The 144,179-nt window shown below is 44.5% G+C and overlaps 3 protein-coding genes across 3 annotated transcripts in view; 2 read left to right on the forward strand and 1 right to left on the reverse strand.

Moving 5' to 3' along the window:
* Nucleotides 1–9,381: 9,381 nt before the first annotated feature.
* Nucleotides 9,382–9,954, reverse strand: LOC137625496 (uncharacterized). Its single transcript, XM_068356406.1, has one exon. The coding sequence runs from the start codon at nucleotides 9,952–9,954 to the stop codon at nucleotides 9,382–9,384; it is 573 nt and encodes a 190-aa protein (XP_068212507.1).
* Nucleotides 9,955–25,422: 15,468 nt separating this feature from the next.
* On the forward strand, nucleotides 25,423–108,158 carry LOC137625278 (uncharacterized). The gene is made up of 5 exons (XM_068356078.1): nucleotides 25,423–25,614; nucleotides 44,004–44,221; nucleotides 51,764–51,856; nucleotides 71,314–71,511; nucleotides 105,474–108,158. Exons 1-5 carry the CDS (start codon nucleotides 25,506–25,508, stop codon nucleotides 107,340–107,342), a joined length of 2,487 nt encoding a protein of 828 aa, XP_068212179.1. The 5' UTR covers nucleotides 25,423–25,505; the 3' UTR covers nucleotides 107,343–108,158.
* A 30,747-nt stretch (nucleotides 108,159–138,905) lies between these two features.
* Nucleotides 138,906–144,179, forward strand: part of LOC137625281 (zinc finger protein OZF-like) — a 93,936-nt gene continuing 88,662 nt past the window's right edge. Inside the window, exon 1 of the mRNA XM_068356083.1 lies at nucleotides 138,906–139,159. The gene's annotated coding sequence lies outside the window, so the exon portion shown is untranslated. The remainder of the gene's footprint in view (nucleotides 139,160–144,179) is intronic.

The raw sequence follows: 144,179 nt of genomic DNA on the forward strand, positions 1-144,179 counted from the left end.
CACCTTCGCATATTCAACCTTCGGTCTACGCAACGCCGGGGCGACCTTCCAACGACTAATGGATAGTATTCTGGGTGACCTACCTTTCTGCGTCTACTACGTCGACGACATCCTGATATTCTCGAAAACCAAGGAAGTACACCGGAGGCATGTCCGCACCGTCCTCAAACGCCTACAGGAGAACGGCCTGGTCGTACGTTTCGACAAATGCACGTTCGGTGCGGAAGGAGTGGATTTCCTTGGTCACCGCGTATCCTCGTGCGGGGTAAAACCCATGACAACCTAGGTCGACGCCATCAGAAAGTTCCCGATACCTACGACCATCTGCCAACTTCAGGAGTTCCTGGGGATGGTCAATTACTACAGGCGCTTCATCCCCAACATCACACAAACCCTGTCACTCCTCGACAACGTCCTGAAAGGAAAAGCGAAAAAACTCGAGTGGGGTTTGCCCCAGCAACAAGCATTCGCCCGGACGAAGGATGCCTTCGTGAATGCCACCACTCTGGCTCATTTCGACGACAACGCGCCCGTGCGACTAACGACCGACGCCAGCAACATCACCTGTGGGGCTGTGCTGGAACAACTCGTCGATGGTTCTCCTCGACCGCTGGCATTCTTCAGCAAGAAATTGAAACCTGCCAAAACAAGATACAGCACCTTCAATAGGGAACTCCTCGCCGTCTACCTCGCCGTCCGCCACTACAGGCACATCTTGGAGGGCACTCCCTTCACAATCGCGACGGACCATCAACCCCTCGTACACGCTTTCACGAAATCGACAGACGCATGGTCCTCCTGACAACAACGTCATCTCACAACAATCGCCGAATTCGGGTGCACCATACGTTACGTCCCAGGAAAGAAAAACCCAGTCGCGGACGCCCTTTCAAGGATTGAAATTGACGCAATCCACCTGGAAATCGACTACACCAATCTCGCAACCGAACAACGCACCGACCGAGAAGCACAGGATCACCTGACGGGGCCATCCGTGCTCAAGATAAGTGCGATTCCCCTCGGACCAGCAGGAGTAACTATTCTTTGCGTCACCAGCACCGGCCGCCCACGTCCCTGGATACCAGCCTCCTGCAGAAGGAAAATATTCGATATCATCCATGGACTTTCACACCCCTCAGGACGCACCACCGCTCGCCTTCTGTCTGAAAAGTTTGTCTGGCCAGGGATAAAAAAGGACGCCCGAGAATGGGCGAAGTCATGCATCAACTGCCAGTCAAGCAAAGTCAGCCGTCACACCGAATCGGGAGTAGGCAATTTCCCCCAGCCAAAAAGACGTTTCGGTCACATACACATCGACGTCGTAGGACCCTTGCCCCCTTCTGGATCTGCTCGCTACCTGCTTACGATCATCGATCGCTCCACGAGGTGGTTGGAGGCATCACCGATGACCGAAGCTACGACTCAAGCATGCGCCAAAGCCCTCCTGTCAAGCTGGGTGAGCAGGTTTGGCATTCCTGACGACATCGCGACAGACAGAGGCCCCGCTTTCCTCTCAGAAATATGGCTCGCTTTGGCGAACCTGATGGGGACGACGCTCCACAGCACCACGGCATACAACCCCGCGGCAAACGGCATGGTCGAAAGAACTCACCGCGCCCTCAAGGTGTCCCTGATGGCGAGCTGCACCGACGGGAACTGGAAATCACGACTTCCTTGGGTACTCCTCGGCCTTCGCACCGCCCCTCGCGCAGACGGCGAACCTTCGCCCGCCGAAAAGGTTTACGGGGAGGCGCTCGCAGTTCCTGGCAAATTCTTTCCCTCATCAACCGACGACATGCAGCTGGATCACCTAAGGGACATCGCCAGGAAGTTCAGGCCATGTCTCAAAACTTACCAGGACAGAACCAAGCACTTCAAGCTAAAAAACCTGGATGACTGCGGGTACGTTTTCGTCCGTGTCGACGCTCATCGACAACCACTAACTAGACCTTATCGAGGCCCCTACCGGGTAATTAAGAAGACGATGAAAGCCTTCCTTCTCGACGTTCATGGCCAAGAGGACTGGGTCTCAATAGACCGCGTGAAACCAGCGTTTCTCGAAGGAAGCGACACCGCCTCCGCCGGACCTGGCAGATCCAGAGTGCCACCTCAAAACAAGGCGCCCAACGAAAGAAAAATCATCAAACGACGACAAGAGGAAGAGATCCTTACGCCGACCACCGGCGCGCCCCTCCGTTCAAAAACAAGAGGAACCCTCCGACGCCTGAAAAGATACGAAGATTGATCATCAGCCCTCTACGCCGCCCGATGTCTTGGGGGGGGGGGGAGTACTTCGTCGTCCAGAAAATCAATAAACTTTTTATTTATTTGAATTTTCCTTTCGCCACACCGTGGTTTCCCATGTGTATGTATTCCGCTCTATCAGAGCTACATTTTGACATATGTATTATTTCATTACATGTTTCTGTTAACTCATAATTCGTATATTTGTGAGTGTAAGAAAACGCATATATTTTGGCGGGCAATTCAATCTGCTTTGGCGCCAGCGCCATCCTACCTTTCCGTCCGCACCTTGTAATATACTCCCACGCACATTTGAATAAAGTATCAGTTGATCTTGGTGACGCTTGTCTCACTGTCCTTACAAAACTAATTGATTCGTATTTAAGTATCTCGTCAAATCATGTACCTCATTAAATTTAGCTTGTAATTACCTATTTATTGGTGGGAACCGTACGATTACCTAGAATTGTTGCCTGTAACAACCAATGAATGCCACATAATTCTTTAGTATGCATTTAATTTTTCATGCCAGACCGTAGGATTTTCTTTGGAATTGGTTTTGCAGGGAGCTGCAAGAATACTGATGGTACTTATACAAGCATTATTCAGAATCAATGGGAAAACAAAACTGGCAAGCAGAATTATTTGCCGTCCATAATTTTCCTATATATTCTCTCTCTCTCTCTCTCTCTCTCTCTCTCTCTCTCTCTCTCTCTCTCTCTCTCTCTCTCTCTCTCTCTCTCTCTCTCTCAATCTAACTAAATTGCCACTGTAAATAAGGAAGAACAGAATCTACAATTGCCGTAGTTTTCCACAATTCCCTATCTTTTCTCTCTCCCTCTAAATCTAACATTAAAAATTTGTGAGATAGTTCTCGTAAAGATAACTGTTTTTTTATGTAATCTTACAACAGAATTTAAGAGCAGAATCTTCCTGTTCCCCCTTAAACCTAATCAATAAAGAGACAAAATGTCATTATAGAATAAGAAGGATTAAAAATGCAACATTTATTAACATTGTAATATAGAATTTGAACAAGGTATGATGAAGTATATTTCGTTTAGTCCCCCTTGAAAGTCAAGACAGGAAATGAAAGAAAACTGTTGCAAGTTTTATTTTCCGCAAAATCTATAGAAAGTTGCATTAATTAATCGTAATCATAGTTAACGAGAGTAAAGATTTCACGTTTGTATTCTATCATTTAGTTTCTTTGCTTATTGATTACTGATGGAGCAGGAAAGGCTTCATCCAATCTCGGTGAACGTTCACTCGATATTACACAAATGCCCGTCAGTACGGATTAGATGGAAAGACATTTTATCCTCATAATGATGTATTTTAAAAGAATTTGGGCTTTTTTTAACCTTTTAAAATTTTGTGTTTGTTTTTATAATTATTTATATTAATTTTAAATGGAAGTTTTTTATATTATATATGACAAATTAATAATAATTTACATAAATAGTACTAGAAAAAAAAATCAAATTTTTAGAAAGAGCCTGGTGAAGTTTAACCTTACGGTAATTCATACATATACACATAAATCCTTATATCTTTGGGAACCCACTTTATAGGTGGGTAGTAATTTACATAATTAGCACTAGAATAAGAAATCAAATCTGTAGGGAGAGACTGATGAAGTTTAACCTACAGTGTTTCATACATAGACACATAAATCCTGTTATTATTGAAAACCCATTTTATAGGTGGGTTCGCTCCATCATAGCCTACCTATAGATTTAATTTCACCCCTGAACGATCCTTTAATGCTATGATAGCCTAATACCCCTATTAACAAACTTCGCCTCTGAAATTTCAGTGGATCTGGCCTAAGGGTAAAAGAATAAATGATTATTGTATAGTATTCATTGCATTCTTCACCTTTCTGTTAGTCATGAGGCCCTTGTATAGAAACTCAAAACAGGTGTTAGTTGGTAACAGTGTGCCACATTTCTTATTAAAAAATCTGCAAATTTACTGAAAACAATCTGAATAAATCAGTATATTGTAAAATTAATCTGTATAGAAAATCTGAGGAATTAGTAGGGTATATTTTAGGGCATGTTACTAGAAATAACACGTAATTTAGAGTAAATCAATTGGTTGAAGGAAAATAATAAAAAGAAAAAAAAAGGAGATTTCCTGTTTATTGATGTCAAGAAAATTGAAATTTGGATTTTTTTTTTAGGGGAAATGTATTGTCTCCTAAAAATCTATATATTTTGCTTATTTCATAAGAAAAACCTGTATATTTCAGATTAATCTGTATATGTGGCAGCACTGGTTGGTAGGTCGCTACTTGGCATCATTATTGAAACTTAAGTTACATATTGCAAAGAGTGGTTGATTGGCATCGTAGTGAGTATCGGAATGCGATATCTGGTGTTCCACAGGGTAGTGTTCTTGGCTCATTACTCTTCATCTTATATCCACATGACATGTGGATTGGCCTAGAAAACAAGTGCGCCGCATATGCAGATGATGCTACTCTCTTTGCATCAGTTCCATCTCCTGAATGTGGATTTGAGGTTTCTGAATCTATGAATAGATCAATTTAACCAATACTGTGTAGGCAAAAAAAAATATGAAAAAACACAGGAAAATCTACAAAAGTACGAAAATCAAGAAATTAGAATCACTCAAACTAATTATGGTAATATAAAATTGTTTAGATCTCAACCAGTTACAGTAGAAACAATGATATTAACAGTTGAGAGTTTGAATAATAGTAATGCTTACAGGACAGATGGTATTCCTACTCGTTTCCTAAAAGATTCCCTTACAGTTATTGCATATTATATCACGGTAACCATAAGTACATCGATTGTAACTGGGAAGTATCCTTCTATTTGGAAACAACCCTTAGTAGACTCTCTTTACAGGAAAGGCGACATAGACGACCCTGGTAATTATAGACAGGTTTTCTATCCTTCCGGTAATATCGAAAGTAATAGAAAAGATTGTATGTAATCAGTTAATGGAACATCTAGAAAAAATAATTTGATTTCTAACACTCAGCATGGATTCCGTAAAGGTTTATCAACAGAAACAGCTTTGATGAAATTAACAAATAAAATTCATAAAAATATTGATGGAAAAGGAGTTACCATATCAATTTTATGCAACCTATCAAAGGCATTTGATAGCATCAACCATGATGAATTGTGTAAATCTCTTAAGGAACATTACATTGATACTTTCTTTTTTTCAGGATTACTTGAAGGATAGAAGTCAGGTCGTTGGATTAGGAGACGTAAATTCTTGTATTGAAAAGGTTGAATTTGGGGTCCCACAGGGATCTATCCTGGGCCCAATTTTGTTTTTAGTCTACGGGAATCGGGCGAAGGTGACCTGTCGAAATCTCTACTGAGCTGTTTCTTTTGCCTGTGAGATCGTCTTGAAGCTGGGGGAACCTGCAGCCTTTTCAATGATATCTTTCTCTCTAAACTCAAACAATAAATGAGAAAAATGTACCTGTGGAATACCAAACACAGTTGCTGGAACGTTGGCTTTATTCGGCTTAAAGTTGTGGCAAGGTGTTGGCCAAGCTGGTACAGTGTTAGGGACTCAATGTTGCCGAGCAAGCATACAAACACCAGCAGTCACAGTTACCAATTCACACCACATTCACCCCCACTGAGAAGAAGAATATACAGTACAGTACACATTCGCATCATAACAAAACATGAATTCGCTCAGTTTTCACACCAACTGCAATTATTCTCACATTGCATTTGCATTACAAAGCTCACCTTATTGGCACTACACATTTCATATTCACATTACAAAACTCACGAGTACTCAATTTATTCACTAACTGGGCTCATCTCACTTACATAAAAAATACATTGGTAACAATGGGCCTTATAACTACTAATTCATAATGAACACATTGACATAAGGACACTTACCACCCATACTACTCCCACTCATCTAGGACAAAATCTGAGAGATAGCCAGGAGGGCGCCTAGTGCGACCTGTGCGTTGAGGCGCTTCTGAGGTTGGCGTTTCTGCAGGTGTTCCTTTTGACGGTGCCTTTCCTGGGATGGGCGGTTCTGTGGTTTGTTGCGGTTTGGTTGCAGGCTCCCTCCTCTGGACTTTTTCTGTATGCACTCGACTTCTTTCCGTTCTCTGGCTGGGGTCTCCAGGTGGGAGGGGGGTTCCTTGATTGATGGGAGTCTTACCATTCTCTTGCATGTTGAAGATGCGACGGCTTCCTTTATCGTGATAGGTGATCAGACTGAATACTTTAGCTGCAGGAACCAGGTGACGAGTCGACACTGTGGATTCCTTGCCATCTTGGTGCGCAACACGAACCTATTGTGTTAACATGCAGGAGTCTAACTTCCTCGACCTCAGGTTCGTACTTAGATTTCCTAACCGTTTTCTTTAGAAGAGCTTGCTCATTTTCTGTCATCCACGATGGAGCCGCCTGCCCATATGTTGCTCTCCTGGGATGCAGGAACATACGCTCATGTGGTTTCTGGTTCGTAGCGACGCACAGAAGGGACCTCATGCTGTGTAATGCTTGATCCAGGACAGCCTCCAACATTTCTATAGGGAGGGAGAGAGAAGCGAGAGCTAACCTTACGGTGCGCCACAAAGTTCCATTGGCTCTCTTGATCTGGCCATTGCCACAGAGGTTATACGCTGACGAGTAGCTTGTAGCCACTCCACAGTCATGAAGGAACTTTTGGTACTCTAACGACATGAAAGCAGGTCCCCTTTCTGAATAAATGTACTCGGGCAGGCCCCAAACTGAAAAGAGAGTTGACAAACATTTAATGGTGGTACTCGCTAAGGTGTCTTCTGTTGCAAAGGCAAACGGAAATCTGCTGTACTCGTCGATTATGTTGAGAATTTATCTGTTCTTTGTGGTGGACGGCATCGGACCTTTGAAGTCGATAGCCAGACGCTTGAATGGCCTGGTAGCTTTTATCAATATTCCTGTTTCTTTGGAGAACTTAGGTTTGATCTTAGCACAGGTTTGACATTTACGTATGACAGTCCGAGCTTCTTCAATGGTAAAGGGTAAGTTTCTCTGTCTTATGATGTGGGTCATCCTTCTGATTCCTGGATGACACAGGTGCTCGTGAAGCTGAGTCAGCTTGTCTCCTTGAGTACAGGTAAGTGAAGCCACACATCCCGAGGTACGATAGAGAGCGTCTGCTACTTGGTTCTTTAATCCAGGTCTGTATGTGATGTCTAAGTTGAAACAACTCGGTTCCACCCTCCACCGCATTGTTTTCATTCTTGATTTTGCCAAGGTTCTTGGCGTCAAACATGAAACACACCGATTGCTGATCAGTTATGAGTCTAAATTTACGTTCTAGCAGAAAGTATCGCCATTTCTTGATGACTTCTACGATAGCACATGCTTCGCATTCCACTGCCGATTGTCGTTTCTCTGATTCTGAGAGCGAGCGAGAAAAGAAGGCCACTGGTTTTCCTTCTTGTGTCAATGAGGCTGCAACGGCGTCAGCAGAAGCATCTGTTTCGACTACAAAGACTGCTTCGTCATCTATAGCAGCAAGTGAAGCTCGAGATATTTCATTCTTTAGTTCTTCGAGTGCTTGTTCTGCGGATTTGGTCATCGGGAAAGTTTTCACTTCGACTGAAGGTCGAATTTTCTGGGAGAAGTTCGGTACCCACTTCACATAGTGGGATAAGATTCCTAAAGTTCTTTTGAGACTAGGGGTACTGTCCGGAGGGTTCATCTCCAGCAACGGACGCATTCTCTTCAGGTCAGGTAGGACTTGGTGATCATTCACTACATGGCCCAAAATTGAGATTGATGTTTGAGCATAAACACTTTTCTTGTCATTTATGGTAAGTCCATACTTTAATGCAGTTTCTTGGAAGCGTTTCAGATTTCTGTCGTGTTCTTCACGTGTGTGACCGCAGACTGGGATGTCATCTATGTAGGCAAACGTACCTTCTAGCTGTTCCTTACCAATAATTTCGTCGAGAACTTGCTGAAAGCAGGTAGCCCCGTTAGTTACTCCAAAAGGCAAACGCATGAATTCGAACAGCCTTCCATCCGCTTCAAATGCCGTAAATTTCCGATCAGCCATGTTCAATGGTATTTGATGATATGCTGCCTTCAAGTCTATGGAGCTGAAGTAGCGGTAAGTAGAAATTTTCTCAATCATCTCGGTGATCCCTGGAACAGGATAAGCAATTAGGTTGGTGAATCTGTTTATGGTTTGAGAGTAATCTATGACCAATCTTTTCTTGTCACACTGATCGACGACTACCACTTGAGCTCTCCACAAACTGCGACTCGGTGTGATAATGCCCTCCTCTAGCAGTCTTTTTACCTCTTTTTTGATAAACTCGGAGTCCTCTTTGGAATACCTTCTGGATTTCACCTGTATCGGGTGACAGTCGACTGTCAGATTGTCGAAGATGGCTGGCGATTCAATTTGAGCCGCTATCAGAGCACAAGGTGACTGGATGCTTAGCTCGAAAGGCGGTAGCGTCCCACCAAAGTCTACGCTGACTTGCTTGTGTAACTGTAGGAAGTCATGTCCCAAAACGACTGGAGCCACGCAATCATCCATCAAGTGAAGACAGAACTCAGGGTATACTCTTCCACTTACGATTAAATCGTAATTGCAACACTTGTTAAGTTTCAGTGTCTGTTTGGCATTAGCCCTGATTATGCTGCAGGCTGAAGAACGAGTCAATGAGTTCATAGCCTTAGCTACATTGGCATCTATAAAGCTTTTAAATGCTCTAGTGTCGACCAGCCCCCCTCCATTCAGTTCTACAGGTAGGACAGTTCTGTAAACACTTCGTAGTGTAGGAGAAGCTGCAACCACAGCAGCCCCTGTTATGGAAGCAGGGATGGACTGTGGGAGGGTGTCTGGGACTATTCCAGCTACAAGATTAGAGTTAATTGATTTACCATTATTGTTCCATTGTTTTCTTTGCAACTTGCAGACACGAGCATAATGACATACCTTCTGACAGTTGGAACACGAGGCTTTCTTGGCCGGGCAGTGGGCTCTGGGATGTAGGGATCCTCCACAAAAGAAGCACCTCTGACTGCTGACGGCGGCAGCACACTCACTTAGATTCGGGGAGTCACTCATTTCAATCAGAAAACTGTTGGGATCCGTTTCGGGTTTTTCCTAATCATCTATCAATGCTGTCACTGTGGTATTGGTTTCACTTGCATAAGACGCTGAGTGCAGTTGAGCCATTTCCAGTGCACGGGCTTGTTTCACAGCTGGGGATAAATCCAAGGATAAGTTCTCTAACAGTCTCCGTCGGATTGCATTAGATGCCATACCCGTGATGTATGAATCTCTGATGGCCAGTTCTTCAGCCTGAGCGGCTGTACAATCAGTGAAGCTACATTCCGAGGCCAGACCTTTGAGATTATCCAAAAAAGCATCTAGAGTCACGCCACTCTGTTGCTTGCAGGTGGCTAATTTGTATCTGGCAAACACCTCACTTTTCTGTTTCACAAATCTAGCCTTCAGCAGGCTTATGGCAGTGGTATATGTGGTGGCACTTTTAGTTATCTTAAACAGTTTACAAGATACGTGAGCACAAAGCAAGGCCAACTTATCTGGATTTAAGTCCGGGTTGATGGCCGCACAGAACGCCTCAGAGTTATCATGCCACATAATCCATTTGTCCTCCGCATCGGCTGATTCTGGGTCCACGTCAGTTGTGCTGGGCCTCAGGAACTTGTCCATGGTGAACTTTAAACCGAATAAATTGTGGAATACCAAACACAGTTGCTGAAATGTTAGCTTTATTCAGCTTAAAGTTGTGGCAAGGTGTTGGCCAAGCCGGTACAGTGTTATAGACTCAATGTTGCCAAGCAAGCATACAAACACCAGCAGTCAAAGTTACCAATTCACACCACATGTATGTTGAGGAGCCACTGTCCTCGACTTACATAGCCTACAATCATATTTTGAGTTAATATATATATACATATATATATATATATATATATATATATATATATATATATATATATATATATATATATATATATATATATATATACTGTATATATATGCATATATAATCTATCATCCTCATCATCTCCTACCCCTATTGACAAAAAGGACCTCGGTTAGATTTTGCCAGTCATTTCTATCTTGAACTTTTAATTCAATACTTCTCCATTCATCATCATCTACTTCGCACTTCATAGTTGTCAGCCATATAGGCCTGGATCTTCCAATTCTTCTAGTGCCTTGTGGAGCCCAGCTGAAAGTGTGGCGAATTAATCTCTCTTGGGGAGTGCAAAGAGCATGCCCAAACCATCTCCATCTACCTCCCAACATGATCTCGTATACATATGGCACTCGAGAAATCCCTCTTATAGTTTCACTTCTAATCCTGTCCTGCCTTTTAACTCCCAATATCCTTCTGAGAGCTTTGTTCTCAAATCTACTAAATCTATTGGAGATTGTTTCATTGTCATACCATAACTCATGTCCATAGAGTAATACCGATCTCAATAAACTGATATATAATCTGATTTTATATGTAATTTCAGGTGATTTGATTTCCCAATTTTACTTAACCTAGCCATTGTCTGGTTTGCTTTTTTCAATATTTCACTAAACTCTAATTTTCAATATTAAACTTACCCGATAATCATGTAGCTGTCAACTCCGTTGCCCGACAGAATTCTATGGAGGGATACGCCAGCTATCACAATACTAGAAGGGGGTGTACTTACCAGCGCCACCTGTGGCCAGGTACTCAAGTACTTCTTGTTGACACCTCCTCAATTATTCCTCTGTCGTGCTTCCGGCAAGACGTTCTGGGATACGCTTATGATCTTCGAGTTTGTTCACGGCTAATTGGTGAAGTATTCTCTCAGATTTCGGCTGTCGCATTACTGGAAACCTTCTTATATTAGCTAGATAGCTTTTATATAGTCCTGATTAACGGTTAACGATCTTTTGCTTGATTTTGGAAACCCCTTTGGCTAACTCTTTGGATTCAAGATGTCTGACATTTCGCAAGCCCCCTCCCATAGACGATGTAGGTCTTGCAATAGGCGTATTCCGAAGGCCTCGGTAGATCCTCACACCGCTTGTTCTGACTGTAGGGACAGGCCCTGTCAGTTAGAAAATCGATGTGAGGAATGCGCCGGACTTTCGGAACTGGAATTTGTCCGTCTTTTAAAATATTCATCTAAGTTAGAGAGAGGTAGAGTTAGGAGGAGTTCTTCTCACTCTTCAATGTTTTCCTCACCTCATGATCCCCTACCTTTTCCTACCCCTGTAGTGGCTACCCCCGAACCTACTGTTTGCCCTCCGCCTGATATGTCTGTTGTTTTGCGTGCTATTCAGGCCTTAGGCGATAAAGTAGAGTCAGTGGTAAGTGACCATAAGTCTCTGATGGCCGAAGTTAAGGAACTTAAGGTCAAGAGTGCAGTGGGTGGAGTTAGTGCCAGTGCTGTGACGAGTGCTAGTGTCAGTGCAGTGCCAAGTGCTAGTGTCAGTGCCAGTGTGGTGCGTGAGGTTTCTTCTGTGCGAGCCAGTCGTCCTCCCAGTCCGGGACCTCTTGCAAGCTCCCATGCCCAGGGGAGAAGCAATGTCGAAGGGCATAAGGGTTCGGCAGGCCTTGTTAGGCGCACAGAAGTTTCCTCGGTGGTTGCGGGCGTGTCTTCCAAAGACCGTCACTCCCACCCGCAGACGATTGAGCCCGTCTTTTTCTCGTCCGCTGATCATCTGTCAGGGAAGAAACGTTGGTCTCAGGTCTCGAGACCACTTAAACGCAGAGTCCAGTCCGCGAGTGCTCAGCCAGGTTGCAGTCATTGGCTCAGCTCTGACTCGCCGCAGTCATCTGTCGACTGCACTCCGCCCAAGAGGAGTAAGGTTCTGCCACAACAGAGCTCGACGGTCGACCCTAAGTGGACTCTACTTCAGTCCATGCAAGCACAGCTTTCGGACTTGATGCGTGAGTGTCGGGCTGAGAGTGTTGCTCCTCCGCCTCCGCCTACACTCCCTCCGCCTGTGCTCGCTCCGCCTGCGCTCGCTCCGCCTGCGCTTGCTCCGCCTGATCGCAGTACCACCTGCCAGGCGTACGATGTTGAGCCACGGTCTGAGTTTGCTGTTCCCACTGGTGTTCAGCCTCCGCCTTCTTTAAGGCAACCTTTGTTATGGGATCAGGAGGATTATACCACTCTTCCTCCGCCTCCCTTTGCTGCTCCACCAGTGGTGCAACTCTTGGCTGAGGTACAACAACCTCTCCCGTCCATGAGTCAGTCTCCTCAGCTCTCGCTGCAGCGAGCTCAACCATCCACAAGGCAAGCTCCACTACACCTTGGCCTTGCGCCTCAGGAGCCTCAGCTTGCGAGACATTTACCTTGTTCTGCGCAGCCTGAACCTCATCACGCTCCGCTCTCACCACAGGAACAGGAACTTGCTACTCCGCTTCCACCAACCGCTCAGCAAGCGCAATCCTTGGGTTCAACCGCTCTTGCTAGGAGTCAGCCTCCTCCACCCATGCGCCTTCCTTCTGCTTCGTCTGCTATTCAGCCTTTGCAGTCTGAGCCTCAGGTTCTCCCTCATCAGTTACTTGTAGAGGAAACCACTACTATTGTTCCTACTCGTTCTGACTCTGCTGTTCAGCATTCTTGTCCGATACCTTCGCTTCACTCTGGTGATGAGGCGTCTGATGATGAGGAGGCACACCTGGATCCCTCTTCAGACGTGGATGAATCCAAGCTTTCTCCACAGTCTATTGATTTTCGTAAGGTCTTGGCTCTACTTAGGGAGGTTTACCCAGACCACTTTGTCTCTGCTATTCCCCGCTCTCCGCCATCTGAGTTTTCGCTGGGCGTACAACAAGCTAAGTCCACCTATACTAAGCTAGTCCTAGCTAGGTCCTCTAAGAGGGCATTAAGGATCTTAGGGGAGTGGCTGCAGTCTAAGCAACACCTTGGCAAGACTTCTTTTATGTTCCCTCCAACGAAGCTCACTTCGAAAGCGAGCGTTTGGTATGCCACAGGAGAAGCACCAGGCTTGGGAGTACCTGCCTCTGCCCAGGCTGACTTCTCAAGTCTGGTAGACTCGCCTCGGAGAACTGCAATGAGGCGCTCTAAGGTTTGTTGGACCTTCTCAGACCTGGATCACTTGCTGAAAGGAATGTTTAGAGCATTTGAAATGTTCAACTTTCTAGACTGGTGCCTGGGGGCCCTCAGCAAGAAGACCTCTCCTGCGGACAAAGATTCTGCCATGCTATTAATGTCCTGCATGGATAAGGCCATTAGGGATGGATCGGGTGAGCTTGCGTCGATGTTTGTATCAGGGGTTTTGAAGAAAAGGGAACAACTGTGTACCTTCCTTTCCGCCAGCATTACACCTTGCCAACGGTCACAACTCCTTTTTGCTCCGCTCTCGAAGTTCCTCTTCCCCGAAGAGCTGGTTAAGGACTTGTCTGCTGCCCTGATACAAAAAGATACACACGATCTTGTAGCCTCATCGGCTCGTAAGTCTAAGGTTGCTACCTCAGTCCCCAAGACTTATCGCTCCCCAGTGGCTGACACCCCTGCTACGAGGTTCATACCGCCCTTTCGTGGTAGAGCACCCAGCCGAGGAAGCTCCCGTCCAGACTCTCACAGGAGCAAGTCTAGGAAAGGATCCAGGACATCTAAGGGAAAAAACTGACTCTCCGCATCTCCAGACAGCAGTAGGAGCCAGACTCAAGATCTTCTGGCGAGCCTGGGAGAAGAGAGGTGCAGACGCCCAGTCTGTCAGTTGGCTGAGGAACGGTTACAGGATTCCATTCTGCCTCAAACCACCTCTGACCACATCGCCCATCAACCTCTCTCCCAACTACAAAGAAGAGGACAAGAGGCTAGCATTGCACCAGGAGGTGTCGCTACTTGTGCAGAAGAAGGCAGTGGTTATAGTCCGGGACCATCAATCCCCGGGCTTCTACAACCGTCTCTTTCTTGTGGCCAAGAAGACAGGAGGTTGGAGACCGGTGCTGGACGTCAGCGCTCTCAACGAGTATGTCACCAAGCAGACGTTCACGATGGAGACGACGAAGTCGGTCTTAGCAGCGGTCAGACAGGAGGACTGGATGGTCTCGTTGGACTTGAAAGATGCATACTTTCACGTTCCTATTCATCCAGACTCCCAACCTTTCCTGAGATTCGTTTTTGGAAAGGTTGTCTACCAATTCCAAGCCCTGTGTTTTGGCCTAAGCACAGCTCCTTTGGTCTTTACTCATCTGATGAGGAATGTAGCAAAATTCCTACACTTGTCGAACATCAGAGCCTCCCTCTACTTAGACGACTGGCTGTTGAGAGCCTCCACGAGTCGTCGTTGTCTGGAGAATCTCAATTGGACTTTAGACTTAATCAGAGACCTAGGTCTATTAGTCAACATAGAGAAGTCTCAACTCATTCCCTCCCAATCCATTGTGTACCTGGGAATGGAGATTCGGAGTCAGGATTTTCGGGCTTTTCCATCGGCCCCCAGGATAAGCCAGGCCCTAGAGTGCATCATGAGCATGCTGAAGAGGAGCAGTTGCTCAGTGAGACAGTGGATGAGTCTCACAGGGACCCTCTCATCACTGGCCCTGTTTGTCGAGCTAGGGAGACTCCACCTCCGCCCTCTTCAATTCCATCTTGCAGCTCATTGGGACAAGGGTTCGACTCTCGAAGCAGTCTCTATCCCTTTCAACCAAGAGATGAAGACCACTCTCCTGTGGTGGAAGCACAACCTCCTTCTCAAGGAGGGTCTATCGTTGGCCATTCAGACCCCCAATCTTCATCTCTTCTCAGATGCATCGGACTCGGGCTGGGGTGCAACCTTGGACGGACGGGAATGCTCGGGAACGTGGAACGAGGAACAAGGATTACTCCACATCAACTGCAAGGAGCTGCTAGCAGTTCATCTAGCCCTGTTGAACTTCAAGTCCCTCCTGCTAGGCAAAGTGGTGGAGGTGAACTCAGACAATACCACAGCCTTGGCTTACATCTCCAAGCAAGGAGGGACCCATTCGAGGAGCCTATACGAGATCGCAAGGGACCTCCTCATTTGGTCAAGAGGTCTAAACCTCACTCTGGTCACGAGGTTCATTCAGGGCGATATGAACGTCTCAGCAGATCGCCTAAGCAGAAGGAATCAGGTCATTCCCACGGAATGGACCCTCCACAAGAGTGTGTGCAACAGACTTTGGACCTTGTGGGGTCAACCTACCATAGATCTGTTTGCCACCTCCATAACCAAGAGACTTCCGCTGTATTGTTCCCCTGTTCCAGACCCTGCAGCAGTTCATGTGGATGCTTTTCTACTGAACTGGTCCCATCTCGACCTGTACGCATTCCCACCGTTCAAGATAATAAACAAAGTTCTGCAGAAATTCGTCTCGCACGAAGGGACACGGCTGACGCTGGTTGCTCCCCTTTGGCCTGCAAGAGAATGGTTCACAGAGGTACTTCAATGGCTAGTCGACTTCCCCAGGACTCTACCTCTAAGAGTGGACCTTCTACGTCAACCTCACGTAGACAGGTTGCACCCAAACCTCCACGCTCTTCGGCTGACTGCCTTCAGACTGTCGAAAGATTCGCTAGAGCTAGAGGCTTTTCGAAGGAGGCAGCCAGTGCGATTGCCAGAGCAAGAAGGGTTTCCACTCGTAGAGTCTACCAGTCTAAGTGGGAGGTCTTCCGAAGCTGGTGTAGAGCCAATTCAATATCCTCTACCAATACCTCTGTGACCCAAATAGCTGACTTCCTTCTACATCTTAGGAATGAGAGATCCCTTTCAGCACCTACGATTAAAGGATATAGGAGTATGTTGGCTTCAGTTCTCCGACACAGAGGTTTGGACCTGTCTTCCAACAAGGACCTTCAAGACATTCTTAAGTCTTTTGAGACGTCTAAAGAACGTCGTCTTTCCACTCCAGGCTAGAATCTAGACGTAGTCTTAAGGTTCCTTATGTCATCTAGGTTCGAACCTCTCCAGTCAGCTTCCTTCAAGGACCTTACCCTCAAGACTCTTTTTCTCGTTTGCCTTGCAACAGCTAAGAGAGTCAGTGAGGTTCATGCCTTCAGCAAGAACATTGGTTTCACAACCGAATCTGCAACATGTTCTTTTCAGCTTGGATTCCTAGCAAAGAACGAGCTTCCTTCACGTCCTTGGCCTAGATCGTTCGAAATACCTAGCCTCTCCAACATGGTAGGTAACGAACTAGAGAGAGTTCTTTGCCCTGTCAGAGCTCTCAAATATTATCTTAAGAGGTCTAAACCTATTCGAGGACAGTCAGAAGCCTTATGGTGTGCCATCAAAAAACCTTCGAGACCCATGTCCAAGAATGGGCTTTCGTATTATATAAGGCTTCTGATCAGAGAAGCACATTCTCACTTAAAGGAGGAAGACCTTGCATTGCTGAAGGTAAGGACCCACGAAGTAAGAGCTGTAGCTACTTCGATGGCCTTTAATAAAAACCGTTCTCTGCAGAGCATAATGGATGCAACCTATTGGAGGAGCAAGTCAGTGTTTGCATCATTTTATCTGAAAGATGTCCAGTCTCTTTACGAGAACTGCTACACCCTGGGACCATTCGTAGCAGCGAGTGCAGTAGTAGGTGAGGGCTCAGCCACTACATTCCCTTAATCCCATAACCCTTTTTTTAACCTTTCTCTTGAATACTTTTATTGTTGTTTTTATGGTTGTTACGGTAGGCTAAGAAGCCTTCCGCATCCTTTGATTTGGCGGGTGGTCTATTCATTCTTGAGAAGCGCCTGGGTTAAAGGTTTGGTAGAGGTCCTTTAGTAGGGGTTGCAACCCCGTGTACTTTGGCACCTTTGGGTTGATTCAGCCTCCAAGAGGAACGCTGCGCTCAGTAAGGAAGACGAACTTTAAATAAAGAGGCAGAGTAACGGTTCTATTCGACTTCCTTACCAGGTACTTATTATTTCATTGTTATTTGAGATAACTGTTATATGAAATATGGGATACTTAGCTATCCTTTAATCTTGTACACTGGTTTTCACCCACCTCCCTGGGTGTGAATCAGCTACATGATTATCGGGTAAGTTTAATATTGAAAAATGTTATTTTTATTAGTAAAATAAATTTTTGAATATACTTACCCGATAATCATGATTTAATCGACCCTCCCTTCCTCCCCAGAGAGAACCAGTGGACCGAGGAATAATTGAGGAGGTGTCAACAAGAAGTACTTGAGTACCTGGCCACAGGTGGCGCTGGTAAGTACACCCCCTTCTAGTATTGTGATAGCTGGCGTATCCCTCCATAGAATTCTGTCGGGCAACGGAGTTGACAGCTACATGATTATCGGGTAAGTATATTCAAAAATTTATTTTACTAATAAAAATAACATTTTTAAATACCTTGTATTGGAGATCATAATTCCTGAATACTTAAATGATTCTACCCCATTAATCCTTTCTCCTTCCAATGATATTTCATTTTTCATTACATACTCCGCTCTCTTCATCTCTGACTTTCTTCTATTTATCTTGAGCCCAAACTCATGTGATATTCCATGTATTCTGGTAAGCAAGCATTGCAAATCATGTAGTATTCTGCTAACAAGGACAGCATCATCAGCATAATCGATGAGGAGGATAAACAACATAGGTGACAACTCATTCCCTTAGAGTACTCCGCTGTTCACTGGAAATTCATTTGATAAGACTCCATTAACATTAATTTTGCACTTGCTATGCTCATGAACAGACTTAATCAAATTTACATATTCAAGAGGAAATCCATAATAACGCAGGACTCTCCACAAAATTGGCCGGTTAACACTATCAAAGTCTATTTCATAGCCCACAAATACTATCAAAATAGGGATTTCTATATTCTACGCATTGCTGTACAACATGTCTCAAAATGAAAATTTGGTCAGCGCAACTCCTACCTTTTCTAAATCCTGCTTGTTCATCTCTCAACTTTTCATCAATCTTTCTCTCCAGTCTCTTTAGAATAAGCATACTAAATATTTTCGTCAATGACGTAGGTGTTTTGCCTCTGTAATTATTGCAATCAGTCAGGTCACTCATTCCTTTTTTTTTGCCAACACTCCTAACTCCCATTCATCAGGTTTTGCTTCGTCATGCCACATTCTAAAAAAAAATAATGACTTCATTTTCGGTCAGTATCATCTCGGCAATTATTCCATCGTATCCAGGGGTTTTCCATATCTCCAGTTTTTTTTTAATATAGCTTCACGTTCAAACATACTGCATTCATTCGTGAGCACATCAACGTCTTCATCTGCTTCAGCTATATCATTAAAATTATTCCATTCATATCTCCTATTACCAAAAGTAAAACTTTGTCTTTCTTCATCTTCTCTTACTATAATAGAGCTATCTCTTATTATTATTATTTGCTAAGCTACAACCCTAGTTGGAAAAGCAAGATATTATAAGCCCAAGGGTTCCAAAAGGAAGAATAGCCCAGTGAGGAAAGGAAATAAGGAAAAAAATATTAGATATGAGAAATAATTAACAATTAATAAAATATTTTAAAAGCAGTAACAACATCAAAACAGATGTTTCATATATAAACTATAAACAGACTTATGTCAGCCTGCTGCAAGTTTGAACTTTTGAAGTACTACAGATTCAATCATTCAACTACCCGATTAGGGCTCGGCCAGACCAAGCGCGTTGAGCGGCGAGGTTAGCGGCACTGGAACCTCTTGCCGCTAACCTCCCCGCTAGCCGCGCTTGGTCTGGCCAGGCCCTTTAGGAAGATCATCCCACAACTTACACATTCTATCGAAGTATCATTCCTAGTTACGTATTTAGTATAATTTCCTAACTCAGGATATTTAACACGACATTCTTTTTGACAATATATCCCCCGATGTATTTAAGAGCTAGACCATCTCTTTTACAAAAAGAAATCTGAATTTCTAAACATGTGCGTTATTTAAAGTTCATAGTATGTGGAGGATCATTGTGGCCATTCATTTTCCTTATACACTCAAAGATATGTTCAAGGTAATCTTGATTTCATCTTTGTGTTAGTAGTTAGTCAATACTATGAGAGGCTTTTAACATACTAAGCAAAAACAATGACAGAGATATATGATAGAATTAGTCCTAGTAACCAAGACTTCATGCTCCATTGCTTGTGGAAAACGATGGTATTCTATATTTGAGCTTTTACTATTTCACGTGTACCAAAACAGCTACGCAGTTAGTTGGCATTGTAAGGACACCGATCCCTTCGTCGTCCAGAAAATCGACAAACTACTTATTTATTTAAATTCTCTTCGCCACACTGTGGTGTCCTATGTATATATGTTCCGCTCTACCAGAGCTACATTTTGATATATGTATCATTTCATGACATGTTTTTGTTAACCCATAATTCATATATTTGTAAGTGTAAGAAAACACACATATTTTGGCGGGCACTTCAATCTGACTTGGCGCCAATGTAATCCTACGTTTCCGTCCGCACCTTGTTATGTATTTCCGTGCGCATTCAAATAGAGTATCAGTTGATCTTGGTGACGCTTGTCTCACTGTCCTTACAACTGGTGACCCCGGAGTTGAAAGTAGCATCAGCGGTTTTGGCTTTGCCATTAACGGACTTATTACGGCCGTGCTACCTTCTACATACTCCGTTACCTTAGGCAAGAACCTGCCTTTGGTTCTCCCACACTTCGGTGAACGTAAGGCAGTAGGATGAGCTTAACCAACATATCAACCTCTCACCTCTTCGCCGACTCGTCGTCTGGCCACGATGTAGGGAGCAACACGCCCATCGCACCCAACGGCCTCGCCTCCACGCCCAAAGTCAAACTGCCGCCCTTTTCTCAACACAACACCGCTTCCTGGTTCCTGAGAGCGGACGTACTCTTCCGCGTCACTAGACTCAGCGACTCCTGCGCCAAGGCTGACATCGTTCTCACCTCCATACCTGAAGAAGTATTCGACAAGATTTCCCCATGGCTCGACGCCCAGGCCGGCCAAGTTTCATACGACGACCTGAGAACGAAACTCATCGGTATCTACTCCCTCTCCGTCTCAGCAAGGGCACAGAAAGTACTGGACCTCGCCGGCAAGCCCATGGGTGACACCTCTCCTGTCGAGGCGTGGGACGAGCTAACCGGCCTGCTCATGCTCCCCGAAACAGACAGCAACGGCCGACGACGTGAGATTAGCTTATCTCGCGAGATCTTTCTTCGACGCCTACCACAGGACGTACGGGCCCAATTGACAGACGCCGACACACTCCCGATGAACGAACTCCTGTCGAAGGCTCAGAAGCTCCACGAGGCCTCCAAAGCATCTCGCCTCGGAGCATCATCGTCAACACCGCCTCCGTTCTCCTCCTTCAGCAGCTGCTCTTCCATAGACTCCTCGGCAATGGCCCTCGAGGACGACGAAATCAACATTCTATCAAGAAAGAAACCACCGCAACCGACGCGACCAAACCCTAGGCCTAACCCAGCATGGTGCTTCTACCACCAACAGTTCGGCAGTGACGCCAAGAAATGTAGAGCACCATGCAGTTTCCCTAGAAGATGACGCCAGAAGCATCCACCTGCCACCATCGCGGCCGCAGTTAACCATAACAAGGTTGGTTTCTGTATCCTCGATACCATTTCCAACCGTAGACTCATGGTGGACACCGGCGCAATGCAGTCAACGTTCCCTCCTTCGAAGTCCGACCTAGACCGTGGTCCCGACAAAAACGCTCCCTCACTCATCGCCACCAACGGATCTCCCATACGGTGCTATGGAATCAAGACCCTCAAGATATCTATCATGGGCCGTTCGTATTCTTGGCCCTTCGCTATCGCCGACGTCAATCGCCCCCTCCTCGGTGCGGATTTCCTCGCCCACCATGGACTCCTCGTCGATGTCGCTAACAGACGTCTCATCGACACGGGGACCTGCCAGTCCCGCGCCCTAGAACATGGCCCTGCACCAATGTCCGTATCCGCCGTAACAACGCACCCCTACGCCGACCTCCTACGAGAGTTTCCCGAGGTTTTCAAGCCCGAGCTCCGACACTCGCCAGGTTCCCCGTCCAAGCATGGCATCTACCACCACATCACAACGACAGGACCTCCCACTCACGCCAAATTCCGCCGCCTCCCACCTCAGAAACTGAAGGATGCCAAACGCGCCTTCGAGGACATGGAACGCATGGGTATCTGTAAGAAAGCATCGAGCCCCTGGGCATCACCCCTGCACATGGTTAAAAAGCCGGACGGGTCCTGGAGACCTTGCAGCGACTACAGGCGCCTCAACCTCATCACAACGCCCGATCACTACCCACTGCCCAACATGCAGGACCTAACGAACGCGTTGCACGGCGCGAGGTTTTTTACCAAGATGGACCTTCTCAAGTCTTACTTCCAGGTCCCCGTATTCCCGGAAGATATCCCGAAAACTGCTATTGTAACGCCGTTCGGATCCTACACCTTCGCATATTCAACCTTCGGTTTACGCAACGCCGGGGCAACCTTCCAACGACTAATGGATAGCATTCTGGGTGACCTACCTTTCTGCGTCTGCTACGTCGACGACATCCTGATATTCTCGAAAACCAAGGAGGAACACCGGGGACATGTCCGCACCGTCCTAAAGCGCCTACAGGAGAACGGCCTAGTCGTACGCTTTGACAAATGTACGTCCGGTGCGGAGGGAGTGGATTTCCTTGGTCACCGTGTATCCTCGCGCGGGGTAAAACCCATGACAACCAAAGTCGACGCCATCAGGAAGTTCCCAATACCTACGACCATTCGCCAACTTCAGGAGTTCTTGGGAATGGTCAATTACTACAGGCGCTTCATCCCCAACATCGCACGAACCCTGTCACCCCTCGACGACGTCCTGAAAGGAAAAGCAAAAAAACTCGAGTGGGGCTTGCCCCAGCAACAGGCATTCGCTCGGACGAAGGATGCCCTTGCGAATGCCACCACCCTGGCTCATTTCGACGACAACGCGCCCCTGCGACTAACGACCGACGCCAGCAACGTCGCCTGCGGGGCTGTGCTTGAGCAACTCGTCGATGGTTCTCCTCGACCGCTGGCATTCTTCAGCAAGAAATTGAAACCCGCCGAAACAAGATACAGCACCTTCGATAGGGAACTCCTCGCCGTCCGCCACTTCAGGCACATCTTGGAGGGTACCCCCTTCACGATTGCAACGGATCATCAACCCCTCGTCAACGCCTTCACGAAATCAACGGACGCATGGTCATCCCGACAACAACGTCATCTCGCATCAATCGCCGAATTTGGGTGCACCATACGTTACGTCCCAGGAAAGAAAAACCCAGTCTCGGACGCCCTTTCAAGGATTGAAATTGACGCGATCCACCTGGGAATCGACTACGCCAATCTCGCAACCGAACAACGCACCGACCGAGAAGCACAGGTTCACCTGACGGAGCCATCCGCACTCAAGATAAGTGCGGTTCCCCTCGGACCAGCAGGAGTAACTATTCTTTGCGACACCAGCACGGGCCGCCCTCGTCCCTGGGTACCAGCCTCCTGCAGAAGGAAAATATTCGATATCATCCACGGACTTTCGCACCCCTCAGGACGCACCACTGCTCGCCTTCTGTCTGAAAAGTTTGTCTGGCCAGGGATAAAAAAGGACGCCCGGGAATGGGCGAGGTCATGCATCAACTGCCAGTCAAGCAAGGTCAGCCGTCACACCGAATCGGGGGTGGGCGATTTTCCCCAGCCAAAAAGACGTTTCGGACATATACACATCGACGTCGTGGGACCATTGCCCCCTTCTGGATCCGCTCGCTACCTACTTACGATCATCGATCGCTCCACGAGGTGGTTGGAGGCATCGCCGATGACCGAAGCTACGACTCAAGCATGTGCCGAAGCCCTCCTGTCAAGCTGGGTGAGCAGGTTTGGCGTTCCTGATGACATCACGACCGACAGAGGCCCCGCTTTCCTCTCAGAAATATGGCTGGCTTTGGCGAACCTGATGGGGACGACGCTCCACAGCACCACGGCATACGGCATGGTCGAACGAACGCACCGCGCCCTCAAGGCGTCCCTGATGGCGAGCTGCACCGACGGGGACTGGAAATCACGACTTCCTTGGGTACTCCTCGGCCTTCGCACCGCCCCTCGCGCAGACGGCGAACCTTCGACCGCCGAAAAAGTTTATGGGGAAGCGCTCGCAGTTCCTGGCGAATTCTTTCCCTCATCAACCGACGACACGCAGCTGGATCACCTAAGGGATATCTCCAGGAAGTTCAGGCCGTGTCTCAAAACTTACCAGGACAGAACCAAGCACTTCAAGCCAAAAAGCCTGGATGACTGCAAGTACGTTTTCGTCCGTGTCGACGCTCATCGACAACCACTGACTAGACCTTATCGAGGTCCCTACCGGGTCATTAAAAAGACAACGAAAGCCTTCCTTCTCGACGTCCATGGCCAAGAGGACTGGGTCTCTATAGACCGCGTGAAACCAGCGTTTCTCGAAGGAAGCGACACCGCCTCCGCTGGACCTGGCAGATCCAGAGTTCCGCCACAAAACAAGCCGCCCAACGAAGGAAAAATCATCAACCGACGTCAAGAGGAAGAGATCCTTACACCGACCGCCAGCGCGCCCCTCCGTTCAAAAACAAGAGGAACCCTCCGACGCCCGAAAAGATACGAAGATTGATCATCAGCCCTCTACGCCGCCCGATGTCTGGGGGGGGGGGAGTACTTGTAAGGACACCGATCCCTTCGTCGTCCAGAAAATCGACAAACTACTTATTTATTTAAATTCTCTACGCCACACTGTGGTGTCCTATGTATATATGTTCCGCTCTACCAGAGCTACATTTTGATATATGTATCATTTCATGACATGTTTTTGTTAACCCATAATTCATATATTTGTAAGTGTAAGAAAACACATATATTTTGGCGGGCACTTCAATCTGACTTGGCGCCAATGTAATCCTACGTTTCCGTCCGCACCTTGTTATGTATTTCCGTGCGCATTCAAATAAAGTATCAGTTGATCTTGGTGACGCTTGTCTCACTGTCCTTACAACATTATCACTGATGGAATGACTGAATGAATAAAAAGATATATAAACACAGTGACTTATTGTTTACGTTGTCTTAATGGGTGGCTAACTAAAGCTAAGAATCCTTTGTTTTGGTTAATCACGACCACATGTTTCGTTTCACAAATTCACACCTTAACCAGCGCGCTAGCTGACCTGGCAGGTTAGGCCTATAAAGGTTATAATTATCCTACTTTTAACTCCCTAATGAAAAGGAAATTAGTCACTATTGTTATTATTAAATACACAAAATTATGAACAATTCACACTTGAAGGATATTACATTTTTTTTCGATCATTCAAAATGAAAAGCCTGCTTAATTGGAACTATATTGACAGTTTTTTTTTCTTTTTAAATATTATCTTGTTTGTGACGAAGCTTTTTACTGGTGAGTGGAACTAGTTTCAACAGATTATTAGACCAAAACATAAAAAAACGATCTAGGAAATACATATTAGTTGAGAAAATATCGTTAATACTTTTTATTTTCAATGATGTTTTTGTTAAAATTATTATTAGGAGTCATAGTTTGATAAAAGAATGACTATAGTAATAATATTTCTCAATTACAAAACAAAACGCAGCCAAAACCAACTTGTTGCTCAACAGACGACCGACGACGTCCATAAGACAAATAAGAAGAATGAACAAGGCAGAAATAAAAACGGAAACCAGAAAGTGGGATACTGAAAAGTGGAAAGAAGAAATAGAAAGTAAAGTGAGCTTAGAAATATATAGAATGTGGAAGAAAGAAATTAAAGAAGAGTTAATTTATGACAATACATTTGCTTCAGTGATATTTTTTAGAGCAAGAATTAATACGTTAAAACTAAATATTGTAAATAGACACAATGGAGGGAATGTAAACTAATTTTTGTGAAAATGAGGAGGAAGATTTGATACATTTTTTGTTATTTTGCCAGGAATATAGAAAAGAAAGGAAAGAGGTAATTGAGCTACAACAACCATACGACGAAGACCTAAAGAAAATAGTAGGATTATTCTTATTTAGTGAAACAAATATATAAAAGAAAAAAGAAGTTTTAAATCTAATGTGGAAGAAAAGACAAAACAGTACAAGAAGATAAACGTTAAGAGGCGCCGTTGTAAAGGCTATGCCTCACCCCAGAACCTGAACCTGTAAACAAAGAGAGGACGGCGCCGCCAAGCTGCTAAATTCAACTTTTCCTTAGTGATTATTCTCATTATACACCCACAATATATATATGCCATGTCGGGAGAGAACGAAAATCATAACGAGTCAATGAATTTGACCGTTCAAGTGTTGTCTTGGGCTTATGAGCATTCCATTAAATATGGAATAGACGACATGACCAGTGGTAAGTAGTATTTTATGCCCTTGCTGTAATTTTTAAGGACACGCTTGAAAAATTAATTGAAATAAGTAAATGCATATATTTGACATTATGCGTGAAATTTAAGAGCTGTAATTCCACCTGTTCTGTTAATTATTGTCCCAAATATCCACCTTCTATAAAACTAAGCGTATGAGAAATCACTCGTTAGAATATTTACTTTGCCACAATATTCATTATGAAGAAAATGAAGTGTTAATAGTCTATGTGGTGTTATTATAAAAACTTATGGGACAAACTTTACGGAGTGTGTGTATGATAGCGGCCACCTGTATGTATTAGTACGGCTAACATAGAATACGGCAGTGTATGGGCGGGTCGCAGAGGGACGTTAGCCCCCCTGTTATGTAAATAGGTAAGGACACGGCTTGTAGGTTAGGTTAGGGGCGAAGAAGTTTATGTTAGTTGATGTCCATTTTTAATCCACGCTGTAGGCACTGGCCGCTGATGTACAAAAGCTGCGGGAAATTAATGGCAAATCGATAAATAACGGTAAAACTAACCTTTTTCCCCTTTTCTTCTTTATACATTATTCACTGGGACGCATAATAATTTCACAAAAAATCGTGCAAAATATGGGTGATCCTCTTCCCCTGAAATGTTTATTTCATTCTTTTGCTTATGTTTTGTGAGTTGGAGGTTTCTGCTCCCGTTTGTGCGTGGTTTCTTGCGCGAATATTAGCTCATACTTCTTGCGCACAAGCTATCCTCCTTATTGCTCCATGACAACTTCATACCGTGTGTTTTTTTGTATTTTGGACTGTTCTGGGTAAATATTTGATACTTTAATTTCTAGCCAAATACATGAAATATATTTTCCTACTTGCTATCTTTGTTTTATGCATATCTGACCACGATTATTGGGGCAAACCATCTGTTTGAGTTTTCGGACACCATTTATAAAGAGACTTAAAGGGAGACGCCAGCGGGAAACCGAGGTCTGTTGGGCGGGGAAATACCAAAAACCAACGATTTGCAGCAATAGTAATGGACAAAAATGCAAAGTAATTAAAGTATATATTAACCAAAAAAGTACATACAGTATTAATAATGGAAGCAAACCAAGAACTACGTAAACTAACCTATCCTGGGATCCTTATTGTTACCTACTCACCTACTGGCGGGTTGCGACCCCCTTTAGACCTCTATATCTTTAGCTTACCGAAAATCAAACGGATCTTGTTAAGATGAATAACCCCGGGGTCCGCTTGGGTTATCTATCTTTACAAGTTTGATTATGGGGTTATTCAAGTTTACAAGGTAGTTACAGGGTCATTTAGATCTCAAGTTAGTTATTTGTTGTTTTTGCCTTACAATGTGTTTATGGAGATTGTTTATACATAAGAGGTAGTTATTAGTTGTCTTTGCCTGTTTTAGTCGGGTAGTCATTAGCATTGCCTTTCTTTCTTCAAATTCTATCTCCGTTTTTGTAACAGAGCAAGAAAGATCTCATTAGAAAATAAAGAACAAGATGTATTATAACCCGAAATGTATCATGCTATTTATCAGAATATTGTTAAACCTTATAGGTAGAAGATCCTTTTTAGGTATAAATTGGATGAAGCGGCATGGACGTTTAAGAAGAGAGATGAAGTGCAAGCTCTGTGATAAGATTATTAAATGGACAAACCGTGGAAGTGTAAATTCAAAGACTTGAGAAATATAAGCATACGAAAGTATTCGTAAAGATTAATTTTTCTTCTGTTCCAAACTTTCGTTGCAGAAGTGGGTGGAAGCTATTTTCTTTTGGTGCGAACAAACGATTGTAACTCATTCTGTTAGTTTTTTGAATCTTTCACAAGTGACTGTGATTTGTATCCACAGTTTCTGTCATGAGGTGTGTTCTAAATGCTAAACAGAAATCCAATCAAGCTAGGTGGATCAAATGTAACAATACAGATTGAAGAATCTTGCTTCTCGCACAAATCAAAATTTCACAGAGGACGGGCACCGAGAAAACCCCTATGGGTTTTGGTTTTGTGGATACCTCAACGACACTGTCGTTAGGATTCATGGAAATACTGTAGTCGAGTCTCGGAACGCTCTTACACTGTTGCCAATAATTAGGAAATTGCCCCTTAGTGATCATTGGAAGGCCTACTGTAGTATTGAAAAAGACCTAGGTCTCCCACATCAAACAAGGGGGTCTGCTTAGGGTATCCATCTTTACTAGTTTGATTATGTGGTTATTCAACTTTACAAGAGGACCCTGGGGTTATTCATCTTTACAAGATCCAATCAAACCATTCTTCTCTAGTCTTGGATAGTGCCATAGCCTCTGTACCATGGTTTTCCACTGTATTGGGTTAGAGTTTTCTTGCTTGAGAGTACACTCGGGTACACTATTCTATCTAATTTCTCTAACTCTTGTTTTGTTAAAGTTTTTATAGTTATATAGGAAATATTTATTTCAATGTTACTGTTATTTTACACTCGGGTACAATATTCTATAACTCTTGTTTTGTTAAAGTTTCTATAGTTTATATAGGAAATATTTATTTCAATGTTACTGATCTTAAAATATTTTTATTTTTCCTTGTTTCTTTTCCTCACTGGCCTATTTTCCCTGTTGGAGCCCTTGAGCTTATAGCATCCTGCTTTTAAAACTGGGGTTGTAGCTTAGCAAGTAATAATAATAATAATAATAATACCATAAGGCTATGTCTCAACTCTGCGTGTGCTTACCAACGATCTCCTGCGCACCTACGATCTTCTGATCTAGGCGCAGTAGTGAAGTTGAATACTTCCCCTGCTCGTCAGCACTCGCCAACGCGCCGTCGATCTCCACCTGCGCGCCATTCCTCGCCAGCACGCATTCGCCCTCAGTCTCCTACTCGCGTCCACGAGGATGCGCCCCAGCACGCAAGAGATGTCTCTCCTGCGTGTGCGCGCCCAACGGTATCATCGCCTGCACGGGGTGTTCATCCTGAGCCTGCGCGCCCGCGAACATTCACCCTCGCGCGCAATCTTCCTGTTGCATACCCTCTGCTGTTTCCAGCACGCGCTCCTACGCGCCATCGCTCACCCGCGGGCACCCGCGGGCACCCTTGCGCGCGCGTCAACACTTGCCCGCGCGTCAACACTTGCCCGCCTGCGTGCCAACAGTCTCATGCGCGCGACATCGGGTATTACCTATCGCGCGAGCGCCAGCACGCTCCCCAGCGCGATCGCCAATACCCTCCCACGCGCGAGGCTGCAGGACAACGCGTGGCTAGGTCGTCATCGCCACATCCCCCCCCCAAAGCGCAGAACAGCGTGCTCGCCGGCAGGGGGGAAGGTTCCAGAAAGGTTCAGGGACATTTCTTCTCCTTCATCTTCTTCGTTTCAGGCGAACCCCCCTTTGGTAACTCCTCCCAGGGATCGGTCGATCCCTTTCCCTCCAGAGGGAGTATCTGACAGCGCAGCCGTCAGCCAGCAGCCTTGGTTTGGGACACTGGTCAGAGCAGTCATGCAGGTATTTAAGCCTGTTCTCTCTGACCTGGGCCACAAATCCTTGGCAGCTTCTACTCCCTTGAAGAGGAAAAGAGGAGTTTCAAACGTGGTAGCTTCTCCAAGGGCAAAGCTGACTCCTCGTAAGTCTTTGAGGCAGGCCTCCTCACCCACCCGGACTTTTTCTCCCTCCCCTTCGGACGAAGACTTCCCGTCCTCTGGGGAGTCACGTGAGGTGAAGCGTTCCCCCATCGCACCAATGAGGGAAACCCCACCTTGTGCTGGAAAGTCTTCTCGGGTAGGGGTGGAGAAGAGCCTACCCCCGTCATTGTTGGAGTCTTGCATTCCTCGCAGGAGGGAGTCAAAGGACTCCAAAACTGTACCAAAGTCTTCTTCAAGACTTAGACCGGAGCCAGCGAGTCCCCCCAAGAAGAGCCTTTGAGGACAGGAGACTTCGCTGCTAGTCCTTCAGGAGGAGAGCTGCAGGAGTCAGAACACGCATTCTGGCAGGTTCTGACCCTTATGAGGAATCTCAATGGGTTTGCTGACCCAGAGATTCCTCCTCATGAGAGCAAAGACACGGTCTTGGACCGAGTCTTTGGGACTCAGAAATTCTCGAAGGCCAGTGCGACTTTGCCCTGGTCCCAAGGGGTCAAGAATGCCAGAGACAAGATTGAAGTCCAGCTCTCCGAGCTTGCCTCCTCCAGCCTATCCAGCGTCGGCAACAAGCTCCTCCCACCTCCTCGGGTCCAACTGAGGAGGTACTTCGACATCGTAGAGGAGACTTATTTGGCTCTTCTCCTTCACCATTCTTTGGAAGAGCTTACCAGGGGAGTCCCTCCTGAGAGACTCTCCAACCGGCAGGTCTCGTTCTCAGCAACGGAGATCCTTAGCCAGGAGAAGGTGGCAAAGTGTGCCATGCAGGCCACTTCGTGGCTGGATATCTGGCTAGGGACCCTAGGTATTCTGATATGTTCGGAGGATTTATCCAAAGAAAGTACCAGGAAGGCTATGGAGACCTTTTTACTCTCGGGCACTCGCACGATCAAGTTCTAGCCCACCAAGTCTCGAACTTGTGGGCTAACGCCATCTTGAAACGTCGAGATGCGGTGTCTGAGAGGTTCCATCAAAAGGTCCCTAACACCGAGATCAGCAGGCTCAGACATTCTTCCGTGATGGGAAAGAACTTGTTTGAGCCTAGGGATGTGGAGCAGGCCGCTGAGAGGTGGAGGAAGTCCAACCAGGATTCCCTCCTACATAGGGCTTTGACATCGAAGCCCTATAAACCTCCAGCACCCCAACAGCCACGCCCTACCAAGACCACGAAACCGGCAGCGAAGATGACGGTGTCTAAGCCCTTTCCTGTCAAGGACGAGAAAGGCAAAAAGTCCTCTAGGGGAGGAAAGAATCCTGGAGGGAGCGGCCGAGGCCGCAAACGCTAGGATTGGCAGTCCCCCTTCATGTCCACCAGCGGGGGGATGCCTACAAAGTTGCGCGAACAGGTGGCGGCAACTCGGGGCCGATTCCTGGACGATTTCCGTAATCAGTCAGGGATATCGCATCCCGTTCACAACATATCTACCTCCCCTGACAGCGGATCCAGTGTCATGAGCTCCCTTGCCATGGGATCAGCAAGTGGTCAAGCTCTTTAGGCAGAAGTCCAGACCATGTTGAAGAAGGGTGCTCTCCAAGAGGTCCTCGACGGTGCTCTCCAAGAGGTCCTCGACGGGTCTCCAGGCTTCTTCAGTTGACTCTTTCTTGTAAAGGAGGCGTCTGGAGGCTGGAGACCAGTCATCGACCTCTCGGCTCTGAACAAGTTAGTCAAGCAAACTCCGTTCAGCATGGAGACCGCAGACACGGTCAGACTTGCAGTGAGACCTCAAGACTTCATGTGTACACTGGATCTGAAGAACGCGTACTTCCAGATCCCAGTCCATTCGTCTTCAAGGAAATACTTAAGATTCAGCCTAGACAACAAGGTTTACCAGTTCAAGGTGGTGTGTTTCGGTCTCTCCACAGCACCACAGGTTTTCACCAGAGTGTTCACCCTAATTTCATCATGGGAACACAGGATCGGCATCCGTCTCCTCCGTTATCTGGACGATTGGCTGATCCTGGCAGACTCGGAGTCATCCCTTCTTCAACACCGAGACAAACTTCTGGGACTTTGCCAGGATCTGGGGATCATGGTAAATCTCGAGAAGTCCTCTCTGCTTCCCACTCAGACTGGTATACCTAGGCATGATCATAGACACCAATCGTCACAAAGCCTTCCCATCAGACGACAGGATAGCAAGGCTGAGGATGGTCGGAAGCCCTTTCCTCAGACGAGAAGAACTCCCAGCCCAATCGTGGTTACGTCTCCTCGGCCACCTCTCATCTTTGGCTCATCTAGTTCCCAACGGTCGCCTCTGAATGAGATCCCTCCAGTGGCGACTCAAGTCCCTGTGGGATCAGGGTTACGATTCCCCGGACGTCATGATCCCTATGGCACCTGTGGAACGGACGGACCTCCAGTGGTGGGTGACAGACGAGAACCCACGAAGAGGAGTGGATCTTCTTGTCCTCCCCCCCGGACTTGATGCTATTTTCGGACACCTCAAAGAAAGGGTGGGGGGCCCACGTTCTGCACCACAGGACCTCAGGCCTGTGGTCAGAATCAGAAAAGGGCCTCCATATAAATTTGCTAGAGATGAAGGCCGTCTTCCTGACCCTTCAACAGTTCCAACAATACCTGGCGGGCCACTCTGTGGTGGTGATGAGCGACAACACCACAGTAGTGGCTTACATGAACAAGCAAGGAGGTACCTTTTCGAAGCAGCTATCCCATCTCGCAGTGGAGATACTGAGATGGACCGAAGTCCACTCGATTCCACTATCGGCACTCCAGGCAAGAGGAATGTGCTCGCCGACAGTCTGAGCAGAGTGTTTCAGATAGTGAGTACCGAGTGGTCTTTGGATCATCTAGTAGCCAACAAAGTCCTGACTGTGTGGGGTTACCCGACTGTGGATCTGTTCGTGACAGCGTTGAACTTCAAGCTTCTGCTGTACTGCTCCCCAGTCCCAGATCCCAAGGCACTCTGGCAAGATGCCTTCCAACAACGGTGGGACAACATCGACGTGTACGCCTTTCCCCCGTTCTGTCTGATGAGGAGGGTGCTCAACAAGACCAGAATATCGGTCAATCTTTCAATGACCCTTATAGCTCCGCTATGGCATCACGCGGAATGGTTTCCGGACTTTCTGCAACTCCTAACGGAACTTCCGAGAGAACTCCCTCCGCGACACGAGCTACTCAGACAACCACATGCCAACATCTTCCACAAAGCTGTAGCTTCGTTACGACTTCACACCTGGAGACTATCCAACATCTCCTCGCTGAGAGAGGATTTTCGCAACAAGTTGTGATTAGGATGTCTGGACATCTGCAAAAATCATCCGCATCTGTCTACCAGGCAAAGTTGAAAGTCTTCTGTGGTTGGTGTCGTTGAAGGGGTATCTCTCCACTCGATGCCACTATTCCAGCAATAGCGGAGTTCCTGGTGTATTTGCGGGAAGAAATGCGCCTTTCAGTCTCGGCGGTGAAAGGCTATCGCTTAACCTTAAGTTTTCAATATTAAACTTACCCGATAATCATGTAGCTGTCAACTCCGTTGCCCGACAGAATTCTACGGAAGGGATACGCCAGCTATCACTATACTAGAAGGGGGTGTACTCACCAGCGCCACCTGTGGCCAGGTACTGCAGTACTTCTTGTTGACACCACCTCAATTTTTCCTCTGTCGTGCTTCCGGCAAGACGTTCTTGGATACGCTTATAATTTTGGAGTATTGTTCACGGTTTTTGGTGAAGTATTTCTCTAAGATTTCAGCTTTCGCTATACTGGAAACTTTTCTATTAGCTTAGATAGCTTTTATTTTGCTTTGATTAATGGTTAACGATCTTTTGCTTGATTTGGAATCCCCCTTGACTAGCTCTTTGATTCAAGATGTCCGACCTTTCACAAGCCCCACCCCATAGACGATGTAGGTCTTGTAATAGGCGTATTCCGAAGGCCTCGGTTGATCCTCACACCGCTTGTTCCGACTGTAGGGAAAGACCCTGTCAGTTGGAAGATCGATGTGAGGAATGCGCCGGACTTTCGGAACTTGAGTTTGTTCGATTCCTTAAATATTCAACTAAGTTAGAGAGAGAGAGAGTTAGGAGGAGTTCTTCTCGCTCTTCACTTTTTTCCTCACCTCATGATCCTCAACCTTTTCCTCCCCCTGTAGTGGCTACCCCCGAACCTACTATTTGTGCTCAGCCTGATATGTCCGATGTTTTGCGTGCCATTCAGGCTTTAGGTGACAAAGTGGAATCGGTAGTGAGTGACCACAAGTTCCTCTTGGCGGACGTCAAGGAACTTAAGGTCAAAAGTGCAGTGGGAAGTGGTAGTGCCAGTGCTGTGCCGAGTGCTAGTGTCAGTGTCAGTGTTGTGCGTGAGGGTACTTCTGTGCGTGCCAGTCGTCCTCCCAGTCCGGGACCTCTTGCAAGCTCCCAAGCCCAGGGGAGAAGCAATGTCGAAGGGCAAAAGGGTTCGGCAGGCCTTGATCGGCGCACAGAAGTATCCTCGGTGGTTGCGGGCGTGTCTTACAGAGACCGTCACTCCCACCCGCAGACGATTGAGCCCGTATTTTACTCGTCTGCAGAAGAAATATCGGGGAGAAAACGCTGGACTCAGGTCTCAAGACCTCTTAAACGTAAAGTCCAGACCTCAAGAGTTCTACAACCCGGATGCAGTCATTGGATTAGCTCTGACTCTCCTCAGTCATCAGGTGACTGCACACCTCCTAAGAGAGGTAAGGCGATGCCTCAGCAGACCTCATCTTCTGTTAAGGCTTTGCCTCAGCAGACCTTAGCGTCTGTTGATCCCAAGATGACTTTGCTGCAGTCCATGCAGTCACAGCTTGCGGTCTTAATGCGTGAGTTTCAGGCTGAGAAGGTTACACCTCCGCCTGCGAGCGCTCCGCCTCACCGCAGTCCAGTCTGCCAGGCGTACGAAGTTGAGGTTCCTCAGGCTACCTTACCGCGTTCGGAGTTGCCAGTTACCAGCGGTGTGCAGCAACCTCCACCTTCCTTAAGACAACCTCAACAATGGGAACAGGAGTCTTATGCCTTACTTCCTCCTCTTCCTCTTGCGGTTAGACCATCGAGGCAGCAACCTCTTGAGGTACGACAACCTCTTCCATCCATGAGGCAACCACCTCAGCTCTCGCTGCAGCGACCTCAACTTTCCTCAAGGCGAGAGCCTCAACTCTTGAGGCTAGCACCTCAGGAACCTCAACTCGTGAGACAGGAACTGAGTTCTGCGCAGCCACTACCTCAACTCTCGCAGCTCACACCTCAAGAACCTCAACTCGTGAGTCAGGAACCTGCTACTGCGCATCCACAACCCTTGCAGCAAGCGCAACACTTGAGACAGGAGGCTCATGCTAGGAGTCAGCCACCTCAACCCATGCACCTACCTTCCTCTACACTTCTTGACCAGTCTTTGGAGCCTGAACCTCAGGTTTTAATTCAGCAACAGAGACTTGAGGATGAAACCGCAAGTGTTTATGCACCCGCTTGTCAAGATTCTGCTGTTCAGCATACCGCTGTTACTTTACCTCTCACTTCGCTACACTCTGGTGATGAGGTTTCTGAGGAGGAAGCTGCGCACCTAGATCCCTCTTCGGACGTGGAGGAACCCAAGTCTTCTCCTCTACCCATTGACTTTCGTAAGGTCCTGGCTCTTTTCAGAGAGGTATACCCGGACCATTTTGTTTCTGCTACCCCCCGCTCTCCTCCATCTGAGTTTTCGCTGGGCATGCAACCTGTTAAGTCGGCCTATACTAAGCTCGTCTTTGCTAGATCCTCTAAGAGAGCTTTAAGAATATTAGGGGATTGGTTGCAGTCCAAACAGCAACTAGGGAAGACTTCCTTTATGTTCCCACCTATTAAGCTGACTTCTAAGGCGGGCGTATGGTATGCCACAGGAGAGGAACCAGGCTTGGGAGTCCCTGCCTCTGCCCAGGCTGACTTCTCAAGTTTGGTCGACTCTCCTCGTAGATCAGCGATGAGGCGCTCTAAGGTCTGCTGGACCTTTTCCGACTTAGACCACTTCTTAAAGGGGGTATTTCGTGCCTTTGAGATTTTCAATTTTCTTGACTGGTGCCTGGGAGCCTTGAGCAAGAAGACCACCCCTGCGGACAAGGACTCAGCCATGCTTATAATGTCCTGCATGGATAAAGCAATTCGGGATGGGTCCGGCGAGCTTGCTTCAATGTTTGTTTCAGGAGTTCTTAAGAAAAGGGAGCAACTTTGCACTTTTCTTTCTTCTAGCATCACACCTTGTCAAAGGTCTCAACTCCTTTTTGCTCCGCTTTCTAAGTTCTTGTTCCCCGAAGAGCTTATCAAGGATTTGTCTGCGGCCCTGATTCAGAAGGACACTCATGATCTTGTGGCCTCTTCAGCTCGTAAGGCTAAGGTTGCTCCCTCAGTTCCCAGAACTTACCGCACCCCAGTGGCCGATACTCCTGCTACAAGGTTTATTCCGCCCTTTCGTGGCAGAGCCCCCAGCCGAGGAAGCTCCCGTCCAGACTCTTCCAGGAGCAGGTCTAGGAAAGGTCCCAAGACTTCAAAAGGCAAACACTGACTCTCCTCCTCTCCAGACAGCAGTAGGAGCCAGACTCAAGACCTTCTGGCAAGCTTGGGAAAGAAGAGGTGCAGACGCCCAGTCTGTCAAGTGGCTAAGGGAGGGTTACAGGATACCATTCTGCCGCAAACCCCCTCTGACCACTTCTCCCATCAACCTCTCTCCCAACTACAAGGAAAAGGACAAGAGGCTAGCGTTACACCAGGAGGTGTCGCTCCTGTTACAGAAGAAGGCAGTGGTTATAGTCCGGGACCATCAATCCCCGGGCTTCTACAACCGTCTCTTTCTGGTGGCCAAGAAGACAGGAGGTTGGAGACCGGTGCTGGACGTCAGCGCGCTCAATGCTTATGTCACCAAGCAGACGTTCACTATGGAGACGACGAAGTCGGTCCTAGCAGCGGTCAGGCAGGAGGACTGGATGGTCTCGTTGGATCTGAAAGACGCTTACTTTCACGTTCCTATTCATCCAGACTCCCAACCTTTCCTGAGATTCGTTTTTGGAAAGGTTGTGTACCAATTCCAAGCCCTGTGTTTTGGCCTAAGCACAGCTCCTATGGTGTTTACGCATCTGATGAGGAATATTGCAAAATTCCTCCACTTATCGGACATCAGAGCCTCCCTTTATTTAGACGACTGGCTGTTAAGAGCCTCCACGAGTCGTCGCTGTCTGGAGAGTCTCAACTGGACTTTGGACTTGATCAAGGAACTGGGTCTATTAGTCAACTTAGAAAAGTCCCAGCTCATTCCCTCCCAATCCATAGTTTACCTGGGAATGGAGATTCGGAGTCAGGCTTTTCGGGCTTTTCCATCGGCCCCAAGGATAAGCCAAGCCCTAGAATGCATCCTGAGCATGCTGAAGAGGAACAGTTGCTCGGTGAGACAGTGGATGAGTCTAACAGGGACCCTGTCATCGTTAGCCCTGTTCGTCGAGTTAGGGAGACTCCACCTCCGCCCTCTCCAATTCCATCTAGCAGCTCATTGGGACAAGGATTTGACGCTCGAAGCAGTCTCTATTCCTGTCACCAAAGAGATGAAGACCACTCTCTTGTGGTGGAAGACCAACCTCCTTCTCAAGGAGGGCCTATCGTTAGCGATTCAGACCCCCAATCTTCATCTCTTCTCGGATGCATCAGACTCGGGCTGGGGCGCGATCTTGAACGGACAGGAATGCTCGGGAACATGGAACAAGGAACAGGAAACGCTCCACATCAACTGCAAGGAGCTGCTGGCAGTTCATATGGCCCTAATGAACTTCAAGTCCCTCCTGCTAGGCAAGGTGGTGGAGGTGAACTCCGACAACACCACAGCCTTGGCTTACATCTCCAAGCAGGGAGGGACCCATTCGAGGAACCTGTACGAGATAGCAAGGGACCTCCTCATTTGGTCAAGAAGTCAAAACCTCACTCTGGTAACGAGGTTCATTCAGGGCAACATGAACGTCTCAGCAGATCGCCTAAGCAGAAAAGATCAAGTCATCCCCACGGAATGGACCCTTCACAAGAGCGTGTGCAACAGACTTTGGACCTTGTGGGGTCAGCCTACGATAGATCTGTTTGCCACCTCCATGACCAAGAGGCTTCCTTTGTACTGTTCCCCAGTTCCAGACCCAGCAGCAGTTCACGTGGATGCTTTTCTGCTGAATTGGTCCCATCTCGACCTTTACGCATTCCCACCGTTCAAGATCATCAACAGAGTCATTCAGAAGTTCGTCTCGCACGAAGGGACACGGCTGACGCTGGTTGCTCCCCTTTGGCCTGCAAGAGAATGGTTCACAGAGGTACTACAATGGCTGGTCGACGTTCCCAGGACTCTCCCTCTAAGAGTGGACCTTCTACGTCAACCTCACGTAGACAAGGTACACCCAAACCTCCACGCTCTTCGTCTGACTGCCTTCAGACTGTCGAAAGATTCGCTAGAGCTAGAGGCTTTTCGAAGGAGGCAGCCAGAGCGATTGCCAGAGCAAGGAGGGTATCCACTCGTAGAGTCTACCAATCCAAGTGGGAAGTCTTCCGAAGCTGGTGTAGAGCCAATGCAGTTTCCTCTACCAATACCTCTGTAACCCAAGTAGCTGACTTCCTATTACATGTAAGGAATGAGAGATCCCTTTCGGCTCCTACGATTAAGGGGTACAGAAGTATGTTGGCTTCAGTTCTCCGCCACAGAGGTTTGGACCTTTCTTCCAACAAGGACCTTCAAGACATCCTTAAATCTTTCGAGACTTCTAAAGAACGTCGTTTATCCACTCCAGGCTGGAATCTAGACGTAGTCTTAAGGTTCCTTATGTCTCCTAGGTTCGAACCTCTCCAGTCAGCTTCCTTCAAAGACCTTACCCTCAAGACTCTTTTCCTCGTCTGCCTTGCAACATCTAAAAGAGTTAGTGAGGTTCACGCCTTCAGCAAGAACATTGGGTTCACATCCGAATCTGCAACATGTTCTTTACAGCTCGGATTTTTAGCTAAGAATGAACTTCCTTCACGTCCTTGGCCTAGATCGTTTGAAATTCCTAGCCTTTCCAACATGGTGGGTAACGAGCTAGAAAGAGTTCTTTGCCCTGTCAGAGCTCTGAAATATTATCTTAATAGGTCAAAACCTATACGAGGACAGTCAGAAGCCTTATGGTGTGCAATCAAGAAACCTTCGATGCCTATGTCCAAAAACGGAGTTTCGTATTATATAAGGCTTCTGATTAGAGAAGCCCATTCTCACATGAAGGATGAAGACCTTGCTTTGCTGAAGGTAAGGACCCACGAAGTGAGAGCTGTAGCCACTTCGATGGCCTTTAATCAGAACCGTTCTCTGCAGAGCATTATGGATGCAACTTATTGGAGGAGCAAGTCAGTGTTTGCATCATTTTATCTTAAAGATGTCCAGTCTCTTTACGAGAACTGCTACACCCTGGGACCATTCGTAGCAGCGAGTGCAGTAGTAGGTGAGGGCTCAGCCACTACATTCCCTTAATCCCATAACCTTTTTTAACCTTTCTCTTGAATGCTTTTATTGTTGTTTTTTGGGTTGTTACGGTAGGCTAAGAAGCCTTCCGCATCCTTTTTTGATTTGGCGGGTGGTCAATTCATTCTTGAGAAGCGCCTGGGTTAGAGGTTGTGTAGAGGTCCTTTAGTATGGGTTGCAGCCCTGTATACTTTAGCACCTTAGAGTTGATTCAGCCTCCTAAGAGGAACGCTGCGCTCAGTAAGGAAGACGAACTTATTAAAGGCAGAGTAATGGTTCAAGTCGACTTCCTTACCAGGTACTTATTATTTCATTGTTATTTTGAATAACTGATTATATGAAATACGGGATACTTAGCTATCTTATAGTCATGTACACTGGTTTTCACCCACCCCCCTGGGTGTGAATCAGCTACATGATTATCGGGTAAGTTTAATATTGAAAAATGTTATTTTCATTAGTAAAATAAATTTTTGAATATACTTACCCGATAATCATGATTTAATTGACCCACCCTTCCTCCCCATAGAGAACCAGTGGACCGAGGAAAAATTGAGGTGGTGTCAACAAGAAGTACTGCAGTACCTGGCCACAGGTGGCGCTGGTGAGTACACCCCCTTCTAGTATAGTGATAGCTGGCGTATCCCTTCCGTAGAATTCTGTCGGGCAACGGAGTTGACAGCTACATGATTATCGGGTAAGTATATTCAAAAATTTATTTTACTAATGAAAATAACATTTTAGCCTTCAGGCTCAAAGGAGTGGACATTTCTTCCTCGCTGGTACTTTCCCTACTTATACGAAGTTATGAACTTACCTGCCCTCAGTCGGAAGTGAGACCTCCATGGAACGTGGATCGAGTTCTCAGGTCTCTTAAGAGACCTCCCTATGAACCATAACGCCAGGCTTCAGATCGCCACCTAACTTGGGAGACGGTGTTCCTACTAGCTTTGGCCTCGCCCAAGCGAGTCGGTGAACTTCATGGTCTCTCATATGACATCGCCCATTCAAGGGGATGGGGGAAGGTAACGTTCAAATTCGTCCCTGAGTTTATTGCTAAGACTCAGAATCCTGGGGTGTCGGACCCTCGGTTCGACTCCTTCCAGATTTCGAGTCTTCGTTCTGTAACAGATGACCCAGACCATCTCCTACTCTGCCCAGTAAGGAGTCTGAGGCTATATCTCAAAAGAACGGCTGCAGTCCGTCCCCAGGTGCAGGCATTGTTTGTGAGCACTGGGAGGACTAAGAGGAGGGTCACCAAGAATACCATCTCGACATGGATTCATAAGGTGATTCATCTGTCCCTGAATCCAGACCCTCCTCCGTCACATCGCTCTAGAGCACATGAAAAGAAAAATTTCCCAGTGACGCAAGTTCTTCAAGCTGGGGTGTGGAAGCGTCAGACGACCTTCGCAGCCCACTACCTGCAAGACGTGACCCACAGGAGGCTCGATACATTTTCTATCGGCCCTTTGGTGGCGGCACAACAGCTGGTTTAAAACCTCAGGCTCCTTAATGGACAAGTAGCAGAAGGTTGAGGGCATTGTTACCCGGTCTTAGTCTGCATGAATGAAAAGGTATGTCTGGCCCTTACTCTTTTCTTCATCCTCCCCTCTCTTGGAAAAAGCAGCATCTTGGGTTCTCTGCACAGCTGACCTTAAACCACTGCAGTAAACCATGTTTCCTTGTGTTCCTAGTATTAAGCTAATACTGTCACGTCCCCATACCCTGACGAGGAGGTATTGGGAGAGTCCTAACCTAAAGTTTCCTTCTAAAGGACTACAGGTCAACTTCCTAGGACGAGTCACACTTTATACCTTCACACACAGCTTACGTAGGCCGCAGCCCTTGCATAGCAAGGTTCTAGCGAGGTGTAGGGACTCCTTATTGTTGAGCGCTGACACACTCAGATACCGAGTCCCCGGGCAAAGCCAAAAGCCAGTACTGGCCGGGATTTTCCACCCTTTCTAATGGGTGAGTCACCCCTATCAAATATCGTGGTTTATATGTCAGTTACGGAACAAATGACAAATTCGTAGATAATTTGTATTTTTCCTAACTATACAAACCTTAGCTATTAAATCAAACTTGCCCGCCAGCCCTATCCCCCTTGAAGTCCTACCTCTAAGCAAAGTGAGCTCAAGCACAGGTGTGTGTGTGGGGGGGGGGGTAGCAAGTTACCCTCCCTACCCCCTGCTAACTAGCGGTGGGGTAGTAAACCCTCGTTAAAATTCTAGTGGCTCGTCATTTCAGTTACACCGAAAGTAATAACCCCTATTAAATAGCCAAGGTTTGTATAATTAGGAAAAATACAAATTATCTACGAATTTGTGATATTTGAACAGTTTATGCATGTGGTACAATTGCACAGATGTAAATATTCTATTGTTTTATTTAGTATTTCAGTGACCATTTTAATTAACTCTCTGTGGTCTTTGGAGGCTAAACTAGAAAGGTACATTCCAGGCTAGAGTGTTATTGGATCCTTTAACTGGCCAGATAATGCTACATTGGATCCCTCTCTCAGGTTATGGCTCATGTTTCCTTTGCCTTCACATACACTGAATAGTCTGACTTATTCTTTACACATTCTCCTCTTTCCTCACATACTTGACAACACTGAGATAACCAAACAATTCTTCTTTGCTCAAGGGGTTAACTACTGCACTGCAATTGTTCAGTAGCTACTTTCCTCTTGGTAATGGTAGAAGATACTCTTTAGCTATGGTAAGCAGTTCTTCTAGAAGGACACTCCATAATTAAATCATTTGGGTTAGTTCTCTTGGTTGAGGGCACACTCAGGCACACTGTTCTATTTCCTTTCTTCATTGGGCTGTTATCCCTGTTGAAGCCCGTGGGCTTAGAGCATCCTGCATTTCCAACTAGGCTTGTACCTTGGTAAGCAATGATAATAATAGAGGAATGTCTTGGTAGACTCGCTCAGCCATGAGGGGCAGGTGATAGGATCAGAGGACCCCTACTTCCATGCGTGGTGGAAAGACTTCTTGCCCGTTAGGGATTCCAACGATAGCCAGTCCCAGACCTGTCTGCATGATGTAAGATGCCTTTCCACCCTTCTGCCTGATGCGTTGAATAATCAAGACTGTGATGACATCAGGCTAACCCTGGTATCACTGCTTAATAGATTCTGGACCTACTCATGCTCTTAGTTGAGATTCCAGTGGAATTACAGCAATGCCTCAACCACCTTTGTCAGCCTCATCTACTGCCACTTTACGGGTAGAGACTATCCAGCATCTCCGAGCAAGAGACCTTTGTGAGGCACTGCACAGGAGATTTCTAGAGATATCTGCAAATCTTCTGCAGTTGCTGTTGGGGAAAGTTGGTCTTCTCTGATTGGTGTTGTGGACAGGATGTTTTTCCTGTTGGAGCTTCTCTGCAATTAATTGCTGATTTCTTCCTCTCTTCTATCTTCATGAGAAAAGTTTCTCTCAATCTCCCTGGTAAAATTTTGTTACCTAGTCTGGAGTAAAGTTTTTAAACTGAAAGGCTTGGACCTCTCCTCATTGTGGGAGTTGTCTATTCTCAGGAGGACCTGGTAGCAGTCCTGTCCTCCCAGAGATCTTGGAATCCCATCTTGGGATGTTACGAAAGTTCTTGGCTCTCTGAAACGCACTCCGTACAAGCCCTTAAGAAGAGCATTGGACAGGTGTCTGACACTGGCGAAGAGAGTAGGCGAGTGGCATGGCATCTCCTGTGCCATTAGTCATTCCGAGTGATGGAAAAAGGGCTCGATGACCTTCGTTCTGGAGTTTGTAGGCAAGACTCGGAATCCCTCAGGCCATGACCCTAGGTTTGAGTCTTTTTCCATCTCCTCTCTTTTAGATGTGACTAACGATTGAGATGACCTACTTCTGTGTCATATTAGAGCTCTACAGCACTATCGTAAGAGAACGAGGCATTTCAAGCCAGAGCATAAGTTGTTCCTCAGCCGATCTCGTAAGGCCATTAGACTCGTATACTCTGCTTCTGTGGAAGCCTCGAGTAGTCTACCTATTCCGTTAACCACCAATGTCAGATTAATCTTTTCCACCCTCGCATTCAGAAAGAATATTTCCGTGGCACAATTGCTGAAGGCAGGCGTCTGGAATCGTTTTACAACCTTCACTGCCCACTACCTGCAGAAGTATACCCACAAATCCCTTGACACATTCTCCTTAGGACCTGTGATACCTGTTCAGCAGGTTGTATAGGAAGCCTAGCATCCTCATCGGACCAGAAGCGTCTTGTCTTAGATAGCGGTCGCAATCTAAGTCCAAGAATGAAAGTTACTGTAAGAATGTCTGGCCATTTTTCCTTTCTTCCTCTCCATCCTTAAGGTTTAGCAATCATTCCGCTACCTACCTGGATCGTACGATCCATGCAGGTAAGCTACTCGGCAGAGAACCTTTCCTTTACTTTATTGTATTGAAGTATTTTCCAAATCCATCTGTACAAGGGGAAGGATGGAGAGAAGGTATGTGCTCCCAGTCATCTTATAATGCTTATACATTCGGACACTCATATCCAGAAGGACGTAGATTCCTTCTAGATTGTGCACTAGTCCGTAGTGGAGGCCTTGTCTAGCGCCTGTGATATCCCTATGCTCAGGTAGTTAACCCTTTAACCCCCAGGCTATTTGGAAATGTCCAACCCTTAACCCCCAGGGGGTTATTTTTTTTCCAGCACATTTTGCAGTATATTTTTTTTAAATTGCTCTAACAGCCTTAATTTTTGTCATAGAGAGGTCAGGTTGGTCTCATTCTCTTGGAAAAAGCCTGAATTTTTTCAAAAAATTATAAAAAAACATGAAAAAAAAAATTTTTATAGCATTTTTTTGCAAGGACGTACCGGTACGTCCATGGGGGTAAAGGGATGGCTTTTGTGAAACGTACCAGTACGTCCTTTTGGGGGTAAAAGGGTTAAGAGGTTGACGTGAAGTCATGAATTTTGCTTCTTTTACAGAATCAAAGTACATCGATATTTCTGCCATCCTAAGGGTGAGCCTCCACTTAAATGTTTAAGGTTTGTATTATGTATGGGAATAAGTCATAAATTTTTTAATTAATTTGTATTTCTCTCAACGCTTATTAAAACTCAGGTATTTATGGTTAGGAAAATTCAAATTTGTCAAAAATTTGCTATATTTAAAGGACTGGATCATTGTATAGCTAGGTGAAATACAAAATACTTGGAAAATATACCTTGTTTTGATTTTAGAGGATGGGAAAATCACACTTTTTGATTTTGAGTACAGTACTGTGAATCTGTACCCTGACATTTAATTGAATACATCTTTCAGAAATTGAAGCAAAGTTTCAAGAAGCAAATATGAGGCCAGAGTTCTTCAGGGGATTTCCCCTCCTTGTCAGAAGGCTTCAGCTGCTTGCAGAAAAAACGCTAGAGAACATGGAGTCCCTCATGCATCTCCTGGAAGATTTGTTGAAGATCGTCTCGCTCCAGCAATGCCGCCGTTTATACGGAGCTTTAATCAAGCTGTATGTGGCAGCTAAATTACTTGTGAGTTAGAGTTGTAGTTTTTTTTTAATTGCTACTGTGCATTTAAGTACTTGAAACAAACCTTTAAATTTTCAATATTTAACTTAGCCGGTGATTATAATAGCTGCAACTCTGTTGCTCGACAGAAAAACTCTACGGAAAAATTCGCCAGCGATCGCTACACAGGTAGGGGGTGTACTCAACAGCGCCATCTGTCGTTCAGATACCCAGTACTCATTGTAAACAAAGAACTCAATTTTCTCTCTGTCGAGCTATCGACAAGACGCTCTTATTCGCCGTTGCTAAACTGGAGTTTTTTCACAACTAATTGGTGAAGTACTTTATTCTAGTTTTGAGCTTTCGCTATGCAGGTGTTTTATCTTCATCTTAAATCTTGAACTCGTTTTGGATAGATTTAATTATGGTGACAAAGAGAGTATGGACTTTCTTTCACTTTTAAATGGCCGACCCTTCCCTTAGACGGAAGTGTGTTTAGGCTTTTAGTAATTCTTATCACGTTATAGATTTTCCTCTATATATTTTATATCTCTCTGCCTTTATTAGGCCTCTTCGATTAACTTTCCATTTATTATAAACATATAAAAATAAATTTTAATGTTTTGTTTATATAGACCTTTCCTGAGAGTAGGCGGTCCTAACTTGGAAACCGAAGTTAATCAACGTTGAGCCCTTTATATCGTAATTAGCTTTTAAAGAGCTAAGGATTTAAAACTGTTTTCAAAGATGAACTAACGTTTAGTTTTTTTTTTATGCTACGCAGTTGTTGACGTTCAGGACGTTCAACATGCGCTCTATCGTTACGATAGAGAGAGAGTGTATCACGGTTTCACTTTGCAGTAAGAGTAAATCGATTCTGACGTTTTGTTCATTCTTTCTTAGCTTAAATGTTTTAAATTCTAATTTAAAGGAACTTTTTATTGAAAAACCTTTCAGTTTTTTCCTTTAGTCAAATAACATGTTTTTTTTTTTGACGAAATATAATTGGGCTCTTCTCTTAGGTGCGAAATCAAGAGAGAAAGAGAGAGAGAGATAGAGACGGAGGGAGAGAGAGGAGAGAAAACGTTCCGTTCAAGCGGGTAACGTTGTTCTCGTGTTACTCGTGTCCCTAGTCGCTGTACGGGGAGGAAGGATAAAACGTTTTTAGGTTTTTATTCTCGTCCCCAGGCTATGTGCGGTGAGAGATTGAAAACGTAGTTATATGAACTAGTGTTTAGTCTCTTTCCCAGCCACTGATTTTTTTTATCTTAAAATATGTTTTCTGTTTTTTGCTGGTATTAATGAGCTTGCATTATACGACTGATTTCGCAATTACTAACTTTTAAAGAAGGGTAGAATTGCGTGTTTCAGGTAGAAATAAGTGCAAAACAGAAAATCGAAGTGATAAAGTGATATGCGCAAAGTGTTACAGTGTTGCGTCCGAGGCGCAAAGTGTTACAGTGTTGCGTCCGAGGGTTCGTCTGTTCGTGCCTGTCGTTCACCTAGTCCGGGACCTCTTACATGCTCCCAAGCCCAGGGGAGAAGTAATGTCAAACGACTTATGGGTTCGAGAGGCCTTGACCAACGAACAGACGTTTTTCCCTCTATGGTATCGGGTGTATCTTACCAAGATCTCCCCTACCATAAGACGAGAGAGACGTTGTTTCTCCTCGTCATCCGTAGGCTTTTCGCATAAGAAACCTGTCACAAGGTTTCGAAGCCCTTAAGCGAAAGTCAGTCCTTTCAGGACAGGTCCAGCGTCCTGGTTACAACCATTAGGACAGCTCTGACCCTATGCAGTCATCGGATAACTGCTCGTCGCCTAACAAAAAGTAACACAGACTCCGAGAGTCTTTTTTTGTAGGCAAAGTGTTGCGGTCACAGACGTTACCCTCGTCTCTTACCACAACCATTTCCGTTGATCCTTAATGGGTTGTATGGCAAGACATGCAGTATATGCTTGCCTCCCTTATGGAAGACTATTCTACCGATTAGTCCGTTGAGTCTAGCCGTTTATCTCATCGATATCCTGGCTTTCAGCCAACCTAACGTTCCTTTGTGCTTACTGTTGACGTTGGCGTAGCTTAGTCACGTCAGTCAGGTTGTTTAGAACCACACTCGATGCGGTCTCGTGTGGTTTTTCAGCCGCATTTGGACGTTAGGCCACTTGCTGATGCTCCTGTGGACGTTCAAGACGTTCACTAACAATCGGAGTTGACTTGTTTTGACGCTGTGCGTCAACCTCCGCATTCTAGAGTCGTTTTGACTGCTCAGTCTAGGCAGTCAAAGCAGTCTCGAGTGGACGCTGTGCGTCCTCACGCACCTGTTGTTGTTGACAGTTCAGTTGTTGACAGTTCACAGACTGTCAAGCAGTTACATGACGTTGCGTTCTGGTCCGCTACTAATGCACCAGTGAGAGACTCAGCTTTTATCGGACAAGGTTCCTGTAGATGAGGAAGTTGCTGTTCTCCCTCCTACTGATATTCCCTTGAGGACTCTGTCAGATGGAGAGGAGCCTAAAGCTGCTTAGCCTCCTATGGACTTTAATTAAATCATGATGATTTTTTTTAAGGATGTTCGTCCGGATCTTTTTGTAACTGCTGCTCCTCGTTCGCCTAAACGTCAGAGCTTACACTAGGCCTAGCTACTTCGAAGCCGTTGTTTTTAAGCTAGTGCTCTCTCGCCCTCCTAGAGAGCGTTACGTTGGCTAGGCGACTGGTTTTTCACCAGGAGGAGTTTGGGGGATACAGCCTTTGCTTTCCCTTCTTTTAAACTGGTTTATAGAGCGAGAGTCTGATATGACACGAGAGAAGTTCTCGGCTTGGGAGTTCATGCCTCTGCCCAGATAGACTTCTCAATTCTGGTAGACTCTCCCTGGCGCCTAGCCAGGAGACGCTCCAAGTTGTTTACAGGTCAACTTCACAGCTGTTTTCGAGCCTTTGAAGTTTTGCTGTACTATTATGTCACGCATAACAAGGCTTTCAGGGATGGTAAACGGTTCCGCCTCAGTCGCTAACCCCGTCTGTTGCCACACCTGCTCCCGTAGACCCTAAATGGGCTTTGCTGCAAGACATGCAGTCCAAGCTTGCGTCCTTGATAGAGGACTTAAATGCGGAGAAGGTTGCTACTGAACCTTCTGGCCAACAACCTTCCAACCGGTCGGTTGTGCGCCCTGTTGACGCTGAGGTAACCTACTCGCATCTGCCAGTTGAGGTGGTTCCTCCACCGATGCGACCCAGTGTGGGTTGCCAGCCGCACGTTGACGTTAAGCGACGCTCGGAGGTGGTTGTTGACGTTCAGGACGTTCAACAACCAGCAGAGGTGACTTGTTTTGACGCAGTGCGTCAACCTCAGCAACCCGGTAGGGTGTTGACTGCACAACCCAGACGGTCTAGACAGTCTCGGGTTGACGCTGTGCTTCCTCGCGCACCCATGGTTGTTGACAGTTCACAGACTGTGCAGCAGTTCCATGATATTGCGTCCGGCTCCGTCACGCATCCACCAGTGCGACCGGATTCAGCGAGCCAGACGTTGCCTACTCCGTTGCCGTTTCCTCATCAGTTTCGGATGAGGAACCCTCTGATGAGGACGTTGCTGAACAACAAGACGATCAGCCCCCAGCCCTGCTATCCATCCAGAAGATGCTGAAGAAGGAACGCTGCTCAGTCAGGCTGTGGATGAGTCTGGTAGGGACGCTGTCATCCGTGGAACAATTTGTGTCACTAGGAAGACTACACCTCCGTCCTCTTCAATACCATCTAGCTTTTCACTGGAAAAAGGACAAGACGCTAGAAGCGGTCTCGATCCCGGTTTCCGAAAAGATAAAGTCTTGTCTGACTTGGTGAAAGGACAATATCAACCTAAGAGAGGGTCTTCCCCTGGCTGTTCAGACTCCCAACCACGTTCTCTTCTCGGACGCATCGGACGTAGGCTGGGGTGCGACATTAGACGGTCGGGAATGCTCGGGAATATGGAACTCGAGTCAAAGGACAATGCATTTCAACTGCAAGGAGCTACTGGCAGTACGTCTGGCCTGGAAAAGCTTCAGGTCTCTCCTTCAAGGCAAAGTGGTGGAGGTGAACTCGGACAACACCACGGCTTTGGCGTACATCTCCAAGCAAGGAGGGACCTACTCTCTGACGTTGTACGAGATAGCAAGGGACCTCCTCACCTGGTCAAAAGGTCTAAACATTTCACTAGTAACGAGGTTCATCCAAGGCAACTTGAATGTCATGGCAGATTGTCTCAGTCGGAAGGGACAAATAATTCCAACAGAATGGACCCTCCACAAGGATGTATGCAAGAGACTTTGGGCCACCTGGGGCCAGCCAACCATAGATCTCTTCGCAACCTCGATGACCAAGAGGCTCCCAATATTTTGCTCACCAATCCCGGACCCAGCAGCAGTTCATATAAATGCCTTTCTCCTAGATTGGTCACATCTAGATCTATATGCATTCCCTCCGTTCAAGATTGTCAACAAGGTACTGCAGAAGTTCGCCTCTCACGAAGGGACAAGGTTGACGCTAGTTGCTCCCCTCTGGCCCGCGAGAGAATGGTTCACCGAGGTACTTCGATGGCTAGTAGACGTTCCCAGAACACTTCCCCTAAGGGTGGACCTTCTACGTCAGCCACACGTAAAGAAGGTACACCAAGGCCTCCACGCTCTTCGTCTGACTGCCTTCAGACTATCGAAAGACTCTCGAGAGCTAGAGGCTTTTCGAAGGAGGCAGCCAGAGCGATTGCTAGAGCAAGGAGAACATCCACCCTTAGAGTCTACCAATCGAAGTGGGAAATCTTCCGAAACTGGTGCAAGTCAGTATCCGTATCCTCGACCAGTACCTCTGTAACTCAAATAGCTTACTTCCTCTTATATCTGAGGAAAGAACGATCTCTTTCAGCTCCCACTATCAAGGGTTACAGAAGCATGTTGGCATCAGTCTTCCGTCACAGAGGCTTAGATCTTTCCAACAATAAAGATCTACAGGACCTCCTTAAGTCTTTTGAGACCACGAAGGAGCGTCGTTTGGTTACACCTGGTTGGAATTTAGACGTGGTACTAAGATTCCTCATGTCAGACAGGTTCGAGCCGCTACAATCAGCCTCCCTGAAAGATCTCACCTTAAAGACTCTTTTCCTGGTATGCTTAGCCACAGCTAAAAGAGTCAGTGAGATTCATGCCTTCAGCAAGAAAATCGGATTCTCATCTGAAACGGCTACATGTTCTCTACAAATTGGTTTTCTAGCCAAAAACGAGCTGCCTTCTCGACCTTGGCCAAAATCGTTCGATATTCCAAGCTTATCGTATGGTTGGAAATGAACTAGAAAGAGTCTTATGCCCTGTAAGAGCTCTTAAGTTCTATTTAAAACGAACTAAACCTTTACGAGGCCCGTCTGAAGCTTTATGGTGTTCAGTTAAGAAACCATCATTGCCTATGTCAAAGAATGCTTTATCCTATTTTATCAGACTGTTAATACGAGAAGCTCATTCCCATCTGAATGAGGAAGACCAAGCTTTGCTGAAGGTAAGGACACACGAAGTTAGAGCTGTCGCAACTTCCGTGGCCTTTAAACAAAATAGATCTCTGCAAAGTATAATCGACGCAACCTATTGGAGAAGCAAGTCAGTGTTCGCGTCTTTTTATCTTAAGGATGTCCAGTCTCTTTACGAGAACTGCTACACTCTGGGACCATTCGTAGCAGCGAGTGCAGTAGTGGGTGAGGGCTCAACCACTACAATTCCCTAATTCCATAACCTTTTTAATCTTTCTCTTGAAATGTTTTTATTGTTGTTTTTGGGTTGTCCGGAAGGCTAAGAAGCCTTTCGCATCCTAGTTGATTTGGCGGGTGGTCAAAGTCATTTCTTGAGAAGCGCCTAGATTAGAGGTTTTGATGAGGTCCTGTTGTATGGGTTGCAACCCTTGATACTTCAGATCCTAGGGGTCGCTCAGCATCCTAAGAGCATCGCGAGGCTCCGTAAGGAAGACGTACTTAAAAAGGCAGAGTAATTGTTCAAGTCGACTTCCTTACCAGGTACCTATTTATTTTGTTTTAGTTATTTTGATAACTTCTAAAATGAAATAAAAATTCTTAGCTCATATGATGTAAACATATTTTGCTGGTCTCTACCCACCCCCCTGGGTGTGAATCAGCTATTATAATCACCGGCTAAGTTAAATATTGAAAAATGTTATTTTGATAATAAAATAAATTTTTGAATATACTTACCCGGTGATTATAAATTAAAGGACCCTCCCTTCCTCCCCAATAGAGACGCAGTGGACCGAGGAGAAAATTGAGTTCTTTGTTTACAATGAGTACTGGGTATCTGAACGACAGATGGCGCTGTTGAGTACACCCCCTACCTGTGTAGCGATCGCTGGCGAATTTTTCCGTAGAGTTTTTCTGTCGAGCAACAGAGTTGCAGCTATTATAATCACCGGGTAAGTATATTCAAAAATTTATTTTATTATCAAAATAACATTTTTAAACGAGGTGTTAGTCGCCTATCATATCCACAGCATCAGGTCGAAGTTGTTTGTTTTCAGCTGGGGTCTATGCTGAAGCAGTTGTAGTTCTGGATGTTGAGGGGACCTCCCTTAAGCATGACTTTGAAACTTCAGGGGCAATGTTTGGTGTCTGTCTTGGTCTTTTCCCTCCTTTAAATGCAATTCTCTCACAGTCAAAGTGATGAGCAAAAGCATGAATCTGCTTATGCTGTAGCAAACTGGAACGCTCATTTGGCATAGCATTATCCAACGGTTTCACTCCACTTCATCAATTGGAAATGATAATACTTAGGTGTTTGGTTCATCCCTGTAATTTTCTTGACTGTCATAGATAGTTCACTTCATAGACATTGTTTGATGTTAGCAAAGACCCTTGAAATATAAAAGAAATAGATTCCTAAGAGAATTATTGGGACAAGCTACAGTCCTTACAAAAGTGTCTGTTCTATCTAAGACTTCTCAGCTTTGTCAGTCAGTATTTCAGAATTTTGCCAGATTAAATTTATTTTTTTACTACAGTTTAGATAGACCCATTCTATGATTCCCCATAAGTTACTAGAATTGAATAAAAATGCTAGAAAAGCCCTAACTTGGCCATTATTCTATATCGAATATAATTATTTGCGATGCATCATCAGATACTGGCATCCAAATTTCGTAACCTGAAGTCGCAAGTTACTAGTCCTTCTATTTAACTGGTTTATGATTTTTCCTAACCATGAAAACCTAAGAGCTTTAAGTTAGGCTTTGTTGGTGGGCTCGGCACACCTCCAACCCAGCAGCGACCACCATAGTACGACCTCGTTAAAAGTTTAAACAACGACACCAGCTTTGCGGAAGTCATGCTCCCATGAAGGACTCGTGTTTGTATGGTTAGGAAAAGTACAAAATACTTTTGAAATTTGAGATGCATTTTGGTTTTATTTGTCCCTAATTATGTTCCATCCACTCAGCATCTGTTCTTTACTTTATCAATCTTGAAGATACAAAGACGAACCCATCCTCAGCGAAGATGCTTCTCTCTCTAATGCTGTTATTACATTTTTGTTTTCCACAGAATTTACACCGGAAAAAGTGTCCTTATGATGAAATCTTGAAACGGTTTCCTTTCTTCAACTGGGAGCAGATTAAGACAGATTTCCATCTTTATGTGAGTTTCACCGTGTGTACTCTTTTGTAGGTAAATTAGAAGGTATTGAAACGAGGAAAGAATGTTGTTATTTGAGGCTTAGTTTTAAGGTATTTTGGGGTAAATTGAAGATGTATTTACGGAAAGTCCTCAACTTTCAAACTTAATAGGTTCCTAGAAGCTCTTTATAAGTCAAATTTTCAATATTTAACTTAGCCGGTGATTATAATAGCTGCAACTCTGTTGCTCGACAGAAAACTCTAAGGTAAAATTCGCCAGCGATCGCTACACAGGTTGCGGGTGTGCCCAACAGCGCCATCTGTCGTCCAGATACCCAGTACTCAATGTAAACAAAGAACTCAATTTTCTCTCTGTCGTGCTCCCGACAAGACGTGCTTATTCGCTGTTGCTAAACTGGATTTGTTTTCACAACTAATTGGTGAAGTACACTATTCTAGTTTTGAGCTTTCGCTGTGCAGGTGTGTTATCTTCATCTTAAATCTTGAACGTTTTGGATAGATTAAATTATGGTGACAAAGAGAGTATGGACTTTCTTTCACTTTTAAATGGCCGACACTTCCCTTAGACGGAAGTGTGTTTAGGCTTTTAGTAATTATATCACGTTATAGATTTTCCTCTATATATTTTATATCTCTCCGCCTTTATTAGGCCTCTTCGATTAACTTTTCATTTATTATAAACATATAAAAATAATTTTAATGTTTTGTTTATATAGACCTTTCCTGAGAGTAGGCGGTCCTAACTTGGAAACCGAAGTTAATCAACGTTGAGCCCTTTATATCGTAATTAGCTTTTAAAGAGCTAAGGATTTAAAACTTTTTAAATGTAATATTTTATGAAAGAATTTCTTTGATAGTCTTCGTACTGTTTTCAAAGATGAACTAACGTTTAGTTTATTTATGCTACGCAGTTGTTGACGTTCAGGACGTTCAACATGCGCTCTATCGTTACGATAGAGAGAGAGTGTATCACGGTTTCACTTTGCAGTAAGAGTAAATCGATTCTGACGTTTTGTTCATTCTTTCTTAGCTTAAATGTTTTAAATTCTATTTTAAAGGAACTTTTTAATTGAAAAACCTTTCAGTTTTTTCCTTTACAGTGAACCCTCGCTACTTCGCGGTTCGACCATCGCGGATTCACCACTTCGCGGATTTTTTCCATAACCCATATATATACAGTAATATATATATATATATATATATATATATATATATATATATATATATATATATGAATGCATGTATTTATGTATATATGTAGGTATGTATATGTGTATACATATAAATATATATATATATACACACACACACACACACACACATATATATATATACATATATATATATATATATATATATATATATATATATATATCTAAAGTAGGAAGATGTGATGTAGTTCTAAGGGAAAAGTATGGGAAATATGTCTGGGTAATAAGCAAAGCTCTACCTCCAGTTTGTTTCTTCATTATGATCAGAGATAAATGTAAACAAAACATTGGTTGCCATTTTTTATCGTGCTTTTTAGCGTGTTTAGGAAATGCATGATATAAAATCACCTTTAATATTTGTGCCTGTTTTAGTTTAGGGTACTGTAGTACATGCATTAAGTGTTCTGTACATTAAAGGGTAGTTTGTTAACAGAACTACGTACAAGGGAAGGTTTTAAAAGTCTGAATATACATGTTGAATAAATAGGTAAATATGGTGTCACTACTTCGCGGATTTTCACCTATCGCGGCCGCGACTGGAACCTATCTACCGCGATAAACGAGGGTTCACTGTAGTCAAATAACATGGTTTTTTGACGAAATATATTGGGCTCTTCTCTTAGGTGCGAATTCAAGAGAGAAAGAGAGAGAGAGATAGAGACGGAGGGAGAGAGAGGAGAGAAAACATTCCGTTCAAGCGGGTAACGTTGTTCTCGAGTTACTCTCGTCCCTAGTCGCTGTACGGGGAGGTAGGATAAAACGTTTTAGTTTTTTTTTTATTCTCGTCCCCAGGCTATGTGCGGTGAGAGATTGAAAACGTAGTTTTATGAACTGGTGTTTAGTCTCTTTCCCAGCCACTGATTTTTTTTTTTATCTTAAAATATGTTTTCTGTTTTTTGCTGGTATTAATGAGCTTGCATTATACGACTGATTTCGCAATTACTACCTTTTAATGAAGGGTAGAATTGCGTGTTTCAGGTAGAAATCAGTAAAAGTTTCGATTTCAGTGAAATAAGTGCAAAACAGAAAATCGAAGTGATAAAGTGATATGCGCAAAGTGTTACAGTGTTGCGTCCGAGGGTTCGTCTGTTCGTGCCTGTCGTTCACCTAGTCCGGGACCTCTTACATGCTCCCAAGCCCAGGGGAGAAGTAATGTCAAACGACTTATGGGTTCGAGAGGCCTTGACCAACGAACAGACGTTTTCCCTCTATGGTATCGGGAGTATCTTACCAAGATCTCCCCTACCATAAGACGAGAGAGACGTTGTTTCTCCTCGTCATCCGAAGGCTTTTCGCATAAGAAACCTGTCACAAGGTTTCGAAGCCCTTAAGCGAAAGTCAGTCCTTTCAGGACAGGTCCAGCGTCCTGGTTACAACCATTAGGACAGCTCTGACCCTATGCAGTCATCGGATAACTGCTCGCCGCCTAACAAAAGCGTAACACAGACTCCGAGAGTCTTTTTTTGTAGGCAAAGTGTTGCGGTCACAGACGTTACCCTCGTCTCTTACCACAACCATTTCCGTTGATCCTTAATGGGTTGTATGGCAAGACATGCAGTATATGCTTGCCTCCCTTATGGAAGACTATTCTGCCGATTAGTCCGTTGAGTCTAGCCGTTTATCTCATCGATATCCTGGCTTTCAGCCAACCTAACGTTCCTTTGTGCTTACTGTTGACGTTGGCGTAGCTTAGTCACGTCAGTCAGGTTGTTTAGAACCACACTCGATGCGGTCTCGTGTGGTTTTTCAGCCGCATTTGGACGTTAGGCCACTTGCTGATGCTCCTGTTGACGTTCAAGACGTTCACTAACAATCGGAGTTGACTTGTTTTGACGCTGTGCGTCAACCTCCGCATTCTAGAGTTGTTTTGACTGCTCAGTCTAGGCAGTCAAAGCAGTCTCGAGTGGACGCTGTGCGTCCTCACGCACCTGTTGTGGTTGACAGTTCAGTTGTTGACAGTTCACAGACTGTCAAGCAGTTACATGACGTTGCGTTCTGGTCCGCTACTAATGCACCAGTGAGTGTGGACTCTGCTTGTAAAGCATTGCCACCACGGTAGGTCTCTCCCTTGCTTGAGACTCAGCTTTTATCGGACAAGGTTCCTGTAGATGAGGAAGTTGCTGTTCTCCCTACTACTGATATTCCCTTGAGGACTCTGTCAGATGGAGTGGAGCCTAAAGCTGCTTAGCCTCCTATGGACTTTAATTAAATCATGATGATTTTTTTAAGGATCTTTGTCCGGATCTTTTTGTAACTGCTGCTCCTCGTTCGCCTAAACGTCAGAGCTTACACTAGGCCTAGCTACTTCGAAGCCGTTGTTTTTAAGCTAGTGCTCTCTCGCTCTCCTAGAGAGCTTTACGTTGGCTAGGCGACTGGTTTTTCACCAGGAGGAGTTTGGGGGATACAGCCTTTGCTTTCCCTTCTTTTAAACTGGTTTATAGAGCGAGAGTCTGATATAACACGAGAGAAGTTCTCGGCTTGGGAGTTCATGCCTCTGCCCAGATAGACTTCTCAATTCTTGTAGACTCTCCCTGGCGCCTAGCCAGGAGACGCTCCAAGTTGTTTACTGGTCAACTTCACAGCTGTTTTCGAGCCTTTGAAGTTTTGCTGTACAATTATGTCACGCATAACAAGGCTTTCAGGGATGGTAAACGGTACCGCCTCAGTCGCTAACCCCGTCTGTTGCCACACCTGCTCCCGTAGACCCTAAATGGGCTTTGCTGCAAGACATGCAGTCCAAGCTGGCATCCTTGATAGAGGACTTTAATGCGGAGAAGGTTGCTACCGAACCTTCTGGCCAACAACCTTCCAACCGGTCGGTTGTGTGCCCTGTTGACGCTGAGGTAACCTACTCGCGTCTGCCAGTTGAGGTGGTTCCTCCACCGATGCGACCCAGTGTGGGTTGCCAGCCGCACGTTGACGTTAAACGACGCTCGGAGGTGGTTGTTGACGTTCAGGACGTTCAACAACCAGCAGAGGTGACTTGTTTTGACGCAGTGCGTCAACCTCAGCAACCCGGTAGGGTGTTGACTGCACAACCCAGACAGTCTAGACAGTCTCGGGTTGACGCTGTGCTTCCTCGCGCACCCATGGTTGTTGACAGTTCACAGACTGTGCAGCAGTTCCATGATATTGCGTCCGGCTCCGTCACGCATCCACCAGTGCGACCGGACTCAGCGAGCCTGACGTTGCCCACTCCGTTGCCGTTTCCTCATCAGTTTTCGGATGAGGAACCCTCTGATGAGGACGTTGCTGAACAACAAGACGATCAGCCCCCAGAATAGATCAAGCCCTGCTATCCATCCAGAAGATGCTGAAGAAGGAAAGCTGCTCAGTCAGGCTGTGGATGAGTCTGGTAGGGACGCTGTCATCCGTGGAACAATTTGTGTCACTAGGAAGACTACTCCTCCGTCCTCTTCAATACCATCTAGCTTTTCACTGGAAAAAGGACAAGACGCTAGAAGCGGTCTCGATCCCGGTTTCCGAAAAGATAAAGTCTTGTCTGACTTGGTGGAAGGACAATATCAACCTAAGAGAGGGTCTTCCCCTGGCTGTTCAGACTCCCAACCACGTTCTCTTCTCGGACGCATCGGACGTGGGCTGGGGCGCGACACTAGACGGTCGGGAATGCTCAGGACTGTGGAACTCGAGTCAGAGGAGCATGCATATCAACTGCAAGGAGCTGTTGGCAGTACATCTGGCCTTGAAAAGCTTCAAGTCTCTCCTTCGAGGCAAAGTGGTGGAAGTTAACTCGGACATCACCACGGCCTTGGCGTACATCTCCAAACAAGGAGGTACCCACTCACTGACGTTGTACGAGATCACAAGGGACCTGCTCATCTGGTCAAAAGGTCAAGACATCTCCCTAGTAACGAGGTTCATCCAAGGCGACTTGAACGTCATAGCAGATTGTCTCAGTCGGAAAGGGCAAGTAATTCCAACCGAATGGACCCTCCACAAGGATGTGTGCAAGAGACTTTGGGCCACTTGGGGTAAACCATCCATAGATCTCTTTGCAACCTCGCTGACCAAGAGGCTTCCAATCTATTGCTCTCCAGTCCCGGACCCAGCAGCAATACATATAGATGCTTTCCTCCTAGATTGGTCACATCTGGATCTCTACGCATTCCCACCGTTCAAGATTGTCAACAAGGTACTGCAGAAGTTCGCCTCTCACGAAGGGACAAGGTTGACGTTAGTTGCTTCCCTCTGGCCCGCGAGAGAATGGTTCACCGAGATACTTCGATGGTTAGTAGACGTTCCCAGTAGTCTTCCTCTAAGGGTAGACCTTCTACGTCAGCCACACGTAAAGAAGGTACTCCAAAGCCTCCACGCTCTTCGTCTGACTGCCTTCAGACTATCGAAAGACTCTCGAGAGCTAAAGGCTTTTCGAAGGAAGCAGCCAGTGCGATTGCTAGAGCAAGGAGAGCTTCTTCCATTAGAGTCTACCAATCGAAGCGGGAAGTCTTCCGAGACTGGTGCAAGTCAGTTTCTGTATCCTCGACCAGTACCTCTGTAGCCCAAATAGCTGTTTTTCTCTTATACCTGAGAAAAGGACGATCCCTTTCAGCTCCCACTATCAAGGGCTACAGAAGCATGTTGGCATCGGTCTTCCGGCATAGAGGCTTAGATCTTTCCAAACATAAAGATCTGCAAGACCTCCTTAAGTCTTTTGAGACCACCAAGGAGCGTCGTTTGGCTACCCCTTGATGGAATTTAGACGTGGTACTAAGATTCTTCATATCAGACAGGTTGGAGCCGTTACAATCAGCCTCCCTGAAAGATCTCACTCTTAAGACTCTTTTCCTGGTATGCTTAGCCCCGGCTAAAAGAGTCAGTGAGATTCATGCCTTCAGCAAGAACATAGGATTTTCGTCAGAAAAAGCCACTTGTTCGCTACAACTTGGTTTTCTAGCCAAAAATGAGCTGCCTTCTCGGCCTTGGCCTAAATCTTTCGATATCCCCAGCTTATCGGAGATCGTAGGCAATGAACTAGAAAGAGTCTTATGCCCTGTTAGAGCTCTTAAGTTCTATTTAAAGCGTACTAAACCTTTACAAGGCCAATCTGAAGCTTTATGGTATTCAGTTAAGAAACCATCCTTGCCTTTGTCAAAGAATGCTTGGTCAGACTTTATCAGATTGTTAATACGAGAAGCTCATTCACATCTGAGTGAGGAAGACCGAACTTTGCTTAAGGGGAAGACGCACGAAGTTAGAGCTGTAACAACTTCCGTGGCCTTTAAGCAAAATATATCTCTGCAAAGTATAATGGACGCAACCTATTGGAGAAGCAAGTCAGTGTTCGCGTCATTTTACTTGAAAGATGTCCAGTCTCTTTACAAGAACTGCTACACACTGGGACCATTCGTAGCAGCGAGTGCAGTAGTGGGTGAGGGCTCAACCACTACAATTCCCTAATTCCATACCCTTTTAATCTTTCTCTTGAAATGTTTTTATTGTTGTTTTTTGGGTTGTCCGGAAGGCTAAGAAGCCTTTCGCATCCTGATTGATTTGGCGGGTGGTCAAAGTCATTTCTTGAGAGCGCCTAGATTAGGGGTTTTGATGAGGTCCTGTTGTATGGGTTGCAACCCTTGATACTTCAGATCCTAGGGGTCGATCAGCATCCTAAGAGGATCGCGAGGCTCCGTAAGGAAGACGTACTTAAAAAGGCAGAGTAATTGTTCAAGTCGACTTCCTTACCAGGTACCTATTTATTTTGTTTTTGTTATTTTGATAACTTCTAAAATGAAATAAAAATTCTTAGCTCATAATAATGTAAACATATTTTGCTGGTCTCTACCCACCCCCCTGGGTGTGAATCAGCTATTATAATCACCGGCTAAGTTAAATATTGAAAAATTTTATTTTGATAATAAAATAAATTTTTGAATATACTTACCCGGTGATTATAAATTAAAGGACCCTCCCTTCCTCCCCAATAGAGACGCAGTGGGACGAGGAGAAAATTGAGTTCTTTGTTTACATTGAGTACTGGGTATCTGGACGACAGATGGCGCTGTTGGGCACACCAGCAACCTGTGTAGCGATCGCTGGCGAATTTTACCTTAGAGTTTTCTGTCGAGCAACAGTTGCAGCTATTATAATCACCGGGTAAGTATATTCAAAAATTTATTTTATCAAAATAACATTTTTGTTAAATTTTGTTGTAGGTTAGGTATCAACTAACTCGCGTGCCTATGGTTCTCGGCTGTAAAGGTCAACAAATAGTCCAGTTTCATCTGGCAAAGATCGTCTTGATTACTGCATTAACCCTTTTACCCCCAAAGGACGTACTGGTACGTTTCACAAAACTCATCCCTTTACCCCCATGGACGTACTGGTATGTCATTGCAAAAAACTGCTATTTACATTTTTTTTTTTGCATATTTTTGATATTTTTTTGAGAAACTTCAGGCATTTTCCAAGAGAATGAGACCAACCTGACCTCTCTATGACGAAAATTAAGGCTGTTAGAGCAATTTGAAAAAAATATACTGCAAAATGTGCTTGAAAAAAAATAACCCCTGGGGGTTAAGGGTTGGAAAGTTCCAAATAGCCTGGGGGTAAAAGGGTTAAATTACATGATATTGTTTTATTGCGGTATTCCATTGTGAACTTTTGATACAATATCCAAGATCTATGTGATTTCAGTTGGATTTGGGTTTGTATCTCTGAATGTCTGTAAGTTGAGGACCTTCTGCTATTGTATTTTGTCTTCGCTCTTTTCTGTTTGTAGGGTAAAACTTATGTATATTTGTTACTTGTATTAGTAGGTCCTTATAATATGCTAACTTTTTTTTATTACTTATCTATATTTTACTTGTCCACATCTATTTCAACCATTATGCTTTCTTAATGTCTTTAATTTTGGACCAATTGTTTTTATGTTGACCAGGCTGAAATGAGTCTTTTTATTGTTTATATATGACATATCTGTTTTTGACGTTGTTAATAGTTTATATAGGACATATCTGTTTTGATGCTGTTACTGTTTTTAGAATGATATATTGTTAATTTGTTCTCATCATTTATTTATTTCCTTATTTCCTTTCCTCACTGGGCTATTTTTCCCTATTGGAGCCCTTGGGCTTATAGCATCTTGTTTTTCCAACTAGGGTTGTAGCTTGGCTAGTAATAATAATAATAATACGGATATGTATTTTTATTTTATTGTTTTATATCTTTCTCACGCCTTTTACCCACTAGTAAGGACGTTGCTAGCCCCAAGACCTGTTTCTTAACCCAGTATGCTGCTAGAAGGAATAGCGAGTATTAAGCTAGTAGCAGCTCACAGCCAAGCAAGTGTGAGCTAAGCTTTGCACCTGTTCAAAGTGAGGATAGGGAGATAGTCCTCATCCAACCCCATTTTCCTGTAGCTCAAACTCAGTTTTTCAATTAGGGATGTTTTATGTTCATGGCACAACTTTAGTGAAATTATAGAGGATAAAACCAGTTACTAGTGCATTTGCCTTAGAAAATTTATGCATTTTATTTCTATTATTACTAGCTAAGCTGCAACCCTAGTTGGAAAAGCAGGATACTACAAGTCCGTGGATTTCAACAGGGAAAAATACAGTATCACAGTGAGGAGAGAAAATAATGAAGTAAATAAAATACATGAGAAATGATGAATAATTTGTATGAAGTATTTTAAGTTCAGTGACAACATTAAAATAAATCTGTTATATATAAACTATGAAGAGAATGTCAATCTGCTCAACATAAAAACATTTGCTGCAAGTTTGAACTTCTGAAGTCCCACTGATTCAACTGCCCAACTTGGAAGGTCATTCTACACTGTCACAGCTGGAATAAAAATTTTCTAGAGTACTACAGTGGAACCTCTACATACGAATTTAATCCGTTCCAGAACCAACTTCGGATGTAGAAATTGATCGGATGTCGAAACGAATTTTCCCATAAGAATACATTGAAATAGGATTAATCCGTGGTTGAGCCCAAAAACCTATGATAACTTCTTAATAAACTACTACACATAATTTTCCCATGAGAATAATGAACACTAAATTAGATAATAGACATGTAAATAAGAAGAATAGACATGTAAATAAGAAGAATTAGCAAAAAATGATAAATAAGAAACGGGTTTTTAGCGTCACTTTACCTTAGAAACTCCAGCGCAGGTGTTGTTAGTCTTGCTATGCAGAGAGGAGACGGACGGGCGGCGAGGAGGTAGAGAGGTTAACTACGATAAACGTACACTACCGTAACTTATTCTAACTTACACTAAGTGAACTTTAACATAACTTTTTTTATAATTTATATATTTTTTTTACATTTTCTTTTTTTCTTTTTGATGATTAATTTTAATCACTTTCACTCTCTACACTTAAAATTGATTGAATTTTTTTCTCTTCACTCTTTGCTGTTTTCTTTGAACCACTTCCTTCCTCTTCATCACGAGTTCGCTTCGTAGTTTTTTTAAAGAAGCTATCGATAGAAAGTTGCTTGGTACAGCTTTTCAGAATGTTTCGAAAATAAGGTAGGGAAACATCATCAAACTGCGCAGCTACACGACAAACCTGCAATTTCTTTGGATGGTATTTGTCGATGAAGTCGACCACGTCTTGATATTTTCCTAACACCTCTTTTATTTGCGCGGAACTTATTGCAAGTTCACTCATACGGACGCCACGCTCATGCTTTTCAATAATTCCTTGCTTTACTTCTAAAGAAAGCATTCCCTTATTCGTTTTCTCACCACTACCACTACCACTTGCGAAACTAAGCCTTTTAGGACCCATGATTTTCGTAAAATACCGTAAAAGGATGAATGTAAAAAATCACGATTAAAACACAATTAATAGCAGAACGCACAGGGCACAACCACATAAAGCCAACGAGAACAGAGGACTGACCAGAGCCACGCTAATTGAGGGTCCCTCCGAGGTTGAAGTGCTGCCTTCTATTGGCGGAAATAAAAAACACATCAGGCGCTATGAGCACCGACTACGCATACGAGTATTGTTTACTTCGGGTGTCGAAAAAAAAATTCGGGTGTAGAGTAGGAACGTGTTCGAATTGTACTTCGCGTGTCGAAAAATTCGGATACAACCGGTACGACGAAAATTGCTACTTCGTGTGTCGAAATAAAATTCGGGTGTAGAGTCAAAAATTTGCTCGAATTTTACTTCGGATGTTGGAAAATTCGGATGTAGATACGTTCGTGTGTAGAGGTTCCACTGTATGTAGTATTAAGCCTTATGATGGAGAAGGCATGGCTGTCCTAATTAACTACTAAAGTTAATAAGATACACATGGAAGATATTGTTATAGATATTGTATTGCATGTCTACTCACAAGAACTTTTTAGTAAAAGGAGTGAAAACAATGGAATGATATTCAGAAGAAAATATCAACAATTTGAAAGTTTATATTGATCAATGTACTAAACCAATACCAGATCCTTTTTCCATATCTTTGCATTGTTTAAGGTTTAAAGGTCACTCATGAATGGCAGAGGCAAGGGACAGTGACAATGCCCTAGGTAACAGGACATTGCTCCCTAGAGACGGACCATGCCAACATATGATCAGTGCCCAAGCCCCCTCTCCACCCAAGCTAGGATCAGGGAGGGCTAGGCAATGGCTGCTGATGACTGAGCAGGTAGACCTATAGGCTTCCCCTAACACCCCATCCTTAGCTCGCAAGGATGACGAGGATACAAACACAAGAAAATATTGGGCTTGACAGGACTCGAACCCCTGTCCGGTGATCGCCAGGCAGGGATGTTTCCAAAAAGCCACTTAGACTTCTATTGAAATAAATTTCCTCAGAGGAAATAGCCCTTAATGTTGTTCCCATTTTGTGTTTTTTTATAATATTTATACTTAGTACAGTACCCTCTTTTGCCATAATTTTGATTTGCCCCATGTCAATTGAGGCATTCTGAGAGTCAAGCAAACTGTCCTAATGACTGAAAAGATTCTGCATTGCTCTTTCATTGAGTAGGGTACATTTTGCTGGCGAGTCAATTACTGTAATCTGAGGTACTTACCTGTATCATCACAGTATTTGTTTGAAATACTGTAGTTTGCTACTCTAGTATTTTAGTTGTGCCTGTATCATCACATTTTTTTGGATGAAATATACTACTTGAGTGCTCTGTGATGTGACTGTGTCCAGGTGAACCTGGGACAAAGTCTGCCAGGTTTGTGACATGACCATCCATCTATCCTTTTCTGCTTTCTTTTTATCTACTTAGGCCATGACTGTTTGCAGTCATCCCCTAGTGATGAGTGTTGGTTTTGGCTGCTTCTCCAGTGGACTGAGTTTGCTAAGAGGAGGAAGAAAAACTTCTAGAATCGTTTGAGCAGCTTCTTGTTAGTCCTTTCGTTGAGTGCAATTATATACTTTGGCCTAGACCCGAAGCTTAGCATTCCCCAACAAAGCAGGCAAGAACCTTTTTCGACTTTGTAGCTGTTACCAGTGGGCCTTCGAATCCTGAATGAACATGAAGTAGAGGAATTCGATCAAAGTCTTTCTAACGGTTCTCCTGGTTTTTATTGTCAACTCTTCGTAGAAAAGTCGACTAAGTACCTACAACCCATTCTAAAAGTAAGAATGTACGATCAGCCATCAGAGAAACGGCAAGTAATATGCTGTCAGCCATTAAAGAAACGGAAAGTATCGTACAGTTTGCTAGCAGGGAAGACTTCTCACGCTCCGTTAACCCGAAGGATAAGCTCACCCAGATACATATTCTTCGGTCCATTATTCTCCTCTTCTCTATGCTTTGGTTTCTACTGTAGTTTAAAACCAGAGCTCGAGACTCCCTTTCACCTTGAGCTTTTGCGTAAACTTTTCTGATACCTACTAGTTTGTGAGTCTCTACTGCGGTTTTCTCAACTATGGGCTCGTTCTGTCCCTCTCCAGGAAGCAATGTTCTAGAACAAACTGTTTAACTTTTGCCATGATCAGAGAATCATATTTCTTTGGTAACCAGTCCCATGGCTAGGCATAAATAAGGACCAGATTATGCTGATAACATAGTGAATATTCTTGTTAGGAAATGGATGGAAGGAATTCATTCTCTCCTACACGATAAAGATCTGGCTGGATGGTAACACTCCTTTGTAACTTCCTTCGTCATGGTAGACTAGGTCCATACGGATTCCCACACCAGTGATTGCTCCAGGATTGTTGAAAGCATCGTACACTTCTAAAAGGTTAAGATCGCAACCCGATCTTTGGTCAGACCGTCTCTATACATTTTTGCTTCCAGAAGGCTAGAATCAAAGAAAATTGATTGGGTTTTCTTATAGATTTTTCCTTCGTCAAAATCCTTTTGTTATGTAACTGTAACACAAACCTATGCTATTTATACGGGTATTGCTTTTGGCGAAGCTGAAATTATGAGCCATTAGAATTTAGCGAGGGTTAACTACCCATCCTGCTAGTTAGCAGGTTGGTAGGGGGGTTAGTTAGCTACCCCTCTTACTCACTCCCCTGTGACTGTATATCACTTTGCTTTTGGCTCGGATGGAGAACAGTTGTTGCCACTCTTCCTCCTCACCCATTTTTGGACCGCCAATAATCATTGTTTTATTTTACCATTTCTTTCAGTTTGTGTGTGTGTTTGTGCCTTCCTGCCTACCATGCGTACCTGCCATGGTCCCAAGGGCCGTTCCTGTGGTACCTTTATGTCTGCAGAGGGCACCGATCCCCACCTTATGTGTCGGGCTTGAAGGGGGTTGTGGTGTGATGAGAGTAATGTTTCTCAAATGCCGGGAGTGGTCTGCCTCCCGGTGGGAAAGGTTCGGACGTCGGAAAAAGAAGAAGGCCAAGCAGGATTCTTCTCCTTCGAAGGTTTCTTCGAAGTAAAAGAAACCTGAGGCTTCTTCTGCTTCCCGATCTTCGTCCAAAGCTCCTGCTCAAACAGTTTCTTCCGGGGAACTGTCGATTAGTAGTGCAAGCCATTTAACTCCTGGACATCCTCGGTCCTCGAGAAACGGTGTTGCTTCCCCGAGTGAAACCGCCCTGGCTCCCCCCCTCCCCTTGAATCCTTATTTCTTTCTCCAGGTTTGGCCGTTCCTGGGTTTGCTCGGCCTGCCTTCTAAGGGAGATGTTGCTGCAGCTGCTTCAACGCTGGTTTACAGCGTTTGTTGGTGTCGGAAGTGAATCCTTTGACCGTGGTCGGCGTAGTGGTGTCTGAAGAATAGTCTGCTGCCCTGCCATTAGACTGTTCTTGCCGTGTCCTCTGCTTCTTGCGTTGCTGCCGAGGACTGTTCTCTCCCCCTTGTTGACCATTCTTCGGGGATGGAGTAAAGTCCAAGGCATGTCTCCTGCAAGTTATCACCTCTCTTGTTTGCAAGAGAGGCCACATATAGAGACTAGTCTTTGGAGGCCTGCTGATCCTCCTGCTCCTGCGGAGGAATGTCACCATCTTTCTCGTCATGGTTCTTCTGGTTCCCGACCTACGCCTGTTTCTCCGGACTTGCCTGCTCGTCAGTGACCCCGGTTCGTGACTCCCTGTCGAGGATTCATTCACGATCTTATGCGGATGTGTGCCCTTCTAAAGGGCACATCCCTTCCCTAGGTCATCGTTCGGCAGCACACCGACCTACTGCTCACTGATCACTTGCTGGCCGACCTCCTGCTCAACGTTCTACTGCTCGTCAATCTCTTCGCCAACCTCCTGGTTGCCGATCGTTACCTGCTTGCTTTTCTCCAACTCGCCGAGGTCTCTGAATCGCAAATCTCTGACCCTCTGATCTCCCGCTCGCTGATTACCGACACATCCATCGCTTGCTCACTGATCTTCCTGTCACCGATCACGTGCTCGTCAACCTCGCCAATCACCGAAGTAGTGTTCACCAACACACTCCTCACAAATGCTACGTTCGCCAGAGCGTCAGTCCCTGACTAGTCAATCACTAACTCGCCGATCGTCAAACCATAGTTAACCGTCTCGTCGTGTTTCAGCAGTTGGCCCTGCACCAACTCTTCAGCGCTCGCCAACGCGTCAGCAACCTTCGGTCGCCCACCGGCCTTCCCATCGCATACCAGCAGAAGAGAATAGACGTCGTCCATGCGTTATTTGCCAGTCATTGGCTAGCTCTTCCAAGAGATATCCCGTCGAACAGCATAACCCTTCTCGCCAGGTAAATACGTGTGAGCACCCTACCTCAGATCCTCTTGACTCAGACCATCAGCATACATTGGAGCTCGTAGCTAGAGGTAAGCAACTTTCCAGGCCGTCGCGTCGGGTATTCCATCTTCGCAACCTGCGGAAACTCCCTGGATTCCTTTGGAAAAGTCTTCCTTATCATTGGATCCAAGGTGAAGATTCACAGTTCTGTCTCCCCTGAAGAGGGAAAGAGGAGTCTCTGACAACATCTCATCATCTATGGTCAAGCTGACCCCAGTCAGGATGTCTAAGAAGAGGACTAACATCACTGGTTCCTCTTCCCCTCGCCCTCTTGCTCACTCGTCACCTCAGTCAAGAGGCACCCGCAGGGAAGAGTATGCCAGACTCTTTCCAGCCATCCCCTATACCGGAAGTCCCACGAAACAGCAGCGTTATGACCTCGGAACCTGTTGAGGTTTCCACCCTTCCTTCTACGGGTGGCCATCAGAGGGTTCCACCATCAAAACCTTCGGTACTGGATACCTTTTTCCCTTGTAGGAGGGATCGTAAAGACTCCAAGACACTGCTGAAATCGTCTTTGAGGAGGCCTAGACCAGCTGAGGGGTCAAACCGTCATCTAGTAGCTCCAATACTGACCATGACCCACCCCGAGACGAGGCCTCGGCAGTAGATGAGGAAGATCAAACTTCCAGTTTTTCTTTAGCAGGTGAACAGAGGGAGTCAGAGCATGCCTTTTAGCAAGTTCAGGCTTTTATGAGGACCCTCAGTGGGTTGGCAGAAGACACTGTCATAGATAGTGTCTTTGGCACTCGGAAGCCCCCGAAATCCAGTGCAGCTTTGCCCTGGTCTCAGGGTCTGAGGAGTGCCCGGCGTATGGTTGCTGCACAGCTCTCAATGTACTCTGCATCTCTCCATTCGGGCTCATCCTCCAAGCAACTCCCGCATCTGGGTGTCCAGCAGAGGAGATACTGTACTTTGAGGTCCTTGATGAGCACCGCCCGGCTCTTCCTCATCACCATTTCCTAGAGGAACTGATGAAGGGGGTCTTTCTAGAGAGGCTTTCTAGTCGTCAAGTCTTTTTCTTAAGTAGGAGAAAGTAGCAAAGTATGCCATGCAGGCTACTTTGTGGCTATATCTTTGGTTTGGATCTGTTGAGACCCTGTTGTGGTAAAGCGCAGGGACTCGATAGCCGAGAGGTTCCATCACCCAAGTCCCAAATGTCAGGATTGGAAGGCTCCAGAATTCCTCTCTGGAGGGTTCCTTGTTGTTTGAGCAAAGCGACGTCAAGCAGGCTGCAGAGAGATGGAGAAAGTCCCACCAAGACTCCCTCCTCCATAGGGCCCTGACATCTCAACCCTACAAACTACCAGCTCCTCCGCAAACCAGTCAACCAAAACCCTCGACGAACAAGATTGTAGCAAAAGACAAGGTGTCTAAGATGCCCTTTCCTGCCAAGGACAGGAAAGGCTCCAAGTCCTCCTGTGGAGGGAAACCACCTAGAGGTGGCGACTGTGGCCACAAACACTAGGATAGGCAATAACCCTGCTTGTCCACCAGTTAGTGAATGCCTACATCGCTGCTGGAATAGGTGGATGCAGCTCAATGCCGAACCCTGGACAATCTCTGTGATTTGTGCAGGGTATCGCAAGATTCCAATGTCAAAAAACTCCTTTGCGATGGGATCAGTAGAGGGGCCATGCTTCTTCAGTCGATGTCTTTCTTGTAAAAAAGACATCTGGAGGCTGGAGACCAGTCATCGACCTCTCAGCTCTTAACCCTTTTACCCCCAGGCTCTTTGGGAATTTCCAACCCTTAACCCCCAAGGGGTTATTTTATTCCCAGCACATTTTGCAGTATATTTTTTTAAATTGCTCTAACAGCCTTAATTTTTGTCATAGAGAGGTCAGGTTGGTCTCATTCTCTTGGAAAATGCCTGAATTTTTATAGCATTTTTTTGCAAGGACGTACCGGTACGTCCATGGGGGTAAAGGGATGGGTTTTGTGAAACGTACCAGTACGTCCTTTGGGGGTAAAAGAGTTAACAAGTTTGTCAAGCAAACCTCGTTCAGCATGGAGACGCAGACTCATTCAGACAAGCGGCAAGACCGCAGGACTTCATGTGCATACTAGACCTGAAGAACATATACTTCCAGATCCCAATCCATCCGTCTTTAAGGAAGTATCTGAGATTTAGTCTGGACAACAAGAAATACCAGTTCAAGGTGCTGCACTTCGATCTTTCCACAGCACCCCAGGTTTTCACGAGAGTTCACCCTTGTGTCATCTTGGGATCACAGGTTCGGCATCCTTATCCAATGTTATCTGGATGACTGGCTGATCCTAGCAGACTCACTGACAACCCTTCTTCAACACAAGACAAGCTTCTGGGGCTTTGCCAAGATCTGGGGATTATGGTAAACCTCAAGAAGTCATCCCTGCTTCCCACTCAAAGACTGGTATATCTAGGAATGGTTATAAACACCAACCTGCACATATCCCTCCCATAAGACGACAGTGTAGGTTGCAAGACCTTTTTTCAAACTAGAGGAACTCCCAGCCCAGAGGTGGCTATTTCTACTCGGCACCTATCATCTCTGGCTCGTCTTGTTCCCAATGGCCACCTCAGGATAAGATCCCTCCAGTGGCAGCTAAAGTCCAACTGGAATCAGGCCTTCGATTCCCAGGGTGTTCTGATCCCCATGGGACCGGAGGAACAGAGGGACCTTGAGTGGTGGGTGGCAGACAAGAATCTGCTGATGGGGGTCGATCTACTCATCCTCCCCCCAGACTTGATGCTCTTTTCAGACACATCAAAAGAAGGGTGGGGGCCCCACGTGCTGCACCACACGACCTTTTTGAGATGAAGGCTATCTTCCTGGCCCTTCAACAGTTCCATCAGTTCCTGGTTGGTCACTCAATGGTGGTTATGAGTGACAGCACCACAGTAGTGGCTTACATCAACAAGCAAGGAGGTACTTTTTTGCAGTAGAGATACTGAGATAGGCAGAAATCCACTCTTGTCTCCCTCTTAGCTCACTTCATTTCTGGCAAAAGGAATATGCTCACCAACAACTTGAGCAGAGTAACTCGGATAGTGGATTCTGAATGGTCTTTGGCTCATCTAGTAGCCAACAAAGTCCTGACATTGTGTGGTTCTCGGACTGTGGATCTGTTTACAACGTCCCTGAACTTCAGGCTCCCGTTATACTGCTCCCCAGTCCCAGAACTTAGCCAGTTGATGGGGTGATAGTTTTACGCAAGATTCATTCCAACTAGAGAAATGTTATGTCAAATATGCTTCAGTAACTCCTTACACTTTCCTGAGTAGCAGAAAGGCTTTTTACTCACTTGGTATCGCCATTAAAGGATCCGTTCACCTCCCAGTAAGCTGCTTTCCCATTCCATGGAAATCGGTAGCATTCTGGTCACCTTCCAACAGACCAGATCCTCTTGATACCTTAGCCTCTCCCCATGCTTACTTGGCTTACTGATATCGATCTGTCGACAATATAGGTTTCAAGTTACATTAACGGCTCTTGAATTGCCACACTCCGGGTGACATCCGACTTACCTGGTGCTCCTATAACTTTCGGAGGCCTTACTCTTCTTCCATGACTGCCTACCAGTTTTCTGGGAGGGACCTAGCCTAACACGTGCGAAGTTTCCGTGGTCAGATAGTCGGGAGGTTGAAAGGAGTCATTGCTTTTGCTCCTGTGCAGGACTAAAGTACATTGATAAATCCCAAGTCAGTAAATCAGCCAATTTGGTTATAAGGACTTTTCGCCCTTCCTTTGATTGAGTTTCCTAGTAAAGGTCGAAGGTTTGTATTATGTATAGGAGCAAATCACAAGTTCCACTACCTGCCTCGGTGAATCTTACGCTACCTGGTGGGCGTGCCCTACCCGCCACCTGCCAACTAATCCTACCACTTTGTTAAAAGTTTAAACTGCCATCCTAGCTGTGCTTAAGACCTTTCTCTAATGAAGGTCTCTTGTTTGTATGGTTAAGGAAAACGCTAATTGATTAATAAATTTTTGATTGTTTCCTAATTATACAAACCAGAGTTCAAGATATACTTCCCATCTCAACCCCAGAAGTCCCAGGCCTAAGTTCAAAAGTGAGTGTTTTGTTTTCTCTCCACCTGCCTGTTATAAGTTCTTTAAAATGTTTAAATGTAAATTAATTTAATTCTTAGTAGCCATTCCAGGTTCGTAAAGTCGTCATTATTACTATTATTATTATTATTATTATTATTATTAATATTATTATTATTATTATTATTACTACTACTACTTCTTGCTAAGCTACAACCCTAGTTGGAAAAGCAGGATGCTATAAGCCCAGGGGCCCCAACGATGAAAATATCCCAGTACGGAAAGGAAACAAGGAAAAACAAAATATTTTAAGAACAGCAACAACATTGAAATAAATATTTCCTATATAAACAATAAAAACTTTATTCTATCTAATTTCTCTTCCTCTTGTTTTGTTAATGGGCCCGATTGTACCCTCAAGCAAGAGAACTCTAACCCAAGACAGTGGAAGACCATGGTACAGAGGCTATAACACTACCCAAGACTAGAGAACACTTGTTTGATTTTGGAGTGTCCTTCTCCTAGAAGAGCTGCTTACATAGCTTAAGTGTCCTCTACCCTTACCAAGAGAAAAGTAGCCAGTGAACTTCTATTATATGACTCAGGTTTGCATGATTAGGAAAAATACAAATTACTTTAGAAATTTGTGATTTTCCTAGAAAATTGTAGACTAATTTCAAAGCAGTGGGAAGAAAATGTGAATCAATATACTGTGGTGCCACTACTTTTGAAAATCACAAGTTGATCAAATCCTTTAAATTTTCCCCACTGGTATTGCTGAATGATCTAATGATAATAGTATATTGATAATGATAATTATACTCTATAAAAGTTTACTTTAACCAGCTTACATATTGCCAACACTTTTCACAACGATTATTGTCAACCAGTCACTGAATAGAATTCACCATTTCAAGATGATTTAGTCGAGATGATATTTATGTACGTTTATGTTAAAACCAGTTTGTGAATTTCAGGTGGAGCCACTGACTAGCATATTATTTTCTTGCTGGAATCAATCAAATTTAATTTTATTTTACAGGATGATTTTTTCAAGATGAAATTAAAAACCTCCATTAATAACTCGCACGACGTCATCCGGCGAGACTTTTCATGGAGCAGAACTTGTCTGATTCTCAACGATAAACTGCTGGCCGATTTGAAGGGGCTCCTGCAGACCAAAGTGCCAAAGCTTCTCGTGTTTTTGCATCAAGTCTTTCCCAATACAGCCTTGGATAAGGTGAGATCCATCATAGATATTAGTCCTTGCATGTCATGTAAAAAGCAGTGTAGTACTTGTATCATGCATTTTTAACTAATTTCATTAAAAGTACAAACCCATTATATCTGAAGCTTAGTGCTGTATCCAAAAGCTAGGAATATTAGAGCCACAAGTGGTTTATGTTATCTAATATCCTTTCATATATTTTCCACACTGAAAAGGACTGGTATTTGGGATGTATTTAGGAAGTACCGTATTTTCCTTGTCATAAGACTCACTTTTTTCCCCTTAGTGTTATCTTAACACTAAGGTAAAGTTGTATAGGGCAGTTTGACAACTCTCAAACACCTCAGTAATGACATACAAACACACGCACCAGACATAAAATATAAGCCTACAATCATCATTCATATGTAATAAATAAACTTATTTTGAATGCACTTTCTTTAATTAATGAAGGCAACTAGAAACTTTTTTTCTTTTTGATGGTCAGCTGATGACTCACCAACACATCTAAATGCAAAAAATGCCAACTAATGGTATCCAAGCAGACGCCGCTACGATGTATTACTTGTTGATGCAGTATTTTTATATTTTCTCATATTTTGTTGATATTTTGTAATAAAGCAATAATTTGGGGATGACTTTGTTGCATGGTTTCTGAAATAATACAGATAGTTGTTGCTGAACAGAAAACTGAAAAAACATCTCACTGCAAGTTGAGTCACACAGTGATACCAAGTTAGCTGGAAACTAACTAGACCTATAGTCAATTTTTTTTTAGCGAGGCAGATTTGCACCGACTCGCACGGGTGCCCGTTTAGCTCGGAAACGTTTCCTGCTCGCTGATTGGTTGGACAAGATAATTCTAACTAATCAGGTAGCAGGAAACTTTTTTCGAGCTAAAAGGGCACCACTGAGAGTCGGTGCAAATGTGCCTCATTAAAAAAAATTGAGTATAGTCACACAAACCGCTGGAAAAAATATTCCTCTTCCCAGCAGTACAGGGACGACAGGAACGTTGCTTGAGTATCTGCGAGCATTTGCCCGCTTCAATAGGGAACATCGGCAACAGATGACACTGATATATTACGTGCATGTCATCCGCTACTTGCTTACTCAAGTCAGTGATGCCAGATGGAAATATTTCTCCAGTGTTCTTTTCAAACTATGATGGGTGTTTATTATCAGGCATGATACAAATATATGCTACACCATGATTAAAACAAAATTTAGCATTGAAAAAAAAGATACTCACGGTTCTTCTAATTCCATTTAGACTCACGATTATGTAGTATTTCCATCCTTCTTAGGGGAATTTGGGATCTGACACTCCTCCTTAGGGGAATTTGAGATCTGACAATCCTTCTTAGGGGAATTTGGGATCTGACAATCCTTCTTAGGGGAATTTGGGATCTGACACTCCTCCTTAGGGGAATTTGAGATCTGACAATCCTTCTTAGGGGAATTTGGGATCTGACAATCCTTCTTAGGGGAATTTGGGATCTGACAATCCTTCTTAGGGGAATTTGAGATCTGACAATCCTTCTTAGGGGAATTTGGGATCTGACAATCCTTCTTAGGGGAATTTGGGGGTCTGACAATCCTTCTTAGGGGAATTTGGGATCTGACAATCCTTCTTAGGGGAATTTGAGATCTGACAATTCTTCTTAGGGGAATTTGGGATCTGACAATCCTTCTTAGGGGAATTTGGGATCTGACAATCCTTCTTAGGGGAATTTGAGATCTGACAATCCTTCTTAGGGGAATTTGGGATCTGACAATCCTTCTTAGGGGAATTTGGGATCTGACAATCCTTCTTAGGGGAATTTGGGATCTGACAATCTAGTAAGGCTAACTAAAGTCCTCAAAACAATTGTAGCAATGCCGTTGACATGTAAAACAAGAAGCCTATGTTGAATATATTGCCCCTCAAGCATAAACTATGAATTAATTGTTCTTTTTTTCCTCAAGTTTATCGATGCAAAGTGAAGGTGAAGTTGTATATTGAATGTATAGATGATTATAACTTAAAATACATGTGTACTTCATTAAAGTCTGAGATTATATATTGAAACAGGGCCTAATAGTGGATAAGGCCACTTCGAGATGCCCTTATTTTACTAATGTAAGCACAAACTTGTACCTCTAAAAAAAAAAATAAACACATTAAATGCAGAAAATTTAGAGCATCTTTTCTGACCATATCTCTAGATAGTATGAGAAAAATGTGGCTGTTAACAAGCCTGAGACAATTTTAGACCACCCACCACCAATCTCCCCACCTATAGTTTAGTCTCAGGCGCACAGGTCCTATTCCGGTTGTGTGTTTTTTTTTTTTTTGCATATTCAGTAAGTTATATTTGCAATATTATACAGTATATACATTAAATACACAGCCTAACCGTAACTTGCATTTTGCAGATGTGTGTAAAGTCTCAAGATTAGCCATATTGTCCCAATGCACAGACAAATTATTTTTTAAAAGTTATAATTCAGGAAACGGGATAAGACGGAGGCAAATCTGATCTTTCAAACTTACATGTATTTGAACAAAGTGTTATTACATTATTTCTGAGCACTTCATTTACGTTATCAAAGTCACTAGTTCTGGTTAGCGTGGTTAAACAGTCTTCATATTTAAAAGATTTTCAAATGACTATTAAACATGTGCTCTTACATCAATTAAATACACATCATCGATCGGGCAAGACTACAGCTGGGAGACCAAACAAAAGTTACTTTACATTACACCAAGAAAAATACAAGTCAAAAAGGCTTATCTTGGGTGCCCTCGGGCACAACGGAAGGACGTTAGCCCTTAATCATGGCTCTCTTCAAACTGAAAACAGGCGTGGCAGGCTATCAAGACGTGATCCTTTGGGCGTCATGGGGTAGGTGCCATCTTGCCTATGGGGTTCTATGTATAGGTCCCTTATTCAAATTGAGAGCAGTTTCTACTGGTCTCCTGGCTGTAGTCTCCCCAACATCCTGCAACGACAAAAGTGGAGACAGGAAAAAGATTTAGTCATCATGTATAAGACGTCAACAGCTTCTTGACGCCAATGGGTGCTGAGTCTATCTATTCTCAAGTGTAGGCAGCAGAAAAGGTCATTAGCATGACCCCAAACGGTTTCAACACTGTTTTATTTGTGACAATATTCTAAAGGTGATATACGCAGTCGGGTGTTTAATGATAGTAATAAATACATGTGAGTATTAAATTTCGTATTCACTCTTCTCGTGTAAAGGAAGGGAGTCCTCAGCGTATGAGAAAGTAGATGAAGAGGCAACAAACTAAATATGTATAAAAAAAGGATATAGGTAGTCTAGTGATCAATACGATTTAATACAATATATGGAAAATCACTAGATGAATAATAATAGACCAAATAGACCAATTATTGGATAACTATTATAGTACAGTAATGTAATTTATGAACCCTCTGAAATACCAAATCCTGTTGAGTTTTTTTAGCCAATTAGTTGGGTGTGTCAGCAATAGATGGCGCTGATCGGGTGCACAGGTTTTATATAGGTAGGCTTTCCTGTCTTTCCTCTACTCTTTGCCTTGCAAAATTCTAGAGAATTCTTTATTTCATCAATAATTAATTTAATATGAAATGTGTGCATGAGGAATTTAGGAAATATTACTGGAATTTTAAATATTAAACTTAGCCGGTGAATATATAATGGCTGACGTCTCCGACGGCTCGACAGATTCCAAAAACTCACGAGCGATCGCCGTGAAGGTTGCGGGTGTGACCACCAGCGCCGACTATCGGCCAGATACCACATATACTTGTCAACATCTCCAGTTCTTCTCTGTCGGTCTTGTCGACAAGTTGGTTCCACTCGCTTTATGACCTCGAGTTTTCTACCGAATTGGTGAAGTACTTGGTTTTGGTTTTATTGCTTTCGCCGTGTTGGATTATTCAATACTATCTTCAAAAGAAATGCTTTTGAAAGGAGAGGAAAAGTGTTTTGCCCTTGCTTTTTTTTTAATCTCTGGTTTTTCCATAGAGAAAAGTTGGCCGACCCTTCCCTCAGTGTACGGAAGTGTGTTTAAGGCTTTTAGTAATTATTTTATCACTTTATAAATTATTGTTGATATTTATAGATTTTCCTCTATATATTTTATATCTCACCCGCCTTTATTAGGCCTCTTCGATTAGCTTTCCATTTATACTAAACATCAAGATAAATTTTATGTTTTGTTTATATGCGGCCTTTACCTATTCCTTGTAGGCGGTCCTAACTTGGAAAACGAAGTTAAACAACGTTGAGCCCATTCAACTTTTATTTTTGTTAAGTTTAAATCAATTGCTCTGTAAGAGTTATGAGATGAATTTTTTTAGAAAATATTTTAAGAAATATATTCTTTGAATAGTCTTCGTGCTGTTTTTTCAAAGATGAACTAACGTTTGGTTTATTTATGCTACGCAGTTTGCGCTCTATCGTTACGATAGAGAAAGAGAGAATCACGGTTTCACTTTGCAGAAAGAGTAAATCGATTTTGACGTTTTGTTCATTCTTCTTTCAAACTGAAGTGTTTTAGATACTAATTTAAAGGAACTTGTTAATTTTCAATTTCTTAGTCCTTTCAGATTTTTCCTTTGGTCAAATAACCTGTTATTGACGAAGGGTGAGTGGGCAATTCTCTTGTGTGTGACAAGAGAGAGAGAGAGAGAGAAAGAGAGAACGATCCGATCTTTATTCTCGTCCCAAGTCTCTGTACAAGGAGTTTGGGAGCGATTACGTTGTTCTCGATTCAGGTTTTACTCTCGTCCCAAGTCTCTGTACGGGGAGAGAGGATAAAACGTTTTAGTTTTTATTCTCGTCCCAAGGCACTGTACGGTGAGAGATTGAAAACGTAGTCCTTAGTGAACTAGTGTTTAGTCTCCTCCCCAGTCACTGATCTTTTTAACTTTATATATTTCTGTTTTATTCGATATATATGTATATGTTTATTGATTTTTGCATGTGTGTTTCATTTTGTACTAATGTGCTTACATTATACGACTCATTTCGCAATTCTAACCTTTTGATTTAAGGGAGAATTGCGTGCTTCAGGTAGAAATCAGTTTTATTCATGTCTAATGTGAAATTATTGAAAAATACGATATCAGTGAAGTAAGTGCAAAAAACATGTTCTGTGTTGCGGAGGGTTCGTTTGTTCGTGCTTGTCACTTGCCTAGTCCGAGACCTCTTTCAGGCTCCCCTGCACCAGGGAGAAGGAATGTCGTAGGACCTAAGGGAGTGAGGAGTGTAAACCAACGAACAGACGTTCCCTCAAAGGTATCAGACGTTGCTCGGCAAGCACGTCCTTGCCATAGGACAGGAGAGACGAAGTTTCTCCTTGTCTTCCGATGATTCGTCTCTTTAAAAGCCTGGGCGTATAGTTTCGAGACGGTTGAAACGTTTATTAGTTCCTTCAGAACAAGTTCAACGTCCTAGCTGTAGTCATAATAAGAGTCCCGTTCATAGCGATGACGTTCATGTACAGACGTTTCTGCCACAGACTCGACGTGACGTTGAGCGGTGGACGCCGTGGACACAACGTGACGTCGAGTGTCAGTCACCGTAGTCTCGATATAGCATTGATCAGCAGTCACTGCTGTTTACTACGTGACGTTTGAACGTCAGCCACTGCAGTCACAGGTTGATCCGAAGTTAAATATGCTGTTAAAGCTTTCTTCTTCAATAGAAGCTTTCGATCCTGTTCCTGTGCGAAAGGATCCTTTGCTTTTTGTACGTCACGGTTCTGGGATACGTGATTCGAGTCTTCAACCTTCTAGACGAGCTTTGTTACGCCACGCTGACGTTATCTCTAGTGACAGCTTTGCTGTTAAGCGAGATGCGGAGCATAAATCTCCATGTAACTTTGATCGCTTTGAACGTCAGCCACCGCAGTCACAGCGTGACGTTGAGATGCAGAACGTGACGTTGAGCGGTGGACGCCGTAGACATGACGTGACGTCGAGGGTCAGTCATCGTAATCACGATATAGCATCGAACAGCAGTCACCGCTGTTACTACGGGACGTTTGAACGTCAGTTACTTCTGTCACGACGTGTAGTAGAATAACATTCTCTGCAGTCACAACGTGACATCGACCCTCCAACTTTAACTTCTGTTCATATACAAGTGGATGTAGCCTGTCAGGCTTTTCCTTCACGTCATTCTGAATATAAATCTCCTTCTCGCAAGACTTTAGTTTTATCAGATGATGTGCCTTCTGAAGAAGTTGATGACCCCCTTTCAACTAATGTACCTTTGGGGAATCATTCAGAAGAGGAGTAACCTAGGGTTGTCCTACAATCCCTTGTATTTTAATTATGAATTTCTTTAGTGAAATTTTGTTCTAGACTTTCTTCGACGCCTGCTTTTACGAAGTCAGTTCTCTCTTGTTCTTCCAAGAGGGCCATGCTCTTACTGGGAGACTGGTTGGAATCCAGGAGAAGTTTAGGAAAGTCTGCTTTTGCTTTTCCTCCTTCTTAATTAGCTTCTCGCTCGGGCATCTGGTGTGACACAGGAGAAGCTCGAGGAGAAGTTCTCGGCTTGGGAGTACCTGCCTCTGCCCAGGGAGACTTCTTAAGCCTTGTGGACTCTCCTCGTCGTCTAGCCATGAGACGCTCCAAGATTTTATGGTCGGCTTCAGAGCTAGACCATCTCCTGTTAGGAGTTTTTTCGAGCGTTTGAAGTTTTTATTTGTTGGATTGGTCCCTGGGAGCCTTAAGTAAGAAGGTCTCTCCAGCTGTCAATGTATTGCTGTACAATTATGTCATGCATGAACAAGGCTATCAGGGATGGCTCCAATGATCTGACAGCCACGTTCACTGCAGGAACAAGGCTATCAGGGATGGCTCCAATGATCTGGCAGCCACGTTCACTGCAGGAGTACTTAAGATGTAAGTGCGCTCAATGTGTTCATTGTCAAGACAAAGTTCACGATGAAGACTACCAAATCTGTCTTGGCAGCAGTAAGAGAAGGCGACTGGATGGTCTCTCTCGACCTTCAGGATGCATACTTCCACATCCCGATTCATCCAAACTTTCAACAACATCTGAGGTTTGTGGACGGGAAAGTAATGTACCAATTTCGAGCACTGTACTTCGGCCTCATTCCTGCTCCTCTTGTTTTTACAAGGCCCTTGCAAAATGTAGCAAGCTTTCTACATTTTTTGAGGATTCTGAGCCTCCCTTTATTTTGACGACTGGCTAATCAGGGCGTCGTCATTATATCGCTGTCTGGAGAGCCTCTAATGGACATTAGACGTAACCAAGGAGCTAGGTCTCATAGTGAACGTAGAGAAGTCGTAACTTACAGTACCCCATCCCAGACTATTCTTTATTTGGGAATGGAGGTACAGTGTCTGATTTTTCGGGCCTTTTCGTCTCCCACAAGAATGGAACAAGCTCTGTTAAAAGTCCTTCACTTGCAAGAGAAAAACAGTTGCTCTGTAAGAGTTTGAACTAGCCTCGTGGGAACTCTTTCATCGCTGGAGTAGTTTATCTCTCTGGGGAGACTCAACCTATGCCCTCTCCAATTTCACCTAAACCATTGGAACAAGGAGAAGGGCTTAGAGAGTATCTCTTTCCCAATCTCCAACTCAGTCTAGACATGTCTGACTTGGTGGGACAGCAACATCAGACTTCGAGAAGGTCTTTCTCTTGCGATCAAGAACCCAAACCATGTGTTGTATTCAGATGCATCGGATTTGGGTTAGGGAGCTCCACTGGACAGTCTGGAATGCTCGAGTTTTTGATCCACGGATCAGAAAGAACTCCATTTAAGGCAAGTAACATCTCTCCTTTGGCGAGATTTGTGCAAGGAAAAATGAATGTCTTGGCGGACTGCCTCAGCAGAAGAGGACAAATCATCTCCATGGAGTGGACGTTGCATAAGGCTGTGTGCGAGAAGCTATGGATGACATGGGGTCAACCCACCATAGATCTTTTTGCGACTTCACTGACAAAGAGGCTCTCGACTTACTGCTTTCCAGTTCCAGATCCAGAGGCAGCCCACATAGACGCTTTCCTGCTGGACTGGTCTCACCTGGACGTTTATGCCTTTCCACCTTTCAAGATCCTAAACAAGGTGCTGCAGAAGTTCACCTCTCACGAAGGGACCAGGTTGACATGGGTTGCTCCACTCTGGCCCGCGAGAGAGTGGTTCACAGAGGTACTTCTATGGCTGGTAGACGTTCCAAGAAGTCTGCCGTTACGGATGGATCTCTTGCGACAGCCTCACGTAAAGAGATTTCATCAAAGCCTCCCCACGCTTCGTCTAACTGCCTTCAGACTATCGAAAGACTCTCTTGAGCTCGAGGGTTTTCGAAGGAGGCAGCTAGAGCGATCGCGAGGGCTAGAAGATCCTCTACCTTCAGGATCTATCAGTCGAAATGGGAGGCATTTAGAGACTGGTGCAAGTCCTCCTCTATTTCCTCTTCCAAGTGCCTCTGTAGCGCAGATTGCGGATTTTCTGCCTTATCTGAGAAACGGTCGCTCCCTCTCTGCATCCACCATTATAGGCTACAGAAGCGTGTTAGCTTCTGTTTTCAGGCATAAGGGTTTGGATCTTTCTAATAACAAAGATCTCCAAGACCTGCTTAAGTCTTTCGAGACTTCCAAGGAGCGTCATATTTCGACTCCTGCTTGGAACTTGGACGTGGTCCTACAGTTCCTTATGTCAGACAGGTTTGAACCATTAAATTCAGCCTCCCTGAAGGATCTTACCCTCAAGACACTTTTTTTTTTTTTTTGGTGAGCTTGGCTTCGGCTAAAAGGGTTAGTGAGATACATGCTTTTAGCAAGAACATCGGCTTCTCCGCTAATAAAGCAGTATGCGCTCTTCAACTTGGTTTTTTTGGCCAAGAATGAACTTCTGTCTCGTCCTTGGCCTAAATCATTTGAAATCCCCAGTCTTTCTGAGATTGTGGGGAATGAAGTTGAAAGAGTGCTGTGCCCCGTTAGAGCTCTTAAATTTTGTTTATCCAGAACTAAACCGCGACGAGGTTGTTCAGAGGCTTTATGGTGCTCCGTTAAAAAGCCCTCTTTGCCCATGTCTAAGAATGCGTGGTCTTATTTTATTAGACTTTTGATTCGGGAGGCACACTCTCAATTAAGTGAGAAGGATCATAATTTATTTAAAGTCAAGGCTCATGAAGTTAGAGCGATAGCAACTTCTGTAGCGTTTAAGCAAAATAGACCCATTAAAAGTATTATGGACGCGACCTTTTGGAGAGGCAAGTCGGTTTTCGCTTCATATTACTTGAAAGATGTCTAGACTCTTTATGAGGACTGCTACACACTGGGACCATTCGTAGCAGCGAGTGCAGTAGTGGGTGAAGGCTCTACCACTACATTCCCTTAATCCCAATATCCTTTTAATCTACTCTTGAAATTTTTAATCTTATTTTGGGTTGTAGGGGAGGCTAAGAAGTCTTTCGCAATCTTTTTGATTTGGCGGGTGGTCAAAATATTGTTTCTTGAGAGCGCCCAGATTAAGGGTATTGATGAGGTCCTGTTATAGGGGTGTTCACCCTGGTTATAGCAGCTCCTGGGAGTCTTTCAGCATCCTAAGAGGATCGCTGGGCTTCGTGAGGATAGCGGACTAATGAGGCAGAGTAATAATCAGAGTCTGCTTCCTTACCAGGTACCTATACTTAAGTCTGTTTTTTGAATAGTTGTCAAAAACTCTTGAGCATATACGCCTTTATTGTATTAATACTGGTCTCTACCCACCACCATTGGTGTGAATCAGCTATTATATATTCACCGGCTAAGTTTAATATTTAAAAATGATATTTTGATTATAAAATAAATTTTTGAATATACTTACCCGGTGAATATATAAATTAAAGGCCCTCCCTTCCTCCCCGATAGAGACCTAGGGGACTGAGAAGAACTGGAGATGTTGACAAGTATATGTGGTATCTGGCCGATAGTCGGCGCTGGTGGTCACACCCGCAACCTTCACGGCGATCGCTCGCGAATATTTGGAATCTGTCGAGCCGTCGGAGACGTCAGCCATTATATATTCACCGGGTAAGTATATTCAAAAATTTATTTTATAATCAAAATATAATTTTTACCAAATATTACCAAAATTTCATCAGGATCATTTGGCAACACTGCTTTCATGTAAACAAACCCTTGGAAACATTGTTACTGTGGTAGCAGCTAAGACTGGTTTGGTGGTTTTTTATATTAGTATGTAGCAAAATTTAGAAATTTACTGTGCTAGACGGAAAATCACACTAAAATTGCTGACTAGGAATTGCTGCTATGATAATTTGTGAAATCCTCAATTTCTTCTTTTCCAAAAATTACTTGGCTGAATATAGGGTGCATCTTACCACTTGTAGCATCTTGTGCCACGGGAAATACGGTACCTCTTCATTTCTCAAATCCTTGGCAGGTCAGTATCCTAGTTGAGGGTCAGTCCCCTACTAGAAGGCCATTCCCCTATTAGAGGCTCAGTTCCCATGTAGTTCAGTCCTATACAAATAGGTCAGTCGTCCAGTGGAGGAAAAAGGTCAGGGGGTCTGTGGAATGGTATTGCAAATATCTAGCTGTTAACGACATCATTCGTAGTTCATTTGATATTTGGATAACCATTTGTTTGTCTTTTTACTCAAGTAGCTTATTACTTTCGTGATTTCTTTTCAACTACAGTATATACATTTCATTGGAAAAAACTTTTCTCTAAAATGAATCTTTTACCCTTATACCCCAAAGTAAAAGTTGCTCCTAAAAGCCTTACTGCACGGAGTTGCTCTCGTGGATAACATTGACTGTGAATTTCGATACCAAGTATCAATTGAACATGGCAAAGTAATATTAAGTTAATGTATGTCCCTTTTCCATATAGCTGACACCGTGTTGGCTTTTGATATTTTTAAGCGCACGGCTTCTGCTTGTCAAGTGCTGCCACACATGTTCAGGAAATCCCTGTCCCACTTGTGCAAAATTCCTTTGCTGAGTACCAGTTAATGTTGGCAAGAGTTTCTGTGAAAGATGGGAGTTTTGAATTTGAGGAAGTGATGGGATTGAAATATTGATTACTCTATTAATAAAACAATGTTAAAGATAAATTTTTAAATGTTTCCACTCACTCATGACAGACAAAATTAGTCTGCTCAAGTTAACAAACCTAAGAAATGTTTGAGAAATATAATGAAAATACAGAAATCTTCACCAAAAATAAGATACTGTATTTCCAAACTACTGATTCAAGTGAACTCAACAATTTCACATTATCTGTTTACAAGTAGTAATAGCACATCAGTTATTACAACCAATGGGGCCGGTGTCTTCCTCATTAGTCGGTACCTTTGCTCTTAACTCCTGAGTTGAGGGTATTCTGTACATCTACAACAGACACATCCTGATGGACATTATCCTCAACATCTTGAGTGGGTTTATCATTATCACAAATGTTATATCTCCTAGGAGGTATAACATGATGTCCCGAAAGTTGGAGACTACTCTTTACTGTTTTCACATTGGTCACACTGGGTTGACACATGAGTTTCGGGTGACTGGCGCACACCAGCCATATTGCGACGACTGTTCGGTACCCCTGAAAGTGAGGCACATGTTGACCGAATGCCCCCCACATATAGCACCCAAAGAAATAGATATCTGTTTGAGGCTCAAGGTGAGGATGCCAGTTCATCCTTGCCAAGATTCTTTGGCAGGGTGTGTTGTACTATGGTAGCGGTGTTTTTAGATTTATTTCAGAAGCAGGTCTTCTGAAAGGTATTTAACTTTTATAACGGCATCTTTGCTCTTATGGTTTTAAATTTAATTTACATTGATTTTTTGTATATAACAAATACTATCACCATCAATGACCTTCGATGTCAGGATGCCAGAAAAAAAAATCAGTCAATTGTCATTATCAACTATTTAGTTCTTATAAACGAGTGTTGATGAAGTCTTCAAAAGTTATAAATGATTGATGGAGTGATATACAATAACTCCATCACCCCGTTTAACTTTGATGCTATTGATATGATCTTGAAATCATTACAGGTTCTTTTAATAATGTTTCCAACAACAACCATTGAAATATGGGAAATGAATATAAAAAGAAACTCGTAAAAAAAATACAACACTTTTATTCACAAACTTACATAAAGAAAATTAATGTTACTAATTCGTTTACCTTAACTGACAAATTAAATCAATCAAAACATCAATAGAAAAGGGGAACAGTCAGTCAGTAATACTTAAGGAATAGTTTTCTGCAGCTGTTGAGACGATACTAGTACGGAGACTTCAGGCTTGAGAACGTTGCAGGAGGGCGGCTAAAGTTCAAATGAAACTGGCACGATGACCGGATTCGAAGACGTCACAGAAAGGGTGGCATCAAGATGGGACATCAGTGGTCTTCTCCAAGAATTTGATGATAGTGTTGAACTAAGGCAGGCTGTAGGCAGTGCTGGCTACTTCTCGTCACAAGCAGGGAGGGCCGGCTGCTTCAATTTGTCTCTGCCTCTCAGCCATAACAGGCTTTTGGATATAGGCATTTGTTGTCTGAAGGGAAGGTTAGAATCTGGCTCTATCAGACTTCTGGTGTTCTCTGTTTCTTATCTCGTTAGGACTTGGCTCTCATCTGCTTCGGACATAGTTCCTCTCTTGTCTTATTCCTGTCCTATCTCTCTTGGACAATCTCTTCTTGAAGTTTATATACCCATGTATGGGTGTAGTTAATTACAGTGGGCAGTGGTCATTTCCATAGAAGGCCTTTTTTAAACAATTTTGCATCTCTATTGGCTTCCTCAAAAACGGCCGCTTCGATCACGCCATGGAAGCTTCTAGAAGAAATTTCTGATGCAATCTAGACCACGTGTTAAGTCGTAACAAAAGGGCGGCACGTGTCCACCCATATTTCATAAACAAGGATTTCCTTCAAGCTCGGTTTCTCAAAATATGCTGACTCCACCAATTAAGATGACATATTGGTCAAAACAGGAGTCCTCTTATCGCTGCAGGTACTCTTCGTCGAGGCTTGTCTACTTTCAAAATGCTGACGACAGTGAAGTGATGACAGGTTTGACCAAACAATACCGTAAACGAATCTAGTCTTGCTGCTCACACTTAGGGGAAAGATATTTTTGTCTTTTATAACATATCCTTTTAAAAGTATTGTATCTGCCCATGACAGCTATGAACTACATTATCATGTCCTACAATTAACTCCAAGACTCAACAACCAATTGGGTCTTGTTTTATTAGGTTTTTTTCCCAAACCTAAATCACCAGTTTTTATCTCATTCTACTAACTACATTGATGCAAGTATCTGCAACATTCTCTCAAACTGAGATAATCGTGTGAAAGAGAGCCCTGCTCCCAAGGTAGTAGGTTGTTTAGGGCACCAGCCACCCGTTGAGATACTACCACTAGAGAGTTATAGGGTCTTTTGACTGGCCAGACAGTACTGCATTGGACCCTTCTCACTGGGTACGGTTCATTTTCCATTTGCCTACACATACAGCTCTGTAATTGTTCAGTGGCCACTTTCCTCTTGGTAAGGGTAAAAGAGAGATATTGGCTATGGTAAGCAGCTTTTCTAGGAGAAGGACACTCCAAAATCAAACCATTGTTCTCTAGTCTTGAGTAGTGCCATGGCCTCTGTACCATGGTCTTCCACTGTCTTTGGTTAGAGTTTTCTTGCTTGAGGGTACACTCTGGCATACTATTCTATCTTATTTCTCTCCCTCTTGTTTTGTTAGTGTTTTTATAGTTTATATAGGAGATATTTATTTTAATGGTGTTATTCTTAAAATATTTTATTTTTGCTTGTTTCCTCTCCTCACTGGGCTGTTTTCCCTGTTGGAGCCCCTGGGCTTATAGCATCCTGCTTTTCCAACTAAGGTTGTAGCTTAGCAAGTAATAATGATAATAATGATAATAATAATAATAATAATAATAATAAAGGTAACTTTCATCTCGCTCTTGAATATTAAATGTCAATTTGAATAATGTTTGTTTCTATACGTAATATGAGAATACCTTTGGCGAAGCTGGGATGACCATTGAGTTTTTAAATGAGGTAGACAATGCTGGCTGTCAGGGGAAGAGTAAGCCCCGCCCACCTAACTGGTAGTGCAACTTTTGCTTTGACTTCAACCCACTGTTTTTATCTTTTGTCTGTCCTACCTTTTGTTGAAACGACCAAGGTGGAGGAACCTTGGATTTTTTAATGCTTTTATTACAATTTTGAGTCGGGGAATGTAAACAATTGATTTTGACTTTAGTATTGCTATTGGCATATTTTTTTTCAATTCTAAGCAATTGAGAATTGTTTGGGAATTTTTCAGTATTATTGAATTTTCTACTAATAGATTGCAAAGCATAACTGTTGATAGTCATAGTGATCACAAGAATAAAATCCTTGGTGTTCCTCATGGTAGTGTTCTTGGACCTTTACTTTCGACTTTGTTTGGACTTGAAGACAAACTATTTGTCTATGCACTGATATTACTTTCATGTCATCAATCTTATCTACTGAATGTTGACCTGTGGCTGCTTACTCTCATTATTATTATTATTATTTTTATTATCATTATTATTATTATTATTATTAGCTAAGCTAGTTGGAAAAGCAGAATACTATAATTCCAAGGGCTCCAATAGGGAAAAATAGCCCAGTGAGGAAATGAAACGATTAAAATATTTTAAGAGCATTAACATTGAAATAGGTCCTTCATATATAAACTAAATAAAACAAGAAGAAAAATAAGATAGAATAGTGATCTAGATAAAACTAATACATGTAAATCATGGGGAATGAAATTGAGAGAGTGAGGAAGGCATGGGAGGAACCTGTTGGGGGGGGAGAAGATCAAGAGGGAGGGAGGGAGGGGGAGGGTAGTTAATGTAATGATTGTAGTGAGAAAGACTGTTAGTATAATTGAGGTTGTTTGTTTACTTTTTTTTTAGGTAGGGTAGGACAGTAATGAATGACTTGGGCGAAGCGTTTTTTATTTTATCTTATCAGTAAGTAGTTTTTTTTATCTTTGCTAGGCATGATTGTGAATAATAGAAACTGTTTATTATTCATTTTTTATTATAGTGTGATAGTTTAGTTACTGCCCACCCTGCCTTCCCTACGAAAGCCCCTCTCGGTAGGAGTCGAGATCGGTAGTTTTCTTCAGACTGAAATGGCGTCACTTAAGCCGTCCTTGGTATACGTGATCCTGAGGTATCCTTCTAGGTACGTTGTGGGTCAACAGAGGCGGTCGTATTGGAAGGGTGGTGGGCCTATTTTTTTTTTGGGGGGGGGAATTTCTGGTCGTGGGAGAGCTGAAGCTCCCAGATATCATAAGAGAGAGTAGTTCGTGGTATGTATGTCAGGAAAAATACAATTTTTGAAGAAATTGTTATATATATTGAGACTTCAAGTACTGTATTCTAGCCTTGTCTGTCTTGAGGAAGTGTTTTAATTCTTTTATTCTTCCACAGTTTTACCATTAATCATGTAATATTGTGCATGCAGTTAATTCTTGAAGTCTTAATAGTGTCGGTGACCAAAATTTTCAATGATGTTCCCATCAAACTTTTGTTCCGGCAAAGATACAAACCCTCCACTAGTTATAGGGTATACTTTCGGCGTAGCTGAAAGACGAGCCATGATAATTTTAGTGAGGGATAACTACCCCATCCGTTAGTTAGTGGGTGGGGGGTGGGGTAGACTGGCTACCCCGCTCACTCACACCTCTCGGCTGAGTAACCACTTTACTTTTTGGCTCGGTAGAGAACGGACATGCTGCCGTTCTCTCCCGCAAATACTTGCCTTGATTGTTTTTCTGTCATTTTTTTTTTCTCTTGTGTGTGTTTTCATTTATCTTATACATATATATGCGTGTATATATGTATAAATGGAAATATACTTTTATGTTGTTAGATACTTGTAACTTCTGTTGACAACGTATCCGGTGGCCTCCGCGTTAAGGGAGTTGTCATTATGTTGATACTACTCCCCTTCCTAGCCGCCCTCCTCTGTGTTTGTGGTCGGCAGGTCCTCAAACTCTCCCGTGTGTTTGTTTCATTACTTGAGTTAAAGTTTATAATAGTTCAGCTCCCTTTCAAGGAAGGTGACTTATTTCCCAATAGTTCGTGTTGTGGAGCGGAGCATCAATTGTAATTAATCACTTTTATTTTCTTTTCTACAGATAGCAGCAACGTAGAACACAAGGCCGATGGTTTCGGCCCCCCTGTACACTATTCTGCGACTCGTGTTAGCTCGTTAGCTGCCCATGTTACGAGGTGGCACTCGTTGTCAACCTTCAACTTGAACAAAGCTTGTTGATGGGAAGCATAGTTTGCTGCTAGGAGGTTCGCCTCCAGGGGTTTGAGAGCCTTCCTTTACGAGGGAGAGCTTCCCCACTTGAGCCGTTCGGCAACGTTCTCCCTTTCGGGAAGAATTGCGGACAGCTCGAAGAGGTTTGCTTCTGCTATCTCGTCGCCGAAGACTGTGCTTCTTCCCCTTGAACTGGGGAAAAGCAAGTTTAAGGCTTGTTCCTCCTTCGAGGGGAACTTCCAAGAGAGAGATTATTAAGCCTTTTTCGCATAGAGCTGTGAGAAAGCTTGTCTTGAGCGATGTTCTCTTTCGGGAGGACTTCTCTCTCGTTAGCGAGAGAGAGAGAGAGAGAGAGAGAGAGAGATTATTACGCCTACGCTTTTTCCCATTGAGCTGGGAGAAAGCGTGTCTTGGGCAATTATTACGCCTACGCTCTTTTCCCATAGAGCTGGGAGAAAGCTTGTCTTAGGCCATCTCCTTCGGGAGAACTTTGCTGATCCACCAGGGGCGGTGGCAGAGCTTTCTCCAAAGCAGGGTTCCCCTTCGGGAGAACGAGTCTCTCATTCTTGAGAGAAGACTGCCTCTGGGCATCGGCGGTTCCACCTTTCCCTTATGGTTCTCCTCCAGGGGTGGAGCAAGAGCTTTATCTTAAGCGACGTTTTCCTTCGTGAAAACAAACCTCCCCTGCGCAGGAGTTATCTTTAGATCTGGATCAGTCTCCCCCTTGGATGGAGTCTGCTGAACATTCCTCTCTGGAGGTTGGTAGGGTGGAAGGGTTTGTAACTCCTCTCCATCCTGGACGTTCTCCTCCTCTTGCTATGAGGAGACGTCTTTTTTAACCTACTGATTCTCCTCACGTTGAGCCTTCGGGGTCTCGTGACGATCACCCTTTTGGGCTGGCGTGATCGTGAGCCTTCGGGCTCTTGTCATGTTGATCCTTTGGGTTCTCATGACAGTAGGAGTCCTTCGGGGCTCCGTTGCGTTGATCTTTCGAGCTCACGCGACTCGAAACCAGAATGCTGAACCTTCGGGCTCTCGTAACGATGGTAACGTTGAGCCTTCGGGACCTCGTGCCATCAGTCACGCTGACCCTACGGGGTCTCGTGACAGAGGAACTTCGGTTCCTCATTACGCTGACCCTTCGGGGTCTCGTAAGTTTAGTTACGCTGAACCCTTGGGCACTCGTAACTTTAGTCACTCTGACACTTCAGTGTTTCGTGACAGGGAAACTTTGGTTTCTCGTTGCGCTCACTCTTCAGGGTCTCGCAACACAGGCTACGTTAGGCCTTTGGTCTCTCGTGCCTTTAGTCATTCTGACTCTGCGGGGGCACGTGACAGAGGAACTTCGGTTTCTCGTTACGCTGACCCTTTGGGATCTCGCAACACAGTACACGCTGAACTATCGGGTTCTCGTGACCCTAGTCATTATGAGTCTTACTCGTATGACAGAGAGTTTTTGGACTGTTGTTGTGTTGAGCGTTTGCGCTCACACAACTTACGCTACCATGAACCTTCGAGTGATAGTAACAACGAGTTCTCTCCTAAGTGGAGAGCTCGTGCGCGCAACCAACCTTATGCGCACAACCAACACGGTGCGAGCAATCAGCGCTATGTTGAAGTGCACGAACAACTCTTTTATATGTGCACATGACCATCTCGGTTCACGCACGTGTGGCCATCTTGGTGCGCGTGCAAGAGTTTTACTCTTATGACAGTTTTTGTACTTGTCGCGCGAAGTGTTCGCGTGCGCATGACCATCTCAGTGCATGCAACCAAAACTACACGCATGACAATCGTCATCAAGAGTTTTACTCTTATGATCGAGTTTTTAAACTCTAGTCGCGCGCGCATGACCATATCGGTCTGCGCGGTCAACTCAACACGCGTGACCATCGTCATCAAGAGTTTTACTCTTATGACAGAATGTTCTGACTCACGTCATGCAAAGGGTTCACGCGCGCATCGTCATCAAGCGTTTTACTCTTATGATCGCGCAAGTGTTCGCTCGCGCACGCACAAAAACCCTGAGAGATGCCTGCTGTCTAGGGGTTTCTGTCTCCCTACAGGTAACTATGAGTTTCTTTGGGTTCCATCAGGAATCAGCGATAGAGTTCTGGCGGGCTCTCGTCACCACATCCCTTAGGGTCGTGAGAAAGGAATTCACAAATAGATTCTGAACCCCTAGGTTCTCGTCATGCTGAATCTCTCGGTTCCCGAGATCCAGAGTTTTTTCTGAAAACTCTATGGTCGAGCTCCCTTCCTCCCTACATGATGGGGGATGGATCTTTCCAGCGTAGTGCGACTTGTTACGTCACTCTACACTCCCAGTTGATCACTATGTGACCTAGGCTGTTCTTGCCAGTACTGATCCTTTCGTTTTTGAACGAACCACCGTCATCTTCCCTACACCCTCCCACTTTTTGTGGTTGGGTTACCAAGCGGCTGGTGTTATTTTCTCATCATCGAGAAACCCCCAACCGCCGGGATGGAAATTAGCGGAGAACGAAAAATTCTTTTCATTCCAGTTCATTTCCCCTGGCAGGACTTGCCTGAATTAGACGGTAGTTTTGTCACTAGCGAGAAAGCGTTCGATGGCAACTCCTTCGGGTAAGCGGTCGATGGCAATTTATGTCTGATCTTGTTGAAGCAAATCCCCACATACGAGACTTCACCCTTTTCGGGAGACTCGTTCCTGAGAAGTTTTACAGAACTTCTACGGGTATTGTTAAAACTTCATAAAGACCGTAAGCCTTCCTGGAGCAGGCGCTCTAGTCAAGAAAAAACCTTGAGGTTATTGTCCTAAACTCAGGTTCTACCGTTTGATTGAGTCAGCTGCTCCCGTCATTGTACCCTGGGTACAACGACTTACCGTTTTACACGATAGGCTTCTGAGACATTTTATTCTACCCTTACAGGGTTTTTGTCTTGAACAATTAGTCACGAAGAAACAGCGTTAGCTGACGTTAAAGAACGATAGCAACAGCGTGGGCAACTTTTCATTACGTTTACAAATGTTTCAAACCCTACCCACAGGTAATTAGACATCCGTGTCTGTGTATGAACACTGGCTAGCCCCGCCCATAAAAAGGACGGGCAAACCAAAGGAGAAATGATCGCTTCTACAACTGTATATTTTGTTTGAGAACGTGTTAGTTCTCATTCAAGAAAATATTACAGTTAGTCAACGATCAAAAATTCCTTAGGCAATAATGTTATGATTTCGCACATACATTCCCGCAACTGGATTCGTTGCAAACTTTTCTTGGAGGCAGAGAATACATATGCACTAGCGCAGGTGGACAAGTACATATGCGTGCAAGCCAGCTTTCTGCCAATAAGGGCTATATACATCTTGCAATTAGAACTCTGTTCTATTAAGTGTAAAGCTATATCCCTTACGGAAACCAGGTCATTCAGTATATTACTTGGCTACTTTTCTGTAACCAGACATATGTCATTTACGTTCTGCCTTCTTGTTGGCACTTTTTTTCCTTTCTCCCGATCGGAAGTTCTAGTTTCCTACCATGACTCTGACCGGAAACTTCTAATAAGCATATCTGTCCCCTAACAGGGAACATTCAATACTAATGCTATTTTACCGTTCGGAGACGGAGAAGTACAAATGTTTTCGTTTTAAAAAGGAAGAATCTCTAGTACGAACATTTTCAACATTCTCCAACTGAGTTCCGGACATGACTTTAAGTCGAGCTACGCCTGTATGCTTGTCATGCTCTCAGTCCGGTGCTATTACTACGTAATAGACTTATGCTTACTACCCATCCAATAATAGATTGAAGATACATCTTAATCTCCTCTTGGGGTTGGTTGGATGCGTTCGGTAATTACCGTCCGGTTTCCTATGCGAAAGGCGATCTCTATGGAGATTCGCTCTTATAACATAAGCTGTACTGATTAACTGGTTTACCGTTGGGTATCGGGATTATTCGGCCAACCACACAAGATTGGTGGCAGTTGGAGGGTTGCACATCTCGTCATCACCTCTAGATGTGTTTATTGCTATGCAATCTCCCCCCCCCCCTTCCGCTGGATGAACCGCAGATGGTGGGTGGCAGACAAGGGCTTCTATAAAGAGGCCTATCTTCTCGTCGCCCCTCTGGATCTGATGCTCTCTTTAATGCATCAAAAAGAGGGAGGAGTCATTTTCCGCACCATTCCATCCTCGTCCGTTGGCCCGATTCAGAAAGGTACCAGCATTCACCTCTCTTAGAGAACCATCTAGCAGTAGGAAGCCTCAGATGGACAGAGGACAGCTAGCTGCCCCCATCCGCTTGCATCATTCCTGGTACAGGAATGTGCTTGTAGACAATCTGAACAGACCACTTGGATACTGGGCACCTAGTGTCTTTGAATCATCTTGTATCCAACAAAGTCTTAACTTTGTGAGGTCCCCCGACTGTGGTCATGCTTACAACGGCCCTGAAATTCAGGCTCCCGCTCGACTGTTCACCAGGCCCTTGAACAAGATCGGTGGGACAGCTTAGAGGTGTACGCCTTTTCCCCCGTTCGGTCAGGTGAGAAAGTCCTCAGCCAAGTCAGGATAAGCGATATCTTATCAATGACTCCAATAACTTTGCTATGGCATCCCGCAGAATGGTTCCCGGACCTTTTGCAGCTCCTGAAGGAGTTCCGAGGGATCTTCCTCCACGGCACGATCTTCCAAGCAGCCACATGCTAACTCTTTCCTAAGCCGTAGCTTTGCTTCGACTTCACGCCTGGGATGGTCCTACACCACCTCTCTCAGAGAGGCCTTTTGCAACGAGTTATGGAAAAGATGTCCAGGCACCTCAGACACTCTTAAGCGTCGGCCTTCCAGGTGAAGTGTTCGGTCCTTTGTGACATGTTGTGGAAGGGGATTCTCTCCTATTGATGCCTTTACTTATACAAAGTTTGAGATAACTTGCCCCCCATCGGATCTCAACCTCCTCCTGGGAACGCGGTTCGGGTATTTCAGTCCCTGAAGGCCCCTCTCTATGAACCTTTTTGCCAGGCAGCAGATCGCCTCCTTACATGGAAGACGGCCTTTTCCACTCACTTGGACTTTGACCAAGAAAGTTAGTGTGTTGTATGATCCATCTTCTGATGTCTCCTACTCTAGGAGACGGGAAGAAGTAATCCTCAGCGGCGTCCCTGAATTGATTGTCAAGAAACAAAATCCGAGTGTGCTGTACCCTAGGTGCAGCCCATTTCGGATAAAGTGTCTTCGTTCGGTAATCGGAGACCCATCAACTGGGGATTTACCGAGTGAGGAGTCTATGGTGTTACCTTAAAAGAATGACACCAGCTTTCCCCCTGTGTGTCGGCACTGTTGTCCAGCACGGGGAAGGTCAAGAGGAGGATCTCAAGGATTTCCTTCCCCTCTGGGATCGGAAGGCTATTGAGTTTTCTCTCAATCTAGACCCTCCTCCATCCTAAAACCCAGAGCTCCTAACGTCAGTGGTGTTGTTACGTCCCTGGCGTTCAAGAAACTACTCTGTGGCACAAATACTTTAAGTGGGCATGTAGAAGCATCAATCGACTTTCACTGCCCACTACTTTCAAAGACGTAACCCACAAGAACATGAGACCTTTTCCATCGGTCCTGTGGTGGTCGCACAACAAATGGTCTAAACACCTCTGGCTCCTTGATGGACAAGTAGCAGAGGGTTGAGGGCTGAGGTTACCCGGATTAGTCTGGGGTGAATGAGTAAGAATGAGTGGCTCCTTTCTTCCTTTCACCTTCTCCCCTCTGGGGAAAACAGCTCCGCAAGCCGCAGCATAGCTGACCTCACCTAGCTGAAGGTAAGACTCGTTTCTCTTGTGCCTCCTAAGTATAGAATAATACTTTGTTACGTCCCCAATACCTTTTTGAGGGAGGGTATTGGGTAAGTCTTAAGAACAATAGGTTTTGTACTAGAGTTCCTATGTTAAAAACAAGCCACACTGTTAGTTCCACTCACACACAAGCTTCTACAGGCCGCTATCAGTTCATTAACTCATATCGGCACTTGATTTTAGCGTGGTAGGTTCCCTTCTACTATCGATCACAGATCGAAATAGATCATGACCAAGGCCAGTTGGTGAGGCCTTCCTCCCTCCTAAGAGTAAGTCACCCCTATAAATAGTGGAGGGTTTGTATCTATGCCGGAACAAATAAGGGATTTTGACGTAGGAAAAATCTATTTCTGGGCGAGAGACCCGTGCCGCCCAGTGAAATGCTCCTTTAACATCATTTCTAAGGTAAAAAATTGCTATAAATTTACCAGAGAAAAATTGTATAGGAATGCTAGGTTGAACCCAGCTCGCACACCTTAATAAGGTGTCGATATACTACTGGGGCGTGAATTAATCACAACCAGAGGCCTCGCACCATTTAGATATCTCCTGTCAATATCCCCGAACAGCGAGGTGCCGTTCAACATCCTACTACTACTAGCAATCCCACGCCAGTGACGTCACTCCTTATAGCTCCCCAGATTGGGGCCCAATTAGGGAGGGACGGGTGGGTTCACTGGGCGGCACGGATTTCTCGCCCAGAAATAGATTTTTCCGACGTCAAAATCCCTTTTCTGGGCTCCGACCCGTGCCGCCCAGTGAAATCGTACCAGAGAATGGCGACCCAATATGGCTAACTACCTGAAGGGAATAACACAAAATTAACATAGCTGATGAGTTTTAATATAAAAAAGGAGGGATGTGGAAACCCGTAAAATAGATCAACATGTAAATGACAGTAATAATTAGACATGATACATAATCAAAATGAAACCCGTAGGTAAAAGTCAACAGGTATGAATAATGATGATACAGCTTGGTAATCAAAATGCAAAGTAAAGCATTCAATCATAGATATAAATAATTAACATAACAAAAGAAGATCAGCTCGGGGATTTCAAGAACAAGTGAAATCAAAACAATTCGTGAAATTGATTAATTGAATAATAAAATAATACATCATGGTAAACAAAACAGGTAGGAACAACAGGTAAGTCAGGCAGGAGGGAAAGAGGACAGAGTAAGACGTTGTGATTAGGACTCGGTACCTTCGGGAGGAACTATATTCCCTGCAGCTACTGTGGCAAATCTAAGAGCTTCTAAAGGTTTTAGGTAGTGGCGCTTGAAAACTTTAGGGGACTTCCAACCCGTATATTTTGAGAGCTCATCAAATTTCATGTGGTGGAAAAAATTAATTGAGGTAGCCAGAGCTCGAATATCATGGACATGTGGGAATGATTCAGGATTAGCTTGTTTAATAAAATAAAGAATTTGTTGCCTGATTCCCTTAAGGGTAATAGTTCCTCTGTGTTCTCTAATAAATAAGGGCCCTGTGGTTGTAGTGGAAGTTCTACCTAAGTAGGATTTCAGGGTGGTAACTGGACACAGGGATGGATCCCTAGGAAGTGAAACAATCTTCCAGCGGGACCACCTGTTTTGGGGGTCCTCATTTTTAGCCAGGAACACTTTGTTAGGGGAGAGAAGGACCTCACCTGAAGAGAGAAACTCTGTATGACCTGGGTCTCTAGATAAGGCTGACAATTCTGAGATTCTGGAGCCAGAGGCGAGGCTCAAAAGGAAAAGTAACTTTCTTAATGATGCCATATAGTTACAGGATTCATTTGGGGTGTCAGAGGCTAGCTTAAGAAAATCGTTCAAAAACCAGGAAACTGCGCTAGGGCGAGTGGAAGGTTTTAGTCTGGCACAAGCTCTCGGAATGGATGAGAAATATGAATCTGTTAAATCAATGTCAAAACCAATATGGAAGATCATTTTTAAAGCTGACTTGATTGTAGTAATGTTATTGGCTGCCAGGCCTGATTCGAAGAGAGTTCTGAAGAATGTCACAGTTAGGTTCATTGTCATTTTCTCAACTTAAACTTAGCTAATTTCTTGATAGCTGAGTCATATTGACGGAGAGTAGATTCCCTTTTGTCGAATTCCAGGAAAATAGTATTCAAAGGATCGATGTTTGCACCTCGTTGGGCTGTGAACTTCATGAAGTCCATAAAGTTAGGGCATTCAGAATCCTTGAGGAAGCAAACACATTGCGAGGTTGTACTGTCTGTGTTAGCTCCGGATTGGGAATCCGGCGGGGGCGGAGACCTAGTTCTAGCAACAAGGGGAACCAATTGCTCTTGAGCCAGTTGGGGGCTACGAGAGCCACTTGACCTTTGAAGGATCTGAGTTTGTGCAGAACTTTCAGCAGGAGATTCACCGGAGAAAACAGATAAATCGTCTTCCAGGTATTCCAATCTAGAATCATGGAGTCCGTGGCATAAGCCTGAGGGTCCAGGTTGGGGGCTACGTAACAATCCAGTTTGCGATTGGATTCCGTCGCAAACAGATCCACCAGGAGACCCGGGACTTGAGATAGTATCCACTGGAAAGATCAATTGTGTAGTGACCATTCCGACTCTAGCGGAGTCGTCCGGGAAAGGGAGTCCGTTACCACATTCCGGACTCCTGCTAGATGGACTGCTGACAGGTGCCACTTGTGCATTGCCGCCATGGAGAAAATCTGCAACATGACGTGGTTTATTTGGGCTGATCTGGAGCCTCCTCTGCTAAGGCAGTGAACTATGACTGCACTGTCGAGAACCAGTCTAATATGGAGATTCCTGGCTGGATTGAGACATTTTAAAGTGAGGAAGACTGCCATGGCCTCTAGGACGTTGATGTGCATTTGTTGGAAGACCGGTGACCATAACCCTTGGACTTTCTTGTGTTGGGAGTAACCTCCCCACCCTGTTAAGGAGGCGTCTGTGTGAACGATGAGTCCCGGGACCGGATGTTGTAAGGGAACCGACTTGGAGAGATTCATGATCTTTGTCCAAGGCTTGAGACTTTCTCAGGATTGGAGGAAGGCGAGCACGTCTGTCTCGGCGTTTTGCGGTTGCTCTGGAGCGCCATACTCTGTTTATGTCCTTGAGTTTGGACCTTAGGACGATGTCTGTCACGGAGGCGAACTGTAAGGAACCAAGGATCCTCTCTTGGTTCCTTCTGGAGGTCAACTTCTCCCTGAGAAATTGTCTCGTATTCATCGCAATCTCCTTCCTTTTGGCTTTGGGGAGGCATAGGTCCCATTGTAGTCCCAGCCATTGAAACTTGGCCTCCGGGACCAGGCGGGATTTCTCGAAGTTGACTTGGAATCCCAGTTGTTGAAGGAAAGTGAGGACTTTGTTCGGTGCTATGCGGCAATTCTGGGCATTGTCTGACCAGATTAGCCAATCGTCTAGATAGGCCACTACCTGTATCCCCTGAGTTCGAAGCTCTTGAATTACTGTCTCTGCTAGTTTGGTGAAGATTCTGGGTGCTATGTTGAGCCCGAACGGCATCACTTTGAATGCATAGGCTTGTTTGCTTAGCTTGAAGCCCAGAAAAGGACGAAAATGCCTTGCTATTGGAACGTGATAGTAGGCCGGTAAGATCGATGGAGGTGGTGACGGCCCCATAGGGAAGTAAGGTCCGCACCTGCGAGACGGTAAGCATATGGAATTTGTTGCAACGAATGAAGGAATTTAAACGAGACAGGTCCAGGATTACCTTTCGTTTGTCTGAGCCTTTCTTTGGCACGCTGAACAAGCGTCCTTGAAATCTTAAGCGACGTATTCTTTGGATCACATTCTTTTGTAGCAGATCTTTCGTGAAGGAACGTAGTTCTTCTGTTGGCAGTTGGTAAAAGCTGTTCGGTGGAGGCGGTCCCTGTATCCAGCTCCACCCTAGTCCTTTGGAGATAATGCTGGAAGCCCAATCGCTGAACTTCCATCAGTCTCGAAACATGTACAGTCTCCCTCCTACCTGCGGCTTCTCAATGGGTGGAGGATGATTTGCCACCTCTGCTTCCACGGGAAGACTTGCATCGGTGGTAACCCCTTCCGCTACCTCGCGCACGAAAGGCACCCCTGGAACCCCTGTGACGCTGGTAGCCACGGAAAGAGCCCTGAGCCTCATAAGTGGGGTTAAAGGCGGGGGGAGAAGGAAGTCGAGGCGATCTGAGACTGAGGGACCAGGACGTATTGTTCTTGCTGTTGGCCCTTTGATGTAGAAGGCTGGGGACCTTGAGGAGCCAGTTGGACTGAGACCGGTTGAACCTTGAATTGGGAAGATTGGAAAGGCCTCAATCTCTTCCTACCTTGGATTGGGGTACCAGTAGGCTCATATTTCCTCTTTTGAACGAGGCCCCATCTAACCTTGAGGTTTTGGTTGGCCCTAGCTGTCTCGCTAAGGACCGAGTTAACCAAATCCTCCGGGAAAAGATCCGGGCCCCAGACTGGAGCTTTATGAGCCTATTGGGTTCGTGCCTAATGGTGGCTTCAGAGAGGACGTGTCGTCGACAACTGGTCTTGGCGTTTGCAAAATCATAGGCGTCAGCCATGAAGTTTTGCAGTAATGATTTAGTGAGGACCTTAAGGAGGTCCTCCTCGTTGTAAGTGGCGACGGTCAATTCTGAAAGGGCAACCGAATTGAGAGACCTGCAGAATCTGCACCTAGAATCAAATTCTAATTTAATAAGAGACTCCGGGAGTCTGGGAAGCCGTTCGCTGAACTGCGTCGAGGCACAGTCCGGGCTCAACTTACCTACTGAAAAGGTAGCTGGGGCATTCCGCCAACATTCACTGTCTCCCGGAAAGAGAAGGGAGGTTAAGTCGGTCTCCCTGAGTTGGGGTAAAGGCTTCTCATCTTTGATAGCCTGGAAGAACGGCTCTAAGATCTTGGTCGCACATGGTGTAGGGGTCTGGTCGTCGGCCACAAACATAGTATACGAACTTTTGTAAGCCGTAAGCATTGTGTTCAAGCAGTCCCCCTCATTGAACACTCGGACCAAGACAGACTGTGCCTATTCCTTAGGAAAAATAACAGTTTCCTTGGGGACCTTATCTAAGCGGATCAGAGCCTCTTCCGTGAGGCGAGCGTAGCCGGGGAAGGGGAATTCAAGACCCGGCGGGTAGGATTCATAATCCGTAAGAGGCCGGGTACCGAAACCCTCGATTGACAGCATACCCTCCGAGAAGGGGGCATGCAATGCTAACCTCCAAGGGTTATTCTTATTGAAAGGAGGAAGCTTGGAGGCGTCGGGGATGGGGTATGGCTGTTGTGGTGGTGGTAGCCCCGAGCTCAAGTGGCCTTGTACTAGGCTCTCCACAGAAGCTATCCTCTCTTGCGATTGCTGCGTATGAGACGATAGCATCGACTCAAAACGAGCAAACAGTTTCTCAGAAAAATCCTCCACGATAACACTGGAACGACCAAGCGGTCATTTTGACCGCATTTTGATTTTCCGATGCATAGAGCTATTATAGTCTTTCCCCAACAAACTTGATACTCATTGACTTTTCCTAACTTTTCATGATATACATTGATAATAAGTGCAAATCAAAATATGCTATAATCATTTGAGATATATTAGGTAATACCTAGAACGACCGAACGGTCATTTTGACCGCTAGCCAGCAATACAATGGTAATTATGGTGGCGCGCCAGTCAAAACGTTTTTCAGCGTGTATTCCCGGTGCCTGTAAATCTGGCGGCGTGTTATCGTTTTAGTCAGTTTCCCCTGAAGTACTAAATGGTAAACATGTCATACAAACGCTCTCTATCGAATGATGAAATTGTGTCATATTTGTCGACACTATCTGAATCTGAGTCTGAAGGAGATCCAATATATGAAGATGAAGAAAGCGAATATATCCCCAATCAAGAAAGTTCATCTGAATCTGATGATTATCATGTCGACAGTGATATTGAAAACGAACAGTTGCAAAGCACTGTTGCTCTTTCAAACAGAGAATATACTATGGATGTGCAAACAACTTCTATTACTATTCTGACTGGCGAGGATGGAACATGGTGGGAAGTTATTGAACAGGATCTTGTCAATGCCGGGAGAATTACCACCCAAAACATAATACGAGAAATACCGGGACCAACATCCCTTGCCAAACATCCAGTTTTTACTGGACAAGTTCTGAACACTTTCAGATTATTGATAGATGACTTCATTATCAAACACATACAAAGTGTACAGAAACTGAAGCGAGAATGAAATTGAATAATGAGAATTGGAACATATCATTTGAAGAGATTTATGCAAACTATAGGCATTATTTATGCCAGAGGAGTTCTTGCAGAAAGAAAGTCTGTTGAAAACATTTGGTCAGTAAAATGGGGCCTCCCTTTTTCCAAGAAACAATGTCAAGAGCACGTTTCAAGGAAATTATGAAATTCCTAACATCTGACATTCGATCATCACGATCCATTCGAATGGAAACTGACATTTGCTATGATTTCAGAAGTTTGGGACAGATTTGTATAAAATTTAATCAGTAAATCATACATTGTAATGATTGTAGTGAAATATATACAAGCACACACACGTACACACACACACACACACACACATATATATATATATATATATATATATGTATATATATATATATATATATATATATATATATATATATATATATATATATGTGAGTGTGTGTGTGTGTGCATATATATATATATATATATATATATATATATATATATATATATATGTGTGTGTGTGTGTGCATATATATATATATATATATATATATATACATATATATATATATATATGTATATATATACATATATATATATATATATATATATATACATATATACATATATATATATATATGTATATATATATATATATATATATAAATATGTACATATATATATATATATATATATATATATATATATAAAAACACATATTTATGCATATATATGTATATATATAAAATATATATATATATATATATATATATATATATATATATATATATATATATTTATGCATATATATATGTATATATATATATATATATATATATATATATATATATATATATATATACACACACACACACATATATATATATATATATACATATATATATGCATAAATATATATATATATATATATATATATATACATATATATATGCATAAATATATATATATATATATATATATATATATATATATATATATATATATATATATATATTTATATATATACATATATATGCATAAATATGTGTTTTTTTATATATATATATATATATATATATATATATATATATATATATATATTTATATATATATACATATGTATGCATAAATATGTGTTTATATATATATATATATATATATATATATATATATATATATGTTTGTGTGTGTATGTATGTGATTTCTATGTTGTATGTGTAATAGGGTTTATGTGAATATTGTGCATAGGACCTACCTGTATTTTCTGTATCCATGTTAATATTTGTTTCACATTCGCTTTCAATTTTAGCAGCCATTTTAGTTATTATAGTAATTGTAATCTTTATTAATTTCATTCTTTAATATTGAGTTTTTCTATTGAACAAAAATAAATATACCCTTCAATGGCATTGGTTTAAATAGAAACAGCTTGTTTATTTCATGAACAGTTTTCCATTATCGTAGAAAAATCATAAGTTACCAAAAATAAATTAATAATTATGAATTAAGAAATAATAGCATAACTGCAATGGAAATTCATGTGCGGTCATTTTGACCGCTTGGTCGTTCTAGGGGGTTAACCATCAGTGGCCGTTCTAGTGTTAAATGATCCCACCTGGGGGGGAACAGGTGCCGGAACGGAGACTACTCCTTGAGAGGTTGAGGGCACAGCAATTGGGTCTTGAGAGACTCTGGTGGAGGAGGATTTAGCCTTCAAGGATGATGATCTCGAAGGCTTGTGGTCTTGGGAAGACTTGTGAGTCTTATATAAAGGCTTACGATGAGCCTTCACTTTGGGGGGAACAGGCCGGGAGCTGAGATCAGTCCCGGTTGTTCCCGGAAAATCTTGAAAAGAAGAGTGTTCGGAAGTAGAAGAGAAAGCCGGGCTAGGGAGAGGAATCTTAGCCCGGGAACCACCTGACTCACCTACGTCCCTACCTGCGTCGGGATCATCCAGAGCCATGGGTTCCACATCGAGGTTGAGGGTAGCGACGTCCTCAGTTAGGGTGCCGCCCGTCTCCCCTTGGTCCGGGGCCAGAAGAAGAGATTCAATGCTCTCGATGATCGGGTCCGACAGCTCTTTGGGGACCGCAACCGATGTTTTAGCATTGGGGTAGAGGCAGGAACACCATTCCTCAGAAAGGATATAAGGCTGTTTGGCCTTCACGTTGCGGGCGAACCCGCCAATCCAGATCTTGAGGGTAGCTCGGGCTGTGTCCTTTTCAAGCTGGGTGCTTTGAAAGAGAACAGACTATTAGCGAGGAATAAAAGTGCCAAAGAAAAAGTGGGGAAGTCCAAGGACTTTGTAGGCACGTAAAAGGCATGCGGGAAGTCCAGAGGACTGTGGCCTTAAAATAATAGAATGATTAAAAGAGGACATTAAAATAAATTATAACTCCCCACAAGTCTGTATTAATGTAAATGCACTCACCGAGTCAGATGTTAGAGTGGAGGTCAATTTGTAGCAGACTACACAATTGTCCGGATGCCAAACATCTAGGTCATCCACTTGAAGAGAGCAGTGAGCGTGTGAACGACACACATCATGGCCGCTGGGTTGGTGGAGAACAGCGGCACATGCCGTCATCGCACAACGGACAGTCTGTAAGATAAAAGATACCTGAGTATCTTGAAGAAAAGCAATTAGGGGCCGGAGGCCCCGGTGCTTAAATATTATAAAGTTGATATCATGATGAATTAATTTTAATATATATAGCTATAATTATCTTGAATGGAAGCAAAAGAAGGGCACGGGGGCCCGGGTGCTGCAATTTATATATATATATATATATATATATATATATATATATATATATATATATATATATATATATATATATATATATATATATATATCCAACACATGATAAAACTATTCATATAAATGCCTTGAATATATTGAATGAAGGCAAATAGGGGACCCCGGGGGGCCCGGGGTGCTAAATAAGTCATATATCAAATACATGATAAAAACTATTCATATATAAATGCCTTAAATATTGAATGAAGGCAAAATAGGGGACCCCGGGGTTTTAAAAAATCAAAATATCAGATCTATTTGATTGTAAAATTAGTAAATTAAATTAAGTCAGACCGTAATCGTGATCATATCAAAGATGGTAGGCAAGGTCGAGAACTAGGATCGTATATAATAGATATATGTGACTAAAATATAAAGGTAATCCAAGAAATAATGCATAACGTTGGCTCTGGGCTCAACTAAACAACTCGACTGGATGGTAATGAATAAAAGCTACTTCCGGGGATCCCGTAATGAAAGTCTTTAAACATATTATATATATATATATATATATATCTATATGAGGTGCGTGACACTAGAGAGGGGGAAGGGATCTTAAATGGGTCTGTGACGTGCGGGACCGTGAGGGAGTAGCACATACAAAACTTAATAAAATAAATAAAATAACATAACTTGGTACCACGGACCGAGCCGAAAACTTCCCGCCGATCGTTGGCCAAACGAGCGACGGAAAGAAAACGACTACGACCGGGTAGAGTAGTGGAAAGAGTAAGTAAAATACGTAATGTGTAATAATAGTATGCCTCACAGATCAACGGGTACATAGCACTATAAAGTGACTCAAACTCAATCAGGAGAAAGAGAGGGAGGGAACCCTGGGGTGGGGTATCGGCGGGAGGAGGCTAGGTGTGGGGCGATAGCAGGTATACCAACCTGCCAGACCCACGATTGATATGATCACGCGGAAAGACTAATAACACTATAATAAACATAACACATGGTAAAATAAGATAGGAAGGCATGTTGGATGATAATAATAATAAAATTAGCTATACATCAATCTTAAAACAAACGAGGGAGCGAACATGAGACAGGAGAAAATCAAGCCTGACGGCGCTGGGAGTAGGCAGGGCTACAGTACCAACATAACATAGAGTCAGTGAAGTGCTAACAAATGAAAACTAATATGTAATATCTGACTCATGAAAGCCCCTCGAGCTAATGCAAGCAAACGAATGACGTTAAAATGATAAGCAAATCCGTGGCGTGCGAACGTAAATAATCTAAGTAATAATATGTGGAATAGAACGCCGAAGGTGATCAGGCATGCCAACCAACCGAAAATACGCACGCGTATATGTAATAACTTATCATAAAAACAGGACAATATAAAATTAATACGGTGTGTGAACCGTGGCTATCCATAAGGTTCATAACGAGAAACAATCAGTATAGAGGACTATTGAAAATCGTTAAGAACGAACGAGAGAGAGAGAGAGGAGGGAGCCGAGTGCCATGAGAGACCCACGCAAGGTCGTGAATAATAAAGCTGAATAATATAAACATAAAGGGGCAAGGCCCCCTCCAAAATCTCAAAACTCATAGATCTGGTACTTAACTTAGATGGAGTGACAGTGGAGTCCGACATCTTGAGGTAAATCCAGAAAAAAACCAGCGAAATTCACACACAAGGCAAAATACGGCTAGCAAGCTGCGTGCTATGAAAGGAGTGACGTCACTGGCGTGGGATTGCTAGTAGTAGTAGGATGTTGAACGGCACCTCGCTGTTCGGGGGATATTGACAGGAGATATCTAAATGGTGCGAGGCCTCTGGTTGTGATTAATTCACGCCCCAGTAGTATACCGACACCTTATTAAGGTGAGCGAGCTGGGTTCAACCTAGCATTCCTATACAATTTTTCTCTGGTAAATTTATAGCAGTATTTTACCTTAGAAATGATGTTAAAGGAGCATTTCACTGGGCGGCACGGGTTGGAGCCCAGAAAACAAATTTGTAAATAATTTGTATTTTTCCTAGTGTAAAAACCTGGAGCTATTTATACAAATTGGCCCGCCACCCTGTTCCCTGAGAAGTCCTGCCATAAAGCAAAGCGGCTACTCAGCCGAGAGGTTTGAGTGAGCGGGGTAGCCAGTCTACCCCACCCCCCACCCGCTAACTAGCGGATGGGGTAGTTATCCCTCACAAAAATTATCATGGCTCGTCTTTCAGCTACGCCGAAAGTATACCCCTATAAATAGCTCCAGGTTTGTGTACTAGGAAAAATACAAATTACTTACAAATTTATTATTTTTAGCAGGTTCACATCCGTGTCAATTCTTAGTTCATCTATTTTGTTTTATTATTTTTAAAACTTTTATCTTCTTCATTTCCTAATTTTTTTTACGTACATCAATGCTTTCCTTATTGCAGCCCTGAGTACGTACCATTCTGTTTTGCAGCTACGATTGCAACTTGACTTTTAAAGATAGTGATAATGATAAAGGAAATTCTGTAACTCTTTCCTTGTGCAAAAGGAATAAGAAAATGTATTTAAGCTTTATTCAAGTATTTACAAAGAAATTTAATTCTAGTCCGCTGCATCATTCAAAGTTTACAGTTATCAAAAATTAGATTAAAATGAACTATTTCATGACAAATAAAATCACAAGGAATGATGGAATGAATTAAGTCGTAAGTAGAATGTGTGACTAGGCGATTTCTATTTTTCCCCCTTTTAAAGTTTCAAACTGTTTGCATTGTGACTACATTTTAGTCAGTCTTCCTTGTGAGATATTATCCATTTAACAGAATTCAATCATTTAGTTGTTAAGATTGACAATGTATATGAAACACTACTCATATTATATTCAATTGCAGCTTGCTATGGATCAAGATCACTGCTCCCACCTCTTGATACATGGAGTGGGAGCCCATAGCGTGCTCATCAAAAGTTTACGTAGCGTCGACGGAAAGGCAAAGTTCACGAGAGAGTCTATCGAGGAGGTCGTTCGATCTTTGACGCTGAAGAGACTGCCTTCTTTGATTACCATCGATGACAGCAATGCGACGAAGACAAGTCTTTCAGAAAGTTCTTCTACTCCAGATTTTCTTTGCACTAAGAACATGAAGGGAGGGCCCACAAACTCTCCTCCCTCCCCCAGAGTCACTAAGTCCTGCAGTGGAAGTTCATCATCAGGATTAAGTAGATCGAAGACTAGTGTTGGAGTTAGTTTTTCGGATATAAGCAAAGAAGAGATAAAACTTCCTCGGGTTGTCATCAGGCGAAACTTTGTTTACATTAACGGAGTGGAATGGCCAGATAAAAAGAGCAAACTTGACTTAAATGTGAAATGTGACACCAAAAGTTCCACAATAAAGAAAGCAAGGTATGTCGGTAGTAAAAAGCGGACAATGCTTTCAAGAAAGCATAGACGTGTACAAAGCAAGAGTGATGAGGCATCGATAAATGTACATGGAGGTGACAGTACTTCTGGAATGGGAGAAAAAGATTCTCCCAGAAATTTGAGGCCTTGTCGTTCCGTAGAAACAAGTGACGAAGATAGTTTTGGCACTTGCATTGATTCTATTTCCCAGCAAGTGCCCATTAGGAAAGGCGACAGCAAAAACTCCAAAGCCAAAAGAGAAAGTTTTGTCGGTAGTAAAAAGAGGACATTACGTACAGAAAAGAACAGATGTCTACAAAGAAAGAATGATAAATCATCAATGAATTCTCATGGAGGTGACAGGACTTCCAGAAAGAGAGATGATGATTCTCCTAGAAATTTAAGGCTTCATCGTTCAAATGAAAAAAGTGTCAAAGATAGTTTAGGCACCTCCAATGAGTCTGTTTCTCAGCATGTCCCCATAGGAAACGAATATGATACGAGAAACGTGGTCCCACCCGATTGTATGGTCATCAATGGTCGAGTGTGTCCCATGCCTGACTGGGCTCCTTTTCATCCCTTGAAGATACAGGGAGTAAATTCAGAAGAATTGGATACCAGTGAGGATTCTGAGGCTGTTATTAATTTAGATATTTTAAAAGAGAATGTGAGAAACTTTGACAGAGAAAAGTTTTTGCAGATCCCAGGCGCTTCTTGTAAGTCGTTCGAAATAACGGTGAACTCGAAGAAAACAGTCGTTGATAATTTTAATTATCACCCACTCAACTTTGGCAGGTATACCGGGGATTGTGCTTCAGAGTATACCAGAATAGACAACCTTCCCAAAGGTGTTGATGAAGAGAAAGAACTACGGAGTCTCATATCAAGACTAGAATCTGTTGTGGAAAATTTGAAACGAAAGCTAAACAAAATGTCTTCTGCAGAACCTGTTTGTGAACATCAGGGAAGCTTGAACTCTTTCAACCGTAGCAGAGAAAATCTTACAAAAACCTTGGATGAATCCTCTGAAGCTCCGGAAAATGTAGACAGTAATTCTAGATTGCAAGATTCCACCATAGAAGTAAGTGAAGATAGCCATCAAAGCTCGGAAAACTCTGAACAAAATTGCACCCTGATGAATTCAGTTCTGGAACAGAGCTCGAATTATGAAAGCCTGTTTATGACGAAACCAACTAGAACAGTCTCAGAACAGACGCAGAAGAATACAGATCAAGACATCGCTGGTCTTGTAAATGTCGGCGAACCTGAGGTCGCTTTGGGGGATGTAGAGCAAGAAAATGAGATGACTTTTCATACTGCTAAGGATTCTATTAGCAGTAGTTTTATGACTGCATATAGTTAGGTCAAGAATGAAGCAATTGTCCAGATCCTATATTTGCCAGACGTACGCATCACAAGTGATAGGACAGCAATACCAAAATAGCCACAAATATGTGTACACCTCGTAGTACTGTGCCAAAGGTCAAAGTATACTGTATCTTTTTTTGCTTTAGAAATGCATTGGTCTAACATTCATTGTCTTTATCCCTCCAAGAAGTAAATGAATGTAAACATTGCAAGTGGGGAGTCGTTTTGATTCAAAGGCAGGGTTTGAACGTAACTTCCAGTTGTTTTCTTTTGGATCTCAACATGAAAAAAAAAATGTTGGGTGGGTTCTTAACGACCACATTTGTTATAAAAAAGAAAAAAAAAGTGTTCTAAAATTTTCAAACTATTTTATGAAAAAACTTTAGTTATGATTCTCAAGATGAAAACCCCTAATTTCACTAGATTTAGCATTAATCATCTAGCATTAATATGTCCTATTCTTATTATTATTGTTTCTTTGTATATTGGAATAAAATTATTTTTATACACATTCACATATTATAAACAGAAGGTTCTCAACTTCCAACTGAAAATTAATAAAGATAAGATAAAGAGGTACTGTAATAAAACAATATTGTATCATTTAATACAAAAAGCAAAGTGACATTTGTAATAACCTGACATCTATTTCATTTGAAACCCAACTATTTGTTAACATTTACTGCTGGAAATCATAAGCGTGGGATTCAGGTTAGGCCTATTTTAGGCCTGAATTTAACAAAATTCAATTTAAGCCGCTTTTTGAAACCAATTCAGCTTGTAAGTTGAGGACCTTCCCTAATGAATTATAATAAAGTCTTTAGAAAATGCCCTATGAATATATTTTTCCCCAGACATTTTATTATCTTATAGCTTTTAGACACAAGATGGGTTGTAAAATAACCTGATACAAATTGCATAACCATTTTAACTACTGTAACGTATTTATAGATATGCATTATATCTGTTAGTAGATCCAGTTCAATTTGATGTACAGTATTTCTTTGGTAAACAACAGCTTTACCTAGCACTTCCAGGGGTGACCCAAAAGATTTATCGTAATAAAGATATGTGGAGATTTTATTAAAATGTTTTCAATTAGGTTTTTTCCAAAGCTTGATATCCACTGTCGACTAAATTTTTGGACATTCGCGTAAAAGGTGTTTCTTTGGTAGAGTTACTTTTTGTACAAATAGGTGTTGAGTTATGTGGACCGTTAATTAGATATATCCTGGAGCATAATGAATTGTAGTCTTACGTGATTTGTTTTGATTTCTTAGTCCAATTCATGATTCCTTATATTTTGATATTTATCAGTGATAATGGCTTAGAAATTGTACAAAATTGCTAATCGGAATATGTACAGTGGGACCCAGTTATTCCTGTCCTGTCACACCCTTAGAATGTGGCAAGTAACCAAACAGATGGTGTAGGTATAGATGGCAGAGGCGGTGGGTGGGACTCGACACAAGAACTTGGCCACACAGTTAACCCTTTTACTCCCAAAGTCGTACTGGTACGTTTCACAAAACCCATCCTTTTACCCCCATGGACATACCGGTACGTCCTTGCAAAAAAATGCTATAAAATTTTTTTTTTCAATATTAAACTTACCCGATAATCATGTAGCTGTCAACTCCGTTGCCCGACAGAATTCTATGGAGGGATACGCCAGCTATCACAATACTAGAAGGGGGTGTATTTACCAGCGCCACCTGTGGCCAGGTACTCAAGTACTTCTTGTTGACACCTCCTCAATTATTCCTCTGTCGTGCTTCCGGCAAGACGTTCTGGGATACGCTTATGTTCTTGGAGTATTTTCACGACTTTGGTGAAGTATTTCTCTTTGATTTCGGCTGTCGCTTTACTGGAAACTTCTATATTAGCTTAGTTAGCTTTTGGAATTAATTTGATTAATTATGGTGACGAAGAGAGTATCTCTCTCGTTCACCTTTCAATGGCCGACCCTTCCCTTAGACGGAAGTGTTGGTGTCTAAGAGAGTATAGACTCTCTTTCTTAATTTTGCTTAACAGAAGTTAGAGATTTATTTTATATCTCTCCGCCTCTTATAGGCCTCTTCGATTAACTTCCTTTTATTATAAACTTATTAAAATTAATTTTTATTTGTTTATATTCGACCTTCCTAATAGTAGGCGGTCTTTTCTTGGTACCGAAGTTAATTAACATTGAGCCCGTCATTTCGGTTTTACCTGTTAACATATTATGCTATTTCCGCCACAGAGTTTGAAAGAATTTCTTTGATAGTCTCGTACTGTTTTCAAAGTTGAACTAACGTTTTTTTTTGTCTCTGCAGTTGTTGACGTTCAGAACGTTCAACTTGCACTCTATCGTTACGATAGAGATAGAATGTTCACGGTTTCACGTTGCAGTAAGAGTAACCGTGTCTAGCGTTTTGTTCATTCTTTCTTAACTTAATGGTTTTGATCCTAATAAAGGAACTTTTCATTTTGGGAAATATTTCAGTTTTTTCCTTTAACAATAATATGTTTTTACGATATATATGATTGGGCTCTTCTCTCAGGTTCTAAGTCAAGAGAGAGAGAGAGAGAGAGAGAGAGAGAGAGATAGAGACGGAGGGAGAAAGAGGATAAACGTTTCATTCAAGCCTGCCAGGCGTACGAGTAACGTGTTTATCGTTTTTGCTCTTCTCCCTAGTCTCTTTAGGGGAAGAAGGTAAACGTTTCTAGAGTGATCTAGTGTTTAGTCTCTTTCCAGCCACTGAATTATTTATCTTTCATTAGATTTTTCTGTTACATTGTAATTCTGTTTTCGCAATTACTAACTTTTGAGAAAGGATAGAATTGCGTGTTTCAGGTACAAACCACTTAAAGTTTCGAGTTCAGTAAATTAAGTGCAAACAGAAAATCAAAGTGATAAGTGATTAGCGCAAAGTTCAGTGTTGTGCGTGAGGGTACTTCTGTGCGCGCCAGTCGTCCTCCCAGTCCGGGACCTCTTGCAAGCTCCCAAGCCCAGGGGAGAAGCAATGTCGAAGGGCAGAAGGGTTCAGCAGGCCTTGATCGGCGCACAGAAGTATCCTCGGTGGTTGTGGGCGTGTCTTACCGAGACCGTCACTCCCACCCGCAGACGATTGAGCCCTTATTTTGCTCGTCTGCAGAAGAAATTTAGGGGAGAAAACGCTGGTCTCAGGTCTCAAGACCTCTTAAACGTTAAGTCCAGACCTATGCCAGACGTACGAAGTTAGAGTTCAACAACCTGGATGCAGTCCTTGGGTTAGCTCTGACTCTCCTCAGTCATTAGTTGTTATGCACTCCGCCTAAGAGGAGTAAGGTTCTGCCACAACAGAGCTCGACTGTTAAGGCTTTACCTCAGCCTACTGTAGTTTCTGCCGACCCCAAGTGGACTCTACTACAGTCCATGCAAGCACAGCTTTCGGACTTGATGCGTGAGTGTCGGGCTGAGAGTGTTGCGCCTCCGCCTCCGCCTACACTCCCTCCGCCTACGCTCGCTCCGCCTGATCGCAGTACCACCTGCCAGGCGTACGATGTTGTGGACTCTACTACAGTCCATGCAAGCACAGCTTTCGGACTTGTTGCGTGAGTGTCGGGCTGAGAGTGTTGCGCCTCCGCCTCCGCCTACACTCCCTCCGCCTATGCTCGCTCCGCCTGATCGCAGTACCACCTGCCAGGCGTACGATGTTGAGCCACGTGCTGAGTTTGCTGTTCCCAGTGGTGTTCAGCCTCCGCCTTCCTTAAGGCAACCTTTACAATGGGATCAGGAGGATTATACCTCTCTTCCTCCGCCTCCACTTGCTGCTCCACCAGTGATGCAACAATCGGTTGAGGTACAACAACCTCTCCCGTCCATGAGTCAGTCTCCTCAGCTCTCGCTGCAGCGAGCTCAACCCTCCACAAGGCAAGCTCCACAACACCTTAGCCTTGCGCCTCAGGAGCCTCAGCTTGCGAGACATTTACCTTGTTCTGCGCAGCCTCTTCCTCATCGCACTCCGCTCACACCACAGGAACTGGAACTTGCTACTCCGCTTCCGCCAACCGCTCAGCAAGCGCAACCCTTGGGTTCAACCACTCATGCTAGGAGTCAGCCTCCTCCACCCATGCGCCTTCCTTCTGCTTGTCTTTTATTCAGCCTTTGCAGACTGAGCCTCAGGTGTTCCCTCAACAGAGTCTTGAAGAGGAAACCACAACTATTGTTGTTCCAGCTCGTTCTGACTCTGCTGTTCAGCATACCTTACCTCCATTTTCAAACCATATGATAATGGAGGTTATTTGTATTACTTATAAAAATATATTTGTATTCCTTGCAATATATTTTTAACAAGATCGCAAAATATGGCAAAAATCTGAATCATGAGTTATGAATGTAAGGTAAATATTATGTTGATATTAAAACCCCATGCAAGCATGCATAAAGCACTCTAGCACTGGTCATGGAATTTCTGAGAAATGTTAAACGCCATGCACACGCTCTGCTTTCCTTACAGCAGGCTCTGCTTACTACATGCTCTGCATACAGCATGCTCTGCATACAGCATGCTCTGCATACAACATGCTCTGCATTCAGCATGCTCTGCTTTCAGCATGCTCTGCATACAACATGCTCTGCATTCAGCATGCTCTGCATTCAGCATGCTCTGCATACAACATGCTCTTCATACAGCATGCTCTGCATACAGCATACTCTGCATACAACATGCTCTGCATACCTTACCGCATGCTTCTCAGTCACACTTCTTTGGTTGTTGCCAACTCACTAGACTGTCAAGCAGTTTCATAACGTTGCCTTCTAGTCTGCTGCTTTTGCACCAGTGAACCCTCACTGAGAGAACTTTGCTTTTCTAGGATATGGTCCCTGTAGATGAGAAAGTTCTTTTCTCCCTCCTTCTGATATTCCCTTGAGGACTCTGTCATTTGGAGGGAGCCTTTAGCTGCATAACCTCTTATGGACTTTTATTTAAGCATAACATGCTTCCAGGGAAGGTAATGGTTCCACTTCAGTCGCTAATCCCGTCTGTTACCACACCTGCTCCCATAGACCTTGAGCTGTGTTGCATGACATGCAGTCCAAGCTTAGTCCTTGTTAGAGGATTTTTTGTTTACGGAGTCAATGTGTCACGGGGAAGACGTTCAACAACCAACAGAAGTGACTTGTTGTGACGCAGTGCGGCAACCTCAGCAACCCGATAAGGAGTTGTCTGTACGACCCAGACAGTCTAGACAGATTCGGGTTGTCACTGTACTTCCTCGCTTGCCCATGATTGACAGTTCACAGACTGTGCAGCAGTATCATGATCTTGTGTCCGGCTCCGTCAGACGACTGGCTTTTTAGAGCTCCCACAAGTCGTCGCTGTCTGGAGATTTTCAAATGGACTATGGATCTGACCAAGGAACTGGGCCTCCTGGTCAATTTTGAGGAGTCTCAGCTCGTTCCATCCCAGACCATTGTCTCCTTGGGTATGGATCTTCAGAGTCGAGCTTTTCGGACTTTTCCGTCGGCCCCAAGGATCTTCCAAGCCCTAGAATGCATCCAGAGCATGCTGAGAAGGAACCGATGCTCAGTCAGGTAGTGGATGAGTCTAACAGGGACACTTTCATCGCTGGCCCTGTTCATCGTGTTAGGGAGACTCCACCTCCCCCCCCTTCAGTATCATCTAGCTGCTCACTGGATAAAGGACATGACGCTAGAGACGGTCTCAGTTCCTGTTTCCGAAGAGAGGAGGTCTTCTCTCGCGTGGTGTAAGAACAGCTTTCTTCTCAAGGAAGTCTACCTTTGGCTGTTCAGAAACACGACCGCCGTCTCCTCTCGGACGCATCAGACACGGGCTGGGGTGCGACTTTGGACGGACAAGAATGCTCGGGAACATGGAATCAGGAGCAAAGGACACTTCACATCATTTGCAAGAAGTTGTTGGCGGTTATTCTGGCCTTGATAAACTTCAAGTCCCTCCAGCTTAACAAAGTGGTGGAGGTGGACTCTGACAACACCACAGCCCTGGCTTACATCTTCAAGCAGGGAGGGACTCTTTCGTGGAAGTTGTTCTAGATCGCAAGGGACCTACTCATCTGGTCTTAAGATCGAAAGCTAACTGGTAACGAGGTTCATTCAAGGCGGTATGAATGTCATGGCAGATCACCTCAGACGGAAGGGTCAGGTCATCCCCACAGAGTGGACCCTTCTCAAGAATGTTTGCAACAGACTTTGGGCCCTGTGGGGTCAGCCAACCATAGATCTGTTCACTACCTCGATAACCTAGAGACTCCTGTTGTATTGTTCTCCGATTCCAGACCCAGCAGCAGTTCACGTGGATGCTTTTCTGCTGGATTGGTTCCATCTCGACCTGTATGCATTCCCGCCGTTCAAGATTGTCAACAGGGTACTTCAGAAGTTCTCCTCTCACAAAGGGACACGGCTGATGTTGGTTGGCTCCGCTCTGGTCCGCGAGAGAATGGTTCTTAGAGGTACTGCAATGGCTGGTCGACATTCCCAGGACTCTTCCTCTAGGAGTGAACCTTCTAAGTCTACCTCACGTAAAGAAGGTACACCCAATCCTCCACGCTCTTCGTCTGACTGCCTTCAGACTTTCGAAAGACTCTCAAGAGCTAGGGGCTTTTCGAAGGAGGCAGCCAGAGCGATTGCCAAAGCAAGGAGAACATCCACTCTCAGAATCTATCAGTCTCAAGGGGAAGTCTTCCGTAGCTGGTACAAGACCAATGCAGTTTCCTCAACCAGTACCGTAACCCAGATTGCTGACTTCCTGTTATATCTAAGGAAAGTAAGATCCCTTTCAGCTCCTACGATCAAGGGTTACAGAAGTATGTTGGCAGCGGTTTTCCGCCACAGAGGCTTGGATCTTTCCACCAACAAAGATCTACAGGACCTCCCTAGGTCTTTTGAGACCTCAAAGGAACGTCGGTTGTCCACTCCAGGCTGGAATCTAGACGTGGTCCTAAGGTTCCTTATGTCATCAAGATTTGAACCTCTCTAATCAGCCTCTTTTTAGGACCTCACATTAAAAACTCTTTTCCTCGTGTACTTGACAACAGCTAAAAGAGTAAGTGAGATCCACGCCTTCAGCAGGATCATTGTTTTCACATCTGAAACGGCTACATGTTCCTTGCAGCTCGGTTTTTGCTAAACGAACTTCCTTCACGTCCTTGGCCTAAGTCGTTCGAGATCCCAAGCCTGTCCAACTTGGTGGGGAATGATCTGAAGAGAGTACTTTGCCCAGTTAGAGCTCTTAGGTACTATCTAAAAAGGTCTTAACCTTTACAAGGACAATCAGAAGCCTTATAGTGTGCTATCAAGAAACCTTCTTTTCTAAGTTCTAAGAACTCAGTTTCTTACTATTCAGGCTTCTGATTAGAGAAACACATTCTCATCTGAAGGAAGAAGACCTTGCTTTGCTGAAGGTAAGGACACATGAAGTGGGAGCTGTGGCTACTTCAGTGACCTTCAAACAGAACCATTCTCTGCAGAGTGTTATGGATGCAACCTATTGGAGAAGCAAGTCAGTGTTCGCATCATTCTATCTCAAAGATGTCCAGTCTCTTTACGAGTACTGCTACACCCTGGGACCATTCGTAGCAACGAATGCAGTAGTAGGCGAGGGCTCAGCCACTACATTCCCATAATCCCATAACCTTTTAACCTTTCTCTTGAATACTTTTTATGGGTTGTACGGTCGGCTAAGAAGCCTTCCACATCCTTGTTGATTTGGCGGGTGGTCAATTCTTTCTTGAGAAGCGCCGAGGTTAAAGGTTGTGATGAGGTCCTTTAGTATGGGTTGCAGCCCTGTATACTTTAGCACCTTTGAGTTGATTCAGCCTCCCAAGAGGAACGCTGCGCTCAGTAAGGAAGACGATCTTATTAAAGGCAGAGTAACGGTTCAAGTCGACTTCCTTACCAGGTACTTATTATTTCATTGTTATTGTGGATAACTGATTATATGAAATACGGGATACTTAGCTATCCTTTAGTCTTGTACACTGGTTTTTCACCCACCCCCCTGGGTGTGAATCAGCTACATGATTATCGGGTAAGTTTAATATTGAAAAATGTTATTTTTATTAGTAAAATAAATTTTTGAATATACTTACCCGATAATCATGATTTAATCGACCCTCCCTTCCTCCCCATAGAGAACCAGTGGACCGAGGAATAATTGAGGAGGTGTCAACAAGAAGTACTTGAGTACCTGGCCACAGGTGGCGCTGGTAAATACACCCCCTTCTAGTATTGTGATAGCTGGCGTATCCCTCCATAGAATTCTGTCGGGCAACGGAGTTGACAGCTACATGATTATCGGGTAAGTATATTCAAAAATTTATTTTACTAATAAAAATAACATTTTTCATATTTGATAATTTTTTGAAAAAAAAAAAGGCATTTTCCAAGAGATTGAGACCAACCTGACCTCTCTATGACAAAAATTAAGGCTGTTAGAGCAATTTAAAAAACATTTACTGCAAAATGTGCAGGGAAAAAAATAACCCCTTGGGGGTTAAGGGTTGGAAATTTCCAAATACCCCGGGGGTAAAAGGGTTAAGGTGGGACAGGGTGTACTTATTCAGTGAGGTGAACCAGGAATTCCTGTGTCCAACTGGACTGGTTATGGTAGGCACACTTCTGAGAGCCTCATTACCCTCTTCATTTCCTTTACAATAACCAATGCAGCCATTTCTAGTTCACTGCAGGACAAAGGCCTCAGATAAGTCCTAAATGAGCAGTGATCCAATATATTTTAACATTTTTGACCATTGCATATAATTTATGAAAAGAAATATTGTCATCACATTGCTGTAAAAACAGAAGAATGATTAATGAAGGAAAATTGGCACTTTTATGGGATATAACTGCAAGTCCTGCACCTTTTGGAGATTTAGAATCATTGGTATATATTGTATAGAGTGAATCTTCGAGTTTTGTGTTTTATTGGATGTTGTTTATGATTTTACTTATACTGTAGTTGTTCCTACATGAATGCAAACTATCACTTTTAATGAGGCAACCGCAGTTGCCCGGGGGGTGCGGGTCAAGCCCCACCCACCCGACGGGCAGAGAAGCCTTCAACTTAGGGTTTCCGGATGGTACAAACGTACTTCTTGGCATCTTCATTTTTTTTTTCTTTCAGGTAGAATAACTGTTCAGGCAGACAGTCGTGTCAAGGGAAATTGATGGAAGAAGCCGAGGATATGCATTGCTTCCTGGGCAGTAGCTGTAGTGAACGACACCTCGTAGTAACGGGGTATTTTGAGGAGGGAAAAGTCTAATTGGAAAGGGATCTCTGGTAGTGGTATCACTCGCCCCAGTTTTAATACCGACACTCTTTAGGGGTGAGCGAGCTGGATATATTCCTAGCATTTCATGCAACTTTTTTTTCTGGTATATTTATACCTCTGAAATGGTGGTATAAGGAGCATTTCACTGGGTGGCACAGGTTCCTCGCCCAGAAATAGATTTTTCCTTCGTCAAAATCCCTTTTTTGGACAGTTTTCTGTGCTACTTTCTGTTATACAATAGGCTTGTTCCTGTCGTGCTTCATGTCTGTTTCTCTGCTATCCCCTGTGTGTGTGGCCTTACGACAACGACATCCTAAGGAAGGTGGTTTTCCTGAAACAAGGCTGGTGCTCTGTTACAAGAAGAGTTCTACCATCGTTGAGTGTAAATTGAAGGGGCGCAAGTTTTTTCCTTTCCTTCAGTGTCTGCTAATCCTGTAAAATACCAAGTACGTTTCCTCTGGATGTACTTTGTGATTTCTTTCCCCACAGGAGTGTCATTGTCAGCCTGCATGACTCCAGAAGACAAACTTGAGTTCTGCCTTCTCCCCTTCTTCATCTCCAGTAGATTTATTGCTGAAACATTTTACAAGAAGTTGATGACGTTATCAAAGAAGTCCCGAAAGTCAAATTGATACAAATTGCTTACGCATGACTCCTATCATTTCTCTCTCTGGTACCAGGACCCCCACCTATTTTGAGTGAGGGTTGAATGATGCCTGTGAGTGCTGAGGGTTGCCCATAGCATGAAGAAGCAACACTACAGAGCAGTCTGTATACTCTATATGGGTGTTCACAGATAATTGTGCTCAGTAGGAGAAGTAAGGCTAGAGAGCCCTCAGATAGTGGCAAGAATCCTCAACATTCAAAACTTTTGTTAGAGCTGAACACGCTCACTGACAGTTGAGATGGAAGGTCTCTCTCTCTCTCTCTCTCTCTCTCTCTCTCTCTCTCTCTCTCTCTCTCTCTCTCTTTTCTAGGAGAGAGAGAAGCAGTTTGTGCTAAAGAACATACTGACATGTGCTATTAATGTTCGCTTCTCATTTGCCCATTGCTGAACTATCAGACATAACACCTGCCGAGGAAGAAGTTACCGAAGTGTTGGATCGCTGATCAAGTCGAGTGTCGAGACATCAACTGATCCCTTTGCATTGTTTAGTGGGAGGAGCACTGCTGTACCAAAATCCAAGCCTTTATTTATCTTTATGCCAAAAACTAGGACAGTTAGATCAATATGTATGTAAGAGTGGATAAGTTGCTAAATCAGAGCAGAAAGCTGCTTCTATACATAAGTCAGGTAATGAATTTGAAAGAGGAGTTTAAGAATACCGAAATATTTGGAACTAGCTTAGGGCTTCCTGCCCCCTGCAGGGAAAATGTCGACTTCGACTATAAGGATTCAAAGTTTGTATCTCCATAGGGATGGACTGTAATACTTAGAGATTACCCTTCTCATACCTTGAAAATCTGTACTCTGATTTCAAGTTGGGCCCTTCTAGGGTTTAATTAACTCTAGTATGCTTTATTTGTCTGTAACTGAGATAGCAGCAGTAAGACGCAAATACGTTTAGTATTTTACCTTGTAACTAGATTATCAAATGTAGTTACAATCAGGTATGAATCTGATCCGGCATTGAAAACACATCAGGGTCCATATTTTCTCTTGTCGAAAAAATATGTAATTTCATCGAAATGATGCCACTCAATGGAGATGTGAAACCAAATCTGACTGATTTGTACAGATTTTAGAAATGCATGAACACCGTGACGCAACGTTCACTCAGCACTGGTGTTATCGGTCAGATATGCACCTATATGGAACAGTGTGTTAATCATCGTTGTGGTTTGCACTTGAGGGTAAATGTACTCATGCACCCGATGCACTGGAAAGTCCCAAAGCAGTTCACTGTTCATTGCAGCGCTAGACAACGGGTTTTATAACACTACCCGCCGCCACTACAACATGTTTTATTTCATGTACTTGCTTCGTATAGTGTCTGTAAAAGACCTGGTTGATCTCCACCCAGTGTATGAGCGGAGTCTACCAAAGCCCCTGTGTTGGAAGAAGTTCCGTGAAGAAGCAATTTTCTTTGGATCGTGACCTGCCGGTGAGCTGTCAGGATCCGCTCTGCGAATAAGTAGGTGAGCATTGCTCTCAGTTATTTTAGGGATAGATTTTGATCCTGAGGTTTCGCCTCGGAAGAGCTGTCCTTCCTTGAAGTCTGAAGTTCTACGAAGATAGACCTTAAGAGACACTAATGGGCATAGAGAGAGATCTTCCTTCAGTGGGCAGATTCACCAAGGACCCCACTTCTTGGTGGGTAGCTCGTTCTCGCCCAGAAAGGCTGGATCAGGAAAAGGGTTCAGTCCTCCTGGTTAGGAACTGAATATGGCCTACATCCCTGATAGGGCCAATATTTTACTAACTCTAGCCCCTGAGGCTATTGCGAACAGAAAATTGACTTTCTGTGTTAGTTCCTTTAGAGTACAATCCTCATTGTTTAGGTTCAAAGCATAGTGCAAGACTTTGACCAACGACCATGTAATGAGCTTTGGAGGGGTTGCCGGCTTGGGTCTAGTGCATACTTTGGCACCTTGTAGAAGGTTTCGCTTGTGAGGTCCACCTCAAAGGCGTATAGAAGAGGTCTAGTTAGGGCCGATTTACACGCAGTTATTGTAGTGGAAGTCAGGCCATGTTCAAGTAAGTAAATGAAGGAGGAGAGACAGAAATGTGTTGAAATTTCTGTTGGTCCCCTTATTTTCACAAGGGATACCCATTTCTTCCAAGATGATTCACATTGACTCCTGGTTGAACTTGACTTGTACTCTACAAGGATGTCGACCTCGTCCTTCGAGATCCCAAACTTTTTGTTCGCTGCTAGGGCGAAAAAATCATGAGATACAGGTTGTTGGTTCTCGAGGGAGAAATGTAAACAGTCGACTTCTGCACCAGTTGGGATAAAACTGGGTTCGGCCGAGGAAACAGCTTCAGTTTCAATTCTAGAACTAGAGGGAACCAATTGTTTTTGGGCCATTTGGGGACCACTACTGCAGCTGTTCCTCTGAAGGATCTTGGCTTGTCGAGGACTTTTAGCAGGAGATTGGTTGGTGGAACCAGGTAAATCCGATTCCATCCGTTCCAGTCGAGAGACATGGCGTCTATCGCTTCTGCTTAAGGTTCTCGTAAGGGGATACATAAGGAGGTAGTTTCTTGTTGTCGCTCGTTGCGAAGAGGTCGATCTGCAGTTCCGGGACTTTTATGAGCCTGCGTCTAGAGACCATTCTGTCTCTATCGGCTTTCGCCTGGATAGAGCATACGCCGTCACATCGCGGAACCCTTGAAGGTGAACTATGATAAATCCCATCTCCTCTTCCTTGCCAGGCGGAAGATGGCTAACATCATGTGATTAATGTGAGGTGAACTCGAGCCTTATCGATTTAGACATATTACTATCACCTCGTTGTCGAGGACCAGTCTGATGTGGACTGCTCTGGGAGGGGATAGTCTCTTCAACGTCAGGAAGACTGCCATAGCCTCCAAGATGTTGATGGGAAAGTTTTTTGAACTGGAGTGATCAATTTCTTTCACTTTCATCTCATGCAAATGGCCTCCCCATTCTTCCAGGGAGGCATCTGAGTGTATCACCACTGATGTTTCTGGTGGTCGCAAGAGAATTGTTTGTGCTAGGCTCTTATTCGTTGACCACAGCCTTAGTAGCGTGCGCAATGGGGTTGTTGTCAACCTTGTTGATCTCTTCGAGCGTTTGATGCGTGTCTTCTCCAGACCCCTGACGCATTGTTTAGCTGTGCTTCTAGCATCGGGTCTGTCACTACTTTTTCCTGTTGGCATCTTGAAATCCTCTTGTGTTGGATTAGTCCCTTGACAGATGTCGCTATTTCTCTCCTCTTCTTTAATAGAATGGAGAGGTGGTGTGACTGCAAGTTCCCATGGATTCCTAACCAATGAAACTTGTGAGCTGGAAAAAGGCGAGACTTCTAGCGATTGATCTTGAAGCCCAGGTGTTCCAGGAATTAGATCACCTTTTCGGCCGTTTGCAGACAAGTAGTCTTGGATGCTGCCCGCACCAGCCAATCATCCAGGTATGCTACTACTTGTTTGGCAACTTTGGAAGGTTCTCATTAAACTGCTAGCCTGCTATCTCCGGATCCAACTTCAAGACGGAGAAGGTTAGATGTACCTCTTTCCACTTCTCGCAGGTAGGCATAGCTAGAGATAATGGTTTGCATTTCTCTAGGATTGGGCAGGGTTTGCCCTCTTCGACTGCTCTCATGACACTGTGTAGGGCTTTCCCCGAAAGGGGGAAGGCTCTGGTGGAAGGAGCAATGAAGATTGGGTGCTTCTTGTTCAATGCTGAGACTTTGGAGTTAATATACCCGGCTCCTTTCTGGGTCTTGGTAAGGATGGCTTGTGCCTTGTCATGTTGGAGGACAATGACTTCCTTCTGTATAGTCTCCTCGCGGGATGTAGGTTCATCTCGCAGTCTCACGTAGCAATCTGGGTACGCTGAAAGCTGGGCCAGAATTGAAGCTCTTCAAGGGGTTTGGACCCCAACTTCTCGGAGATACAAAGCTTCCCATTCAACATGGGCATGTGTTCCGTCTACCTCCAGGGGTTGGTTTCGGAGCAGTGAGGGAGGTCAGATATTTTAAGGGGCTTAGCGGAGCCCCTGGAAGCGCCAGGGCGTTTTCATTCCTGTACCTCTCTCTTCATCTCTTTGAGATCTTGCTTATTCTCCTCTTGTTCCTTCTGGAACAGTGTCAACACCTGCTGGATCGACTCTAGGAGCGCTTTGCTCCTGCCAATCTGTCTAGCCAGTTGGGGAGATGGGGCTGAAGAGGTTGACAGCATAGGTTGAAATGCCGACACAGTGAGCCGAGGAACCTCAGTCACTGTCGAAACGGATCCTTCTTCCTCCGTGGGTGGTTGAACCACTCCTTATTCAGGGCCTTCTTGCAGTAGGTCCTGTCCGGTGTCAGTGGACACCTCCGACATCTGTTCTTGGTGGATGTCCAAGCCTTGCAGTGCCTTGTTGATATCCGTGTCCACTGTCCGTTGGATAAAGGGAGGCTGGAACTGTACCTGAGGCACAAACGTATTCGATTGAGCCTTAGGGAGCAGTAGGCACTAAAGAGATTTGTTAGGTAGGTAAGGTCCCGAAGAGTTCTTCTGGAAGCCTCATACTCACCTTCGAAGACTTTCCCTTGTTGTATCTCTTGACTCCATAGTGTCAGGGATATCTTTTCCAAAGCCGTTGGTTAGCAAGGTCAAGCGATTGGAGCGATGGGTCCCAGTACCTCCGGGATCCAGATACGATGCAGCAGGGGCATAAGACCTGTACATCGTATGCCCACAAAAGTTCTTACTCTTGTGGTTGCAGAACACAACTGTACACTTCGCCATTGGCTCCTCCTGTAAGGGAGAAAAAGGGTGAATGAGTACTTGGTTGTTTATATCATTGATATAATGTATGCTTAAAATACGGGTCCCAGTACCTCAGGGATCCAGATACGATGCAGCAGGGGGCATGAGACCTGTGCATCGTAGGCCCACAAAGTTCTTACTCTTGTGGTTGCAGAACATAACTGTACCCTTCACCATTGGCTCCTCCTGTAGGGGAGAAAAGGGGTGAAATTACTCAGTTGTTTATATCATTGATATAATGCATATATGAAAAAATAGTAATGCATACTATTATATTTAATAGCTTAGGATAGTAAGCTAGAAAGGAAATAAGAAAGACCCATAATAGTGTTTCCTCTCACAGGCAGTTTCTGAGACCTCCGTCAATATTAATATTTAAATTCCTTATAAGGGAAAATACAGAGTGAAATAACTCTCGTACGTAGAGCTGGAGCTAGTAAATATTTATACTAACTCCGCCACCTGTAAAATATTAATACTGAACGGTGTTTCATGAATGATCTGATAATCCAAGGATTCATCAGGGTGTTGAGGGAATGCTTCAACCTCAGCATGTTATGCAGTCCCAACAATAGGCTACGAAAGGATACACAGAGTCTGTTAGAAATACTTGTACTACTGTATTGTTATATACTGTAGTTTTACTGGCTACTGTATTGTTATATACTGTAGTTTTACCGGTACACTACCAGGGTTAGGCTAGTGCCTGGCGGCACTAAGTGATAGAGAGAGAAAAAGAATGGAAAGGAGGGTTTCCTATTATTATGGTTTAGCACAATAAATGGAAGTGTAGGAGGCTACTGCCACCTACTGTCTCCTTGCCAGAATGGGAATTCTAATGGAAGGGGAGGAATGCATCTGATTCTAGCTTCCATCCAGCCACAACTTTTGCCGCTGGCTGTACTGCCGGTTGCGAGGTCTGTAGATGGCAGTCCAAGAGAGGACTGAAGAATTCTCAACAGAATATTGGGTGTCCCACCGGCAGCTGTCAGGGCTGGCTCAGTCTTCCCCCCGGGGCATTTGCTTTCGGTGAAGGAAGGACATAAGGGGGAGTTGGCCGAGGCTGCAACCTAACCGCCGCTGGTAGGGTCCCGGCCGGCAACTAGTCAACCCAGCAAGCCGGGATGATTGTAGAATACCGGCTAAAAGAATGTTGTGACGGCTATGCCGACACTAAAGGACAGAGGGCGGCGGGGGAGGAAGGGTATCATAGTTTGCAGGGGAGAAAGGCAGCGGCAGGGATGCCACCTGGTTTTGGCTGTAAACTAGGAAGCATGGCTTCCTGTGTCGATGCTGTCATGGTCGGCAGAGGAATAAGTATTCCTCTGTCGACGACATTGTCGGCTATAAGACGTCTTATAGTCTACAAGGGAGAAAGGCGGCGGCAATTATGCCGCCTACTTCCGGTTGTAAACTAGGGAAGCATAGCTTCCTTTGCCGACAATGTCATGGCTGGCAGAGGAATCACGATTTCCCTGTCGATGACATTGTCGGCTGCAAGACAATACATCCTGAGTTACCGTCATACTTCAAAGCCGGGATACTCGGCTGCAAAGAAGATCGACGGTGAAAAACTATCCAAGTCAAGCCGAAGTTAACTACTAGTTGGCGATGATGGAAGATAGGGTTGCTGCTTGGGATGGCGGGGCTCAGGGGGGAAGAAGGGTTTATCCTTTTTTCTCTAAAAGAGAAGCGTATCGAATTATATAAATAATTCTAGGGGATATGTCTATCCCAGACCGAAGTAATAGAAACTATACTAGAGGGTATAACAATTGGATTAACATTCCTAACGTATACCAAACGGGTTAGGCTATACGAAAGAAACGTTATATTTTGGAAGAGGAAATATTATATATATATATATATATATATATATATATATATATATATATATATATATATATATATATATATACTTATATATATATATATATATATATATATATATATATATATATATATATTTTTGGGCTCAAGCCATGGCGTCCTGATGGAAGGTTCCTTTTTGGTAGCTTCCTTGGGTATAAGACTACTAAGATATTCCCAGAGAATTTAACCACAGGTTATCACAGAATTCTAACTTCTGGAGCGAGTATCTCAAAGGTTTCCCTTTAAGACATCGTAATTTCAACAGGGGACGCATGTCTAAACGCGCCACATAGCTATCTTCACCCCGAACAGAGTTAATGCTTCGGTGTGTAAGAGTAGAGAATAGCTGGGAGCCGTTCCACAGCTAATCTCACTCGTGGCTACTACTGATACTCGAGACGTAAACAAACGGACGCCATTGCTCTAATGACGTCACGCCCGTCTTCATCCTTTGTTTAGTAGCTGCCCTACTTAGACGGATTTTCCCTGTGTTAACTTTATCGTTTTGCATCTTCGCTATGTCGTTACCTTCAGCCTCGCCTTCTTCTGGAAAGTTGAGTACAAGGTTCCAGTATTGTTTAATTAAGCTCTGGCCGTAAAGTAAATATTACTTTTCGAGATAATTGCTGTTTTGTGGCAGAGCTGTGCCTCTACCGGACCCGCCATTTTATGGCGTCGTTGTTGTTATGCATGTCTTATTTAGTTAGCCACAACAACGTTTCCGGCCTTATTTACTAATCGATTACATTAGTTTATTTAGTCTTCATAGCTAGGAACTTTTATATCGTGTTTAGACGCTTTTTATCGGTCATCGATTGACCTCTTACCAGTCGGCTACTATAGCCCCCAGGCCAGGAGCCTACATACAAGTGTTCATGCATGATTTATCAGTGATCCTAGGCTAAGTTATGAAGATAGTGGCATTATTTTACAATACTTTTGACAGTGATGCAAATGTTTTCGCCTTCAGGGACCATATAGGGGATAGGCTAGTCAGTGACTCTTTCTAGCCTAACCTAATGATAGGACCCCTATATGCTTCCTTCATCCCCTGCCTTGGCATTCCCTCTATTTAGCCTTGATTCCTTTTCTGAGTAAAGGGATCAATTGTCTAATAGAGTATATATCGCCTCTCAGTCCTCCCTAAAGGAATGAAACCCCTTTAAGGTTGCGTCCGAGAGTGAGGTTAGGCTAGCCCTACCTCTATGGCTAGGATAGTCTATGACTGTCCTGCGATAGCGATATGTCTTCTTCCTTTCCTAGTTCAGGACTCTTAGCCCTGCTCTAGGTTAGGTTAGGAAGGTTTCTCTGTTCCATGCTGAAACTGTACTCTCGCACCGTTTTAGCTGATCTGCCTGATCTTAGGTTAGGGAGTGTCCTCCCTTTCCCTAGTGGCCGCTCTGGTACAGAAACCCTTCCTTGGAAGACTTCTCTCTTCTCCCTCCCCACCTATCTCTTGTATAGCCTAGCCTATGCTTAGGTTAGTTTATACCCATCTGTCCCCTGTCCTACAACTCCTCCTTAGGGTGGAATAGTAGGGCTACCCGAGCTTCCTTGTGCAGTCCGCTCTGGTACATATACCTTCATAGTGTCCTATAAGGTTAGTTGCTAGTATAGCTCTGCATATGGGAGTCTCCCCCCCCCTTTGGGTGTTCCCTAGCCCTCCCTTGGGCTACCTTGCTCCCGGTCCCTAGTGACCCCTGCTCCTGGATGTTAGAGCCTGCCTCTATCATGGGTACACCCTCTCAGGGAGGGGGAGGGATGTCTGGAGTCCTGATGGTACTTCCTGCATCCTTTCCCCCCTCCCCCCTGTCTCTCTCCCTATCCGGGTGCCGGTCTCTTGCCGCCTCTACTGTCGGCAATACCTGCCTCCTACTTGGTGACTCTTCCTAACCTTGCCGCCAGCCCCCCGTGTACCGAGGGACTGCCGGCTGCCGCCGGCTACTACCGGCGGCTCTCCTCCTCCTAGCTCGTCGTCCGCTTGCCGGTCGGCCGCCGGAGTGCCGGCATATACTGCCGGCAACCCGGTGCAGCTTTAACCATCCTTATCCCAGTCACCAATCCGGCATCCTCCGACTGCCGGAGCCGCCGCTCCCTGCCGGCGTGCCGCCGTTGTGCCGGCGTCCGCCATCCTGGTATTTGACTGACTTTGAACATTGTCTGTCCTAATGCCAGAATCTACGCTGGAGCGAGCTCCGGCATGCCGGCGGCTTGCCGGATGCCCCGGAGGCGTCAAGAATACTTGCACCCCCTTCCTGTAGCTATCATAGGACAATGATAGCCCTATATCGCAAACAGATAGACTGTTTCTACTATTAAGATCAGTACCTGGTACTGCTCTGTTAGTGAGCATGCTGTCTCTTTGCATTCTTCTAATTCCAGCATGCTATGTGCATCTTAGCACGGCTGGTTGCCAGAAGCAGTTACCTTTAAAAAGAGGCCTTCTGGCCCTTAACTTGGAACCGAATGATCTCGGTCCCAATCTTGCCCTTGGATTTTTCCATGGAATTCCAAAATACTTGGAGCTCTAAGGAATTATATCCGGTGCCCTCGGTCACTCGGATTATCCAGGGACCAAGCTTATGGTAACCAGCCGGGCGGGATGCATGGAGCATGTTCTCCTTTACTATTTCATTCTCTATGCATCACACCTTTCATTAAGTTAAAATTAATAATTAATATTAACTTACTTTAAGAGCCATTCTTATGACTCCCCCATACTCATTTTCTCTTTCTTCCACAGGAGGAGCAGACGAAGTGTGATTTCGCCTTCTGCGCTGTGAAACGCCCGCAGTTTTACGGGCATACGGCTTGCAGGACTCACGCCCCTTGTGCAGACAAGAAAGGGGATTTGAAGTTTTGGAATCCACTGAACTGTACGGTCTGTCAGGCTCACCTAGTTGAGGCCTTCCATAATCCTCCCTCAGCGGAGATTAGAGACATTTCTCGTGAAAAGCTGCGCAAGTGGGTGCGTGGCTTCCAGAAAAATGCTACCGGACCGTACCTGGCCACCGAAGAACTGAGGTCACTGTTGTTCCCTAAGGCCTCCCCTGACTCAGTGGTACCCAAAGACGTGATCCCCACTGTCCAAATTACGGTGGAACCTGATGTAGTCATGGCTCAGTCCATGCACGAGTGTCGTTTGGATTTCGAAGATGACGGACAGATTTCGGATGTCTCGGAAGACACGGAGAAAACGCTTATGGCTCAAGGAGCCGAAGATGACGAAGACAAGGTGGAATACGCCGAGTCGGAGCAAGAGGTCGCTCCCCCGTCCATCCCCCCTCCTACTCCTACACCGACGGAAATGTCTATTCCGTCTACCTCCTCGACTCCGGATCCTTCTTCTTCCACTCAAGAATTGATCCGACTGATTAGAGCCGTCATGGACGACAGGCTGAAGGAGAACCAGGAGTCCATCAGGTCGATGATAGGATCCAGAGAACCGAAGAAGATTTCGGTCAAGGATCTCCCCGCTTGCTCTCATGCCAACCCGTGGAGGTATGCAGAGCATATGGTTATTGCGACCGGCAGGATCTTTGTCAGTGATAAGATCGGCACGGTCCCTTTGGAAGATGTGGAGTTCTTCCCAAACTTTGAGGCCTACCCGGACTGTTACGTCCGGCTTCGTTCCGAACCTGCCTCGAAGGAAGAGACCGAACCTAAGGAAGAGATAGTGTTCGATCTCGCAAAGGCCCAGGCTATGCTAGCCTCCGCATTCAAGAGTAGAGGCTTTACCTGCTCTAAGCTTCCGGCCTTGAGCAAGAAGCACCCTACTTACGTTGCACCTGAAACTGCGGTTCTTCCATTCTTGGAAAAGGCCTTAGCTGCATGCCTTAAAGCGGCGGATGAAGGGAAACCCTGCCCTGCATTGGAGGAGTGCAGACCCTTCTCCATAGTGACCCCCCCCTGACGCTCGACACTGGAAAGATGTTCAACATACTTTCGTCGTGGGAAGGCTCGATCCTGACGTCGCCGGACGTCAGTTTAATGAAGACCTCCCTAAGCTCAACGATCACCTCCTTCGTCGGGAACAAGACACGAAGGAGAGGCTTGCGGCATCTCTTTCTCATCAAGTCCAACTTGAAGTTATGGCCTGTGACACTAGAGTACCAGACCACTACATGGTACTCTCCAAATCCCACCTATTGACTGTAATGAAGGACTTGTACCACTTCATAAAGGCTCGAAGAGCCTGTCGTGAATTCGTGTTTGCCGGTGCCACCGTGAAACACGAACCCCGGAGGCTGATTTCCTCCAACATCTGGGGAAAACACCTCTTTCCTTCTGACCTTGTGAAGGAAATCACTGACAGAGCCGCCACGGAGAATAGGAACCTTCTCCACAAGTGGGGCATGTCCAGGAAAAGGAAACCCTCTCAGGACGACGGACCTCAGCCTAAGAGGAAACCCCAAAAGCAAAAACCCCAGCAACGTCAGCAAAGACGTCAGTTTCCGGGACCCGCTACCTCCCAAGTGGTTGCCCAACCACAACAGACCTTTCAATTGGTCCCCCAACCGGTGTTGTCACAGTCACCGGTCTTCACCCCTGCCTTTGAGCAACAATCAACTACCTTTCGTGCCAAAGGTAGAGGCTCATTCAGGGGTGCAAGCAAAGACGCATCTCGCCGTCCCTCCAGAGGTAGAGGAGGAAAGGGAGCTAGCGGCCGAGGCAGCAAGTCCTCGGGACACCAGAAGCAATGAAGTGCTTCCGGTGGGAGGAAGACTCCGCCAATTCCAGGATCGTTGGACCTTCGATCCCTGGGTGCACAGCATCGTCAAGAAGGGTCTAGGCTGGAGTTGGACTCAACCACCCCCAATCTTCCAGCAATTCTTCCAACAATCAACCCCCCTTCTGGAAGAATATGTTCTAGACCTCTTGAACAAGAAGGTGATAAGGAAGGTAAAGTCCACCAGGTTCCAAGGGAGACTGTTTTGTGTTCCCAAGAAGGACTCAGACAAACTCAGAGTCATTCTGGACTTATCCCCCCTCAACAAGTTCATAGCGAACAACAAATTCAAGATGCTGACGCTTCAACAAATAAGGACCCTTCTGCCTCAAGGTTCCTATACGGTCTCTATAGACCTGGCGGATGCCTACTGGCACGTTCCAATGAACCATCACGCTTCCTCCTACCTAGGATTTCGACTCCAAAGGAAAAGCTACGCCTTCCGGGCCATGCCCTTCGGCCTCAACGTGGCCCCTCGGATCTTCACAAAACTGGCGGATGCCATAGTACAACAACTCCGCCTAAGAAACGTCCAGGTGATGGCCTACCTCGACGACTGGCTAGTCTGGGCTCCATCGCCCGAAGAGTGTGCAAAGTCTTGCAACGAAGTTACCCAGTACCTAGAACACCTGGGATTCAAGATCAACGAGAAAAAATCTCGCCTCTCTCCAGCTCAGAAGTTTCAGTGGTTGGGAATCCACTGGAATCTTCAGTCACACCGCCTTTCCATCCCCCAGAAGAAAAGGAAGGAAATAGCAGGGTCTGTCAAGCGACTACTGAAATCCAAACGCATTTCAAGACGACAGCAGGAACGAGTTCTAGGCTCTCTACAATTCGCCTCAGTGACAAACCCAGTGCTTCGTGCACAGCTAAAGGATGCCGCGGGAGTCTGGAGACGCTCGGCATCCATCGCTCGAAGAGACCTCAAGAGACGGCTTCCAAACAGACTGCGACGCCTCCTAAAGCCGTGGTCGGAAGAAAAGGCCCTGAAAAGGTCCATTCCTCTCCAACACCCTCCTCCATCACTCAACATCCACACGGATGCCTCACTGGAAGGTTGGGGAGGTCACTCCCACCAGAAACAGGTTCAAGGTACCTGGTCTCCACTATTCAAGATGTTCCACATAAACATCTTGGAGGCCATGGCGGTCCTTCTAACACTGAAGAAGTTATCCCCGCCGCCCTCGATCCACATCCGTCTAACCCTAGACAACTCGGTGGTAGTTCGTTGTCTCAATCGCCAAGGCTCAAGATCGCCCCAGATAAATCAGGTGCTTCTCCCAATCTTCCGTCTGGCAGAGAAGAAGAAGTGGCACCTGTCTGCAGTTCACCTACAAGGATTCCGCAACGTGACAGCGGATGCTCTATCTCGGACAAACCCGATAGAGTCGGAATGGTCTCTAGACGCAAGATCGTTCTCCTTCATCTCTCTCCAAGTCCCAGAACTTCAGATAGATCTCTTTGCAACGAGCGACAACAATCAACTTCCTCTGTACGTAGCCCCGTACGAGGACCCCAAAGCAGAAGCAGTGGATGCCATGTCACTGGACTGGAACAGATGGTCCAAGATCTATCTGTTCCCTCCCACCAACCTTCTGTTGAAAGTCCTCTCCAAACTGAGAACCTTCAAAGGGACAGCGGCCCTAGTGGCTCCCAAGTGGCCCCGGAGCAACTGGTACCCCCCTGGTCCTGGAGCTGCAGCCCAAGCTGATCCCTCTCCCGGGCCCAGTTCTCTCTCAACAAGTACAGAAGTCGACTGTCTTCGCTTCATCATCGAAAATCAAGGACCTTCATCTCATGATTTTCTCTCCCTTGCCGCAAAGAAGAGGTTTGGGATCTCGAAGAAAAGTCTAGACTTCCTAGAGGAATACAAGACCGAATCCACGAGACGGCAATATGAATCATCCTGGAGGAAATGGGTCTCCTTCGTCAAGACAAAAAATCCTAAAGAAATCACGATTGATTTCTGTATGTCCTTCTTTATTCACCTTCATGGACAAGGATTAGCAGCCAATACGATTTCAACCTGCAAATCGGCCTTGACTAGACCAATTCTATATGCTTTCCAAATTGATCTGTCCAACGACATCTTCAACAAACTACCAAAAGCATGTGCTCGCCTACGTCCAGCACCCCCACCGAAACCGATCTCCTGGTCACTAGACAAGGTACTCCATTTCGCCTCCAACTTGGACAACGATTCATGCCCCCTCAAGGATCTGACTCAGAAAGTTATATTTTTATTTGCTCTCGCTTCGGGAGCTCGAGTCAGCGAAATAGTGGCATTATCAAGAGAAGGACACATCCTGTTTACCGATTCAGGAGAAGTGACCCTCTCCCCTGATCCGACGTTTCTCGCTAAAAATGAATTACCCACCAAAAGATGGGGCCCTTGGAGAATATGCCCCCTGAAGGAGGATGTCTCTCTATGTCCAGTAGAGAGCCTCAAGGTCTATCTTCGCAGAACTTCGAACTTTGGTGGAGGCCAACTCTTCAAAGGAGAAACATCGGGCAGCGACCTGTCACTGAAACAATTAAGAGCGAAAATCACCTACTTCATTCGCAGAGCGGATCCGAACAGTACACCCGCTGGTCATGATCCTAGAAAAGTGGCATCATCTCTGAATTTCTTTCAGAGCATGGACTTTGAAAGCCTTAAAAACTTCACGGGCTGGAAGTCCTCGCGAGTTTTCTTTAAACACTATGCGAAACAAGTGCACGAAGTCAAACATTTTGTGGTAGCCGCAGGTAGTGTTATGAAACCTGCACCTAACTCTGCGTAGAACAGTGAGTTACTTGGGACTCTAACTCTTCGGGTGCCTATGTTGACCCTCGAGCGATTCATAGTGATGTCGAAAAACACTTAGTGCTTTTATAACTGTTCTTATCCCAGGTGAAATGTCATAGTGTCACACAAGTGCCGCATGCCTTGAGCATGATGTGTTTTAATTAAAGACTTGCGTTCCTCGAGAACGAGTACCTACTAATATCCTGAAATTCCTTTTCAGATTCAAGAGCAAGCCTTTATTTCTATGTACATTATTATTACTGTAAATGAACTTTACTTTTTGCTGTAAATTATTTAATTTCTGCATTTGTGAAATAAAATTTCTATTTTATTACTTGTGCGTCTCTTTCAGCTCCTACTTACTATGAAATACATACCTGTCATAGTTTTATTTATTCCTCCTTTCTTATGGTTATGAAGAATTTAAGATGTCTAATCCTAAATTATATTCACCCTGACTAAGTAAGGTTCCTACACGAATGCTTACTTCTGATACCCAAGAGATGAACTCTATACACAGTGTCCAACCACCACTGGTCTAATTTCAGAATGTTCCTATACAAATACCAAACATTCAGCTTCATCTCTAAGTTCTTCAAGTTCTTCTCTCAGGATGAATAGCCCTTCAATACCACTTTGACGTCGGCATAGCCCATGGGAATTTCACTGCCAAGGGGGGCAGGATACTTCTTCCCTATGGTTCTTTATCTAAGATTACTTTGCTGTTTTGTCAATGCCTAGGCACTTCATACTAGGGGAAAATCTACCACGATACATTGATTCTCTGGTACTCTTCCATCAGGACGCCATGGCTTGAGCCCAAAAAACGGATTTTGAGCGAAGCGAAAAATCTATTTTTGGGTGAGATAGCCATGGCGTCCTGATGGACCCTCCCTACTACTTCGTCCAGTTTTGTTCCCACCCTGTGCTACTGTATCATGGTGATGGGCAGCAACTGGCTTCAGGATGAAGACGGGCGTGACGTCATTAGAGCAATGGCGTCCGTTTGTTTACGTCTCGAGTATCAGTAGTAGCCACGAGTGAGATTAGCTGTGGAACGGCTCCCAGCTATTCTCTACTCTTACACACCGAAGCATTAACTCTGTTCGGGGTGAAGATAGCTATGTGGCGCGTTTAGACATGCGTCCCCTGTTGAAATTACGATGTCTTAAAGGGAAACCTTTGAGATACTCGCTCCAGAAGTTAGAATTCTGTGATAACCTGTGGTTAAATTCTCTGGGAATATCTTAGTAGTCTTATACCCAAGGAAGCTACCAAAAAGGAACCTTCCATCAGGACGCCATGGCTATCTCACCCAAAAATAGATTTTTCGCTTCGCTCAAAATCCGTTATATATGCAAACTTCACTAGTATAATTTTGCCTAGCTAGCCAAAAAGTTTTTTTAAAGCTAAATACTGGGAGCATCGCACTGCTAACTTATTAATTGCATTATGACTTGCGACAGCGATCTCAAAATGGCCGCCTCCTGGGTTGGCTGTGCTCCACTTAACACACTTGAATTATGCTAATTCAACTGTGAGAAGGGAGCTAAAAATTATACTCAGGAAAGATTAAATACTCAACTTTCTCCAGAGGATGAAGATGGTGGAGATTGCATGATAATATTCCGATAAACCGTAACAACACCGAGAGAAACGTTGGAGAGCACTTAGCTTAAATGCTACAGATCAAAGGAATGATGGGCCGTAGCAGTACAGGGAGGGGTTCCACTGAGTACCTTGATAACGGCTCCCCTTCGTTCGCCACTCTTCCCCCTTGATGGAGTATCTGCAAGTACGATATGTTTTCCCATGGCGGGCAGGCTCCAAGTGAGTGTGCCGGTTGCAGAGAGCAACTGAGTTTAGTCTGTACCTGAGGACGCAATAAACCACATGCCTCCACCACCGTGTATTTCTTGTCCCACCTTGACATCCAATATGGCGCAGTGATTCTCAAGGACCTCCATGACCCTCACCATGCCCTTCCAGCGCCACTCAGAGCAGTCCACCGCAAGGGCCGCACGCCCCGTCGTCCCCCGTGGTCTCGTCACTGCCCTGCAAGAAGCCAGGCAAGCCATGGCGGCACAGCAACAAATGATCAACGTCCTCCGCGACCGGCTTACGACACATGCTACCCCTGCACCTCGTGTCCCTGCGTCTGCAGCCCCGGAGAAGTGTGAAATTGAGCTAAAGCCCGTCGCATTCAGGTCCTGGAGGAGGTCGATGGAATGCTGGATCGAATTGTGCAGACTACCGCCCCACGAGGTCGTCCACCACATCAGGCTATACTGCACACCCCCTCTACAACGAGCGCTGGACACCAGATTCACCTCACAGGAATGGAGTAACCTCACCGCTATGGAAGCCATGGATTTTATTCGTGATATTGTGTTACGATCTATAAACCGTGCTGTGTTATGGTCAGAGTTTTTTAATGCAATACAAGGCCCAGGAGAAAGTGTCATTGATTATTTTTTAAAGTGTTCTCAAAAGGCCACCGATTGCAATTTCCATTGCTCTCAGTGTCAGTGTAATCTAGCTGAATATATGTTATTACCTAAGTTAAAGGTGGGCCTAAGTGATGACGCTATGCGTCGCCATGTGTACCAATGTAGCAACGACATCAATAGTGTTAGTACCCTAAGGGCCAGGTGCTGTGCTTACGAGGCGGCCCGCGTCGACGCCGCTGCGCGCCACTGCAATTGGAGGGAAACTGCTTGCACAGCTGGCAGCGAGACACCCGAGGCAGATCATCCGAATGCAACTGTCGCTGGCACAGGTAGGGGTCCCCCACCCCCTCCCTGCGGGAACTGCGGCGGGCAGAGCCTCATGCCCCGCTAAGTCCGCCGTATGCAACGGGTGCCGCAAGCAGGGCCACTACTACAAATGCTGCAGAAAATCACAGGCAAAATCAACAGGATCCCCGGCAGACGTGTCTAGTGCTGTGTCTAGCACTGTGCCTGTTGCGGGCGCCAACCTCGCCCGCCACCCAGTAGTGGAGGTGACAGTCGTCCACACCAACACAGGAGTACGAGTGCCTGTCACCGCCGTGGCGGACACTGGGGCACAGGTATGTGTGGGGGGCCCCACCTTGCTATTGCACCTCCAAGTCCGCCCAGCAGCCCTTACACCCCGTGCCGGCTTGCGGGATGTTGCAAACTTCCCCCTGAAGTGCCTTGGATCTGCCGTGTGCCACGTCACCTTGCAAGGCCGCACCATGGAGCAGGACGTGTACTTCGTGCAGTCGGCAAAGCACCTCTTCCTGTCGCTGGACGCCAGCAGGGACTTAACACTGGTACCCAAGGAGTTCCCCCACACCTCCCCCGCGGTGGCACACGTGAGCCTGTTCGATGGCACGGCCAGACGGGCCGGCCCGCCAAGGTACCACCCCGACCCGCCGAGGTGCCCCTGCCGCCCCAGGAGGAACATGCGGCCAGGTTGGAAGCCTGGCTCCTGCAACATTTCGCCACGACGACATTCAACACAGCCAGGAAGCCACTGCCAGTGATGCAGGGGAAATTGCACCACAGCCACCTACTCCCAGGAACCACGCCTTATGCATGCCACACCCCAGCATCAGTGCCAAAACACTGGGAAGAGGAAGTGAAGGCCCAGCTCGAAGAAGATGTCGCCCGTGGCGTCATAGAACCGGTACCTGCCGGGCAGCCAACCGAATGGTGCGCCCGTATGGTGGTCGTCGCCAAGAAGTCAGGACAGCCACGCCGTACAGTCGACTACCAGCGCCTCAACGCATCCTGCCTACGGGAGACACACCACACCCCCGCCCCATTCGACATGGTGTCCGGGGTACCTAAGCACACATTCAAGACCGTGGCGGACGCGTACTGGGGATACCACCAGGTGGAGTTAGACGTAGAAAATTGTGACCTAACCACATTCATCATCCCCTGGGGGAGATTTCGTTACCGTCGTACCCCCATGGGGCACTGCTCCGCCGGCGATGCGTATACTCGACGATTTGACGACGCCATCCAGGACATCCAGAGGAAATATTAGTGCGTAGACGACACCTTGCTCTATGAGGACAGCATCGAAGGGGCTTTCTGGCATGCCTACGACTTCCTCGTAACATGCGCAGCCAAGGGTGTTACCCTGAAGCCGGAGAAATTCCAATTTGCAAGAAGGGAAGTGGACTTTGTGGGCTTCAACCTAGCTGGGAAGCCTACAAGCCAACAGAGGAACGTTTGGCAACCATCGAGAACTTCCCGATGCCACGTCAGCCCTCTATCACCGACATAAGGGCTTGAGACGGATTCGTCAACCAGCTGGCGCCCTTCCTCGCAACAGCCCCTATCATGAACCCATTCAAGGAGCTCCTCAAAAAACCAACCGGGAAGTTAGTGTACTGGGACGAGGCACTCTGCACCAAATTCCATCATGCCCAAGACATGATCTGCCAATTAGCAAAGGACGGGTTGGCCTACTACGACAGTAGCCGCCCCACAGCAGCGATCACTGACTGGAGCAAAGAAGGCATAGGGTTTGTAATCCTTCAACAGTATTGCGCATGCAGCTCCGCCAACACGCCCTTCTGCTGCACGGGCGGGAGGCGCCTGGCACTATGCGGCAGCCGCCATCTCACCACTGCCAAAGCTGGCTATGCTGTTGTGGAGGGGGAGGCCCTCGCGGTAGCTTGGTGTCTCCAGAAGGCGAGGCTGTTCTTGCTGGGGTGCCCCAACCTCACCGTTGTGACGGACCACCGCCCGTTAACCAAGTTGCTGGGGGATCGGGCCCTCACGGAAATCTCCAACCCCCGTCTCTTCAGGCTGAAGGAGAGAACCCTGCAGTACCGATTCAAGGTCAAGTATCTGCCGGGGAAGCGTAACAGCGCGGCAGACTTCCTGTCACGATACCCCGCCTTGAAAGCCGATCCCAGCGCCCACGACGTGGACCTCGATAAAGACCTCACCGACGCCATAGCGGCCGCCGTATTGGCAGCAGTAGAGCACGACAGCTGTGTCGTGGACGAGGCGAGGGTTAGGCACGCCACTGTCAGCGACCCAGTGTATCAGCTGCTCATGGCCAGGGGCCTGGCTGGGGACTGGGCCGACAGGAAGTCCCAGGAAGTTGCATGCCTTCGGCCCTTCTACGGTGTCAGGGAGAGGCTGGCCGTTATCCAAGACTTGGTGACATACACATTCGAATAGGGCAACGTCCGCCTAGTTATCCCGGAGCCTCTCCATCAGCAGGTGGCTTCCAACCTACACGCGGGGCACCAAGGCCTGGACTCGATGCAACGACGAGCGCGCCAGACGGTGTACTGGCCTGGACTCTAGGGGGACCTGCAATATTACCGATCCTCGTGTGAAGAATGCGACGTACACGCACCATCCCAGGCCGCGGAGGAACTCATCATCACGCCGCCCCCAGAATACCCCTTCCAGATGACGGTAGCGGATATGTTCCAGCACGACGGACACTCTTACATGGCCTACGCAGACAGGCTCACAGGTTGGCTGGAGCTGGCCCACTTCCCCCACGGCACCTCCTCCTCTCACATCAAGACCCAGCTACGTCGCTACTTCGCCAGGTGGGGGGCCCCGGAGCAAATCTCCACGGACGGTGGAACCAATCTGGCAAGCGAGGAAATGGGGGAATTTTTCAAGTTATGGGGCATATCCCTGCGTCTATCATCCACCCAGTACCCGCAGTCCAATGGCAGGGCAGAGGCCGCAGTCAAGATCGGGAAGCGGATAATAAGAGCAAACACGGGCAGCGGCGGCAACCTCAACACTCCCCTCCGCGGAATAAATAAGTCACCCGCCCAGATGGCAGCGGGCAGGCAGCTCCGAGACGGCGTACCTACGGCCTGCTGGCACCTCACGGTAGACAAACTCTGGGAGGCAACCTTACAGCAAAGAGAACGTCAGATGGCTGACAGCGGTGCTGCCCTCACCGGGAACTGACCCTCCAGAAAGCTTCCAGTTATCAACCCGGGATCCCAAGTGCGAGTGCAAAATCAGGCTACTAAGCTGTGGGACCGTACCGGTACCGTGGCGGAAACGCTCCCATACCGACAATACTTAGTCAGACTGAACGGCAGCTGGCGCCTCTCCCTCCGTAACAGAAAGCACCTGCGTCTCACATCATCGGGGCCCCAGCCTGGGCGGGCCACACCTGCTACGCATCCAGCCACGCCTACGCCCGAGCAGCCACCGGTCAGTCACCCTACGCCCAGCCCATAAGCAGTACGGGAGCCACGCCCATCACGGCGCACTAGAAGGTCAGCGTGGATGGATGACTACATGTGACGTCATTAACGGTCATATACCTTCTCTTATGTGATCACGTACATTACAGTAGCACCTGCTTATATTTTCATTGTATCTGCTCCTCATATTATTTTATGAACATGTATTACCTACACATTGTATTTTACACTACTGGCAGCTATGTATCTGTCTCCCTATTCTTGCACATGCATCCAATTTAATCCATGTATATCCATGTATTATTTCTTATCATTGTCTCTCCATGTATACCCATGTATTAATCTTGGGGGGGGGGTGATGGATTACCTGCAAGTACGATATGTTTTCCCATGGCGGGCAGGCGCCAAGTGAGTGTGCCGGTTGCAGAGAACAACTGAGTTTAGTCTGTACCGGAGGACGCAATAAATCACATGCCTCCACCACCGTGTATCTCTTGTCCCATCTTGACATCCAATACCCCTCAAAGAGTAAAATTTATTCAGGGTGAGGATTGCTATGTGTCATATCAAAAAATATGTCCCCTGATATTATGTGATTATCCTTAAAGATATATTAAGGATACTCACGCCAGAAGTTAGAATTCTGGAAACCTATGGTTAATTCTCTGGGAGTATCACTGTTGCAAATATCCCTTAGAAAGCTACCTTAAGGAACCTTCCATCAGGACGACATGGCTGAGCTCAAAAAAGACATGGCTAAAAGAGAGGCAAGTCCAAATTGTAGGAAGAAGAGCTAAAATAAAACAGATTAAAGAATAAAATGGATGTATTATGAAGGGAAAACGGGAAACTGGTCCAAGATCGTCAAAGATTATAAAGGGAAGACTATAAAGTCGTTGGAATTTCCATAAATATTTTCCCTCGGTAGTAGAGCATGTTGGCAGCAGATGGTGCTGATCAGTTCGGTGTTTACATTCTGGACTAGAAAACTTCTATTGTCACTACTGTATAATAATGATAAATACATACTGTATATGATGTTTAAAAATGCATATTCTGTCTAAAAGAAAAAAATTACAGCAGTGTATTACTGTTAAGGGCTTGAGTACCATCATGGGAATCCCCCCTCCCCCAAGTGAATATTAGGCGAGTGTGTTATCGTTAGATGGCGCTGCTTTAAAAGCTAATAGCATGCTTCTTTTGTGAAGTAGCTTTTTGGTCTTTCTTTTCTTTTATCTTTATTCTTTATCTTTAAGGAATTTTGGGTCTGTGGGGGGTGAGTAACGAGACCTACTGATGGGAGGAACTCAAAATGGAACACAGAACGACACATGAGCTACAATTATGGTAAAATAAGACAGTGAGATTGAGAGGCTGAGAGCCCTCGTCTTCAGTTTGCCTTTAGACTTCGTGAGTGTTAAACATATGTGAATTGTGCTCATAAAATCTTCTGTGAAAAATCAAGTTACCCCCAGAGAGAGGTTATAGTGTTATTTTTTTTATTCTGTTAAGTCTATTTTGCTCCAAAAGATGAGGTAAATTTGACACCATCTCACCTTGGGTTTAGATGTGTCAGAAATTAACGTTTTTCACTCATATCCCTAAAGTTAGGTAGGCTAACAATGATATAAAGTGAATTGTTCAATCTTTAATTCTCTCCACTTATAAAGTTTTAGGCATATTCCCATTCGAAACGGTTTATTATCTTCCAAAGTAAAGTTTGCAATGGTTTTCAAACCATTTGAATACAGTTTTTGTCTACAGTTGATCTGTAGGTAATTTAGCTCAAATGAATGATAACATTTAGGCCTATGTCAAGTAGACCTAAGCAATAATTTAAATAGCTTACTGCCATTTTATTTTTTTACTTTGAATCTGTGGGTAATTGAATTTTACTTATATTAAGATTTTTGGTATTTTAACTTCTTAAGGAAATACAAGGAAATGGGTTTATTCGCCAAGTCTACAGTAATACTCTCTCTCTCTCTCTCTCTCTCTCTCTCTCTCTCTCTCTCTCTCTCTCTCTCTCTCTCTCTCTCTCTCTCTCTCTCTCTCGTTTATATAACAAGTTCGAACAAAAATTGAACAGCTCAAATGAGATAACATTTAGGCTTATGTCAAGTAGACATAAGCAACAATTTACCTCCATGTAACTACAGATATACACTTAATTGGCAGATATATACATCTAATTACATACAATTTTAATTGGCGTATATATGCCTATTGCTTTGAGCAATCTGTTCTGGATTCAATAAGCTGTCTTATCAATTGTCCTCTTGTAGTTTATTTATTTCTGTATTTCCCTTTTTCACCGGGCTGTTTTTCCCTGTTGGAGCCATTGGGCCTATAGCAGGATGCTAGCTTAGCTAATAGAAATAATAATAATAATCGGAGAGGATGGAGAATAGCAGAAAGTCCTGACAATAAATCGGAAGGGAGAAAGTAATATTAAGTTTGAGAATTACCGATAAAATCTAGTTTTATCTTAAGCAGACGAAAGCCTGAGAGAGAGAGAGAGAGAGAGAGAGAGAGAGAGAGAGAGAGAGAGAGAGAGAGAGAGAGAGAGAGAGAGAGAGAGTTGGTTACTCGTATTCCCTGGGGGAGGGAGATATACCAAGTTCTCTCATTGGAGGTTTCATCTCGAAGTGAATAGATATTGTATATATAGTTTTATTAGCCTTATTTCCTTTACTTTACTTGGATATAGAGATGCTGTTAATAGTTGTATTAGCTTTATTTTCTGCACTATAGTTGGGTATATAAGTTTTTATAGTTTATGTGGGGAAGATCTATTTTAACGTTGTTACTGTTCTTAGAGTATTTTATTTCAATTGTTCATTACTTCGCTTGTTTATTTATTTCCTTATTTCATTTCCTTTCCTTACTGGGCTATTTTTCCTTATTGGAGCCCCTGGGCTTACAGCACCCGGCTTTTCAAACTAGGTTTGTAGCTTGCATGAGTTTTCTTGTTTAAGGGTACACTCGGGCATAAGCCTACTATTAAGTCTAATGTTTCTTCCCCTTGTTTTATTGTATTTTTATAGTTTACATAGGAGATATTCATTTTAATGATACTGTTCTTTAGGATATTTTATTTGTCCTTGTTTCCTTTCCTCGCTGGACTATTTTCCCTGGTGGAGCCCTTGGGCTTATAGAATCTTGCTTTTCCAACTAGGGTTGTAGCTTAGCAAGTAATAATAATTATAATATATTTTTCTCTCACCTTCCGTCACATTCACTTGGGTCAGTTGTGGAATTATTATTATTATTATTATTATTACAATCTAAACTACAACCGTAGTTGGGTAAGCAAGATGTTATAACCCAACGGCTCCGACACGGAATAAATAGCCCAGTGAGGAAAGGAAATAAGGAAATAAATAAACGATACAGGAAGTAATGAACGATTAAAATAGATTAATTTAAAAACAATAACATCAAAACATATATTTCAAATATAAACTATAAAAAAAGACTTATGTCAGCCTGTTCAACTTAAATACATTTGCTGCAAGTTTCAACTTTTGAAGTTCCACCGATTCTTCCTAATCGGGTAGTTGAATCTGCAGAATTCTCTCTCTCTCTCTCTCTCTCTCTCTCTCTCTCTCTCTCTCTCTCTCTCTCTCTCTCTCTCTCTCTCTCTCTCTCTCTGATCAGAAAAGTTATATTTGCACCACCCATACTACTGTAGGTGCATTTGTTGTAAGCGATCAGAGGAAAATCTCCCACCATCACCAATCTGCAGTTGGCCAGCGTGGAGATGAAAACTGGTCAAACTCCAGACATGAATAAGGACATGTCTGAGACCTTTGTTTTTTGAGTGGACTGGAAAAAGCAGCATTTGTTAGTGTTTTATATATATATATATATATATATATAAATATATATATATATATATATATACAGTGGAACCTCTACACACGATCGTATCTACATCCGAATTTTCCAACATCCGAAGTAAAATTCGAGCAAATTTTTGACTCTACACCCGAATTTTATTTCGACACACGAAGTAGCAATTTTCGTCGTACCGGTTGTATCCGAATTTTTCGACACGCGAAGTACAATTCGAACACGTTCCGACTCTACACCCGAATGTTTTTTTCGACACCCGAAGTAAACAATACTCGTACGCGTAGTCGGTGCTCATAGCGCCTGAAGTGTTTTTTATTTCCGCCGATAGAAGGCAGCACATCGACCTCGGAGGGACGCTCAATTAGCGCGGCTTGGGTCAGTCCTCTGTTCTCGCCGGCTTCGTGTGGTTGTGCTCTTTGCGTTGTGATATTAACTGTGAATTAATCGTGATTTTTTACGTGCATCCATTAACGATAATTTACGTAAATCATGGGTCCAAAAAGGCTTAGTTTTGCCAGTGGTAGTGGTAGTGGTGAGAAAAGGAAGAAGGAAATGCTTTCTATAGAAATTAAGCAGGAAATTATTGAAAAACATGAGCGTGGCATCCGCGTGAGTGAACTTGCTAAACAGTATGGCCGTAATATGTCGACGATCTCGACAATCCTTAAACAGAAGGAAGCTATTAAAGCAGTGAAACCTTCTAAGGGGATCACTATAATTTCCAAACGCCGTACCCCTATCATAGAAGAGATGGAACGACTTCTACTAGTGTGGATTAAGGATAGAGAGATCGTTGGCGACACCATCACCGAAACAGTCATCTGCGAGAAGGCGCACGCCATCTTTACGGACTTGAAGGAGGAGAGCTCTGTGGGTGATGCTGGGGAGAGTTCAACCGAGCCTTCCTTAGATGATTTCAAGGCATCTCGTGGCTGGTTCGAGAAATTTAAGAAACGGTCCGGGATTCATTCAGTTGTTCGCCACGGAGAGGCTGCTAGTGCGGACACAAAGGCTGCAACTGACTTTGTTAAGAAATTCGAAAATATCGTAAAGGAAGAAGGCTACGTAGAGCAGCAGGTGTTCAATTGTGATGAAACCGGGCTGTTTTGGAAGAAGATGCAGAGTCGAACCTACATCACTGCTGAAGAGAAGAAATTGCCTGGGCATAAGCCAATGAAGGATCGGTTGACTCTTGCTCTATGTGCCAACGCTAGCGGGGACTTTAAAGTTAAGCCCTTGCTTGTTTACCATTCAGAGAACCCTAGGGCCTTTAAAGCACACAACGTCGATAAGGATCAGCTTCATGTTTTCTGGCGATCCAACTCGAAGGCCTGGGTCACTAGGCAATTCTTTGTGCAATGGGTAAACCAAGTTTTCGGTCCTTCTGTGAAGAAGTATCTTCATGAGCAGAAATTGCCTTTAAAGTGCCTGCTATGCCTTGACAATGCACCCGCTCACCCCCCCCGGACTTGAAGATGATATCTTCGATGAATTCAAGTTCATAAAGGTGCTGTATCTTCCACCAAATACCACCTCTATCCTCCAGCCCATGGACCAGCAAGTCATCTCTAATTTTAAGAAGCTGTACACCAAGCACTTATTCAAGCAGTGCTTTAATGTCACGCAAAGCACCAACTTAACTTTGCGTGAATTTTGGAGGGGCCACTTCAATATCGTGCACTGCTTAAAGATCATTGATCAGGCTTGGGTGGGATTAACTCGACGGACCCTCAATTCTGCATGGAAGAAGCTGTGGCCTGATGCAGTTTCTCCCCGAGATTTCGAGGGTTTTAACCCCGAACCTGATCCCGTGGTCGGTGCAGCGGAAGCCGTAGAGGAAATCGTCTCCCTTGGCAAGTCCATGGGTCTGGAGGTCGACGCAGATGACGTTACGGAACTCGTCGCCGAACATCACGACGAACTGACGACGGATGAGCTCAAGGAACTCCATGCTATGTCGGAGCACATGAGTGATGACGAGGAAGAGAGCGAGGAGGTAGAACATGTGTTAGGTTCAGCGCAAATAAAAGAGGTGTTAGGAAAATATCAAGACGTGGTCGACTTCATCGACAAATACCATCCAAAGAAATTGCAGGTTTGTCGTGTAGTTTCTCAATTCGATGATGTTTGCCTAACGCACTTTCGAAACATTCTGAAAAGCCGTACGAAGCAATTATCTATCGATGCTTTCTTTAAAAAAACTGCGAAGCGAACTCGCGATGAAGAGGATGTAAGTGAACCGAAGAAAACGGCAAAGAGTGAAGAGGAAGAAAGTGAAACACAGAAAACGGAAAAGAGTGAAGCAAAAGAAATTCAGTCAATTTTAAATGTAAGTGATAGTGATTAAAATTACGTAATCATCAAAAAGAAAAAAAGAAAATGTAAAAAAAAATATAAAATATAAAAATAAAAAAAAAATAAGCTAAGTTATGTTAAAGTTCACTTAGTGTAAGTTAGAATAAGTTACGGTAGTGTTACGTTTATCGTAGTTAACCTCTCTACCTCCTCGCCGTCCGTCCGTCTCCTCTCTCCTCTCTGCGTAGCGAAGACGAACAACACCTGCGCTGGAGTTTCTAAGGTAAAGTGACGCTAAAAACCCGTTTCTTATTTATCATTTTTTGCTAATTCTTCTTATTTACATGTCTATTCTTCTTATTTACATGTCTATTATCTAATTTAGTGTTCATTATTCTCATG

Source organism: Palaemon carinicauda, chromosome 32 (genome assembly GCF_036898095.1).
Source record: "Palaemon carinicauda isolate YSFRI2023 chromosome 32, ASM3689809v2, whole genome shotgun sequence".
Lineage (NCBI taxonomy): Eukaryota > Metazoa > Arthropoda > Malacostraca > Decapoda > Palaemonidae > Palaemon > Palaemon carinicauda.

What these genes read in the sequence shown, in the direction of transcription:
- LOC137625496 (XM_068356406.1), bottom strand. Translation starts at nt 9,954, where the DNA reads ATGGACAAGTTCCTGAGGCCCAGCACAACTGACGTGGACCCAGAATCA.
- LOC137625278 (XM_068356078.1), top strand. Translation starts at nt 25,506, where the DNA reads ATGTCGGGAGAGAACGAAAATCATAACGAGTCAATGAATTTGACCGTT. An exon ending in AGACAGATTTCCATCTTTAT is followed by an intron (nt 51,857 to 71,313) that starts GTGAGTTTCACC and finishes TTTATTTTACAG; the next exon opens with GATGATTTTTTCAAGATGAA. An exon ending in CCAATACAGCCTTGGATAAG is followed by an intron (nt 71,512 to 105,473) that starts GTGAGATCCATC and finishes ATTCAATTGCAG; the next exon opens with CTTGCTATGGATCAAGATCA.